General features: G+C 46.8%; 1 protein-coding gene across 2 annotated transcripts; it reads left to right on the top strand.

Annotated features, from left to right (window-relative positions):
• The first annotated feature begins 9,678 nt into the window (after positions 1-9,678).
• Positions 9,679-111,740, top strand: LOC138266470 (catechol O-methyltransferase-like). Of its 2 annotated transcripts, none has more exons than XM_069215295.1 (5): positions 9,679-9,780; positions 41,254-41,502; positions 73,016-73,209; positions 93,831-93,962; positions 111,421-111,740. In XM_069215295.1, the coding sequence occupies exons 2-5, from the start codon at positions 41,367-41,369 to the stop codon at positions 111,598-111,600; spliced, it is 642 nt and encodes a 213-aa protein (XP_069071396.1). In that variant the 5' UTR covers positions 9,679-9,780; positions 41,254-41,366; the 3' UTR covers positions 111,601-111,740. The 2 variants fall into 2 exon arrangements, with proteins under 2 accessions (XP_069071396.1, XP_069071397.1); XM_069215296.1 differs by lacking the exon at positions 111,421-111,740 and adding an exon at positions 103,682-103,752.
• Positions 111,741-131,003: the final 19,263 nt, after the last annotated feature.

The raw sequence follows: 131,003 nt of genomic DNA, 5'->3' as shown, positions 1-131,003 counted from the left end.
CTGAGCAACAGTTTATGTCCCGGGTGAAATCCAAGAGGGAGGGTAGAGAGTTACATAAAACCTTGGTTAGGGCTTATGTTCGTATTCAAAACTGAACCTGGCTTGGAGCCTTCTCTGGGCATCATGAAGTCATTGTATCCGCGCTTTTTATTAACATGATTTAGATTTAATCTGCTACACTGGCTTTTAGCTGTCCCTCTCAAGAAAAGCCTGCTTTAATATATTTACAAATGCTGCAGTCTCCCATTATTCGTATTCAGGTGGCCAAGTTTCTGGCTGGTGCAATTAGATTTTTTAAAACTGTGGCCTTGTTGTTGCATAAAGAAACTTGTTTTTATATTAAATGTATTACGAACTAGTGACTTTATTTTAAAAATTGAGTTTTTTATATTTGTTTTAATAGGGATATTTTACATTTATTTTTTTATTGTAGGATGTATTCCTTTAATTGTGTGTGTTTTGTGGCAAGTTCTTTTTGATTATTCATGATCTGTATTCTTCTTTATGGATTGTGTTTTTAATCCGAAATAAAGAATCGAATCCTAATTATCACCCAGTTACAGGGACTTTTTCTGTGCTGAGATCTTTGTATTGTAACTGACAGTTGCCCCTTGGTAGGTTCTCAGGTTGATTGTTTTGTGTGGGTCTCTTTTTCTCCACCAGATTTCTTGAAGGTAAAACAGCCCAGTTTACCATGCCATGGGAAAAAATGGCTATGGTCAAAACAAGGTATTTTTGAGGAATTGTTTGATGCCAAATATGCAAATATAATTTACTACTTACTTTCTGCAATACTTGTTTTTGCATTGGTTGATATTGGAAAGGTTTTTAGCACCATTAGACATTTGTCAAAAACTGTTGTGTGCATTAATTATAGATGTTTTGAAGGGCTGTTTATCAATGCAAAATTCACCACCATGAATCTCAAGTTATATTACCTTAAGTTGTAATAACATACAAAACAGGGTTTTCTTCAAATACTGTTTTCCCAAACAGTATGCTGGAAACTTAAATTAATAAAATGGTCTGTTCTGTACAATTCTTGAAATTTTTAGAAAGTAGGATGCCTCTGAATGTATAGAGGCTGGCCAAGCAATCTTTAAATGGCCTGTCTGTACTCAAAGGTTGCTCTTAAGATGATTGTAGACCTCTAGATCAATTAAGATGAAAGCTATATTTGGGAAAGGCATGTGAGGAAGTGTGGAAAAGATAAATATTTGTAAGGATCACTATTACACCATTTTGGCTAAAGTGCACTTGGGCTATGACAAATCATTTTTCTTACTTTAATATTTGCTGGAGTACTAGAATTTTCTAAGTGAATAACTCGATACCTATGGAGGGTCTGTAACAGTTCTACACAATTTATATTAATTGTCTTAACCTCTAAGGCTTACTGCTTCAATTGCAATTACTGAAATGTTTGAGCTGCTTTTTGTTCCTCCTCATTGCGCCCAACGGCAAACTGAAACCTGCACAAGAATGGATACCAAATGTGAACCCTTTAAGAACTAAATACATTTTAATAAGAAAAGCCAAGTCCCTAGGTTTCATACTTGACAAACTCTCAAAAATAGGTCATGTCAAAAGCATTGCAAAAAATGTTCACTGACAACTTTCAAATATTTAATCGCTGAACAGGAACTGCAAAATATAGTCCAATTATTAATTTCCTCGAGACTGGACCATGGAACAGCCTTACTCACTGGCCTTCCTAAATCAAGACTGCTGCTTATTTGTTTTTCACTAAATTCTGCAGTGGGGTTAATCAGTAACACAAAACTGAGCACATCTTACCAGCCCTAAATTCTGTGAATTGGGTAAGCTGGCAACCTATGCATATTTAGGAAATCATTATAACATTGAACAAACGATGGTACTTAATGCATAAAATATATATTAAGGGAAAAACAAAAATTCCAGAAACTAAAATTAACTGGTTCTGGAAATTTCAAAAGTCATAAAGCAAAAAAACTCTGCAACATTCATTCTTTGGGGCAGCAACCACGAGCTGGAATAACATTCCTTCATAATTGAAGAATGCCCCTTAGTGCACTGTGTTCCACAGAACAATACAAAACTCCTGTCTCAATACTGATTACTGTAAACAGTTATACAGGCACTTACTACCTTAAATGCACAAACCCTTCTCTGTGACAAACATTATCTGCACTGTAAACTACATTATGTAAACTACATTTTATTCTGTCTTTTTGTATGTATATTCCAGCCTAATTCCAATGTTAACTGCTCTGATATCAGATGATGTGTGTTGCACTACACAAAAACATACATGGATAAAAAATAAAATGATAAAAATTGCAATAAAGTGCAAGGTGCAGCTGGGCCCATTCTTCCCTGAAGACAATCTGGTCTTTGTTCTCTCTTAGGCTAAAGACACTGAGCCTTTCAGTGTCTGCCTCTCTGCCTTAAAACAATGCAAACACAAATACTGCCACTCTAAGATAATACTATACACAGTTACAGCAAGGAACTTTATAGCTCCTTAAAAAAAACATTTTTACCACTCACTAATTGAGCTCATACAACATCTTAACAATATTTCTATAACACAATGAATTCATTTTTTTAAAACAACTAAGAGGCGACATCAAGGAAACAGATGAACGAACTGGTCCCTCAAATGTGGCACCATCACAGACCTGTCCCCCTACTGGTGGGGCTTCCAGTTCAAAGCTCTCAAACGTGCATACCCTATCTATTCACGTTCCACACAATTAAGAAGGAAGGCTTTTGTACCTTTCTGAGAGGTCTAAGGACATTAACCTATAACATGATTTGGAACCAGGCTGGCTGTTAGACCTTATTTATTAGTTTGTCTCAATTTTCAGCTATGTCATAGTTAAGGCACCTAGCCCCTAATTATGACCGAAGTCCCGTGGTCAGGTTACCCGCCCATGTGGTCCCCTTCCCGCGAACCTTATTAAGAGTTTCCCACTGGGTCAGCGGGCGGAAACAGAGTTTCCGCCCCCTGGCCCAGTGGGAAACAGCCCACAACATTGATGCCGGCTCATGATAGAGCTGGCAGCAACGTTGTGGTTCGTAGGGTGCACCAGCACCCGTTGCGCTTTTCACTGTCTGCAAACCAGACAGTGAAAAGCGCGACAGGGCTGGCCATGGGGGCCCCTGCACTACCCTTGCCAAGTGCATGGGCAGGGCATTGGCCCCCATGGGGCCCCCTGCACCCGGTCCCCACCTTACATGGCGGTGCTACCATGTAAAGGTGGTGGAGATGAGTCTTGCAATCCCAAGGGGAGCGCTGCTTGGATTAGGACCACCAGCCCCTCTAGTGGAGGAGAAGTGGTGGTGTTGGCGGTCCGACCGTGGCGCAACCACCATGATCGTAATGTGGCTGTCAGACTGCCACATAGGGTCGTAATGAGGCCCTCAGACTGGAAAGGGAAGAAAAAAGAATGAGATGCTACGCTATTGTAAAAACTCAACCCATACTCTTTGGACTCCTACAACTACTGACTTATTGCTGGTCTTCAACCACTAGTAGAACACTAAAAGGTGTCCACCAGCCAGCGTAGAACACAACCTCAAATATTACTCCTTGAATCAGGTTTACAACCAAGGCATGGGACAGAAACTGTGCTGGTAGGCACGATCGCAAACTTGTTTCAAAGGTTTGTGAAGATAGTGTTGGCTTTGTGGTCCTTCTCGACCTCTCTGTGGGCCACTATATGGTGGTCCACCGTTTCTGAATCACTGCTTAAAAGATCTAGCAGAAATCGGGAGCACCATCTTAATGTGGGGTTCTTTCTTTTTACATCAAGAAAAAGCTGGTTAGTAAATATGGGGCAATTTCAGTCTAGTCCACTATTGTATTCCTTTGGCTCCTCATCCGGCATTTTTAAGGTCTACATATTAAAAAAGATATAGTGGAAAGGAAACCCCATTTCTCAGAATAGTAGCCAGAGGGTTTTTAATATGGATCCACTGCAGTTAAAATTTTTGAAATTATGCATTTGTCATCAAAATGTTGCCTCAAGTTTGTATTGAGTTGCTTTCAAGGTGTCATCAAAGTACTTTCACAACTTTCTATTTAGCTACTTTGGGGAAGTAAAAGGAAGAGGTATGGTACTGTTAATGTATAGACAAGTGTTTATTTATTTTTTACACATAAGATACACGTAACATACAACGACCTACTTTTTAGAACAACAAACTTTTGCAGCCTACCTACTTGTATTGGACATGAGGCGTGTGATTTTTTATTGTAACTTAAGCATCGTGTTGTAGTGCACTGTCATTTACAGGCAGCATATTTTCTATTGAAATGACCACTAAAATTGCACATACATTTTTACTGATAAAACTATATAGCATACAAATGCTAATGTGTGGAAATCGGGTTTCTGTTGATATTATTTGCGCATCACCATGTAGGTGTCTTGATTTGTTTTAATACTATTAAAATCCAGCACGGCGGGAATTTTAAAAAAGTGCTTCATTTTTGCTTTCCTAACTGCTGGATGCATACAGTTAACTTACAGGTGTTTACATTTCATTGTGTATTGCAAAAACACCTTCTTGCATTGCCATACAAATCACTTTAGAAACTCCTCTCATTTTGCACTCAGAGAAAGAAACGTAAACACCAATCCCCATGTTAAAGGAATGAAGCAGCCTGACAATTGTCCTCGGTCTGTGACTCACCGGCAAATGTGACAATTTAAACACAGAATTTAAAGGCAACTTTATTTATTGCTCTGACTTTTGCAACACATCAAAAATCAGCGTGAGACTTACCTTGCTTTAGAGCAAGGTAATTAATATAATACCTCAACTTTATTAATATAACAGATCAAAGAAATAATTCTTGATAGGATGGAATTTAGAACACTAACATTAGAGTCTTTGATCATTCACCAAGGCGATAGAGGCTTTATGGCGCAACGCAGTGCAGCGAGTCACTTTGCAGCGCTGCCTTGCATCGCAGGGAAAGGGCACGAATGTGCCATATTTATCCAATACGGCACATTCTTGTCCTTTCCCCATGCACTGGTGCCCTTCTGGCTGCCTAGCGCCAACACAGGCACCCTTGCACCATTGTACAAGGGTGTTTGCATTACATGCAGGATTGTTTTTCTGCAGGAAGGGGCACGTTCCTGCATAAAAACAATCCTGAGCGGCTATTTCCTCTTTCTATGTGTGCTGCATTCTGCAGCACACATGCAGCACACATGCAGCACACATGCAGCACACGTAGAAAGAGGAACAAACAAGGCAAAATAACTATATTTCTCTTTCTTACGCCTCGCCTGGGGAGACGTAGGATTTTGGCACTGTCTTATCCAGGTGACTGGTTGACACCTGTTCGGTATAAGTCAATAAGGACGCTCAATGAAGGACCACACGCCAATTATGAACACAATTTAGCTTTACTAGAATTTCAGGTAAATGTATGCATTTGGCACATCAACATGGTAGAATAAAAATAGCAATATAGAGCATCTATTTATATATGAGTGCACTACAAAGAGCATCTATGCATGTATGAGCAAAGAATTCATTGACAGACATAAGATTTGATTAACTGTATACCAAAATGCGTATTTCAACTACTGCAGCAAGCTCACACTACGATGTTCAGGAAGCAAATTATAAACTAGCTGAATACTTCAGATAAGCTTTGATTAACTGCATACCAAAATGTGTGTTTCAATTACTGCAGCAAACTTATACTACGATGTTCAGGAAGCAAAATATAAACAAGCTGAATACTTCAGATTATAAACACAGTGCAAGCATAATAATCATAATAATAGAGCAGAGAAACAAAGGCCTTTCATCCCTGGGTGGAACTTAACTTAGTCCACGAAATGCTGGGAAGCCCTCTACCGCCCGCTTGGACCTCTCTCCCCCTCGAGCGTCACAGTCTCTGAACAGCAAATCAGGGAGGCAGCGCTGTGGGCCTGGCGATGGCAGCTTTCACAACCCCATCTGCAAGCTTCAAATCCCTCACCCTCACTTCAGTGCTTAAATAACCTGAAGCTTGGATTCTATCCCTTTCTGGCATTTTCTAGCTATGTTATCAGCACTTGTCTCTTGGCTGCTCTGCCATTCCCTAGTCATTGTTTTCATTCCATCTTCTCCCTGTACTCGTTCTCAAGGTTGAGACGGAGTCTCCTACACAAACAGGCTTGAAAATAACATTGTGAACTTTTCCACGTTGTTCGGGTTTCAGCAGGCATCACGCTCATCTATACTGCTCAAGCTAATTAACCCTTCGCGTCACAATGTCTTCCGCACCTTTCCCTATACTGATCAGGCACATTCCCAGGTTTACTAGGGGGGGTAAATCTGGGAATGCGTCAAAAAGCATGGGAGTTGCGTGGGAACACCCATGCAATTTCTATGGAACACTTCCCTTGCACACAACAACGTAACGCAGCGATTTGCGCTGCATTGCCTTACTCCATATTTTTGAAGCCATTCAAAGCGACTTTGCATGACTTCTAAAATATGATAGGGGTTTGTGCCATGCATGTACCACGTTGCGTGGTGCAAGCATGCCGCAAACCCCTCATAGATGTGGCCCAAGTCTATAATGGTGGATAAAGGTGTTAGAAGAAGCCCAGGTGGCTGCTCTGCAAATCTCAGCCAAGGGAACTTTCCTGTCCTGAGCAGCGGTAACTGGTGTTAATGGGCAAAAGGGGTGTTGCCCTGCCACCCTCGGGGGAGGCAAGAGTAGGGAAATAAACACAGAGCAGCTGGAAAGAAACTTTTGATCTGTGACAGTGTGCTGAATCTCCTGGGTGAACTCTAGTGAACTTTGTAGATGTCCTACTGCCCAAGTGCCAGGTTTTCTTCGACCTGCAGGCACAAGCCTCAGCAGTGACATCATAGGTGAGGGAGTGTTGATTTAGGATGCCATGAATCTAGTTGCTTTTGGGGCCCATGAACAGTGACCCTTTTGAGAAGTTAGAAAACTCCATTCACGTCAATGGCTGTGGGTGGGGCAGGCCTATGAGGACAAGGAGGGAGTGGGTGGCCACAATCATCGCAGAGGGGCAAGCTGTAGGAGGGAGGGAAAGGGGCTGTTCCCCCTGCAGTAACACATGTTTAGTACTGTATTTGCTTTCACTTTGAAAAAACATTATGGAGCTGAGCTCATCCTGTGCTCCTTATCACGACCATAGAGGCCCAAATGAAGGAAGGGGCCAGTTGTAAACAGCATTTGCACTAGTGGACTAAGAGATAAGCCTGCAGCTAAGCTTCTGCATCAGGGGCATAGTCAACACCCCCCCTCTCTTTAGCAGCTGCAGTGTTGTTGATGGGCCTCTTCTGCCTGCAGCTCAGCAGACAAAGGTTAATAATTAACTTGGTAGGGTGAGTGACTGAAAGGAAGGATGGGTGGATAGATGCATGCATGCATTGATGAATGACTGAAAGGATGGACTTACAAATGGAAGAGTGAAAGGGAGGGAGCGTGTATGAGTGAAAGGATGGGATGATGAGTGGATGAATGGATGGACAGACGGATTAAAAGGTGGATGGATAGATGCATGGATGAATGAGTGAAAGGATGGACTTACAAATGGAAGAGTGAAAGGGAGGGAGGGTGTATGAGTGAAAGGGAGGATGGGTGGATGGGATGGAGTAAAAAGATGGGAATATAAGAGAATGGATGGATGGTAGAATGAGAGAAAGGATGGGTGAGAGGAAGGGTAAATGAATGAATGGAGTGAAAGTATGGATGAATGAGCGAACAGATGGATGAGTAAAAGGATGTATGTAAAGATGCATGACTAAAACAATGTATGGGTGAATGAAAGGCAGGGTAGATGGATGGATGAAAGGATGGATGAGTGAAAGGGTGAATTTATGGATGGATAGATGAGTCAAAGGATGTATGGCTGAGTGAAAGGTTGGATGATTGATTGGATGGATTGGTTTGATGGGTAGGTGTCCCTGGACCAGTGGTGGCTCTCCTTTATGGTCTCCACAGCTACACTACACCTTCCTTGTATTGTGGTCCATTTTTATTGTATCAAGAGTAAACAATTATTCACTCTTGATATAATAAAAATGAAACGCAGACCCGCTTCTGGTCCAGCAATAAACTGAGGCAGCTAGTGACATTGTTTGATGCTGACACAGGTGCATGAAGGGGCCTGCGTCAGCCATCAGAGAGACTGTTCAGAGCTGGTGAAATCCCAGCACTGAGAGCACATCAGCGTGACTGTGCGTGAGTTAAAGTGAGAGAGAGAGAGTCAGTGAAGGAATGAGTCAGAGTGAGTGAGAATGAGTGAGAGTAATGATGAGTATGTGTGAGAATGAATGTGAGTGAGTGAGTGAGTGAGTGACGGAGAATGACAGTGAGTGTTATTGTGTGTGAGATTGAGTCACACTAAGACTGAATAATTCAGAATGAGTGAGACAGAGTGGGCCAGAGTGAGACAGTAAACTTAGTGCAAGAAAGTGTGAGTGATCCCTTCAAGAAAAAGTTCTTTGGAATTCGAGCCAAGGATTACGCCCCACCACTTTTAAAGGTCACCAGCCACCACTGATCTTCAGTCCATGAAGCAGCGAGTCTCTACTAGATCTCTGAGTCCTTACAGAAGAGAGATCTCAGTAGAAAAATGACCCAATGGAATGGTGGATGTAATCCATTCACTAATAGTCACTGTAGAGGCATTACAGTGCTGCCCAGCTGCCCCAAAGTTCAAATCCACACAATCTGAAAGACCATCAGTTCTTTTTGTGCATTTTTTTTTTAACCAATTTATTTTTAGGTTGAACGCGCAAGCGCTCGGGCCCGTTGTAATCCATCTGTGGGCTTTTAACCACACCCACTGCACGCCCATCACTTTCACTTGTTTGTGGGCTTGCAGTTCAAAAATCCTTTGCTATCATTGGTAAATGCTTTACGTTTGTCCCTCCTTGGGAAGGTTGTGTTACCGCCTTGGACACCGATCCTGTTACATGGATAATTGCACGATCGCCGATATGCTTGACTGTGAACAAACTTATTTTTGTGTCTCTCCTTCGCGCTCATGGCGGTCGTGGTGCTTTTAATCACGGTTTTACTTTCCATTTTCAATTTATGTGGCAAGAAAAGTCAAGTTAGGAATGTACAAAGTCAATAGCTCTAACTCGAGGAAACGTGAGACCCCTTGCATTGCAAAGGCTTGTTTTTTGTGCTGCGTGCTCTTCTTTTTTCTTCGTGACACAGCCTTTCTAAGCTTCTTTGCTTGTCATTCTAGTCGTCCAAAAATAAAAACAATGAGTCGGGTGGAATGGAAACCACGAACTGCAGCGCCACGAGGCTATGCTAGTGTCAGAAATGAGCTATACGGTTGCTTATGTGGCAAAACAACGAAAGAACGTTATATTTCCAGAAACTAATTTTAAAAAAGAAATAAAACTCGCCATTATAAAATACGAACGACCAAGCCAGCATAAAAGAGGCAGAAACACACACAAGTTAAAATTAGCCTGTGGTGTGGCCCCTTAAAATGTGTGTTTCTCCCTTACTGGAGAACTTCTTGAATAAAAAGAGGGACTTCACAAGGGGCTGCAGGTGTGTCCCTCAACACACCATGGATTTGCATCACCTGTGGGTCCCATGGGCTCCCGTCCAATCACAAGCCTGCTTCCATCAGTTTTTCTTCCTGCCTTTTTATTTTTCAGATTCAGCACTTTATTGGGCTCGACCGCTGGAGCTTGCACAAGAGCTGTCACGTGACGTGTAAATAAGTTTTAGAAGAAGCTGTCACCTTGAAGACGAGAGACCTCCTGCTGCAGCTGGTGAGCCCCAGACTTCAAATCGAAACCATGTATCTGAAAACCCTAGTGTCTAGTGATCGTTAGCGCCGCTGCAGGTCCCTACAGCGCTTAATTTAAGGATGTGCCTCCCAGGACTGAAGCCTGAGTGAGTGAGAGAGAGAGAGAAAGAGCTAGAGAGAGAGGCAGAAAGGGAGAGAAAGAACGGGCAGCGTTAATTAGACAGAGGAGAGAGCTCACGAGCACATTTTTATTGCTTTTCAGTGAACGTCTCCTACCCAGTGCTTAATTTGTAAATTAAAACGTGCCGGTGCCCAGAGCTCACCTCTGAAACACGCGGCTGCTGTATTTAAATGTGCGAGCACCGAATACTGAGGCAGCTAATCCTGAAGCCATCTCGGGCCTCTTTAATGCATTTACAGCCACTCCCTGCCCCTTCTGCTCACTCTTGCAGCTTTCTGCTTTCTCCCCTTGTAACGCTTTTACGTCCTTTTCCTCTTCCATCTTTCCCATGTGTCTTTCGCACGCAATAAATGCCTGATGCAAAAAAAAATAATAATAATGTGCCGGCCCTCAAAAATAAGTGCCGGTGCCCCGCACCGGCTCAAATTAGGCACTGCCCCTACCCCAATAAGTCCAGCAGCCCCTTCAAACACATTCCGCTGTAAGGAATGAAGGGTCTGCCTATTCAGTATACGACACGTACGTCTAGAAGCCTGTGCTGTCCTCCGCTCCATTTATGTTTTTAACCCTAAGACGTTTCGGCGTTGTTCCCTTTAACACAATGCACACTTTGCAGCGATGCTGAGAAACACATGTAATAACCCGTTTATGACAGTGTCCTGCTGAGAAGTCCTGGCACGGTAAGTATAGCGCCTCCTGGGATACGCCTCCTTGGGAAGTGCTGGTACTGGAGGCTGCCAGAAGAGGGAGGCAGTAAGAGATTATTTCACAACCACCCAAGGCAGCGGCGTAGGAGACATTAAGGCCCAGATTTACAACAATGTGGGGCATCACTGCCACCTAACGACACCCTGGGCGTGTCGTATTTACAATAGGGCGCGCAATGGCGCGGTAGGCCAATAGCGTCAACATTTCTGACGCTATTGTGGCGCTTTGAATCACTAGCATCAAAAAATTTTACGCTAGTGGAACAAAGTGCAGGGAGTCCCATTCATTTCAATGGGTGCGTAATTTTAACGCCTGCTTTGAGCAGTCGTTAAAAATGACGCCAAAATTGGCGCAATGAAACATTGTAGATTTCACTACGCCATTTTTGCAGGCCTCCTAGTGCCAGAACGCCCCCTCTTGCATACATTATGCCTTGGGCCAGCAAAATGTGTCGCAAGGAGTCGCAAAGTGGCACAATGCATGCATTGCGCCACTTTGTAAAGATGGTGCGGCGATTTTTGCCTCGTTGAGCCACATTAGCGTAAAAAATAAAATTCTGCGAATGTGGCACATGGAGGCACAATCCTATAGGGCCGGTCTACAAGAAAGTGACACATCCGTTCCAATGCGCTACTTTTCTTGCGCTGCCCATACCCCACCTCAGCACACCATGGTTGCGCCGTACTTGCAATACGGCGCACCATGGCTCCTCTTTCCACAATAGTGTCAAAATTTATGATGCTATTATGGCGCTTTGCTGGATTGACAACAAAGCACTACGGAGACCCATGGGTTACTATGGGCCTGTCACTTTAACGGCTGCCCAGAGCAGGTGTTAAAAATGTCAGAAAAAATGTTGCAGTGAAATCTTGTAGACTTCACTGTGCCATTTTTTGCGGCCTCCCTTCGTGGGAATGCCCCCCCAAACCCTTTGTGCCCCACACCAATCATGCCCCTCGCCTCATGCAAAATGACACCGCACTGGAGATATCAAAAGTGATCAGGTACAACAATTGTAAGCGGATGCTCTGAAACCGTAGTTCTAATAACAATTGTACTCCTCTGTGTGATCTTGGGCAGCTCAGCTCCACATCAGTCATAACGGGAAGCATTTACACTGAAGAAGGTCTTGGTGTTACAGGCTATATAATACATGGGATTCTGTGATCCATGTATAAACGTCAGTCATTAATTTCTATAATCGGCTTCTTGTGATGCACTAAGTCATGGATTATAAAGAAAAGATGTCAAAACTCGACGATTATAAGGTTATTGCAGTCGCGTTCTGATGTCACAATGCCTTCTGCCAGAGCCAGCAGCCCAGGTAAAAGGCAGGTCAGGTCACAGAGCATAATTAAAGCAGCTGTTTAACGCAACACATGGAATGTTGCTTTTCTTTCTTCTGCTGTTTTAATAGCTCACAATGACAGAAGCTATGCACTAAGGTTTTAAGTGGTTTGTTTATGTATTATATGGAATAAAGTACCCCTTGGCATACATGATAAGGATATTGCAAGTCACCTCAGCGTTCCATACCTTATAAACAGGCACTGGCAAAGCCAATAGGTCTTGCCTATGCAAGAGCTGTTGCCTTTGCCAATGTGTTTTACCCATGTGTACACTAGCATGGGTACTGTTCAGCATGGCTAAAAGTTAATGGCGTAAAGGATAATGGTGTGCTCCAGAGTGTCATCCATTGGTGGGATGTAGAGTCTCACAGTGTCATGGAGAGACATAAAGGAGAGTGGCGTAGAGTGGAATAAAATAATGAGGAGTGGCGTAGCAAGAGTTGAATAGTGTTGTTGAGCGTAGTACACTCATGTAGTGGGGTGGCATAAAGTGTCATGGAGTAGAGTATTGTGGAGGGGCATAGAGTGGGGTAGTGTGTCATAGAATAGAGTGGAGTAAAGTGTCATGGAGTAGAGTATCGTAGATTGAAGTGGCATAGAGTAGAGTATTGTGGAGTGGCATAGAGTGGAGTAGTGTGTCATAGAATAGAGTGGAGTAAAGTGTCATGGAGTAGAGTATCATAGATTGAAGTGCAATAGAGTATTGCGGAGTGGAGTGGCATAGAGTGGAGTAGTGTGTCATAGAATAGAGTGGAGTAAAGTGTCATGGAGTAGAGTATCGTAGATTGAAGTGGCATAGAGTAGAGTATTGTGGAGTGGCATAGAGGGGAGTATTGTGTCATAGTATAGAGTGGCGTAAAGTGTCGTAGAGTATCGTAGGTGGAAGTGGCATAGAGTAGAGTATTGTGGAGTGGCATAGAGTGGAGTAGTGTGTCATAGAATAGAGTGGAGTAAAGTCTCATGGAGTAGAGTAATATGGATTGTAGTGGCATAGAGTATTGTGGAGTGGCATAGAGTGGAGTAGTGTGTCATAGACTAGAGTGGAGTAAAGTTTCATGGAGTAGAGTATCGTAGATTGAAGTGCCGTAGAGTATTGCGGAGTGGCATAGAGTGGAGTAGTGTGTCATAGACTAGAGTGGAGTAAAGTGTCATGGAGTAAAGTGTCATGGAGTAGAGTATCGTAGTTTGAAGTGGCATAGAGTGGAGTAAAGTGTCATGGAGTAGACTATCGTAGATTGAAGTGGTGTAGAGTATTACAAAGTGGAGTGGCATAGAGTGGAGTAAAGTGTCATGGAGTAGAGTATCGTAGATTGAAGTGGCACAGAGTAGAGTATTGCGGAGAGGCATAGAGTGGAGTAGTGTGTCATAGACTAGAGTGGAGTAAAGTGTCATGGAGTAGAGTATCGTAGTTTGAAGTGGCATAGAGTAAAGTATTGTGGAGTGGCATAGAGTGGAGTAGTGTGTCATTGTAGGAAAGTACCATCTTGCCTGGCATGTTACCCCCATATTTCACTGTATATATGTTGTTTTAGTGTATGTGTCACTGGGACCCTGCCAGCCAGGGCCCCAGTGCTCATAAGTGTGCCCTGTATGTGTTCCCTGTGTGATGACTAACTGTCTCACTGAGGCTCTGCTAACCAAAACCTCAGTGGTTATGCTTTCTCTGCTTTCTAAATTGTCACTAACAGGCTAGTGACCAATTTCACCAATTCACATTGGCATACTGGAACACCCTTATAATTCCCTAGTATATGGTACGGAGGTACCCAGGGTATTGGGGTTCCAGGAGATCCCTATGGGCTGCAGCATTTCTTTTGCCACCCATAGGGAGCTCTGACAATTCTTACACAGGCCTGCCACTGCAGCCTGAGTGAAATGACGTCCACGTTATTTCACAGCCATTTTACACTGCACTTAAGTAACTTATAAGTCACCTATATGTCTAACCTTTACCTGGTAAAGGTTAGGTGCAAAGTTACTTAGTGTGAGGGCACCCTGGCACTAGCCAAGGTGCCCCCACATTGTTCAGAGCCAATTCCCTGAACTTTGTGAGTGCGGGGACACCATTACACGCGTGCACTACATATAGGTCACTACCTATATGTAGCTTCACAATGGTAACTCCGAATAAGGCCATGTAACATGTCTAAGATCATGGAATTGCCCCCTCTATGCCATCCTGGCATTGTTGGCACAATTCCATGATCCCAGTGGTCTGTAGCACAGACCCTGGTACTGCCAAACTGCCCTTCCTGGGGTTTCACTGCAGCTGCTGCTGCTGCCAACCCCTCAGACAGGCATCTGCTCTCCTGGGGTCCAGCCAGGCCTGGCCCAGGATGGCAGAACAAATAACTTCCTCTGAGAGAGGGTGTGACACCCTCTCCCTTTGGAAAATGGTGTGAAGGCAGGGGAGGAGTAGCCTCCCCCAGCCTCTGGAAATGCTTTGTTGGGCACAGAGGTGCCCAATTCTGCATAAGCCAGTCTACACCGGTTCAGGGGACCCCTTAGCCCTGCTCTGGCGCGAAACTGGACAAAGGAAAGGGGAGTGATCACTCCCCTGACCTGCACCTCCCCTGGGAGGTGTCCAGAGCTCCTCCAGTGTGCTCCAGACCTCTGCCATCTTGGAAACAGAGGTGCTGCTGGCACACTGGACTGCTCTGAGTGGCCAGTGCCACCAGGTGATGTCAGAGACTCCTGCTGATAGGCTCCTTCAGGTGTTAGTAGCCTATCCTCTCTCCTAGGTAGCCAAACCCTCTTTTCTGGCTATTTAGGGTCTCTGTCTCTGGGGAAACTTCAGATAACGAATGCAAGAGCTCATCCGAGTTCCTCTGCATCTCTCTCTTCACCTTCTGATAAGGAATCGACTGCTGACCGCGCTGGAAGCTTGCAAACCTGCAACATAGTAGTAAAGACGACTACTGCAACTCTGTAACGCTGATCCTGCCGCCTTCTCGACTGTTTTCCTGCTTGTGCATGCTGTGGGGGTAGTCTGCCTCCTCTCTGCACCAGAAGCTCCGAAGAAATCTCCCGTGGGTCGACGGAATCTTCCCCCTACAACCGCAGGCACCAAAAAGCTGCATTACCGGTCCCTTGGGTCTCCTCTCAGCACGACGAGCGAGGTCCCTCAAATCCAGCGACTCTGTCCAAGTGACCCCCACAGTCCAGTGACTCTTCAGTCCAAGTTTGGTGGAGGTAAGTCCTTGCCTCACCTCGCTGGGCTGCATTGCTGGGAACCGCGACTTTGCAGCTACTCCGGCCCCTGTGCACTTCCGGCGGAAATCCTTTGTGCACAGCCAAGCCTGGGTCCACGGCACTCTAACCTGCATTGCACGACTTTCTAAGTTGGTCTCCGGCGACGTGGGACTCCTTTGTGCAACTTCGGCGAGCACCGTTTCACGCATCCTCGTAGTGCCTGTTTCTGGCACTTCTCCGGGTGCTACCTGCTTCAGTGAGTGCTCTTTGTCTTGTTCGACGTCCCCTCTCTCTTCAGGTCCAATTTGCGACCTCCTGGACCCTCCTGGGCCCCAGCAGCGTCCAAAAACGCCAAACGCACGATTTGCGACTAGCAAGGCTTGTTGGCGTCCTTTCGGCGGGAAAACACTTCTGCACGACTCTCCAAGGCGAGAGGGATCCGTCCACCAAAGGGGAAGTCTCTAGCCCTTTTCGTTCCTGCTGAAACCTCAGCTTCTTCTGTCCAGTAGAAGCTTCTTTGCACCCGCAGCTGGCATTTCCTGGGCATCTGCCCATCTCCGACGTGCTTGTGACTTTTGGACTTGGTCCCCTTGTTCCACAGGTACCCTAGATTGGAAATCCACAGTTGTTGCATTGCTGGTTTGTGTCTTTCCTGCATTATTCCTCTAACACAACTTCTTTGTCCTTAGGGGAACTTTAGTGCACTTTGCACTCACTTTTCAGGGTCTTGGGGAGGGTTATTTTTCTAACTCTTACTATTTTCTAATAGTCCCAGCGACCCTCTACAAGGTCACATAGGTTTGGGGTCCATTCGTGGTTCGCATTCCACTTTTGGAGTATATGGTTTGTGTTGCCCCTATCCCTATGTTTCCCCATTGCATCCTATTGTAACTATACATTGTTTGCACTGTTTTCTAAGACTATACTGCATATTTTTGCTATTGTGTATATATATCTTGTGTATATTTCCTATCCTCTCACTGAGGGTACACTCTAAGATACTTTGGCATATTGTCATAAAAATAAAGTACCTTTATTTTTAGTATAACTGTGTATTGTGTTTTCTTATGATATTGTGCATATGACACTAAGTGGTACTGTAGTAGCTTCACACGTCTCCTAGTTCAGCCTAAGCTGCTCTGCTAAGCTACCATTATCTATCAGCCTAAGCTGCTAGACACCCTATACACTAATAAGGGATAACTGGGCCTGGTGCAAGGTGCAAGTACCCCTTGGTACTCACTACAAGCCAGTCCAGCCTCCTACATTGGTTGTGCAGTGGTGGGATAAGTGCTTGAGACTACTTACCACTCTTGTCATTGTACTTTTCATAAGAGAAAAATATACAAAACAAGGTCAGTGTATATACACATAGCCAAAAAGTTTTGCATTTCCTCTTTTCACTCTTTTCTAAGTGCTGAAAAGTACTTCTAACTTTCTAAAAAGTTCTAAAAAGTTTTAAAAGTTTTTTTTCTCTGTCTTTCTAAAAAGCTCTGACAAACTTTTTATCTTTTACTATCACTTTAACTCTCTCTAAAAATGTCTGGCACAGGCCAAAATGTTGATCTGTCCAAACTTGCATATGACAACCTTAGCTGGAAAAGAGCAAGGAGTCTCTGTATAGAGAGAGGTTTGAGTGTAGGGAAGAATCCTTCCTTGGAACTGTTACTTAACATGCTTAGAGAACAGGATAAGGCCATAGGTGCCTCATCTGTTGAAAAAGTACCTAATAGTTCTCAATCTGATTCAGGGACTCCCCCAGGAAAAGATTCAGGAAAGAAACTTCCTAGCCTGCCCATTACTAGACAGTCTAGCATAGTTGGTAATGATGATGAGCCACACCATACAAATAGTGTTGTCTCACATCATAGCAAAAGCATTTATTCTCACCATACTGGTAGTAATGTTTCTGTTAACCAAGCTGTTAGGGTGGCTTCTGTAAGGGACAGGTCTCCTTCTGTTCATTCCCATCATACCTCTGTTTCTAGGAATGTCCCTCCCACCAACCCTGATGACAGAATGTTAGAGAGGGAACTCAATAAGTTGAGGGTGGAACAAACCAGACTGAAGCTTAAAAAGCAACAGCTGGATTTGGATAGACAGTCTTTTGAATTAGAGAAGGAAAGACAGAAGTTGGGTTTAGATACCCATGGTGGCAGCAGCAGTATTCCCCATAGTCATCCTGTTAAAGAGCATGATTCCAGGAATCTGCACAAGATAGTTCCCCCTTACAAGGAGGGGGATGACATTAACAAGTGGTTTGCTGCACTTGAGAGGGCCTGTGTTGTACAGGATGTCCCTCAAAGGCAGTGGGCTGCTATCCTATGGCTATCATTTAGTGGAAAAGGTAGGGATAGGCTCCTTACTGTGAAAGAAAATGATGCTAATAATTTCCAAGTTCTTAAGAATGCACTCCTGGATGGTTATGGCTTAACCACTGAACAGTACAGGATAAAGTTCAGAGAGACCAAAAAGGAGTCTTCACAAGACTGGGTTGATTTCATTGACCATTCAGTGAAGGCCTTGGAGGGGTGGTTACATGGCAGTAAAGTTACTGATTATGAAAGCCTGTATAACACAATCCTGAGAGAGCATATACTTAATAATTGTGTGTCTGATTTGTTGCACCAGTACCTGGTAGACTCTGATCTGACCTCTCCCCAAGAATTGGGAAAGAAGGCAGACAAATGGGTCAGAACAAGGGTGAACAGAAAAGTTCATACAGGGGGTGACAAAGATGGCAATAAGAAGAAAGATGGTGAAAAATCTCAAGATAAGCATGGGGATAAGGGTAAAACCAAAGATCCCACTTCAAATCTTAAACACTCTTCAGAGGGTGGGGATAAAACTAATTCTTCCTCTTCTTCTCAACCTGCACACATTAAAAAGCTTTGGTGCTTTGTGTGTAAAAACAGAGGCCATAGGCCAGGGGATAAGTCCTGTCCAGGTAAACCCCCTGAGCCTACCACCACTAATACATCAAGCTCTAGTGCCCCTAGCAGTAGTGGTACTAGTGGTGGGACTGCTGGCAACAGTCAAGTTAAGGGTGTAGTTGGGTTCACTTTTGCGTCCATAGTAGAAACTGGGGTAGTCAGTCCCAAGACAGTTTCTGTCACACCTAGTGGCATTGGCCTTGCCACACTGGCTGCTTGTCCCCTTACAATGGATAAGTACAGGCAGACAGTTTCAATAAATGGTGTTGAGGCCTTGGCCTACAGGGACACAGGTGCCAGTATCACTTTGGTGACTGACAACCTACTGCCTCCTGAACAACACATCATTGGACAACAGTATAAGATTATTGATGTCCATAACTCCACTAAGTTTCTTCCCTTAGCTATAATTCAGTTTAGTTGGGGTGGAGTTACTGGCCCTAAGCAGGTGGTGGTATCACCTAGCTTACCTGTAGACTGTCTCTTAGGTAATGACCTAGAGGCCTCAGGTTGGGCTGATGTAGAGTTTTATGCCCATGCAGCCATGCTGGGCATCCCAGAGGAATTGTTCCCTCTCATTTCTACTGAAATGAAAAAGCAAAGGAGAGAAGGCCTGAAAACTCAGGATCCCTCTCCATCAACAGGAAAAAGGGTATCACAGTATCCCCTAACCACCCTGCCATTCAGGATACCATTCCTGTGGTGGGAGAAACCTCTCCTGGGGTGGCACCTGTTCCAAGGGAATCATCAGCTGGCAAAGCTGTACTCCCTGAGGTAGAAGTACCTCTCTGTGGGATAACTAACATTGGTGACAAAAAGAGCACCATTTTAGTTAACATGGAGCATCCCTCCAATCCTCCCAGAGAAACTTTAGTGCAGAAACTCTGCACTGCCTCACAACACTTAGGACAGCATCCCTGCCCTAGTGTGGAGCTGATAGGACAGCATCCCTGCCCTTCTCCAACCCAAGAGAAACAGCATCCCTGTTCTCTCTTCCAGCCATATGGACAAAGTTTTTGCCCAGCTATGGCTTTTCTGAGACAGCATCCCTGTCTGGCATTTCCATCACTACAAATAGGTTCAGTGGACAATTCCCACTGCTCTAAACTAAAACTTACTGATAGAAACTCTGAAAATACATCTTCACATTGTTGCTTAGCTAAAAAACTTCAAACAGGGTGGTTTACATCCCCACAGGGAAGTAACCATATAGTGGATGATAAAGGGAGTAACCAGTCTATTGCAGAGCTACTCTCTACTTATCACCACTTAGACAATAAAGTCTCAACTGGCCAAGGTTAGCCTTATTGTCCTTCGTTTGGGGGGGGGTTGTGTGAGAAAGTAGCCTCTTTCTAGCCTTGTTACCCCCACTTTTGGCCTGTTTGTGAGTGTATGCCAGGGTGTTTTCACTGTCTCACTGGGATCCTGCTAGCCAGGACCCAGTGCTCATAGTGAAAACCCTATGTTTTCAGTATGTTTATGTGTCACTGGGACCCTGCTAGTCAGGACCCCAGTGCTCATAAGTTTGTGGCCTATATGTATGTGTTCCCTGTGTGGTGCCTAACTGTCTCACTGAGGCTCTGCTAATCAGAACCTCAGTGGTTATGCTCTCTCATTTCTTCCAAATTGTCACTGACAGGCTAGTGACCATTTTTACCAATTTACATTGGCTTACTGGAACACCCTTATAATTCCCTAGTATATGGTACTGAGGTACCCAGGGTATTGGGGTTCCAGGAGATCCCTATGGGCTGCAGCATTTCTTTTGCCACCCATAGGGAGCTCTGACAATTCTTACACAGGCCTGCCACTGCAGCCTGAGTGAAATAACGTCCACGTTATTTCACAGCCATTTTACACTGCACTTAAGTAACTTATAAGTCACCTATATGTCTAACCTTTACCTGGTAAAGGTTAGGTGCAAAGTTACTTAGTGTGAGGGCACCCTGGCACTAGCCAAGGTGCCCCCACATTGTTCAGAGCCAATTCCCTGAACTTTGTGAGTGCGGGGACACCATTACACGCGTGCACTACATATAGGTCACTACCTATATGTAGCTTCACAATGGTAACTCCGAATATGGCCATGTAACATGTCTAAGATCATGGAATTGCCCCCTCTATGCCATCCTGGCATTGTTGGCACAATTTCATGATCCCAGTGGTCTGTAGCACAGACACTGGTACTGCCAAACTGCCCTTCCTGGGGTTTCACTGCAGCTGCTGCTGCTGCCAACCCCTCAGACAGGCATCTGCCCTCCTGGGGTCCAGCCAGGCCTGGCCCAGGATGGCAGAACAAAGAACTTCCTCTGAGAGAGGGTGTGACACCCTCTCCCTTTGGAAAATGGTGTGAAGGCAGGGGAGGAGTAGCCTCCCCCAGCCTCTGGAAATGCTTTGTTGGGTACAGAGGTGCCCAATTCTGCATAAGCCAGTCTACACCGGTTCAGGGGACCCCTTAGCCCTGCTCTGGCGCGAAACTGGACAAAGGAAAGGGGAGTGACCACTCCCCTGACCTGCACCTCCCCTGGGAGGTGTCCAGAGCTCCTCCAGTGTGCTCCAGACCTCTGCCATCTTGGAAACAGAGGTGCTGCTGGCACACTGGACTGCTCTGAGTGGCCAGTGCCACCAGGTGATGTCAGAGACTCCTGCTGATAGGCTCCTTCAGGTGTTAGTAGCCTATCCTCTCTCCTAGGTAGCCAAACCCTCTTTTCTGGCTATTTAGGGTCTCTGTCTCTGGGGAAACTTCAGATAACAAATGCAAGAGCTCATCCGAGTTCCTCTGCATCTCTCTCTTCACCTTCTGATAAGGAATCGACTGCTGACCGCGCTGGAAGCCTGCAAACCTGCAACATAGTAGCAAAGACGACTACTGCAACTCTGTAACGCTGATCCTGCCGCCTTCTCAACTGTTTTCCTGCTTGTGCATGCTGTGGGGGTAGTCTGCCTCCTCTCTGCACCAGAAGCTCCGAAGAAATCTCCCGTGGGTCGACTGAATCTTCCCCCTGCAACCGCAGGCACCAAAAAGCTGCATTACCGGTCCCTTGGGTCTCCTCTCAGCACGACGAGCGAGGTCCCTCGAATCCAGCGACTCTGTCCAAGTGACCCCCACAGTCCAGTGACTCTTCAGTCCAAGTTTGGTGGAGGTAAGTCCTTGCCTCACCTCGCTGGGCTGCATTGCTGGGAACCGCGACTTTGCAGCTACTCCGGCCCCTGTGCACTTCCGGCGGAAATCCTTTGTGCACAGCCAAGCCTGGATCCACGGCACTCTAACCTGCATTGCACGACTTTCTAAGTTGGTCTCCGGCGACGTGGGACTCCTTTGTGCAACTTCGGCGAGCACCGTTTCACGCATCCTCGTAGTGCCTGTTTCTGGCACTTCTCCGGGTGCTACCTGCTTCAGTGAGTGCTCTTTGTCTTGCTCGACGTCCCCTCTCTCTTCAGGTCCAATTTGCGACCTCCTGGGCCCCAGCAGCGTCCAAAAACGCCAAACGCACGATTTGCGACCAGCAAGGCTTGTTGGCGTCCTTGCGGCGGGAAAACACTTCTGCACGACTGTCCAAGGCGAGAGGGATCCGTCCACCAAAGGGGAAGTCTCTAGCCCTTTTCGTTCCTGCAGAAACCTCAGCTTCTTCTGTCCAGTAGAAGCTTCTTTGCACCCGCAGCTGGCATTTCCTGGGCATCTGCCCATCTCCGACTTGCTTGTGACTTTTGGACTTGGTCCCCTTGTTCCACAGGTACCCTAGATTGGAAATCCACAGTTGTTGCATTGCTGGTTTGTGTCTTTCCTGCATTATTCCTCTAACACGACTTCTTTGTCCTTAGGGGAACTTTAGTGCACTTTGCACTCACTTTTCAGGGTCTTGGGGAGGGTTATTTTTCTAACTCTTACTATTTTCTAATAGTCCCAGCGACCCTCTACAAGGTCACATAGGTTTGGGGTCCATTCGTGGTTCGCATTCCACTTTTGGAGTATATGGTTTGTGTTGCCCCTATCCCTATGTTTCCCCATTGCATCCTATTGTAACTATACATTGTTTGCACTGTTTTCTAAGACTATACTGCATATTTTTGCTATTGTGTATATATATCTTGTGTATATTTCCTATCCTCTCACTGAGGGTACACTCTTAGATACTTTGGCATATTGTCATAAAAATAAAGTACCTTTATTTTTAGTATAACTGTGTATTGTGTTTTCTTATGATATTGTGCATATGACACTAAGTGGTACTGTAGTAGCTTCACACGTCTCCTAGTTCAGCCTAAGCTGCTCTGCTAAGCTACCATTATCTATCAGCCTAAGCTGCTAGACACCCTATACACTAATAAGGGATAACTGGGCCTGGTGCAAGGTGCAAGTACCCCTTGGTACTCACTACAAGCCAGTCCAGCCTCCTACAGCAGGCCTCACTATCAAGGCTTCAAAGTGCCAGATAGGGCAAGGGGAAAGTGGTTTATCTGGGACACCTGGTAGGTGGAGAACAGATTGCACCACTTCAGGGGAAAATCCAAACTATCATAGATTGGGTTCCCCCTACAACTCAGACCCAGGTGAGAGCCTTCTTAGGCCTCACTGGGTATTACAGGAGGTTCATTAAGAACTATGGCTCCATTGCAGCCCCACTTAATGACCTCACCTCCAAGAAAATGCCTAAAAAGGTATTGTGGACAGCTAGCTGTCGGAAAGCTTTTAAGGATCTGAAACAGGCCATGTGCACTGCACCTGTCCTAAAAAGCCCATGTTACTCCAAGAAATTAGTTGTTCAAACTGATGCATCTGAATTAGGGGTAGGGGCAGTCTTATCACAACTCAATTCTGAGGGCCAGGATCAACCTGTTGCTTTTATCAGCAGGAGGTTGACCCCTAGAGAAAAGCGTTGGTCTGCCATAGAGAGGGAGGCCTTTGCTGTGGTCTGGGCACTGAAGAAGATGAGGCCATACCTGTTTGGCACTCACTTCATTGTTCAGACAGACCACAAACCTCTACTTTGGCTAAAACAAATGAAAGGTGAAAACCCTAAATTGTTGAGGTGGTCCATATCTCTACAGGGAATGGACTATACAGTGGAACATAGACCTGGGAGTACCCACTCCAATGCAGATGGACTGTCCAGATATTTCCACTTAGACAATGAAGACTCATCAGGTCATGGCTAGTCTTATTGTCCTTTGTTTGGGTTTTTTGGGGGGGTTTGTGTAGGAAAGTACCATCTTGCCTGGCATGTTACCCCCATATTTCACTGTATATATGTTGTTTTAGTGTATGTGTCACTGGGACCCTGCCAGCCAGGGCCCCAGTGCTCATAAGTGTGCCCTGTATGTGTTCCCTGTGTGATTACTAACTGTCTCACTGAGGCTCTGCTAACCGGAACCTCAGTGGTTATGCTCTCTCTGCTTTCCAAATTGTCACTAACAGGCTAGTGACCAATTTCACCAATTCACATTGGCATACTGGAACACCCTTATAATTCCCTAGTATATGGTACTGAGGTACCCAGGGTATTGGGGTTCCAGGAGATCCCTATGGGCTGCAGCATTTCTTTTGCCACCCATAGGGAGCTCTGACAATTCTTACACAGGCCTGCCACTACAGCCTGAGTGAAATAACGTCCACGTTATTTCACAGCCATTTTACACTGCACTTAAGTAACTTATAAGTCACCTATATGTCTAACCTTTACCTGGTAAAGGTTGGGTGCTAAGTTACTTAGTGTTTGGGCACCCTGGCACTAGCCAAGGTGCCCCCACATCGTTCAGGGCAAATGCCCCGGACTTTGTGAGTACGGGGACACCATTACTCGCGTGCACTACACATAGGTCACTACCTATGTATAGCGTCACAATGGTAACTCCGAACATGGCCATGTAACATGTCTAAGATCATGGAATTGTCAGCCCAATGCCATTCTGGCATTGGGGAGACAATTCCACGATCCCCCGAGTCTCTAGCACAGACCCGGGTACTGCCAAACTGCCTTTCCCGGGGTTTCACTGCAGCTGCTGCTGCCAACCCCTCAGACAGGTTTCTGCCCTCCTGGGGTCCAGCCAGGCTTGGCCCAGGAAGGCAGAACAAAGGACTTCCTCAGAGAGAGGGTGTTACACCCTCTCCCTTTGGAAAAAGGTGTCAGGGCTGGGGAGGAGTAGCCTCCCCTAGCCTCTGGAAATGCTTTGATGGGTACAGATGGTGCCCATCTCTGCATAAGCTAGTCTACACCGGTTCAGGGATCCCCCAGCTCTGCTCTGGCGTGAAACTGGACAAAGGAAAGGGGAGTGACCACTCCCCTGACCTGCACCTCCCAGGGGAGGTGCCCAGAGCTCCTCCAGTGTGCTCCAGACCTCTGCCATCTCGGAAACAGAGGAGCTGCTGACACACTGGACTGCTCTGAGTGGCCAGTGCCAGCAGGTGACGTCAGAGACTCCTTCTGATAGGCTCTTACCTGTGTTGCTAGCCTATCCTCCTTCCTAGGTAGCCAAACCTCCTTTTCTGGCTATTTAGGGTCTCTGCTTTGGGGAATTCTTTATATAACGAATGCAAGAGCTTATCCGAGTTCCTCTGCATCTCTCTTCACCTTCTGCCAAAGGATCGACCGCTGACTGCTCAGGACGCCTGCAAAACCGCAACAAAGTAGCAAAGACGACTACTGCAACCTTGTATCGCTGATCCTGCTGCCTTCTCAACTGTTTTCCTGGTGGTGCATGCTCTGGGGGTAGCCTGCCTCCTTCTTGCACCAGGAGCTCTGAAGAAATCTCCCGTGGGTCGACTGAATCTTCCCCCTGCAACCGCAGGCAACAAAAGACTGCATCACCGGTCCTCTGGGTCCCCTCTCAGCACGACGAGCGTGGTCCCTGGAACTCAGCAACTCTATCCAAGTGACTCCCACAGTCCAGTGACTCTTCAGTCCAAGTTTGGTGGAGGTAAGTCCTTGCCTCCCCATGCCAGACTGCATTGCTGGGTACTGCGTTATTTGCAGCTGCTCTGGCTCCTGTGCACTCTTCCAGGATTTCCTTCATGCACAGCCAAGCCTGGGTCCCCGACACTCTAACCTGCAGTGCACAACCTCCTGAGTTGTCCTCCGGCATCGTGGGACTCCCTTTTGTGTCTTCGGGTGAGCTCCGGTTCACTCCTCTTCCAAGTGCCTGTTCCGGTACTTCTGCGGGTGCTGCCTGCTTCTGTGAGGGCTCCCTGACTTGCTGGGCACCCCCTCTGTCTCCTCATCCAAGTGGCGACATCCTGGCCCCCTCCTGAGCCACAGCAGCATCCAAAAACCCAAACCGCAACCCTTGCAGCTAGCAAGGCTTGTTTGCTGTCTTTCTGCGTGGGAATACCTCTGCAAGCTTCTTCACAACGTGGGACATCCATCCTCCAAAGGGGAAGTTTCTATCCCTCTTCGTTCTTGCAGAATCCACAGCTTCTACCATCCAGTGGCAGCTTCTTTGCACCCTCAGCTGGCATTTCCTGGACATCTGCCCACTCTCGACTTTGTCGCGACTCTTGGACTTGGTCCCCTTGTTCCACAGGTACTCTCGTCCGGAAATCCACTTTGGTTGCATTGCTGGTGTTGGTCTTCCTTGCAGAATTCACCTATCATGACTTCTGTGCTCTCTGGGGAATATAGGTGCACTTTACACCTACTTTTCAGGGTCTTGGGGTGGGCTATTTTTCTAACCCTCACTGTTTTCTTACAGTCCCAGCTACCCTCTACAAGCTCACATAGGTTTGGGGTCCATTCGTGATTCGCATTCCACTTTTGGAGTATATGGTTTGTGTTGCCCCTATACCTATGTGCTCCTATTGCAATCTATTGTAACTATACACTGCTTGCATTACTTCCTTTTGCTATTACTGCATATTTTTGGTATTGTGTACATATATCTTGTGTATATTTGGCATCCTCATACTGAGGGTACTCACTGAGATACTTTTGGCATATTGTCATAAAAATAAAGTACCTTTATTTTTAGTATATCTTTGTATTGTGTTTTCTTATGATATTGTGCATATGACACCAGGGGTACAGTAGGAGCTTCTCCTAGTTCAGCCTAAGCTGCTCTGCTATAGCTACCTTCTATCAGCCTAAGCTGCTACAAACACCTCTTCTACACTAATAAGGGATAACTGGACCTGGTACAGAGTGTAAGTACCCCTTGGTACTCACTACAAGCCAGGCCAGCCTCCTACACAAGTGGCATAGAGTAGAGTATTGGGGAGTAGCATAGAAGGGAGTAGTGTGTCCTAGAATAGAGTGGAGTAAAGTGTCATGGAGTAGAGTATCGTAGGTTGAAGTGGCATAGAGTAGAGTATTGCAGAGTGGAGTGGCATTGAGTGGAGTAGTGTGTCATAGAATAGAGTGGAGTAAAGTGGCATGGAGATGCTTAGAGGGAGTTGCGTAGAGTCAAAGTGGAGTAAAGTGTCATACAGTGGCACAGAGTAGAGTTTAATGGAGTAGTGTCCGAATGGAGTATCATGGAGCGTAATGTCATACAAGTGAAGTGTTATATAATGAATTAGAGTGGTCTAGAGTGAAGTGGTGTAGATTGCAGTGGCACACAGTGCTGTGGAGTGGTGCAAGGTAGAGTGGAGTGGCGTAGAGTGCAGTGGGGAAGAGCGCACTAGTGCAAAGTAGTTGTCATAGAGTGCAGTGGCGTAGAATGCTTTGGTTTTGAGTAAAATGGTGTAGATTGCATTGGGGTAGAGTGCACTGGTTTAAAGGAGAGTGCAGTAGTGTAGAGTGGTGAAGAGTAGAGGGGCGCAGAGTGGAGTCGCACTGCATAGATTGCTGTGGCGCAGTTCTGTCACGTAGAATGATATGTTGCATGGTAGAGTGTAGTGGTGCAAGGTAGGGTGGTATAGAGTGCAGTGGGGAAGAGTGTAGTGGTGCAGAGCAGTTTGTCATAGAGTGCATTGGGTTTGAGTAAAGTGGTGTAGAATGCATTGGAGTGGAGTGGTTGGAGTAGAGTGCAGTAGCATAAATTTCAGTGACGTAGAGTGTCGCAGGGTAGATTGGAGTGTCGCGGGGTAGATTGGAGTGGCGTAGCATAGGGTAGAGTTGCGTAGAGTGCAGTGGCGTACAGTAGATGGTTTCAGAGTAGAGTGAAGTGCCCTAGATTGGAGTAGCGTAGAGTAGATTTGAGTGGCATAGAGTTCAGTTGTGGAGAGTGCAGTGTTGTAGGCTAGAGAGTCGTAGAGTACAGTGGTGTATAGTAGAGTGGCGTAGACTCCAGTGGTGCAGAGTGCATTGGCTTAGAGTGCATTGGTTAGAGTAGAATAGTGTAGATTGCAGTGGTGTAGTGCAGAGTAGTACAGCCATAGACTGCAGTGGCAAAGAGTGCACTGACATAAAATAGCTCAGAGTGGAGGAGAGGCGTAGAGTGCAGTGGCGTAGAATAGATTGTTTCGGAGTAGAGTGAAGTGGTGTATAGTGGAGTGGTGCAGAGTAGAGTGCAGTGGCATGGAGTAGTGCAGAATAGAGTGCAGTGGTGCAGAGTAGAGTGGCGGAGAGTGCAGTGTTGTAGGTTAGAGAGTCGTAGAGTACAGTGGTGTATAGTAGAGTGGCGTAGACAGCAGTGGTGCAGAGTGCATTGCTTAGAGTAGAATACCGTAGATTGCAGTGGGGTAGTGCAGAGTGGTTCAGAGTAGAGTGGTTCAGAGTAGAGTGGCATGGAGTGGTACAGCATAGATTGCAGTAGCAAAGAGTGCTGAGGCGTAGAATAGATTGTTTCAGAGTACGGTGAAGTGGCGTATAGTGCAGTGATGCAGAGTATGGTGCAGAGTATAGTGCAGTGGCGGGGAGTGGCGTAGAGTGGAGTATTCATGGTGTGGTATCACACTGCCATTACAGACAGTGCATCTTCAATTGAAATTACCATTACATGTGCAGACATACAGTTTTACTGCTAAAAGTACATAGCACACTCATGTTTAATATGTGGAAAGGTCATCACCTACTGTATTGATTTGTTTTGATTCTATTAAAGTATTTGTTTCCACCACACACATTCTTAAATATCTGCACATTTCATTTACAGACACTTACATTTTGTTGTGTGGTAGAAAAATAACATTCTCCAGCTTTCCCCAGCACACCCCCAGTAGCCAGGATGATTGTCAATAAATCCTCTCACTTTGAAGCCAGAGAACGAAAGAAAAACACCAAGCTCCATGGGAAGACAGAGCTTGTCGTTTGACCTTGGTCTGTGAATCACAGCACGTGAGACAAGATATGAACAAAATGTAAAGGCCTGTTTACAGAAATCGAACACTGGTGGAAGGATACAGTAAACAAAGATTTCTCTAGGGGAGGGACGAACTCATGTTGGACAGTTTAAAACAAATACAGCTAACAAATAGAAACCAAGCAAATGTGAATTATAAACCACAAAGACAATGGTAAGCAATTGGCAAAATGCATTCCCAGAGAAGCTTTCCAAATGTCCCCTAAATGTCATTAGCAAACCAGACAGCTATGTGGTCTGGTAGGCTTCAACCTAATGAACTCAGACTTTGGCCTCGTTCCCCTATATGGTTATGAAACTCCTTATAACGTACAACAGGGGGTGCTTTATCCCTTCTATTAAGAACTGTGTACTGAAAGGTATAGCCTCATGGAAGGCTGGCTGAACCTGCACACTGGACCTCCATACCCCCATCTCCCGGACCTATGCACCATAGGACACCCCTACCTCACTTGGAGGGGCGCTGTGTGAAATTGAATATTCACGATGAATTAATTATGATGCATATCAGAAGACTAGCTAAGAGATCGTGCCCTCTATAACACAGATTAATATATATTCAGAACTACCACTGCCGCCTTTGAGACCCAAAGATACCGGAGGTCTGTTGTGTACCTTTTTATTCCATGCTGCTGAAGGCGACGATGTTGAACCATCCACCTCCTCTAGCCTAACCCACACATCAGAGTAAAGATTCTGTGCCCATGAAATGCTGCCATTACTCAGAGATCTGACAGGCTAGAGTACAATACGCCATCTAACCACTGCCACAGTCAAACTGCACCTTGCTATTTAGGGCCTTTTACACACTCACATATGGGCATGGACTGCACTCACTGTATTTTCCTGTAACATTGTAAAATGTGTGCCGATTTATTCTAATGCATTGATATGAACTTGTATTACTAATGCCTTGGTCGGCTATCAACAGGGCCTCTGGAATTATGCTTTTGTGCGCTGCAGTGTTTTTCACATAATTATGTTTGCCACATCTACCATAAAATCAGTCATCTGCTGCATAATTTGCAGATTTAACTATACACATTTCTAATTCAAGAGGTTGAAAAGTTACTAAAAATGCAGCAACGTGAGTTTCTGCACAGTGGACGGCCCCTTTGCAGAAATTGACTGGTAACATTTATTTTGTTTGTTGTTCTATTTAGGTGTTAAACTGGCACTAATGAGGTGCAACCTAAGCCCAGAGAGTTATCAAGTGCAAAAATGACAAAATAACCAAAATAATAAAATACCATCACATGCTACATAATTTGCCTCTGCTTGCCACATATTTTAGTCAACCATTCCATATAATTTGGCCCTCTCCTGCCCCATAATTCCATAGTACCTGTTACCGATATATCCACATGTAACTGTTATTCTTTATTTGCCAATTGTTTGTCTGTGCTCATGAAACTTGAAAATTAATTAAAAAATGATAATACAAGTCAAAGAAGAATTCTAAAAACAGAAAAGATAATGTACTTCAATATGCTAAAGTACGTAACAACATAAATAATACCAATAGCCAAAACTTCCCAAAATGAATCATGACTTCTCCCTTTTACGCACGCTGTAATCCATCCTTTCATTACGTAGATAAAAAAACATTAGGCGTAAATGTTAGAGATAACCTCCTAGTAGCTTAATTGTGTAGTGTGAAAAGGTCAAATCTGTTCTTCCCTGTTCCACCAAACGGTGTGATCCTCTGCAAATACAAATATTGTATTTCACAGAGTATCCTTTCTAGCCTGCAGGCATCAGGCCGACTGGCATTGTGCTCCCTCTTAAATCTTCTTCATTTTCCTGCAGGGCTTGTCTTTAAGGCGGCAGGTGGGGGTAAGGCCGAGGATGGCAGCAATCCGCAAACACTGTTGTCCCCTCCCCTCCCCCCCACCTTGCTCCCTTTGTTTTCTCAGGTACTTAATGGGGACAGCTGTAAACAGCACAAAAAAAAGGGCAGAGGGCATAGGTGGCCTCCTGATTCACCATCATTCTGTGACCATCAGATCGGTCACTGATAACTGGAGGCAGATCAGCAGTTCAATTGCAGGGCCATTATAAGTAGCGCTTTTGTGCCCTATTGGCCCTGCCAATCATAGAACTGAAAGGGGGGTATCTATTGTCTCCTTGTCCCCCCCCCCCCCCCCCCCCACTCCAATATTCTGTGAAGGTCGCAGAAGAGGTGGAGGCATTCAAAATGGGTGTGAGAATGCCCTAATAGGTTGCAGTCTTCTACAGTCTGTGTGTTGGGGGGGACGGGGGGCAGGGGTCCGATTGGGCCCCTGCACGCATGAACTTGATCATGGTAGTGGTTTCTTCTGGGTTGATGACGTGCCATGTGGTTGGCATTCGTTCATGGATAAGATAAGGAGACATTTGGCGAGGTCTGGCAGGTCCATTTGTGGGTTGAAGTTGCTGTAAATGGAGGTGATTTTGTTGCTGAAGAACTGAGAGGGATTTTCACAGAGGTCCTGTGAGGGGTGATCGAGTTTGAGGCACCCACTGGTGATGTGAAATTCTTCACAACAGAGAATATTTCTTTACTTCTGTTGGAGCTAGCATCAATGCGGTGCATTTGGTGGCGAGGATCATTTGTTGGTAGCATCTCGGGGTGAATTTGAACGTGCTCCTGTCTGTAATCTCCTGGCTCATGGCCCACGTATGCTCTAGTTGTTTGCAGTGGTATTTCACCAGTTTGAGTTCCTCTGTGTACAATTGGCCTTGGTGTAGATCTTGTTGTATTGATGTGTATGGGGGGGGGGGGGTGGAAGCTACTAACAAGTCCATATACAACCTGTAAGTATGTCTGATACTCAATACCAACAGGTGAGCAATGTATATTAATTGAGCAGGGGGGTGAAGATAAAACATTGTTTCGAACAAGTAGGGATTAACACATTTGAATTATAAAGTCATATCACATTTCACATAATTCACTTATTTACCTTTTTAGGCGCACAAGGACTAGACTGCATGTTAAAAACCTAAAAAATATGTTTATCAAGGGTTAATTAATTCTGCTAAACAGTGTGGGCGCTGCGTATGGAAGGGCTAGCATCCTGCTGAGAAGTGCTGCTACTATACTAATAGCAGAGTGGCAATGCTACAAAGTGCTAGTAAGATACTTTACTTTAAGAGTAACGCATCACTGCGTAGAAGTACTGCCCATTAAAGGTTTAATGCCCCTGGTGAGAAATGCAGGTACTGTGGTATTAAAAGTAGGGCACCTCTGCTGAGAAGTCCTGGAACCATCTGATCAGTAGTGTAGTAGGAATGTTCAGAGATGTTTGTAAGATATTTTACATTAAAAGTAATGCCTCACTGCATGGAAGAACTGCCCATTAAAGGTGTAATTAACCTGCTGAGAAGTACTGTGAAGGACCTGCTGAGAAGTACTGTATAGGACCTGCTGGGAAGTGCTGGTATAGTAACTTTAAAGGTATTGCAGCCCTGCTGAGAAGTGCTGGTGCCATCCCTTTTATGGTGCAGTAGCAGTGCGTTTGAGTGCTCGAGGGTATTTTCATTAAATGTGATGCACCACTGTTCGGATGTACTGACCTTTAAGGGCCTTTTATTTTTAACCCAATTTGTGTTGCTCTTGCATCGCGAAATGTGGAGCAAGAGCGACGCAAAGCTTAAGTCAGATTTTTGAAGGTACGCAACGCCACTTTGCATGGCTTTGAATGGCTTCCAAAATCTGGAGTAATGCAACGCAGCACAAATCTTTGCATTGTGTTACTCTGCGCAAGGGGGATGTTCCATGGGCGTTGTGTGTGTGTTCCGACACAACTCCCATGGCTTTTGACTCATTTCCTGATTTACCAGACCTAGTAAACCTGGGAATGTGCCAAAAAGATACGCATCTCCAGGGGAGGTGTAACAAGAAGCAATATCTTTTATTTCTCCTAGGTTTTTCCTCTTTCTGTGTGTGCTGCATTCTGCAGCACACGTAGAAAGAGGGAAAAGCTCCCAGAATTGTTTTTGTGCAGGAATGTGTCCCTTCCTGCACAAAAACAATCCTACCTACAACTCGGGCACCCTTGCACCGTGGTGCAAGGGTGCCTGAGTTGGCGTTAGGCTGGCCATTGTGCACCAGCACATGGGAGAAGGACAGCAATGCATCGTATTGGATAAACATGGCACATTCCTCTCCTTACCCTGTGACGCATGACAGCGCAGCAAGGTGACTTGCTATGATGCCCTGTGCCACAAAAGTCATAAATATAGCCCTAAATGTTTAAGGGATCCCCTGGACAAGGCTGGTACTGTGTGAATAACAAGCCCATGGAGCTCTGGTATCAGGGAAGCCATTAAATGGAAGCAAACTATGGGGCAAGTGCCCAACTGCAAATGAGTATTTCTGCTTTAAGGAGAAAACCTGGTCCCACCAATACATATGTTCGATTGAGCAGTCACTACTTACAGATGGAGGAGGTATAGAATTGATCTAACCTAAGTAATACCACTCAATAAAGATCAGTTTCTATAGAATGTTGTATCTTACAAAAAGTGTAGGTCTTCTATGGTCAGCGTCTATGGGGTCCTGGAGGATGTGCGAAACTTACTTTGTCGTAAACAGGGTGGTAGTCATCGAATCAAAGATCATACGCAGCTCTTGAAACCATGTGTCCTGCTGGTCTGACCTGTCACCTTCATCGTGGCCAGACTGGGAACCCAAAGCAACCCTGTCAAATGTTGTCAGGCCAGCCCCCATAGGGCGCACAGCGAGCAAGCCTGACGACTACTATGGGGCTTGGGGGTTCTGCCACCGCCCCCCAGGAACATGTGGGAAAAAATGGCAAAAACAGTGCATTCTACAGCATGTTTTTCATTATGTATTCAATTGTATTCGTTTTTAAAGAATAGTAAATGGTAGCTTACATTGCACCAGGATACAGCAATCTTTACTGGGGCTCTTTAATGATTCCCTCACCATCACCCTCTAAGCATGCCCCTCATCTCTCCATAATCCTCTCTCTCACTTGCACTTCATTGGTTGTGTAGCACCTCTCTTACCAGTGTAGGGTGTTTCCACCCTTTACATCACATACATACAATGACTTATACTTGTGTACATCAGTGTATAGAACATGTTACATAAGTCAGAGGGGACTACAAGGTGTAGGGTTCACATGTCACCCATACTGGTAGGCATTTTGTAAGAGTGCTTGGTCGGGGGGGGCAGGAACTCAGGATTCACAATGTAACACAGTGGTTAGGGTTGACTTTACTAATAACAATTTATTTCTACCCAAGCAAATCCTTTTTAGAAAAATTAGGATAATCTAAGACTGGGGAAAAAACATATCTTTCTAACCGGCGCCATGCAGTTTGCATGCAGCTCTTTGATGGCAGTTCATAGCTCACTGTGCTAGATTATGATTGTAACTTATGCACTGCAGAGTAACAAAAGAATCTGTGACAAAAGCAGTATCCACTGAGCTGTGCACATAAAATACTGTTCCGTAATCTGCATAGTACAGGTTCTTTGCAGCAGGCACATTAACCCTCTGTGCTACCTTAGATGAGTCAAAACTGCCACTAGACAAGATCTCCCTCCAGCAGGTACATTTATCATCAGAGTTATCTTGGCCTTGCGTGTAGGGAGATTGCACCAGGATCTCAGGAGCTTTGAGGTCCTCATAGGGGAAAAAAAATCCCAAAGCTGGAACCACAGAGAGGGCCCAACCTCAAAAAGGAGTGGTGTGGCTGGTGAAACAGGGACACTGACAGGATTCAAGGGAACCGCTCCTTTTAACTGGAGCTGGTTGACTTCTGGCTGTTGCATTCATCCAACGTACTTCAAGACTGTCCACGGGTGGGACAAACTGGTCAACAGTGGAGTACGTGGTGCCAGTCTCTAGTTGAGATGAGACAATGTTCAGCGAGCATTGACCAGACCAAAGGGGTACCACGGTAACATCTGCACTCTGGTTTAGTATTGGGGGTGCAGTAGAATATTCTAACCTTCCCACATCATGAAGGACCCCAGAAGAGTCTTTGTAGCAAGGTAGACATTTCAGCGTGCCTCTTGGGGCATCTACATGCATGATAACGTCCCTCTGAGTAGTGCAATAGACACTCCCCGCTGTCCACTGGACCGTGGGTGAGGGTCACAGTTCCAGGTTGCAAGGGGCGAATACAAAGGGTTGGTTGTGGGAAACATGCACAGGAAGGCCTGGCCGGTGCCACCTTGCCCTAAAATCCTCTGCCTTCCTGGGAGGCTGATGGTCCTTTGGTTTGGTTGGCAGTCCAGGTTAGCTGGGATGCAGATCCTTGTGACTTCTGGGGGGAATCATCTTTGAGTCAGTCCTTCATACAGGGTTAAGTCCAGTGTGCTGGGTTCCACCTTCTCTCTCCAGATCAGCTGTTCTATCCTAAGCAGAACACAGCAGCGTTAGCAGTGCCCTATGGTCCTAGACTGACATCCAGCCAGAGACAAAAGCAGCAACCCAGATCTTGCTCAAGGTACCTTGTGATTCCTCTCAAAGTAAGGGGGGTAGGTTATGTTCAATTAAAGGCATCCAACACAGCAGCAAAGACTGTACCCTTCGCAACCGCACCGTCCAGTGATGCTGGAACACTTTTCAGAGTGAGGGTGTTGCCATCAATGTTACATCACTGAACTCGTAGGGATTCTGAAAAATCCAAGCATCGCACAAAGAACAATTGTAGCAAATGAGCCACACCCACTCACCAGGAGAGTGGTATGGGTGTGGTATGTAGCTGGTGTTTCATTTAGGAACAAACTGCCATAAATATGCTACTAAAGCTTGGTGTAGTAGCCACCGTCATTTACAGAGAGCATATTTTCCATTGAAATGACCACTAGGTTTAAAGAGACATTCAGGGCTATATTTATGACCCGGTTTGCGTCGAGTTTGCACCACGCAACTTGGTACATGTGCAACGCAAACCTTAGGTGTGGTTATGGACCCATACAAGGCCACTTTGCATGGCTCTCAGTGACTCCATAAATTAGGAGTAAAGCAACGCAGCCCAAATTGCTGCGTTGCCTTACTCTGTCCTGGGTGGCATTCCTTGGGCGTTGTGTATGTGTTCCCACACAGCTACTATGGTTTATGACGCATACATAGATTTATCAGAACAGGTAAACCTGGGAATGCACCAGAGAGAGAAATATTTTTATTTCTCCACGTTTTTTTTCTCTTTTTCTGTGTGCTGCATTCTGCAGCACATATAGAAAGAGGAAAACGCCTCAGGGGATTGTTTCTGTGCAGGAAGGTGCCCTTTTCTTAACAAGGAGTGAAAGGATGATGCCAGGATGCCTGCGTTGGTGGTAGACAGCCAAAACTGCGGCAGCGCAGATGAAAAGGCAGGAATGCACCATATTCTTTTAAATGCAGCACATTCTTGTCTTTTTCTGTCACGCAGTGCAGAAAGGTGAATTGCTGCGCTCTACTGTGTGACAATCCCCATAAATACGCCCGCAGTGCTACTGATAAAACTATGTTACGCTCAAAAAATACTGTGTGGAAAACAGGTGCTGGCAAATATTTGTCATTTGGACATCTCCAAGTAAAGTGTCTTGATCTGTTTTTAATCCTATTAATATCCTTATTTCCTTCACACTTCAGAATTAGAAAAAAAAGTGCTTTGCTTGCCCTTTCCTAACTATTTACTTTGAATTATTTGTACAGCCCATTTATAGCTATTTACATTTTGTTGCTGTTCTAAGAAAGCGTCAGCCTTTTCTTCATATCAGTGAGATTGTCACGTAGTTAACTTTACAAGATCCTCACTCTTCTCAGTCAGAGAAAGAAAAGTAAACACCAATCTCCATGTTAAAAGAATAAGCAGCAAATTGTCAGACTAGGCTGACGTTTGAGTCTGTCTTTTAATGCACAGCAGATGTGATAAGATAAAAATAAATTTACCAGTCCTCTTTGATGCTCGTTCACCTTCAGAAACCACCATAATTATTTTAGGGGTCCTGCAGCCCTACTTCCAGTGCCTGTGCAACTGAAAACTACCCCGACAGCCCCAAACACACATGCAGCCGAAAGTGTTCCAGGGACTGAGGTGAATATGGCAGACTCAAGGCGTGCGCAGTGCAACACTAGGGAAAGGCCGGCCCAGTGGCGTAACAAAACTTGAGGGGCCCCACTACAAAGTACATGGATCCCCCACTTTCCATTCCCGGACCCAGTCAGGCCAAGGGCCAGACTCAGCCAGTGTTCTGTGCTGAGGGGGCCCCTTGGAGCTTGCCCCCCCCCGCAGGGACTGTGGGGGCTAATGTTAGGGCACTCCCTTGCTGTTGGTGAGGCAAGGACCCCGGAGGGCCCCTAAGGGCCGCACACTGTGCAGTGGTGTAGCCAGTGTGTCGTTGACTCTAGTGCAAGGAAGGAAATGGACCCCCTGTTTCAACCATGAAATTCAGCGATAATCGGGGTTCAGTGGGCTCATCTTTGCCCTGGTGTAGGGTGACCAGACTAACCGGATTTCCCTGGACAGTCCCGGTTTTTAGAGGACTGTCCCGGTGTCCCGACGCTTCTCTTAATTTTAAATAAATGTCCTGGTTTTTAGGACAAAGGTCAGATTATTAAATAAATGTCCCGGTTTTTGGGACGAAGGTCAGATTATCTAGGGAAGCATAAATTAAAGAGGCCTACAAAGTATGAAATAATTAAAGTAATTTATCTGTTGCTGTCAGGCAACACAGTCCCCTGTCTGCTCCCAGCAGAGAGAGGGAGTGGGGAGCAGAGAGAGGCTGGTGGGGGGGCGGGTTGGCGGTTGCGGATGGGAGGTCAAGGCATAGCTAATTTTATATATGTAGTCTTGTAAATGTGTGTATATATGTGTGTGGATGTGTGTGTGTGTGTATATATATATATACACACACACACACACACACGTATAGGCACACATTCACAAAGCTACGCACAAAAACGGGACAGGCCAGATATAAAAGTGAGAGTAAAGTCTTTAGTCCTTCTTTTATGTCTGACCTGTCCTGGTTTTTGCTCATCAAAATCTGGTCACCCTACCCTGGTGCGACAGCACCTACTGTACCAATGGAAGCTATGCCCCTGGCTGTGTGACCAAGAGTCTGACCCAAGTGTGTGCCGCACAGTGGTATGTGATGCTCTGAGAGATGCTGCGCTGTCCGTGGAACTGTGGGTACCAATCCCAGCGACAATGATGTAGTGGGGAGCGGAACTGCGTCCTCCCTGAGCCGAAGCCAACCCACAGAGGCCTGATGGGAGCCATGCCTGGGAGAAAGGGAGAGTTGTGGAGGGGAGGGTTTCTTCCAGGGGTTTCCTATGAGAACGTCTAGCTGAAAACGAGCAGTATACCTAACTGCATGAACCCCCCCCTCCCCCCATCTAGGACATATATGACCGAAGCGAGTAGGCTGAGAAGATCTGATGAAAATGGTGGAATCAGTACCAGAGCCCAGTGCAAAGGAATGACACCTGAAAATCAAACTTTCCAACCAATCAGAAGAGGGGACGTCTTCACGGCCTTCCCGCCCAAGATTCCATCTACTGAGAGAGTGGGACGTGGACATACAGACAATAACCAGACACCTTGCTGTAGCTAGGGTTTGTTGTGCTCATGGCGTGCAATCAGGTGCCTTGGCAGACTTAGGGTGGGGCGTGTATTCAAGCCTAGAAGCCAGACAAGGGCGAAACTGCTTCAGAGCCACTTGAGAGCAGAACGAGGGAAGCCACGGTAGCCTTCACTCTTGTGCAGAGAGTGAACATCCTCCTCGTGGGGGGCGCCACGACAACACACAGACTCACAAAAACAACACATCTGCGCGCGCCCCCCCCCCCCCCCCCCACTTACAGGAGGCTGGGTCGATTTCACCAAAACAGCCAATAGATACCTCTCTCTCAGGAGTGAAGTTAAACTACCCAATAATTTCACCCATCTGTGGTACCCCCCAATCAAGCAGAGGTGACTACTTTGTTGGGGAACAATTTGGAACCTGGTGAACGCCTCTGTTTGTTTCAAGCAGGCCGAAGAGACTAGGGAACTGGACAAAATGAGGGGTAGCTCAGCTACCACCTAGGACAAGAGGGCCTCTAAGAAAAACTATCCCCTAACCCACCCTTGAGTTTTTTTTTTTACAAATTAAGCTGTGGGAGGTGCACTGCGAAGTAGGACACCATACCAAGGCACAACTTCCATATCATTAGGCCAGACACCCCCCACTTCATCTAGCTGGATTCAGATGCTGGTGGGTGGGGGGGATGTCACTGCTCACAATGCGTGGTTCTTTGAGACTCTCTTCCTCTGCCCCCAGAAGATCTTGAGATACTACCACAAAAGCCTGAAGCCTCGGGGTGTCCTTCAAGCCAACTAGACTTGGCCTGTTCACCCCAGCTTGGTCACTACCACCTTCAGAGCTCTCATTACACATGTTCTTTTTCACATCCTGTTGACAAAGCAGATTTTCCAAAACTGTTACAAAATGTAGACTTCTTTCTATAAAAAGCCTACTGTTTTGGTGGGGGGTGCGGGGGGACAGGTGCATTCATCTCCAAACTCTCTCTTCCGAAGAAAAATACATGGGTGAAACGCCACATACTCCCCTCCCCCTTCAGCACGAACTTCATATTGCTTCACAGCCCAGGAAATAAGGGACATAGGACATCATCTGTATATTTTTATGTATCCACCTTCAACGTATACACGGGCAAATATTCTCTCTCGTGCTCTATTGCACTAAAGTACAGACTTCTGCCCCTCTTATGGTAGAAAAAAGCCCATGGCCCTGTGACCCTCATATTAGACTTTGCACAAGTTCTTTGATTTTTAGCAGACATATTATGATATACGTGTTTTTAGTATGCTGTGAAATGTCCTTAAAATAATTCACCATGGCAAAGCCAACACGGAGCGCTCCCTTTTCCATTTTATTTTACAAATCAATCTTTATTTAATGTCCTCAATGTGGGTGTGTCTAGGCCGGTGCTTAATTTGTGCATATTGTTGCCGGTGCGGGGCACCGGCACTTATTTTTGAGGGCCGGCACTTTTTTTCTGCCTCAAGCCTTTACTGTGAGCAAAAGACACATCTGGGAAAGACTGAGGAAGAGAAAAACAAAAAAGCGTCACAATGGGAGAAAGCAGAAAGCTGCAAGAGTGAGCTGAAGGGGCAGGGTGTGGCTGCAAATGGATTGAAGAGGCCTGAGAGGACTTCAGGATTACACTGCCTCAGTATTGCGTGTTCGCACATTTAATTGCAGCAGCCGCGTGTTTAAGAGGAGGGCTTTAGGCACCGGCACGTGTTTATTTACAAATTAAGCACTGGTCTAGGCACGGGTGTGCAAACAGCAGGCCGCCTTTGCACGAGAGCTGCTTTCACGCGCCGCCAGGTGAGCCCGTCTCGTGTCCGCCTCTTTATTCTCCCAGTTAGATACTCACTGCGCATGCGATTTGTCTACACAACCAGGTATTCACTCGTCGACAACAATCTTTGTGTTTTCCTTCATTCCAATATTCAATTAATGTGCGGTGAACGAATTTGTAAGTAGATGTTTAGATTGACGCACAATTTATGTGGCTGTTTTTGGTGGCACCACGGTTTAAATTTGACAAATGTTATTAACAAGTTTTTAATATGGAAAACCAGTGTGTGTTGGGGGTCGTGGCACATATAAAATAAAAAAAAAAAAACTCTAAATGCTCCAAAGAAAGGTGTCCTGTGCTCCCTGTCACGCCTTCAGCCAATTCTCGGTATTTAGCCAATAACACGTTGCATACTGGGATTTGTAGTCCTATAATACGAAACAATCCAAAGCTACATCTTCCTCCAAGTAAAGAACTTATTGTGTTCAGGTATACACTAGAAAGCTGGTTCCTGCCTGCTCTAAGTGAGGACAAGGAGTGGGCCTCACTCTTTTCTTTTTGTTGCAGCTCTCCTTGTTTTTTTTATGGTCTGGCTTGACAGTGCAGCTGTTGCCAGACAACTATTTGAGAACACCAGGAGAGAGGCTTTGGCTCCACCCACACGTTAGGAGCCATGAGTACATGTTTTGATTGGGTAGAAGTTGTTGCTGCCACAAAAAAGTGCTTGCTTCTCCACACAGCTGTGATCATTTTGATTATTTATCCAGCTGCCTGAGGTTGAACTTTCAAGGGGGCACACACATGCTGTTAAATTATCTGAGATAAGTAGATAATGTATGTGTTTTTTTCTGGGAGCAGCAGATGGCAAGAGGGCAGCCATCAACCTACATGGATTTTTAGGTCTGGCTTGACAGTGCAGCTCTCCCTTCACACCAGTATTATTCTACAGTTCTTTACTTCTACTCAACTACAGATCCAATCTCACACTACTAGTAAATGTTCACATTATCATTCTTTTAAAGTCAGACCTATTGACATTGCCAATGCTTGTCCTCAGACAGCACAAATGTCTTACTTACCCTGTCTTCCAGTTCATGGCATCTTGGTTCTGAAGTATGATTTTTTTTTTTTATCCGGCCTCATAAGTGCCAGCATGTAGGGAAGGGATATAACATTAAAATGCATCCATTGCCACTAATAAGTTAGCCTTGTCACACATCAAAACTCATTAACAGATGTATTGGTGAACACGGATTCAAGATTGACTTGGCGCTGGACTTACCCACCAGGCTAGTCGAACAAACCTTAGGCAAGGCTGTTTCTGGTTGCACTGGTGCTACGCATCAGAGGTGTACCCCCAAATGTGACAGGCATATTTCTGAGTGTTTCCAAAAGGAACTGGCTGCAGTTTTGAGTTGGGGTATGTATCAGAGGTGCACCCCAAGTATGTTTTTGTTGTTAGTTGTAGAGAGGATACAAAAGTCTCAGCAAGTTGTGAAAACGAGTATATTTTAGGGCTCTACGTCTACCTGCAGTAATTATAGTAACACTTCTGTTTGTCATCTTTTGTGTTCTCAGTACTGTTGCCATCCTCGTCAACTTGTGTTCAGTTTCGCTCAGCTTCAGAACTCGACACCGGTTCTGCCTCACTCTAGAACCCGCTGTCCCGCAAGAGGATAATCACATCCATCATGGCCGACAGCAAGGAGCAGCGAACTCTTGACTACGTGCTGCAGAACGCGGTCCGTGGAGACCCCCAGAGCGTGCTAGACTTCATCGACAAGTTCAGCGAGAATGAGTGGGCCATGCACGTGGGAAACGTGAAAGGTAACAAGGCCAGAGGGGGATTCTGGAGCAACAGGCTGCGTCCGCTCAAGAAGGTCAAGCCAGTTGGCCAAGAGTTGGGCCATATTTCCAATCTAGAACCTGTTCAGAGCTCGGTGGTAATGGAATATCCTTTGGTTTCTGGAGCAAATCCTATAACAGGAAGAAAAAGCAGCCCATAAGCCCTTCCTCAAATAATTGGAAGATTTCCCATTATCCCCAACTCTTACTTAGGTCCTGAATGTTTAAAATATTCGATACTAATACATTTACTGAGCTGCACCTACTTCAGCAGCCATCACTATAAGACGCTTATATATTTCTAAGATGTGACGAAAGTTTTTGCAACAGTATTTAGGTAAAACTCCACTAAAATATTTTTCAAATGATCCACCATGTTGATCAACCTCTGCAAGAATATTATTACATTTTTTTCCAATTGAAGTCTTGTGTAACAAATAGGTCCAGTTTAAAAACCTAGCGTTGTCTCCTCATCATTTTAAGGTGGAACTTTAGTGAGACAGTGGTCCATCCTGCTCTCCTGTATTTGATCATAGTGGAGGGGTTGAAGTGGAACAATACGATAGGACTCTTCAAGGTCATATCTAGAAGTCCTACCTTCAAGCATGGCTCCTCCTGGGGGAGAAATAAAGTTATTTTAAAATCCATCTTCTACGTGGGCCACTAAGTATGAGTGAATGAATGAATAACTGTATTGCAAGATTACTTAAAATCATTGCAATCTTCAACCAATACAATCATAATATGTCTTTTCAGAAATCCGCATGCAGCTATAAATCTGGGGGTTCCATACTTCATAAAAGAATAGAAACTTATACAAAGGGCGTAATGTAGTACGTTCATCCAAATTGTTCATTGAAAATGTGCAAGTAATGACAAGGTATAACATAAACTTTCATATGGATTAAAAGTTACAAAAACATCATGGTCTGAAGTTTTAGATAAAAAATAAAAGAAGATTGGCCGGTGATTGTAAAGAAAAACAAAAATCTATGATTTGTAATGCCCAGCAAAGCACCTGTGAGTGTCTCAGGGCGCTGAATTGTAGGCATGGGGAGATTAAGGGCCTAATTTTGAGTTTGGCGGAGGGGATTACTCCATCAGAAGCGTGATGGATATCCCATCCGCTGTTTTACGATCCCATTATATCCTATGGGAATCGTAATACGGAAGACGGGATATCCATCATTTGTGACGGAGTAGCCCATCTGGAAAACTCTAAATGAGGCCCTAAGTGATTTGCCCAGAATCCCAGGATGTTGAGCGGACGCGGAGACTTGAACCTGGTTCCTCCAGGTCTGAGGTCGGCAGCTCAGCCCGTAATGCCACCACCCCATCCCTCCCCCCACCAATTACAAGTGTGCGGACAGAGTGCACAGCCCCCCTCTTGGAACGAAACAGAGTTATAACAAACTAAGCATGTTCAGAAAGTTTTGGTTAAAAACCAGGAACATCGACCAGCCGCTTGAAACAATGTTCAAATATGGGAGATGCAGTTCAGGGTCACCCTCGTACGACTAAACCAGATGCCGCAGTATACGCGGGGGCAGTACCCTGATAAAACGTATACAGAGAGCACAATAAGGACTCTCGTAAACAATCATGCATTAAGAGTGTGCAAGCAGTAACACAGTAGCAACCAGCTTGGAAATTGGCGAATGCACGGAATAAAGTGCAGCGTCTGCCGCGTGCACCAGAGCAAAATGGAAGATAAGAGTCTTCCAGATAAACTACAAGACAAAAGAGGGAGTAGGAGGAGAGAATGCCGGGGTTACCCTCCTTAGTGACCCCCCCTTTTAATCATACCGCCACTAGGGTAGGTATTAAAGTATTATAGTTCAGAGTAGACCGGTATTTTTAACCACTTTAAGATCCCGCCTCCTATCTTTTCTTCCATTTGAGTGATATAGATTATATATTACAGAGTGCTCCCACGTAATCTGTAGGTTGCAAGACGCCCCGTTCCACAGAGGAACGGGAAGAATCCAATGATGAAGCATGAAACCAAGGGGTACCCCTAGTGGGTGAGGGTTTTTTTACGGAAAATGTATCACTTTTTCCTGTTCTTTTCCAGTAAAGACTCCTTTTTTTCCCCTGCTGGGATTTCATGTTTTGTTACATAGTTCCAGGTAAATTAGACAAGTGTTTAGTTGTTGTGTTTGTTAGAGCATTGCCAAGTTGCTTCTCTCAGACAAGATCTTGCCACCAGCATAACTCTTCCGAACTTGGACAGGTCCGAGAGGAAGGTGCTTGGAAAGAGAGCTGCAACAGCTTCTATACATGTCCGTGCCCCCTTAGGCAGGAAAACTGGTATTCGTGACCTCCATCATAGCTGTACCTAGGTAGGACAGCAGCATATGGGATGCAGCAAGGCCTCCTTTCGGTATTTGCAAAGCCTGCATCCTATGATGTGTGGTAGCGATTGCACATTCAAACTTAGGGCCTGATTACAACTTTGGAGGAGGTGTTAATCCATCCCAAAAGTGACTGTAAAGTGACGGATATACCACCAGCCGTATTACGAGTCCATTATATCCTATGGAACTCGTAATACGGCTGGTGGTATATCCGTCACTTTACTGTCACTTTTGGGACGGATTAACACCTCCTCCAAAGTTGTAATCAGGCCCTTAGTTCTTTCATCTGCAAAGGCACCAGCCTGATCCACAGAATCTCTTTCAAGCATCTCTTTCCCAAGGCTTGGCTCAGGTATGGCTGAGTTTTGTGGGCCTCAAAGGATGCAATAAGGGCCGTGTGCCATTGTTTTTCCTTATGTCTGGCGATATCTGCTTCCCATGATAAATGATGGACTTGTTTGTTTATTACACTTCTTTTATGGCCGGGTAACTTATTCCTTCTGTTTTTCCAGGTCTCAATGGCTAGGTTTAAGGTCTCCACTGCCTTATTTAAGTAACTGCTCCAGGGGTTGTTCTTTGCTGCATATATTAGCTTCAGCGCCTCTTTCATGGAACCTACTGCAGCATTCAGGACCCGGTAGTATACTTCACAAGCGTGCACAATTTTTTTTTTTTTTGTCTAATACCATATTCCAGTTGTATCAGACTGTTGCCTGTTTGTCGAGGTAGCTGAAAGATATGCTTGTGGCCCTGACACCGGGTTTTCTCTAATAAAGACTCACATTGCCCTGATAATGCTTGTTGTGCGTGCCTACTGTGGGCAACAGTTTTGTTTCGATGTCCCTCCTAATTGCTACAGGCCTTGGGCTATATAGTTTTCCACTGAGTTTACGCAGGACATATATGGTTGCCTCGGCTTTTGATTTAATCTTGTGCTGATGTGCAGTCACTTTTCCCATGTCACTGAACCATGCCTGAGATAGTTCTAACTTCTTGCAGATGCTATGGTCTAGGAGCCCAACTCCATCTGTGCGATGTCTTTTTTGCATATTGTTTTACCAAAGTTTCACCACTTTGGCCTTACTTGGATTGACAACCAGGTAATTGCATTCATTAGAGGAGAGTAATGCATCTATCACCTTCTTGAGGCCTGTTTTTGTGTGGTCAAGCAGTAGCTAGTCATCTGCATACTGCATTAAGTGCACCTTCTCCTGGCCTATCTTTGTGGTAGCTAGATTGGCAAACTTTCTAAGAACTATTGCATCTCTCGTGAGACTAGTTGGGCACTTTTATCGGTTATCAGTTCCTGTGGTACTCCTTCCCTGAAAAATTCTTCCTTCAGGAAAATTATCCCTGTTCTGGTATCTATAGAAATCACACATTTTGTTACTACCCACTTCGACATGTAATCAACCAAAAGAATTACATTCATTATGTGGTAAGGGATAAAGAGGACCTGCAAAGCCAGACCTAGTTTCTTCCACGGTTCATCCGGAACCTCCACAGGAGAAAGTGGTGCTTTTGATGTAACCTTATTTTTGTAACTCCTGGCACACAAGTATAGGAAAGTGCCACTGTTGGCAAGGTTACCCCCCACACTTTTTGCCTAATGTTGATGCCAACTTTGATTGAAAGTGTGCTGGGATCCTGCTAACCAGGCCCCAGCGTTCTTTCCCAAAATCTGTACCTTTTGTTTTCACAATTGGCACACCCGTGCCACACAGTTAAGTCCCTTGTAAAAGGTACCCATGCTACCAAGGGCCCTGTGGCAGGGTAAGGTCTCCAAGGGCCGCAGCATGTATTATGCAAACCCTGGGGGACCCCTCACCAAGCACATGTATACTGCCTTTGCAGCTTCTGTGTGCTGGTGGGGAGAAAAAGACAAAGTCGACAGGGCCTGTGGCATAGGTAAGTCACCCCTCTAGCAGGCCTTACAGCCCTAATGCAGGGTGCACTGTACCACAGGTGAGGGCATAGCTGCATGAGCAATATGCCCCTACAGTGTCTAAGTCCATTCTTAGACATTGTAAGTGCAGTGTAGCCATATTGAGTATATGGTCTGGGAGTTTGTCATTACGAACTCCACAGTTCCATAATGGCTTCACTGAATACTGGGAAGCTTGGTATCCAACGTCTAAGCACAATAAACCCACACTTATGTCAGTGTGGGCTTTATTGAAAAATGCACCCAGATGGCATCTTAGAGATGACCCCTGTATGTTAGCCAACTTGCTAGTGCAGGACTGACCGGTCTGTGCCAGCCTGCCACTTTCAGACAAGTTTGTGACCACATGGGGTGAGAGTCTTTGTGCTCTTGGTGGTCAGAAACAAAGCCTATCCTGGGTGGAGGTGCTTCACACCTTCCCCTGCAGGAACTGTAGCATCTGGCAGTGAGCCTCAAAGGCTCAACCCTCTGGTTACAGTGCCCCAGGTCACTCCAGCTATTGGAGTTGCCCAGCCCCTGGACAAAGTCCCACTTTTGGCAGCAAGTCCGGTGGGAAAATTAGGGAAAACAGGGAGGAGTGACCGCCCCAGCTAGGACTACCCCTAAGGTGTCCAGAGCAAAGGTGACCCCCTCCCTGCATAATCCTCTATCTAGGTTTGGAGGACAGGGACCAATAGGGTTAGGTTTGTGCCCCCTTCCCCAAAGGGAGTGGGCACAGGAAGGGTGTAGCCACCCTCAGGGACAGTAGCCATTGACTACTGCTTTCTAACCCCTGTAATGCCCCTAAATCTTGTATTTAAGTGCTTCCCTGAACCCAGCTCACTAGATTCCTGGCAACCGAACAAGAAAGAAGAAGGACTGCTAAGCTGAAACCCCAGCAGAGAAGAAGGAAGACGACAACTGACTTGGCCCCAGCCCTACCGGCCTGTCTCCTACTTCAAAGAACTTGCACAAGAACAGCAATGTATCCAGTGGGACCAGCGACCTTTGCCAATCTCCAGAGGACTGCCCTGTGAGAAAGTAGCCTCTTTCTAGCCTTGTTACCCCCACTTTTGGCCTGTTTGTGAGTGTATGTCAGGGTGTTTTCACTGTCTCACTGGGATCCTGCTAGCCAGGGCCCAGTGCTCATAGTGAAAACCCTATGTTTTCAGTATGTTTGTTATGTGTCACTGGGACCCTGCTAGTCAGGACCCCAGTGCTCATAAGTTTGTGACCTATAGGTATGTGTTCCCTGTGTGATGCCTAACTGTCTCACTGAGGATCTGCTAACCAGAACCTCAGTGGTTATGCTCTCTCATTTCTTTCAAATTGTCACTAACAGGCTAGTGACCAATTTTACCAATTTACATTGGCTTACTGGAACACCCTTATAATTCCCTAGTATATGGTACTGAGGTACCCAGGGTATTGGGGTTCCAGGAGATCCCTATGGGCTGCAGCATTTCTTTTGCCACCCATAGGGAGCTCTGACAATTCTTACACAGGCCTGCCACTGCAGCCTGAGTGAAATAACGTCCACGTTATTTCACAGCCATTTTACACTGCACTTAAGTAACTTATAAGTCACCTATATGTCTAACCTTTACCTGGTAAAGGTTAGGTGCAAAGTTACTTAGTGTGAGGGCACCCTGGCACTAGCCAAGGTGCCCCCACATTGTTCAGGGCCAATTCCCCGGACTTTGTGAGTGCGGGGACACCATTACACGCGTGCACTACATATAGGTCACTACCTATATGTAGCTTCACAATGGTAACTCCGAATATGGCCATGTAACATGTCTATGATCATGGAATTGCCCCCTCTATGCCATCCTGGCATAGTTGGCACAATCCCATGATCCCAGTGGTCTGTAGCACAGACCCTGGTACTGCCAAACTGCCTTTCCTGGGGTTTCACTGCAGCTGCTGCTAACCCCTCAGACAGGTTTCTGCCCTCCTGGGGTCAAGCCAGGCTTGTCCCAGGATGGCACAACAAAGGACTTCCTCTGAGAGAGGGTGTTACACCCTCTCCCTTTGGAAAATGGTGTGAAGGCAGGGGAGGAGTAGCCTCCCCCAGCCTCTGGAAATGCTTTCATGGGCACATTTGGTGCCCATTTCTGCATAAGCCAGTCTACACCGGTTCAGGGACCCCTTAGCCCTGCTCTGGCGCGAAACTGGACAAAGGAAAGGGGAGTGACCACTCCCCTGACCTGCACCTCCCCTGGGAGGTGTCCAGAGCTCCTCCAGTGTGCTCCAGACCTCTGCCATCTTGGAAACAGAGGTGCTGCTGGCACACTGGACTGCTCCGAGTGGCCAGTGCCACCAGGTGCTGTCAGAGACTCCTTCTGATAGGCTCCTTCAGGTGTTGCTAGCCTATCCTCTCTCCTAGGTAGCCAAACCCTCTTTTCTGGCTATTTAGGGTCTCTGTCTCTGGGGATTCTTTAGATAACGAATACAGGAGCTCATCCGAGTTCCTCTGCATCTCTCTCTTCACCTTCTGCCAAGGAATCGACTGCTGACCGCGCTGGAAGCCTGCAAAACTGCAACAAAGTAGCTAAGACGACTACTGCAACTCTGTAACGCTGATCCTGCCGCCTTCTCGACTGTTTTCCTGGTGATGCATGCTGTGGGGGTAGTCTGCCTCCTCTCTGCACTAGAAGCTCCGAAGAAACCTCCCGTGGGTCGACGGAATCTTCCCCCTGCAACCGCAGGCACCAAAAAGCTGCATTACCGGTCCCTTGGGTCTCCTCTCAGCACGACGAGCGAGGTCCCTCGAATCCAGCAACTGTGTCCAAGTGACACCCACAGTCCAGTGACTCTTCAGTCCAAGTTTGGTGGAGGTAAGTCCTTGCCTCCCCACGCCAGACTGCATTGCTGGGAACCGCAACTTTTGCAGCTACTCCAGCCTCTGTGCACTTCCGGCGGAAATCCTTTGTGCACAGCCAAGCCTGGGTCCACGGCACTCTAACCTGCATTGCACGACTTTCTAAGTTGGTCTCCGGCGACGTGGGACTCCTTTGTGCAACTTCGGGTGAGCACCGTTTCACGCATCCTCGTAGTGCCTGTTTCTGGCACTTCTCCGGGTGCTACCTGCTGCTGAGAGGGCTCCTTGTCTTGCTCGACGTCCCCTCTGTCTCCTGACGCAATTTGCGACATCCTGGTCCCTCCTGGGCCACAGCAGCATCCAAAAACGCTAACAGCACGATTTGCAGCTAGCAAGGCTTGTTGGCGGTCTTTCGGCGGGAAAACACTTCTGCACGACTCTCCATGGCGTGAGGGATCCGTCCTCCAAAGGGTAAGTCTCTAGCCCTTGTCGTTCCTGCAGAATCCTAAGCTTCTCCTGTCCAGTAGAAGCTTCTTTGCACCCACAGCTGGCATTTCCTGGACATCTGCCCATCTCCGACTTGCTTGTGACTTTTGGACTTGGTCCCCTTGTTCCACAGGTACCCTTGACTGGAAATCCATCGTTGTTGCATTGCTGGTTTGTGTCTTTCCTGCAGAATTCCCCTATCACGACTTCTATGTCCTTTGGGGAACTTTAGTGCACTTTGCACTCACTTTTCAGGGTCTTGGGGTGGGCTATTTTTCTAACCCTTACTATTTTCTAATAGTCCCAGCGACCCTCTACAAGGTCACATAGGTTTGGGGTCCATTTGTGGTTCACAATCCACATTTGGAGTATATGGTTTGTGTTGCCCCTATCCCTATGTGTCCCCATTGCATCCTATTGTAACTATACATTGTTTGCACTGTTTTCTAATACTATTACTGCATATTTTGGTATTGTGTACATATATCTTGTGTATATTTGCTATCCTCATACTGAGGGTACACTCTGAGATACTTTTGGCATATTGTCATAAAAATAAAGTACCTTTATTTTTAGTATAACTGTGTATTGTGTTTTCTTATGATATTGTGCATATGACACTTGTGGTACTGTTGGAGCTTCGCTCGTCTCCTAGTTCAGCCTAAGCTGCTCTGCTAAGCTACCATTATCTATCAGCCTATGCTGCTAGGCACCCTATACACTAATAAGGGATAACTGGGCCTGGTGCAAGGTGCAAGTACCCCTTGGTACTCACTACAAGCCAGTCCAGCCTCCTACACCCTGCATCCAAAAAGGACCAAGAACTCCAGTGGACAGCGGTCCTGTCCAAAAGAAACAATGCCTAAGAGCTCCAGCCTCACTCCGAATGCGTGAGTGCTGACCACTCTGTACTCAACGCCGATGGCCCGTGTCCAGGTGGCCTAACCAGCTAGGGAGGATCCCCAGGTGATTCTGAGCAAGTGCCCACCCTGGACAGACCTCTCCACAACGACGCCTGCAGAGGGAATCCCGAGGACCCCCCCGACCGCAAAAGCTCAGGATGAAGATATCTGACACCTCAAGACACACTGCACCCGCAGCCCCCAGGCCTTGCAGAAACCGACCTTCGGTGCAGCTACATTCAGTAGGCGGCCCTCCTCCCTGTCCAGCCTGTGGTTTACCCGAGACGACCCCTTGGACCTTGCCTGAAGCATCTGAGTGACCCCCGGGGTCCCCTCCTAGAGAATCATTGGAAAACAAACATCTTGTTTGCACCCTGCACCTGGCCGCCCCAGCACCACTGAGGGTGTATGTTTAGTGCCTACTTGTGCCCCCCAAATCACCCCCCCCCCGGTGCTCCTCTAAACTCCCCAGGTCTGCCCTCTGAAGACACGGGTACTTACTTGTCTGCAGATCTGAAATCGAGTGCTCCCAGTCTCCATAGGAGCCCATGTTAATTTTGTCTCAACTTTGACCTCTGCACCTGGCTGGCCCCTTGATGCTGGTGGTGGGTGTTTGGGGTCAAATTGAACCCTCACCTGTGGACTTCCTAACTCCCGGAAACTGGAACTGTAAGTGTTGTACTTACGTGCAAATCAATCTAACTTTTCTTCCCCCCAGGAACTGTTTCTGAAAATTACAGTGTAAACTTTTAAAACAGATAATTGCCAATATTTCAAAAACTGTATAACTTGTCAATTTCAAACAAAGTGCTATTGATATATGTGTGAAATATGAAACCATTGAAGTACTAATGTGCAACTTGAATCTTGTGGTTCTAAAAAAACAATTAAGAAAATATATTTTTGCTATATAAAAACCATTGGTCTGTAGTTAAGTCATTGAGTGTGTGCTTCTTCTATTGTCTGTTTGTGTACAACAAATGCTTTTCACTACCCTCTGATAAGCCTAACGACTACACTACCACAAATGAGAGCATTAGTATTATCTGCTTTAGTCTCTGTTAAGCCTCTGGGTAACCCCTGGACTCTGTGCACACTATATCTCATTTTGATATAGTATACACAGAGCCAGCTTCCTAAAACGAGTAAGTCTTTGGCAACCCCTTCCACTTGCTTGCCCAAACCTGGCCACCAATAACATTCGCCTACTCTTGCCTTGCTAAGGTTATGACCTAAATGGCCCTCATGTGCCACGTTGACTATCTTTCCTCTAATCTCCTTGGGTGGAATTAATCTAGCGTCCCTACACAGTTCTTCCCCCAATCCAGTTCAATGCATGTCTCGCATTCCAATATGCTCTTAACTCATCTGATATATTCCGGTAGTTGGGCCAACCTTTGACAATGTAATCCTTGAGTTCTGCCAACCCTTCATCTACTTCTCTTGCAGACATTCACTCCCTTTCTTGCAAGGCTTCTTCACAAATCCATCCAACCATCTGATTTTGATCATCTACCAGTCACAACATCTCACTTCCCTTACTTTCTGCTGGCAGATGCAACGAACAATCCGCCACCAAATTTTTTGATCCTGTGATGATATACTGTACCTGGAAATTAAAGTCACGCAGTCCTTCAACCCATCTCTAAATTCGAGGTGTTAAATCATCATCTCTTCTCGATGAAAACGCACAAAGCGGTCTATGATCTGAATGAACAACAAATTATATGCCCCAAAGATAGAATTTAATATGCTTGATGACCCAGGCACAGGCCAAGGCTTCCCTTTCTATGACCAAATACCCCTCTGCATTGCCAACTGGGATGGCCTCCAAGCTATCATATTTTCTGCAGCCTTCAACGCCTAAATTATGAAGAAGCACAACCTGTTTCCTAAATCCTGAGTATTTATCTCCATCTATCGCCACTAAATATGAATTAAATAAGTTCTTCCACGTTTTCCAGGGTATAACTGGTTCACCTTTCTCTAAAAGAGATGCAAGAGGCGTGGGCATACCTGTGGCAGCCATTGCAACTAGAAGATAACATTTGCAGAAAGTGCATCTGATGTGTCCGTCAGGGTATAGACAGCTCAGGCCCTTCAATAAATCACTTTGCAGTTGCATTTAGTTATGCCCGAGTCATAAATATTTCCTTGAAGATGTGCCTGTCACCATAGTAACGCAATCAGGAGATACTAGTGCAATACCTCTTTAAGATAAAGGCTCAGTTCTTTGGTGAAATAAGATTTGTAATAGAGGTGTGCCTATCACCATCAGGTCTCCTTTGCTGACTTGGTGTGCTTACCACCGCTGAAATAAGCACTTGTAATAAAGATGTGCTATCACCGTAGCTTGGTGTGCTTATCACTGCAGAAATTTTCCTTCACGATATGAGATAAGCACAGACGCATCGTTTGACACAATCGTTTTTGTCATGGAGAACTCCTTATGCACTCTGGTTATGTGATAATGATCCCAATCCGTCAAAATGGCCACCATGGACGTCCTAGCCGTAGTTTTCTATGGGAAGTATAAGTAATACTAGTGGCGTCCCTTCACTGCTAAGTTACTTTCTAAAGTCGGTTGCTGTATTGAATGTAGACACTCGCGCGGGTCTCACGCGGGTGTGAGCTTGTGGTCAAAAACGTCAGCGGCGAACAAAAATCAGCAGCCAGCTCGCTGTCACTCATTACTTAACAGTCAATTTTGCAGTAGCAGACAACATCCAAATACATAAACAGGTTGCCAGTATGCGGATTACCTTTTACACTCGCGTATGGCTTTTGGATGCCAATGTACTGTTGTTTGGCAGCACCCAGTTGCCAAATGTTACTGCTGTAGGGTTCAGGAGAGGTTGGTGTTGAAATGCTTGTCTCCTCTCAGGCACCCGTCGCCAGTGTTGAATTCATGCAATCAGGAGTCCAAGTCCGTAGCACTTTGCACAGATGTTTATTGTATGAAAACACCAACCAATACATGTCTTCTCCGTTCAGCTCACCCGTCCCAACTGCCCCTCACAGACACCTCCCGTCCCACCCTTCCATGAGAATACACTGGTCAGAACAGTCTGCACTGTAAGGGCTTCCTGGTTACAGCACAAGATACGCACCACCCGGTGAAACGCTGCGGAGTAGTCTACAAAGCAGACGAACACTGGCATGTTGTTTTTAATCTTGGCTGGCTGTACGAAGTAAGATAGAGCAAAAATGTTGTCCATTGTTGAACCACCCTTCCGAAAAATGGTTTGGTAGAAGGTGAATAGCTCTTCTTCTTCAATCCATTTTGTAGTTCAGTTTATAGAGGCATTCATGTATGCCTTCCCCTTGATGTCTAAGAGGGCGATTAGTCTATAATTCTTTGGATCGCTATTGTCAGTTTTCTTGAACATTGGATGGAGCAGCAACTGCAAATTCCCCGGCCTCCGTCAATCAAGCCCAGCCCGAGGACCCACAAAGCAGAACACAACCTCAGATGTTTCCTAATCAACACCCACTCTATCCACAGACACGCCATCGAACTCTAGAACCTCATCGACACCACATCCCCGGACATCACCTTCCTCACAGAAACCTCGGTTAATCTCTCCTCGGCTCCAGACATAGCCATAGCATCCTAGATGGCTACAAGATCATCTGCAAAGACCACACGGACCACCCCGGGGTAGGCATCGCCATCGTCCACAAAGGGTCCCTGCACCTCTCCACCAGCACCGAAGCCTCCACAGCCAACATGGAACTCCTCCACTTCCAGATTGGAACCAACCCTAACACCACTCTGGGGGGACCCCACTTCTACAGACCGGCAGGCCCCCGCCCCCCCTTCTGCGACTCCATCGCTGACCTCACCTCCTCCCACGCACTTGCTTCCAAGGACTACATCCTCCTCGGGGACCTCAACTTCCACCTGGAGAGCCTCACTGACATCAATTCCACGATGCTGCTCGAAAACCTCGCCAACCTTGGACTCCAGCAACTCATCACCTCACCCACCCATTCCGCCAGACACACACTCTACCCCATCTTCACCGCCAGCAACCACATCTCCATCAGCCACATCACCGAACTCCAATGGATCAACCACCACTGTATCCATTTTACCTTCAGCAAACCCCCTGACTGACACCTCGCATACCTACCCCCCACAGGAACTGGAACAAGATCACCAAGGACCAGCTACTCACCAGCCTCAACAACTCACCCACCTAGACGTCCCCGACACTAACACAGCTGCCCGATACCTCATCAACTGGATCTTAGACTGCGCCAACACCTTAGCCCCCATCAACAAACCATCCAACAGAAGCACATCAAGTAAAGCCAATTGATTCACCCGGACCCTCAAGGAGTCCAAACAAAACTGCAGACGCTGCAAAAGAAAATCTTGCACCGACAAGACACCCACCAACCACGAATCCTTAAAAAAAAAAGCCATAAACACACACTACCAACTCATCAGGACCACCAAAAGAAACACCTTCTAGGAACCCATCAGCAACAACGCGCACAACAGCAAAGATCTCTTCGTGATAATCAGTGAACTGACCAACCCCAGAGCAAAAACCACAGATATCATCCCCTCACAAGAACTCTGCAATAACCTCTCCACCTACTTCCACCGCAAGATAGCAGACATCTACGACAGCTTCCTGACCCAGGACCTTCCCACACCCACCACCGGCATATCCACCACTGAAGCTCCTCCAAACCCCCACAACCTACTCTGCTGGGCCAACATTTCCGATGAAGAAACCCTCAACATGATGAACTCTATCCACTCCGGCTCTCCCTCTGATCCCTGCCCCCACCACATCTTCAGCAAAGCAAGCAGCACCATTGCACCCAAACTCCGGCACATCATCAACCGCTACATCGAAACTGCCACCTTCCCAGAGATCTGGAAACCCGCTGAAATCAAGCCCTTACTGAAGAAATCCACAGCAGACCAAGAAGACCTCAAGAACTTCTGGCCCATCTCTCTGCTCCCCTTCCCAGCTAGGGTCACCGAAAAGGCTGTCAACAGACAACTCGCCGCCACAGATGACATCCGCATCCCCCTAGACAGGGGTGAGACCGTGGCTCTCATGCTCCTCGACCTGTCTGTCAACTTCGACACCATCTCCCACTGCACGCTAAAGACTCGTCTCCACGACACCAGCATCCGAGACAAAGCACCAGAATGGATCACCTCCTTCCTCCCCGACAGGACCCAAAGAGTCTGACTTCCCCCTTCTACTCAGAGGTCACCAAGATCATCTGCAGCATTCTGCAATGCTCCTCTCTGAGCCCCACTCTCCAACCTCTACATGGCCCCCTATCCACCATCGCCAGACACCACCCACTCAACATCGTCTCATACACCGATGATGCTCAGCTAATCATCTCCCTCACCAAGGACCCGCACACAGCCAAAACCAACTTCAACAACAGAATGAGGGCAGTCGCCACCTGGATGAAGGAGAGCTGCCTCCAGCTTAACACCGAAAAAACAGAAGTCCTCATCATCGGCAACAACCCCTCAGCCTGGGACATCTCCTGGTGGCCCACAGCCGTCGGAGGCGCACCAACCATGCCTGCAACCTCAGTTTCATCCTGGACTCCGCACTCTCGATGAACCGTCAATTCGACGTAGTCTCCTCTGCCTGCTTCAACACCATGCACATGCTCTGGAAGATTGTCAAATGGATCCCAACCGAATCCAAAAGAACAGTCACCCAGGCCCTCGTCAATCAGCCGCCTAGACCACGGCAACGCGCTGTATGCTGGAACCACCTCCAAGGTATAGAAAAGACTGCAATGCATCCAGAACACCTCCGCCCATCTCATCATGAACACCCCCAAACACAGCCACACCTCCGCCCTACTGAGAGACCTGCATAGGCTTCCAATAGACAAGAGAACCACATTCATGTTTCTCACACACTCATACAAAGCCCTTCACAATGCCAGACCAGAATACCTCAACCAAAGGCTCCACTTCTACACGCCCACCAGACAGCTCCATTTCGCCGACCTCGCACTCGCCGCCGCCCCACGCATCCGGAAGGCGACAGCCGGAGGAAGATCCTTCTCCTACCGCGCCGCCAAGACCTGGAACTCCTTTCCCATCCCCCTCAGAAGATCTCCCACTCTATCGCAATTCAGAAAGGACCTAAAAACTTGGCTTTTCACTTGATTCCCCCTCCCCCCCCCCCCCAGTTCATTAGCGGCCTCTCACTTACTGCCCCCCCACCAGCGCCTTGAGACCCTAGCGGGTGACTAGTCGCGCTTTACAAATATTATGATTGATTGACTATTCGCACAGTAAATATTCCAGGTGACCTATCACATTTCTTGTTGTTTCAAGTTTCTTTAGGCCATGCGCGTTGTTATACATTTATTAGCAAAGGTGTCACATTGCCTCTTTCAGCTGAGTAGCATCCTACTGTGGCCGCCTGCAACATATCTGAGTCCACCTTGATTTGTTTGATGGTTGGTTAGTTCTGTTGAGTAATTTATGTAAAATTATCCCACTCGATGGCCTTCCAAAGAAGTGTAGTTTATTGGCTGGTTTATGCAATTCAGAGAATCCGTCCAAGTGAGTTGGAGTTACGGCCCAAGTTTCTTGGAGGCAAATTAATTCCGCTTCCTGCAGCTTTTTGGTTATTGCTTCGCTATTGAAAATTCTTGGTAAATCAATAATGTTCAAGGATATAACGTTTATAGAAGTATTTAGACGTTATAACTGTATTTTTAGATGTATTAATAGGAGCATTGGTGGGGTGGGTGGAGAGTCTTACTGGGTGGCCCGTGATGGGCGGCTTTCATGCTTGGTATAACTGTTGGTCCTGCCACCCAGATTGGATGTTTGCCAGCTCCATCCCTCCTCCTGCTCGTTGACCCTATCCACCGGGTAGACTATCTTCCTTTGAGAGGACCCCTCGTTCGGCCTGTACTGGATGCCCAGGTTTTTGTAGTTGGAGTTTAGCTGAACCCTTAGTGCTCCCCTTAGCAGATGCTTCCTTATCTCTCGTTCATTCACTTGGGCAGAATGTGATCTGGTCTGTATAGACCTCACGCATGTGTACTTCTCTTCTTGTTTTTTTCTTGTACCAAAATGCCCCAGTCCACCAACCTTTCCTTATCCAGCAAGACTATTTTCACCAGGGCTACATTCTTCCATGTTGCTATTGTGTACTCCTGATTGTTGTTCCTATCGCTTGCTTCAAACTGGATGTTGAAGATGACCTTGCAGATTATTTCAGCCAGTGAGGGATGTTGTGTATTGGCCTCAAAATAATCCCCTGCTTTAGTGCATCTTGCCTGCCCCTTGAGATGTACTGTGGCATGAGTGGTATTACATATTGTGTTGTTTCCTCTGCCGGGCTGTCATTCTCCTTTTGGTCTGCTGGAAAAGCTGTAGATCCTGGACAATGGCCCCCTTATTCCCTTGTTGGCCGTTTCGTTTGTGCTTGGACTGCACTCTGCAGTGACTTCCTTAGGGCGCTCCTTTTGCTACAGTCAACTTCCAAATTTTCCGGATATTCCTTGGGGCAGTCTAGAGCCGGTTATCCGGAACTTGGATGGGCACTATCCGGGTCCGGGTCCACTTGTCGTTAAGGTTGCGTGTGAATCTGACCAGTTGGGTTTGCCAATGTGGCTAAGTAGTTGGGCTCTGTTAATTCCTAAACCTTAGTTTTGATCATTTTTTGTACAAAATATTCGGTAAAGATTATTGGTTGGGTTGACTTCACTCATCTGTATTGGGTTGCCTATGTGTCCTTTTGGGTTGTGGGTCAAACGTCTTTTTTGGGCTTCCTCTATTTCAGAGTGCCTTATTTCTGGCTCTATTTCCCCCAGCTCTAGTGGTGTTAGGGGGCTCCTTTTGGCCTTACCTCTTCTGTTTGTGTTCAAAGGCTGACTGCCTCTTCCCCTGTGATTGTAGCTCCTGACTGCTTGATGCTTTTCAAATCCATTACCAGAGCTGTGAGGACGTTGGGTAAAGTTGATAATTTTTTCCTATCTCTGAGCAATGGCACTCACTCTGTGTGACTCTTTTGTCACTATTGTCTAGTTTCCTGGCCATGTTTGCGATGCTGAGGGCTATGGTTTGTATGATGTCGATTTGAATCTCTAATTTATGCGACTGCCATGCGAGTGTGTTTTTCGCGGCCATCAGGGAGGAGTTTATAAATGTGAGTAGTTTGTCTTGATTGGTTGTCAAATCACAGTTTGATGCAATGGTGCAGGTATGTGTTTTCAAGTGGCTTTCCTCTGCAGGTTCCTTATTGCCCTGGCCTTGATGTGATCTTGCACCTCTGTCCTCAGTAACTGAGGGCTTCCTGAGGAACCGTCTTGCTCAGGGACCTGCATAACTGCAGGTTCTATTTCTGTAGCAGTTTCATCCATATGCTCAATATGAACTTCCACTATTGGCATCATCTTCCTTGGCACAGGGAGGCTGTTAATATTTTTTTATATTTTTAAAAAAATAATTTTTATTGGTTTTACATTCCAGATACATATTGTATACTTTTGCTCTATTTTACAGCAGGATCACATTTATCTGAGTTGGTAACATTCAAACACCTAACCCCCCCCCCCACTTGTGCACACTTCAGATCCACCTGTGGAAAACAGTATTAGTACATTCCCCTTTAGTTGGGCTCCTGCGCCTGTGTTGTGACATTGGGAAACCCCGCATGCGCCTTCTGATATGGACTGTATTCTACTGGGTCCCCCTTTTATTATAAATGATGGTGCCTTTGCGTGTGTACGGTAATGGTGAGCGGGGTGTGTGATAATGTGCTTACAGTATATATGGACTGGAGTGCCAGAGCCAGTGGACGGTTGGGCAGCCAGGGCAAGGAACTTTGCGCTTACACGTCTATAATAAGTTACGCATCTGGGGGGGGCAATACCGTCGTGGGGCATTCAGGCGTATTACTACTTAATATGTTGTGCGAAAGAGCGCCCACATCATGGGGGTTTATCATCATTTTTAGCTTCGAGTTTGGACACCAATGCTTCCCAGGTGTCGCAGCCTGTATGATGTTTCCCCTCCCGTGCTAGTTTCCTCAGCACTTGATATTCTGTGCGGGCCCAGTGCAGTGTAGTGGTATGCCATGATTTCTGATCAGGTGCTCTAGGTGCTTTCCAGTGCATTGCGATCAATCTTTTATACATCACGCATGCTAGGTCAGCAAATTTGTGTAAGTGTCTGTGTCTTTTTGTTCTTGTCCTCAGCCCCAGAAGGCATGACGTGGGGTCCACTGTCAGCCCGAGTCCTGTCAATTCCGAGATCGCTAGCACCACATCTTTCCATACCTTTTGTACTTGAGGGCATTCCCAGACCATGTGGTAGAAGTGTGCCCGTGGCGCTTTGCATCTGGGACATGTCGGCTCCAAGCCGGGAAACATTTGACCCAACCTGGCTGGGGACAAGTATGTTTGGTGCGTGAAGTTAAACTGGGTGTAGCGGAATCTGGGGTTCCTCGACACTCCACGAGCATGTTGCAGGACTCTCGGCCAATCCTCTTGTGGTACCGGGTCTGGGAGGACCGAGTTCCACCTCTCCCTGGCCCTCTCCATATGCGGCTCAGGGGGATTGTTAAGGAGCTTGTATAGGCTCGATACCACTTTTGTATGGGCATCATGTTGTAGTATATGGTGGATAATGGGGGAGATCTTTGGTCTAGGATTCCTGCGCCCCACGTTTTTTTGATTGCCAAGCATATGGCGTGGTATGACCGGAATTGGCCGGGGTTTACTTCAGTGAGAGCCTGCATGGCTTCAAATGACATTAGCTTACCGTCCTCAAAGCAATCACCCACTGACTGAATGCCCGCCTCTCTCCACACAGACAGCTGGTGCGTTGCAGTTTTATACCATCCCGGGAGCAGATCCAGTGGAATATGTGGGGAATAAGGGAGCGTCTTGTGGCCTTTTTGGACGTATTTACCCCAACATGCGTGCGCCGCTGCTAGCAGTGGGTTAACCAATTCGCTTTTAGGGTGTTTAATTGACAGCCACGTTATCAGTGGAGTCCCTTTTAACCAGGACTCCAGCCATTCGGATTCTGCCGGTGTAGGTCTGTGGATCCAATTCTGTAGCCACTGCAGCTGGGCAGCCGCGCAATACAGTTCAAAATTGGGAGCTCCCAGACCACCCGCGTCCACTGGGCATTGCAATGAGGTTAGTGCCACCCGCGCTCTACCCCCACCCCATATGAGTTGTAGAAGCGCTGTGTTCAGATTTCTGAAAAAGCTCCTCGGGATGTTAATCGGCAGAGCCGCAAAATAATATAATAGCCTTGGTAGTATTAGCATATTCGCGACCGCCACCCTGCCTGGGGGCGAGAGCGGAAGTCTGTTCCAGAATCGTAACGAGCCCTTTATGGAAGCTAGTGCTCTCCCCAGGTTCCCGTCTCTCAAGTCATCTGTGTTGTGGTATATGTTTACCCCGAGGTATTTGAACGTTTCAAAGCACCATTTCAGTCGACCCGGCGGGGCAGTCTCGCTGGTGGCCACCTGACCAGCGGGAATGCGCACGACTTATCCCAGTTTACCACTAGGCCGGATATGCTTCCAAATTCAGCCATCCATGACATTACCGCTGGTATCACCTCGCTACTTTTCCGAATGTAGATTAGAGCATCGTCAGCGTATAGCGAGTTTGCATGGTAAACCCCATTCCTGACTATCCCCTGCTATCTTCCATCGAGCGTATACTTGCTGCTAGTGGTTCCATTGCTATAGCGAACAATAACGGGGATAGGGGACATCCCTGCCTTGTGCCCCTGGAGATTGGAAAGCTGTCCGATATGACTCCCCCCGTCTTCACTCTAGCTTGGGGGTTAGAGTAGAGTGTCCGGACCCAACGAATATAATTGGGGCCTATTCCCATTCGCCGCATTATGGCCAGTAGGAAGTCCCACTCTAGCGTGTCAAACGCTTTTTCAATGTCCAGTGACAGCACCATTTCGTCATGTGCCCCCGGGGGGGTGTCGCCCATTATGCTCAGCAATCTGCGAATGTTTAAAAAGGTGTTGCGTTTCGGGATGAAGCCGTTTTGATCATCGTGTATTAGGGTGTGTATGATAGGAGCTAGTCGGTTAGCCAATATTTTACCTAATATTTTGCAGTCTAAATTTAGGAGTGAGAGTGGTCTATAAGATTTGACATCAGTGGGGTTACGACCCTGCGTGGGGAGAACCACTATCATAGCTTCTCTCTGAGATGGGGGAAGCTGTTCATTGGCCCACGCCTCTTCAAACACCTTCAGCAGTTGGGGCTTTAGGCGAGAAGAGTAGGTAGCATAGTACTCTATTGGGAGGCCATCTATGCCAGGTGCTTTGTTCCTGGGCATTTGCGTCAGGGCTAAGTCTATTTCGCCCGTTGTCACAGTGGTTTCAAGGGAGTCCCTGTCTGCTAGGGATAATTGCGGTAATAGAGAGTCTCCCCGGAAGGACTCGAGTTGCAGTGGTGCGTTTAGTGTACAACTTTGTGTAATATTCACGGAACGTTTCATTTATTTCGAGTTGTGTGGTTACCGTAGTGTGAATGCCTACCCGTATGGTCCCAAGGGGGGACTGCTGTCTATCCTCCCGTAGCAGCCACGCCAACAATCTGCCCGATCTGTCGCCTTCTGTGTGCAAGCACGATAAGTGGTAATTATAATCGTGGCATCGGAGTCTGCTGTCTACTTCGTTGTATTTTGAGTGAGCTTCTTTTAGCACTGTGTGGGGGATTTCGTTGCGTGCTACCGCTATTTCTGCTACCCTGAGCTCCTGTTCTAATTTACCGATTTCCACCTGTATGGTGCGTCTTACTCCCCACGTGGTGGACATGCATTGTCCTAGTACCACCACTTTATGGGCGTCCCACTCGGCTGCCTGTGAGTTTGCTGTTGAGTCATTTGTTTCCCAGTACTGATTCAATGTGGTTTTTAGAATTTCCACGAATGCCTGGTCTTGTAAGGCGTTTGCCTGCAGGCGCCACGTGGGAATTGCCTGTCGCCTCCTACCCCAGTCCAGTGACACTTTCAGTGGTGAGTGATCCGACAGTGTCCTTGCTAAGTATTCCGACCCATTAACCAATGCTCCTATATCCCGGGTACCCCATATTATATCTATTCTAGTGTGAGTTTTGTGTGGTGCTGAGTAGAATAAATATTCCCTCTGTTGCGGGTGTCCCATGCGCCATAAGTCATATAATCTCATACCCCCCGCCCATATCTGTAATGAACTTGTCGTGTTTCTTTTTGCTATTGGGCTCGCTGGAGCGTTGGACCTGTCTAGTGTTGTATTTGGTGTGCTATTAAAGTCTCCCCCCCCAAATGGCCGGAGCCGAAGGGTTAACCAATAATGACGGCATGAGTGTGCTCAGGAAGCCTGCGATCACGCAGTTTGGGGCGTATATACCAACTACTGTCAGCTGTCTGCCATCTAACTGGCCTTCCACCACCACAAATCTACCGCCTTGGTCTATTCTGTGCGCTGTTTGGAGGAATGGGACCCCGTCTGCTATCCAGATCAATACACCCCTCGCGAAGGCCGAGTATGTTGTGCCTATTACCTGCCCACCCCACTTCGCGCGCAGCTCCTGCAGGTCGGGCTCCAGCATATGTGTCTCTTGTATAATAGCAATGTGTGTTCCCATACGTTTAAGGCGTGTGTACACCCGGGACCGTTTACTCAGCGCTCCCAATCCCCTGACATTCCATGTTACAATATCGTATTGATTTATGTTACGTTTCATATGTGGTGCCATGTGGGTTTATAAGATGTGCCTATTCGTGCATGCCTGACGATTACCTTCATCCCATGCTCAGCCACCCCCTCTGTACCATTTAATAAAGATTCCATTTGCAGCAGTGAACCCTGCCTTTTAAGTGGATCTGTTGTGTGCTTTGTTACTAAATTATAACTCCCTCCCACCCCAACTTCAACTTTTACGCTGCTAAGAACTTGTGTGAAACTACTTAACCCATAACAGTGTGAAAAAACCTGTATCCGACTGGATATCCGTGGTGATGTAATGTTGGCAACCAGATGTGGCTCATTTACGGGGCTCACATCTTTCCGCAGACTTAATCTGCTGATTACGTTGGGCGCCCCCCCATTGTGAAGGAGAGAGAGAGAGAGGGAACCACCCCCACAAACCCCCCAGCTTGCCCGTCCCCCCCCCAATCCCTTATGCACGCGCCCCAGAAAGTGGGGGTGGGTTTATGCAAAAGTTACACGCTGTTATTGGTGCCCAGTCCTCCGGGCCATCCCTTCCAGGAGGCCCCCGGTGCCATCCGAACACGGCCACTATTTGTATTAGTGGAGAGGTGGAGCGGTGGAGTATAGTTAGTTTGTCTGCGGTTCTAGGGGTAACTATCGGTCCTTTCCACACTCCTGTTATTATAGAGTCCGAGCTGGCCGTGTCGGAGTCCAAGTTGATCTCGGGGTCGACCTGGGTCCTCCAAAGTTACTTTGCATCAGCAGAGGTGTTTCCTTCAGCACTTTTGCCCTTTCTTCGGCTGCCTGTCGATCATTGGGTTGACCCCTGGTGCGCCTCTTAGAACGTTTCCTCGATGCGGGGGTTATCCATTCCTCGGCCCCTTCCGCACCCTCCCGGGGGCGCGCCAGGCCCTTGGCGTGTAACCATGTCCAGGCGTCCTCGGGGGAGGTGAAGATGTGGGTGTTGTCCTCCGACACCACTAGTAGTTTAGCAGGGAACAACAGAGCATATTTGATGTCATGTTCTCGCAGGCGCTGTTTGATTTTAACATAGGTGTTACGTTGATTTTGCACCTCCTGTGTGAAGTCTGGGTATGCATTAATGATTGAGTCCTCATAGTTATATGGGCCTTTATTGCGGAACTATTGCAAAATTGCGTCTCGATCCCTGTGATTGCTAGATTTTTTAATCAGTGATCTGGGTGGTTGGCCTGGGGCCGGAGGTCTACCCGGGATTCTGTGCACCCTTTCTATGGAGAAGAACTTGGACGGAGCCCCGTTTAGTACTTCCTTGATTAGCCATTGATCTAGGAATAGCTCCAAGTTCGGTTGCCTCATATTTTCAGGGAACCCCAGAAAGCGAATATTGTTGCGGCGCAATCTACTCTCCGCTTCCTCCGATCTGCGCCGTAGTGCCTTCACTTCAGCATCTAGGCGCTGTATTTGTTTTTGATTATCTTTGGCCATGGGGGCCAATTCGGATATCACCTCTTCTGCCGATTTCACTCTTTCCGACAGATTGCGGTGATCCACTCGGAGTAAATTTAGGTCTTGGGAGACTGCGTCTATTCTATTTTCCAGGGAGGATTTAGTGTCCATGATCGCTTGCAATACTTTCTCAAATTGTGCGAAATGTGACAAGAGTGTGCTTTCTAATGTTTGTAGAGACGGGTTTGGTTGCTGGTCACAGGGCGCCACGCTTTGGGCGTTCCGATCTTGGTTCTTGGTCGATTTAAGCCTGTCTACCATTATGTCTGCCTGAAAGGAGCGGTGCGGGGTGCGGCGGTGCTCTGCTTAGTTTTGTTTTGACCTCGCAATAAGTTGTCCCTGTGCCGTGAATCCTTAACACAGTATTTGCTCCCTTGCCCACCGGGCACCACGTTGGTTGGTGGAGTTTGAGTGGGGTTTATTCTTCCCTATTCACTGATCAGAGCATGCCTCTGTCCACAAAATCAATGCAGGGGGCTGCCGGTGTAGCTGGCGAAACCAGAGTCGAGTTGCCCCGGGATCCGATAGTGCGTCCTCCTTGGGGTCGGGGTTCTGTGCTTGCTGCACTAGCGGTTCAGTCACCCAGAGGGGGCAGCGGTGGAAACGGGCCACGGTTGCATAAAGGGGGACGGGGGAGACAGCCAGGGGTGCAGACAAGGGGAACCAAACCCCGGGCGGGCTCACGGTCACCTCTGCTCCCGACGGCCAAGGTCCAAGGATGAGCATCTGCCAGTGTTCTCCGTCCGGTCGTGGCGCTAGCTGATCTGGTGTGTGGTCTCTCTGCCCTCGCGGGCCGGACTCGCTTCTGCGCCCATCATCCCGCCCGGGTGGGGCCGACTAGACCACTGCGTTGCGCTCCGTGGAGCATGGTTTGCCCCATAGCCAGGCAGCAGCGCCTCTGTGAGTGCCTCCAGCGAGGGGGGGGGGGGCAGGGTGGGAGAGGAGCCCACACCGCTCCCTGCCGCCGCGTCTCCCCCGCCACAGAAATCCAAGCCCCCCGCGCCCGGTAAAGCCACGGCCCTCACCTTCAGTCGGGGGCCGCCCTGCTTCTCATTCAGGCAGGCCGAACCGGGGCTAGCGTGGGCCCTCCTGCACGCCTCAAGCCCAGTGTCCAGGTCGGCCTCCTGTGGGTCGCCGCACAATTTGGTCCGGCGCCCCAGCCCGGGGTCACCGCCGCCTCAGTACCGCGGCGCCGCCCCTTGAGCCGGGTGCGCCGTGTGTCTCTCCAGGCTCCCTGGAGGGTCCGGCGGCTTGGCGAGGCCCCGCCCGGGGAGGGGGAGCGAGAGAAAGGGGGCTCACCCCCGCACCCCGGCCGTCTCGGGCGATCCTCCGCTCCGGCAGCGGCACGGCAATTCAGCGCCTCGGCCCCTCAGGGGAAGGGAGAGCCGGGCCGCTAGCCGCAGTTCACCTCGCGCTGGGCGCCGCCATTGTGAGAGCTCCCAGCTCCATACTTCAATTCCAGGGCCAGTCTCGGCCGTTCGGCCCCGTATTACCGGGTGTCTACTCCCCTCGACCGCTCTCAACCGGGGGGGCAGCTCACACCCTCTGCGGCGTCGATGAAATTCCAGGGGGGGCGCCCTACAGGATAGTTATGGCGAGTCCGGGACGGAGCTCGCTAGCTAGGCGTCCTTCCCGGCCGCCATTTTGGTTCCTCCCCGGGAGGCTGGTTATATATGTAAGTTTGACTGCCTCCGGTCCTTCATGGGGTTGTTTTTGGTAGTTTATGTTGCCAGAGAAATCCATTGAGGTGGAGGACAGCTCGATGATTGTAGATCCGTCCCCCCCCCCCAGCTTTGGACCTTAATGGGGTCCACCCTCTTATGCCTGCCTTCTGAGGGATGGCTTGGGGGTTAAAAATATTCCAGGGGTCAGATCCAACCGTTGGCGCGGAAATAGGTGAGTTTCATGCAAAATCTGAACTGACCATGGGAAAGTTTCTCTTAGATATTCTAGAGAAATACTCTGACATAGTTTTGCTTTCCTGCTCCCCCACCACTACCCCTGCTTATCTCTCTGTTTGTTAGCTTGTGTCCATGGTGGCTTTCTCTGGTCTTCTGTCTCCATGAGGGATGACAGAGCTGCTGGACTTTCATTGCCCCCTTCTATGTGGCCAATCTGTCCACCCATTTCACCAACCTTCGTTGCCCACTTAATCTAATTCTTCCTCGGATGGGCCTCACGCCCGTTCTCCCGTCCCATTGCTGCTGTTCTCCTCTGGATGAACACTCTGTGAGCAGCTTTTCATCTAGCTGCAAAACTGGTGTTCGCTCAGATTCGATTATCAGCAAGTTTTTGTTTGGGGGGGGGGGGTCACTGGATGCTCTGGATCATCAAAGTGTTTAATCAACCTCTCCTGATGTCCTTGGTTAGTGGTGCTCAACAGGAAGGGGGTTGGGCTGTGCTCCTGATGTCCTTGGTTCCTGGTGCCCACCAGGAGAGGAGTGAGGGCTGTGCCAGCTATGTTGCTAAGTATGGCATTGTAGGGATCCTCAACCACTGTTTTTCTGACCTCCAGCTGCCACCTCTGAATATTTGGTAAACATTGAGGGATAGTTAGCCACTTATCGGATGCTGCTGTCTGCTGCCAGCTGACCCGTGGCCAATGATGTAACACTAATGACACAAAGGTGGCAGCGGCGGACCCTGAAACACCTGCACATGCACACCACACCTAACATCAACCACTTCTGTGCAACATGTGGTGCCACAGTCTAGTACTTGCTGTTTGCTGCCCACTCAGCCTACCTCAGTGTCCCTTGGCCTTGCACACAGCACCATACTATGTCGCTACCTCTTGCCTCTGGGATGCCGGGAGTACAGGACTTGGTGCAGGACTCGAAGGACCAATCGGGGGGGCATGCTGGTTGGGGCTTCCATACCCTTGAACCAATACCCTCATCAGACCACGCCTGTGCTCCTTCTCAATAGAAGGGTTGCATACAGGAGGTCCACCGGGGGGCCTATGGGCAGAAGTTGGGAAAAATGCAGCGGAGCCCCAACAAGCCGACGAGAGTCATCTGCAGCTGCCAGTCCTCAGCCAATAGCTCAATAGCTTGAAAGCCAATTTAATTCAAAAAGTTTATATGTGCAGGAGTAATTTGTAAATATTTTGTATGAGCTGCAAGCTTCGCTGCCCGTGAAGACATTTTGGCTCCAGATCAGACCACAAGCTTCTCATCTGTTCATACAATTGTCCTGTAATTTGAACAGGTTTTCTCCTAACTCCTAGTACCATCTATTCACCTTCATTTGAATCACCGCGCAACGCCCTCTTCCCAAAAGACACAATCCCAAATGAACGAGTCACTCATCCTAAGTCCAGGATTTTATTCCTCTATTTCATTTGGTCATCCATCTTCAAAATGCTTCTCTACTGAGTAATTCGAGGAAGGATCCTGGTGTCAGTGAACAGTTGTCATCGTTGGTACCAGGGGTGGTAGCTTGATTGGTGAGCGATGCTATGGTATGTAGGGAATGATGTCCTCATGGTATGGTTGCCTTGAGGCTGCTGAGGATTTTCCACAGATCTGTGAGGTAGAGAGGCATTATGTTTGTATATTGGGGTGTTGTGGGGTGAATGGTGGTAGCCAAGAGGCTTCCACGTAGTTTCTCATGTCATTGTCCATGAAACACTACATTTGTCAGATGAATCAAGTATAGCTAGGCTCCCATCCAACTTTTCGTGGTTCGGAAGAGTGCTTTTCCTCAGTTGGATGCTTCTGAGGTGATTGTTATTTAGTAAGTTGCTTTGGCCCCCTTTTTGACTTTACAGCTAGCCCAAAGTAGAGCTCTCAGCTGTGAAAGTTCAGATTATATCATTTTTTTCCTCATGTCAGCTGATTGAACATCCTTCGTCTTTTTACTTCTTGGATGTACAATGGTGCAAGTGGGTTTGCTTTTTCGTAAACTTAGCTTCAGAGTTTAAAAAAAAATATATTTTTCATTTAATAACTCAAAATTACATATCTGTCACAGGCAAGCAAAATCTTATTTTTTTTATCCTTCGTTTGTATCCTTTAGTCTTACACCCATTTTATGCATTAAGACTTTTTCCCAGCCTTAGTTCCCTTCCTTCCATATCCTCCCACGGCCCCCCACTTTTCCTGTTCCCCACAGTCCTGAAGGGGGTTCCTGGATTTGTTCCTCTTCCTATCCCCTGCTTTTTCTTCCCCTGCCAACCCCATGTGTGTCCTCCGAAGCCCCTATGTTTTATGGGACTTCCTTGGGCATCCTCTACCTTCATATACCACTTCTTCTGCTTCCCTACACATGTCCATTTGGGGTGGTGGGTCTGGGTGGCTAATGCACTGTTGGATTGAGTGGGGTGTTGAGTGCAAGATCAAGGTTATTGATGCTTGTTGAGTTTAGGGTGGTAGCTGCCAGTGAGATGGGATTATGTTTCATAGTGTTAACAGGGAAGTTCTTCAAAGAGTGGGAATCTTGTTGTGTTGGTTTTGGTTAGAGGTGGTGCTTGTGTGGCTTGTGATACTGGGATCTGCACTGTAATGTATTCACTCTAGAGGCTCTGTAGTGACATACACACATGTACCTTAAATATCTGCTTTTGAAATAGTGTCTTAGAACCCAACATTAGGGAACTATTGTTAAGCCACCAAAACAAGAGAACATGCCCCCACCTAAAAATTGCAGTCTACAATCAATCAATCAGGTGGTATTTGTATAGTGCAACTTGTCATCAAGAGGTTATCCAGGAGCTTGCTGCATGTGTTTATTCGAAAAACCAGTTTCTTCAAAAAGCCAGGTTTTCAGTCCTTTCCTGAAGTTGGTCGGTGAGGTTGCAGTTCGGAGGTGGAGAGGGAGGACGTTCCAGACTTTGGAGATGAAGTGAGAGAAGGAGTGTCCTCCAGCACGGCACATGAGCGGTATCTTTGAGAGGGCTCTGTATTTGGAGCAGAGGTTCCTAATCAGTTGGTAGAGGTGAAGGTGGTGGCTCAGGTAGGGGGGGTCCTTGGTTATGGAAGGCTTTGTAGGCATGGATCAGAAACGTGAAGTGGCATCTCTTCTGGATCGGGAGCCAATGGAGGTCCTTCAGGTGCTGGGTGATGTGGGTTCTCTTTGGCAGGTTGAGGATCAGTCTGGCAGCTGTGTTCTGGATAGTCAAGACTCTTTGCATGAGTTCGGTGGTGGTGCCTGCATACAGTGCATTGCGGTAGTACGGTCGGCTGGTGATGAGGGCCTGCATCACGGTCTTCCTCATGTCGATGGGGAGCCACTTAAAGATCTTCCGGAGCCTGTGGAAGCAGGCTCAGGAAACTGCGCTGACCTGGTGTTTCATGGAGTGTTCGCTATTGAGGTTGAAGTTGAGGATGCAGATGTGATCTTTCAATGTGGGTCCGAGCTCTGATGGCCACCAGGAGTTGTTCCAGAGGGCTGAGTGTCTGCCAAAGATCAGACCCTCCGTTTTATCCGTGTTAGGCAGTTGTCCTTCATCCAGGCTGATACGTTCTTCCTACAGTTGTGGAAGTTGATCTTCATCCTGGTGGGGTCAGTTGAGACTGAGAGATCGAGCTGTGTGTTGTCGGTGTAGGAGATAATGTTGTGCGATCTCACAATGTTTGCGAGTGGTGTCATGTAGATGTTGAAGAGGGTTGGGCTGAGGTATGAGCCTGGGGGCATGCTGCAGATGGTGTGCTTGTCTTGTGAGGTGAAGGGGGGGTGAGGCAGACTCTCTATGTGCGTCCCCGAGAAAGGACACCATCTTTCTGAGCACATCGTCTTGTGATCCCATCCTGGCATAGTCAGTTGATAAGAGTGTGGTGGGAAACTTATTGAAGGCAGCGGAAAAGTTGGGCAGGATCAGGGTGGCTGCTTCCTTGTCGAGCAGGGCGCGGATGTCATCTGTTGTAGCAATCAGATCTGTCTCGGTGCTATGATTGTCTCTGAAACCTGATTGGGAGCAGTCTAGCAGGTTGTTTCTCTACAGGTGTTCGGTGAATTGAAGGTTGATGGCCTTTTCCAGGACTTTAGCAGGGAACGGGAGCAGAGAGATCGGGCGGTAATTCTGGAGCTCACTGGGGTCTGCAAAGGACGTCTTGAGGAGGGGTCTGATCCCTGCATATTTCCAGGCTTCTGGAAAAGTGGCTGAAGTTAATGAGGCATTGAGGATGGTGGTGAGCTGTTGGCTGATCTTGTTTCTTCCGAGGTTGAAAATCCTGTGGGGGACGGGGTCCATGGGTGCTCCCAAGTGGATGGAACTCACGAGTGTGGTTGTGTTTGGTGTGCTGAGTTGTCCCCATGTGGTGAATGGGTGGTCGGCGGTAGAGGATGATAGGATGCTGGGGAGGTTGGTGATTTGGGGATCGAAGTTTTATAGATGGTTTCTATCTTGTTGTGGAAGTTGTCGGCGAGGGTATTGCAAAGTTATTTGAAGAGGGATGGAGTTTTCGGTGGGTGATGGGCAGGCAAACTCTGACAATGGTGAAGAGTTCTTTGGCTTGGTTGGTGCTGTTCTTGATCTGGTGGGTCAGGGGCTTTTTTTTTTTTTTTTTGCAGCTTTGATCTGGCGGTGGTAGTCGTTGAGGACAGCTTTGAAGGTGGCTTGGTCTGCGTCGTTCTTGCTGGTGCACCATATTCTCTCCAGTTGTTTGCACCTGCATTTTGATTTTTTTTAAATTCCAGGGTGTACCAGCTAGTTTGTTTTGTGGTTCTGTGGGTCTTGGCTGGTTTCGCCTGGCTGGTTGGCGGCGCTGATGATCCAGTTGTTAAAGTTCTGTACTGCCTGATTCAAGTTGGTGGTGATGTTGTGCTGCAAGGTGCTGAGGACGTCGATCCATTGCTGCGGGTGACCTTGGTCCAGCATGGGATGGGGCGTAGTTGTGGGTGGAGGCAGTGCGGGGGGGATCCAGTGAGGGTGACATGTACGATGTAGTGATCTGACCAGGTGAGTTTTGTGCTGTGGCTGCAGCGGATGAAGATGGGGTGCAGCGTGTGTCCTGTTTTTGTGAGTGGGGCTTATGACCAGCTGCTTGAGGCAGATGTTGTCCAGTCATTCCAGTAGGTTGGTGGAGTTGGTGTCAGTAGGGTCATCCATATGGTAGTTGAGGATTCTCAGGAAGTCGTAGTGTTCAGATTCAATAGCGAGTGGGGTGATGAATTCAGTGATGGCGCCGCTGAGGCCTGTTCTTTGTCCTGGTGGTCTGTAAACGAAGGTGCCTTTGAGGGTTGTGTTGTCGTCAGCGTGGAGTTCCATGATGGCTGTGGTTTAGTCATTGATGGTGTTGCAGGTGATTGATTCCTTATGTATGATGGTGATGCTGCCTCCATGCCTGCTGGTGCGGTCGCAATGTTTCATTTTGTATCTGGGGGGAGTTGACATGGCGATGTCCTGGGCTGAGAATGGCGTGAGCCAGGTCTCTGTGATGAAAAATGTAAATTTAGAAATAAATTACTCTACTATTCTAGAAAACTTTTATACAATAGTAGAGGTGTTTTCTAACATGCACGAGTACTAAGAACAGGTATAGAAAACACTTTTTTACCTTTTCTGCATAACACAGAAAAATAGGGTTTTATTATGGCAAAGAAAATGTACTGTTGCCTTTGAATTACTCTAACCCGAAGACATCATTTAAACTTGTAGGAGAGACTAAAACAATGAATAAAGAAGAAAGAATGGAAAGAAAAGGGCATTGACAAAGTAGTAGTCAACCACGTCACTGAAGTGTACTTTTTAGGAAGATGTGCATGTGATCAGGAAAAATGCTGTCACTCATTTTGCTACAGATCAATGGCTGAAGTGGGCTGCACCATTACCCCATGCTGTCTGCTGTGGTGGGCGGAAACAACATCTGAGTGAGAGATGAATAGACCAATGCCTGCCGAGGGCTGACCCACACCCCCTCTGTGCGTGTATATGTGCATGCATTTTTTATTTATGCCTTTTTTATATTACATGAGTCATCTTTAACTGCGCTAGGTCCAGCATATTGCACTACGGGGGCATTTCCTCATTCTGCTTAGATGAAAGAATGATGGTTTTGGGAAGCAACGCACAACTGAGCATGTGGACATGACTGACAGGGACAAAAACATTAGATGTGTCCTGTCCTCTTGTTTTGGTCCTTGCTGGCACTGATATTGTAAACAAATGCAGAGGTAACTGACAAAGAAACTCAAGTGCACCATACCAGAAAAATCAAACTATATCTCCTGGACAAATATCTTAAACCCATTCCCAGAGCTGGACCTCTCCCTTAACTATTTTTTTAACACTTTACCAACAGAGCAGGCAAATGTCTAGGGCCCAACAGCCTGTGCGCTCAAGACTTTATCAACAACTGGCAAATTGAATCTTAGATCTCCCAAAGAGAGTCTATGAAAATATCTTGCACCAGGACCGTGCATTGGTCCAGCCAATAGGTTTGCAGGACACAGGTAGAGAATGTTACTACAAAATACATTTCTCTCACCCCCCCCCCCCCCCCCCACACACACACATTTAAGTGGAGCTCTCAGATTTTATCTGTGGCACTGGGGCTCAAAGACCCCAACTTGATCAGTCTCTGGCCACCCCCCACCCACAGGGAAGCTCTCTGAGGTAGGTGCAGGAGGGGGTATATACATTTTGGTAGTAATAACAGAACTTTAGGTAACCTGATGTGTCAAAGGATTTTATCCATTCTGAGTCTATGGGTGAGTGTAAAAAGCGCCTTATAAATGCAATTACAGTACAGTACAATACGTAAGGGCCTCTGATCTTTACTAAAAGCCTGCCAGGTTGATAACAGACTGTGTGAGCCACAGCAGTGGGACGTGGCTAAGCAGATATCCTTATCCGTGACCCTTGCCTTTCAGGTCCCATTGTGGAGAAGGTTGTGACGGAGACGGACCCCTCCACCTGCCTGGAGCTGGGCACCTACTGCGGGTATTCAGCCATCAGGATATCGCGGCTCCTCAAGCCGGGCACCCGGTTTCTGACCATTGAGAGCTGCCCAGCCAACGCCGCCATTGCCCAACAGATGATCGACTTTGCTGGCATGCAGGACAAAGTAGGTACATTACTACAAACCATCACCAAGATGGCATGATATGTGACTGACACTGCTCAAGCCCTACCAGTTATTCAGAGGCAGCAGCCTGTCAGGGGCCCTCTCTCACTTCTTGTAGGCCAGCTCTCTGAGTAATATGGAGGGGAACCAGCTGCCAGTGTGGGGAGGGGTGTATGGGTCGAGTGGGCAAACAGTCAAGCACAGTGGTGCCCAAGCTGTTCCTCTTAATGAATGCTTGAGTGGAGAAAGGACTGGTGGGAGTGTTGTGTACCAGTGAGGGATGAGAAGACCAGGTGCCCAGTGGGCATAGTCCATGGGTATTCTTGGGCAGCTGTCCTAGACTCTGTCATCGGGGGAACCCATGTCCTAGACCCGGCTTTCCTTTTTTCACACATTAGAATTTGTTTCTTTATTCCTATTGACTAAGTTTCAGGAAACAAAAAGTACATCTCCAGATTGAAATATTTGGTCAATGAAAATCCATGACTGGAACAAACGTGATTCTTGGTTGACATGGGTTTGAATAGTAAGTTCACATATGAAAAATGTATCCTGTTTAAAGATATTGCATTGACAAAACATTGTGGAAATTCTTAAAACCATCACTAGTTAAAAAAAAGAAATCAAAAACCCACATTGTAACTGTTTGGGAGGATGGGGCTGTTTTACCACTGCAATGTTTTCACTTTACATTGTTCCTCTCACATTGGTCATCACCTCCACCTTCGAAGTACATTTTTTTTGCAGATGACACTGATTTTCTTTCTTTTTGTCACTTTTCTTTTTATGCCTGTTTCTGCATTAGAATCTTGAACATAGGGTCACCTTCTGCAAGTAAACAACAAATGTTAACGTACAGACAATGTAATCATCACTCCACTTCACGAGAATGAACATCAATGGTTTTGCTCGAATATGAAATCAGCTTTTATTTGTCCTAACATTTAACATAGAACTAGAATTTCATCCATGCAGTCAGTCAAGGTAGACCAGACCGGGGTAGGAAGAAGTTCAGTCATAGGGTTCAAAGGCAGGGGAAGGAAAGATGGTTTCTAGGAGTACACAAAAACTGAGGGGGGGCGGTGATGGAGGACTAGCTGAGTTTCTGGTGTTCATGCCTTCAAGGAACTAGTCATGAGTGTTTTTGGGTTTGTACCCAGAGAGGTTGGTGTTGAAGAGAGAGCTGAGCATCACCTGAAACGAGATAATTGACATGGATTTAATTTAAAAGCTTATTGTGTAAGATTGAGTTAGACTAGTCCCGAGACTTGGGGCGGCTCTGTGTTGTGACCCTGAGACTTGGGCCAACTCTGTCACGATCTTGAGTTTTGGGCCGGCTTGGTGTCATCATCTCAGGACTTGAGCCAACTCTGTGTCATGATCCTGGAACTTGAGCTGGCTCTGTGTTGTGATCCTGGGACTTGGGCCGGCTCTGTGTCATGATCACAAGACTTGGGCCAGCTCTGTGTTATGACCCCGGGATTTGGGCCGGCTCTGACTTATGAGCCCAAGACTTGGTCCGGCTCTGTGTCCCGATCCCAGGACTTGGGCTGGCTCTGTGTCCCGATCCCAGGACTTGGGCCGGCTCTGTGTCCCGATCCCGAGACTTGGGCCGGCTCTGTGTCCCGATCCCGAGACTTGGGCCGGCTCTGTGTCCCGATCCCGAGACTTGGGCCGGCTCTGTGTCCCGATCCCGAGACTTGGGCCGGCTCTGTGTCCCGATCCCGAGACTTGGGCCGGCTCTGTGTCCCGATCCCGAGACTTGGGCCGGCTCTGTGTCCCGATCCCGAGACTTGGGCCGGCTCTGTGTCCCGATCCCGAGACTTGGGCCGGCTCTGTGTCCCGATCCCGAGACTTGGGCCGGCTCTGTGTCCCGATCCCGAGACTTGGGCCGGCTCTGTGTCCCGATCCCGAGACTTGGGCCGGCTCTGTGTCCCGATCCCGAGACTTGGGCCGGCTCTGTGTCCCGATCCCGAGACTTGGGCCGGCTCTGTGTCCCGATCCCGAGACTTGGGCCGGCTCTGTGTCCCGATCCCGAGACTTGGGCCGGCTCTGTGTCCCGATCCCGAGACTTGGGCCGGCTCTGTGTCCCGATCCCGAGACTTGGGCCGGCTCTGTGTCCCGATCCCGAGACTTGGGCCGGCTCTGTGTCCCGATCCCGAGACTTGGGCCGGCTCTGTGTCCCGATCCCGAGACTTGGGCCGGCTCTGTGTCCCGATCCCGAGACTTGGGCCGGCTCTGTGTCCTGATCCCGTGTCTTGGGCCGGCTCTGTGTTGTGATCCTGCGACTTGGGCCGGCTCTGTGTTGTGATCCTGGGACTTGGGCCGGCTCTGTGTCATGATCACAAGACTTGGGCCGGCTCTGTGTCATGACCCTGGGACTTGGGCCGGCTCTGACTCATGAGCCCAAGACTTGGTCCGGCTCTGTGTCCCGATCCCCGAGAGTTGGGTCGGCTCTGTGTCCTGATCCCGTGTCTTGGCCGGCTCTGTGTCCTGATCCCGTGTCTTGGGCCAGCTCTGTGTCCCGATCCTGAGACTTGGGCCGGCTCTGTGTCCTGTTCCCGAGACTTGGTCCGGCTCTGTGTCCTGTTCCCGAGACTTGGTCCGGCTCTGTGTCCTGTTCCCGAGACTTGGTCCGGCTCTGTGTCCTGTTCCCGAGACTTGGTCCGGCTCTGTGTCCTGTTCCCGAGACTTGGTCCGGCTCTGTGTCCTGTTCCCGAGACTTGGTCCGGCTCTGTGTCCTGTTCCCGAGACTTGGTCCGGCTCTGTGTCCTGTTCCCGAGACTTGGTCCGGCTCTGTGTCCTGTTCCCGAGACTTGGTCCGGCTCTGTGTCCTGTTCCCGAGACTTGGTCCGGCTCTGTGTCCTGTTCCCGAGACTTGGTCCGGCTCTGTGTCCTGTTCCCGAGACTTGGTCCGGCTCTGTGTCCTGTTCCCGAGACTTGGTCCGGCTCATTGTCCTGATCCTGTGTCTAGGTCCGGCTCTGTGTCCTGATCCTGTGTCTAGGTCCGGCTCTGTGTCCTGATCCTGTGTCTTGGTCCGGCTCTGTGTCCCGATCCCGAGACTTGGTCCGGCTCTGTGTCCCGATCCCGAGACTTGGTCCGGCTCTGTGTCCCGATCCCGAGACTTGGTCCGGCTCTGTGTCCCGATCCCGAGACTTGGTCCGGCTCTGTGTCCCGATCCCGAGACTTGGTCCGGCTCTGTGTCCCGATCCCGAGACTTGGGCCGGCTCTGTGTCCCGATCCCGAGACTTGGGCCGGCTCTGTGTCCCGTTCCCGAGACTTGGGCCGGCTCTGTGTCCCGTTCCCGAGACTTGGGCCGGCTCTGTGTCCCGTTCCCGAGACTTGGTCCGGCTCTGTGTCCCGTTCCCGAGACTTGGTCCGGCTCTGTGTCCCGTTCCCGAGACTTGGTCCGGCTCTGTGTCCTGTTCCCGAGACTTGGTCCGGCTCTGTGTCCTGTTCCCGAGACTTGGTCCGGCTCTGTGTCCTGTTCCCGAGACTTGGTCCGGCTCTGTGTCCTGTTCCCGAGACTTGGTCCGGCTCTGTGTCCTGTTCCCGAGACTTGGTCCGGCTCTGTGTCCTGTTCCCGAGACTTGGTCCGGCTCTGTGTCCTGTTCCCGAGACTTGGTCCGGCTCTGTGTCCTGTTCCCGAGACTTGGTCCGGCTCTGTGTCCTGTTCCCGAGACTTGGTCCGGCTCTGTGTCCTGATCCTGTGTCTTGGTCCGGCTCTGTGTCCCGATCCCGAGACTTGGTCCGGCTCTGTGTCCCGATCCCGAGACTTGGTCCGGCTCTGTGTCCCGATCCCGAGACTTGGTCCGGCTCTGTGTCCCGATCCCGAGACTTGGTCCGGCTCTGTGTCCCGATCCCGAGACTTGGTCCGGCTCTGTGTCCCGATCCCGAGACTTGGTCCGGCTCTGTGTCCCGATCCCGAGACTTGGTCCGGCTCTGTGTCCCGATCCCGAGACTTGGTCCGGCTCTGTGTCCCGATCCCGAGACTTGGTCCGGCTCTGTGTCCCGATCCCGAGACTTGGTCCGGCTCTGTGTCCCGATCCCGAGACTTGGTCCGGCTCTGTGTTCCGTTCCCGAGACTTGGGCCGGCTCTGTGTCCCGTTCCCGAGACTTGGGCCGGCTCTGTGTCCCGTTCCCGAGACTTGGGCCGGCTCTGTGTCCCGTTCCCGAGACTTGGGCCGGCTCTGTGTCCCGTTCCCGTGTCTTGGTCCGGCTCTGTGTCCCGATCCCGTGTCTTGGTCCGGCTCTGTGTCCCGATCCCGTGTCTTGGTCCGGCTCTGTGTCCCGATCCCGTGTCTTGGTCCGGCTCTGTGTCCCGATCCTGTGTCTTGGTCCGGCTCTGTGTCCCGATCCTGTGTCTTGGTCCGGCTCTGTGTCCCGATCCTGTGTCTTGGTCCGGCTCTGTGTCCCGATCCTGTGTCTTGGTCCGGCTCTGTGTCCCGATCCCGAGACTTGGGTCGGCTCTGTGTCCCGATCCCGAGACTTGGGTCGGCTCTGTGTCCCGATCCCGAGACTTGGGTCGGCTCTGTGTCCCGATCCCGAGACTTGGGTCGGCTCTGTGTCCCGATCCCGAGACTTGGGTCGGCTCTGTGTCCCGATCCCGTGTCTTGGGCCGGCTCTGTGTCCCGATCCCGAGGCTTGGGCCAGCTCTGTGTCCCGTTCCCGAGGCTTGGGCCAGCTCTGTGTCCCGTTCCCGAGACTTGGGCCAGCTCTGTGTCCCGATCCTGTGTCTTGGTCCGGCTCTGTGTCCTGATCCCGTGTCTTGGTCCGGCTCTGTGTCCTGATCCTGAGACTTGGTCCGGCTCTGTGTCCTGATCCCGTGTCTTGGTCCGGCTCTGTGTCCTGATCCCGTGTCTTGGTCCGGCTCTGTGTCCTGTTCCTGAGACTTGGTCCGGCTCTGTGTCCTGATCCTGTGTCTTGTTCCGGCTCTGTGTCCTGATCCTGTGTCTTGTTCCGGCTCTGTGTCCTGATCCTGTGTCTTGTTCCGGCTCTGTGTCCTGATCCTGTGTCTTGTTCCGGCTCTGTGTCCTGATCCTGTGTCTTGGTCCGGCTCTGTGTCCTGATCCTGTGTCTTGGTCCGGCTCTGTGTCCTGATCCTGTGTCTTGGTCCGGCTCTGTGTCCTGTTCCTGAGACTTGGGCCGGCTCGGTGTCCTGCTCCTGTGTCTTGGGCCGGCTCGGTGCCTGATCCTGAGACTTGGTCCGGCTCGGTGTCCTGATCCTGAGACTTGGTCCGGCTCGGTGTCCTGATCCTGAGACTTGGTCCGGCTCGGTGTCCTGATCCTGAGACTTGGTCCGGCTCGGTGTCCTGATCCTGAGACTTGGTCCGGCTCGGTGTCCTGATCCTGAGACTTGGTCCGGCTCGGTGTCCTGATCCTGAGACTTGGTCCGGCTCGGTGTCCTGATCCTGAGACTTGGTCCGGCTCGGTGTCCTGATCCTGAGACTTGGTCCGGCTCGGTGTCCTGATCCTGAGACTTGGTCCGGCTCGGTGTCCTGATCCTGAGACTTGGTCCGGCTCGGTGTCCTGATCCTGAGACTTGGTCCGGCTCGGTGTCCTGATCCTGAGACTTGGTCCGGCTCGGTGTCCTGATCCTGAGACTTGGTCCGGCTCGGTGTCCTGATCCTGAGACTTGGTCCGGCTCGGTGTCCTGATCCTGAGACTTGGTCCGGCTCGGTGTCCTGATCCTGAGACTTGGTCCGGCTCGGTGTCCTGATCCTGAGACTTGGTCCGGCTCGGTGTCCTGATCCTGAGTCTTGGTGTCCTGATCCTGTGTCTTGATCCGGCTCGGTGTCCTGATCCTGTGTCTTGATCCGGCTCGGTGTCCTGATCCTGCTCTGTGTCCTGATCCTGTGTCTTGGTCCGGCTCTGTGTCCTGATCCTGTGTCTTGGTCCGGCTCTGTGTCCTGATCCTGTGTCTTGGTCCGGCTCTGTGTCCTGATCCTGTGTCTTGGTCCGGCTCTGTGTCCTGATCCTGTGTCTTGGTCCGGCTCTGTGTCCTGATCCTGTGTCTTGGTCCGGCTCTGTGTCCTGATCCTGTGTCTTGGTCCGGCTCTGTGTCCTGATCCTGTGTCTTGGTCCGGCTCTGTGTCCTGATCCTGTGTCTTGGTCCGGCTCTGTGTCCTGATCCTGTGTCTTGGTCCGGCTCTGTGTCCTGATCCTGTGTCTTGGTCCGGCTCTGTGTCCTGTTCCTGAAACTTGGGCCTGCTCTGTGTCCTGATCCTGTGTCTTGGTCCGGCTCTGTGTCCTGATCCTGAAACTTGGGCCGTCTCTGTGTCCTGTTCCTGAAACTTGGTCCGGCTCTGTGTCCTGATCCTGAAACTTGGTCCGGCTCTGTGTCCTGATCCTGAAACTTGGGCCGTCTCTGTGGCTTGATCCTGAAACTTGGGCCGTCTCTGTGGCTTGATCTTGAGACTTTGCGCGAGTCTGTGTCTGAGTCTGAAGGGTGACCTGTAAAGATAGGCCTAAAAGAAGATGTGAGCACTGTCCCAAGTACCGAGGACACAGAGAGCTTGGGGGTTTAGGACACAAACACATTAAGTTCATGCACAAGCCAAAACTGGGGTCTTTGAACAAGCTCTTTCTTGACAGCCCTCTGCATTTCTACAACTATCAGAGACAAGGCCCTGGAAAGCATTTTAAGGTCTGGGCTTTGAAGAAGTCCATGGCGCCGCAGGTGTTGTACAGTGTCTGCTAAAAAGAGAATGTTTCCTAGTCTCGGAATTGACACCCACTTCCATTATTTATTTAATATTATTTTATTATATTGTTTTTTTCCCAAGTGCTTCACAGTAAATATCAGTAACCTAGAAATTATGTATAGATTATCAAACACCAAAACAGAGTGGACAAGTGTATGTGGAGAGGGTGTATTTTTGCCAGTCTTTTACATCAGCATTAATGGACACGTGGAGCAAGCGGTGGACAGACAAGGTACCATTAAAGGAGGGCGCAGTTTAGGGAATGTTAGCTGAACAAGGCCCTGGAGTGACTAGAGAGATGATTTTCTTGCAGAAACTGTGCATAGTCCCCTCCTGTGTTCTAGCACAGAAAGATGCACAACAGACTAGTGCGAAGAAAGTCTGAAAAAGTGTTTCTAAAGGGAAAAAAACAGCAAGTTGTCGGCACAAAGGTGCTATGAAGCCATAAGAGGTGCCAGATGTGAGAGGAATAGCGTAAAGTGTAACCCCAAGAACAGAACCCCGGTGACCCAGTTAGGAAAGATGTAAAAAGATCTTTCCATGATACAATTAAAGTGTGATGAAAGATAAAGGTGATTCCAGTTCTATGATGATTCAGAGATATTTAATAGTGATATGATAAAAGCCGGGTGAACACTGTGCAATGTGGTCCACGGCCCTATGCACACCGCAGGATACACGCCGGACCTCATCCTCACCAAACTCACATGGGCTGACCACTCCGCCATCCATTTCAACATCTCCAACCCCAGCACGACACCCCAAAGACCTCTAGTGCCCCCCACTAGGTATGGAGCAAAGTTTGAGACCAACTGGACGGATGCCCTTACACATCTAGCCCCACCACCGCCCGCGAACAAGGAGTAAAGGACTTCAATGCCTGGATCACCAACTGTGCTGACGGCATCGTCCACATGAAAAGCAGCATCCAGAGAAAACCCTCCAAAAAGGCCAGCTGTTACACCCCTGAAATCAGAACAGCTAACTGAGACAGCAAACAGCTGGAGAGGAAGTGGCGTGCCAGCCAAGACACCTCTGACCGGGCCGCTCAACTTCTACCACCGTATGCTGACAGCAACAAAGAAGGCAGCACTAGCCACGTGTATCGTAACGTACCGCAACAAAACCAAGGAACGCTTTAACATTGTTAAGGATTTCTGAAATCCAGCAACTAGTAAAACAACATCACACCCTCACAGGAGCTATGCTACAACCTCCCCGCTTGCTCTCACAACAAGATTGCAACCGTATACAGGAACTTCAAACCCCAACCTACACCAATGGAATTCATCGACAGAGCCGCCACCACAACAAACCGCAACCACAGACTAACTGCCTGGAACCTCCTCTCCACCCAAGACACCAACTCCACCATGAAATCCATCCACACTGGTACCCCCCACAGACCCCTGCCCACACCACATCTTCAATCTTGGAATCCAAAAGATGGGCCGGGAACTCACCACTCTACCCATCACCTCCATCATCACTACAACCTTCCCCGATGTTTGGAAACACTCAAGTCAAACCACTACTGAAAAAACCCTCCACAGACCCCAGCATACCCAAAAACTACCGGCCAATCTCCCTGCTCCTTTTTCAGCTGAGGTATTGGAAGAAATCATCAATAAGCAACTCATGACCTACCTGAAGCAGAACCAGCTACTCAATGCCACCCAATCTGGCTTCTACAGTAATCACACCCACAGATGACTTCCATACCTTAACTGATAAAAAACAGCGGCCCTGATCCTCCTTAACCTGTCAGCAGCCTTCGATACTGTAGCCCACCACACACTGATCAAAAGACTTCATCGCATACAAGGGAACTCACTCAGATGGATCACCTCCTTCCTCACTGGAAGAACCGAGAGAATTCCCCTACCTCCTTTCACCTCCAAGCAAAAAACCATCACCTGCAGGGTCCACCAAGGATCATCCCTCAGCCCCATGCTTTTTAACGCATACGTGACCCCGCTGGCCAACCTTGTCAGATCCCATGGCCTCAACATAATCTCCTACACAGATGACACCCAACTCATCCTCTTGCTCATCGGCAACCTCACCACCACCAAAACCAACTTCCGCAGATGCATGACTAGCATCGCCGACTGGATGAAAGAGAACTGCCTGCAGCTCAACACAGACAAGACTGAAGTACTGATCTTTGGCAAGAGCTCCTGGTGGCCTTCAGAACTAGCACCTGCACCCCCTCACATTGCCTGAATTTCCACCAACCTTCAAAAGGACTATGCTCATCCCTATCACTTGCCCACACTCCAGGCATCCATTAAAGTGGAGGACGTGCCTTCTCCCACATAGCAGCATAGCGGGAACAGCCTTCCCACGCATCTCCGTACCATCACCTTATTCGGAATTCCGTAGAGCCCTCAAGACCTGGCTATTCAAAGGAGCCGCTGAGACCTGCAAGTGTCTGGATACCCTTGAGGATGATTAATTGCTCTTTACAAATCCTGTTTGATTGATTGATTGTAGAAGGTAAATGTGGAAGAACAAGATCAGGTGACGTGCTTGGTGAAGGTAGCTAGAACCAGGAGGAAAGCTTTCTTTTGAGTTACCCGGACAAAATCCAGGACAAAATCCAGATTTGACAAGAAAAGGTCTTGGAGGAACTCTGTTGTGGCTGGCTGGTGTGGGACTACGTCCCCCAGCATTCCTCTGTGCTGCCAAGAAGGAGGGGGCTTCCAAATCAGCTCTTAAAAGTGCACTGCTCTGCCTCCACGCAGGACCTTACAGGAACTCTGTTGTGGCTGGCTGGGATGGTACTACGTCCCCCAGCATTCCTCTGTGCTTCTAAGTAGGAGGGGCTGCCAAATCGGCACATAGAATCACTCTGCTCTACCGTAGCGTGGGAGTTGCCAGGGCGTGTTCTCAGGCCAAGAGCAGGCACGGCAGCAGCCAAAACAGGCTGGGCCACCCCTCTGAGAGGTGAAGCCTGAGATCACTTTCTAGTAAGTTTACAGGGTGACCATCTGTTTCTTCTAGGGTTCTGCAAAGTCGGTTTTTCTAAATGTGGATATGCTAAATATCTGGCATGGACCCGGCTCTCCAGGACCGACTGTGCAGAACCCTGCAATATACCATAGGGCGGGCTGTGCTGTTATGGTTTAAGGTTAGTCTTCTTCCATAAGGGACAATCCACAGGCGGCAACCATAGTATCTTATCTTACGAATGCCATGGGAGCCCTTGAACAGGAGAAGAGCTCTGGTGAAGAGCAGTTGTGCTCCGCCATAAAGTATGTGTCTGGGAAAAGCAGTGAGGTTTATCAGAGGTGAGCGGCAGTTCCAGCCCCCCCTTTGTGGAAGGGAAATCCGTGTGCAGTGGATGTTCCTGAATAAATAATTATCCTAGAGGCTGCGCCTGCTGCAACTAACACATTTGATTCACTGCTCCTCGCCTCCGGGAGAACAAATGGACATAATACCAAAAAGTGGTGCAATAGTAGGAAAAGATGTAATCATTAATGCAGCAGGGAAACTATAAATCAATCACTGGAAGGACAATTCATTTCTAGATTTAATTTCATGATATTTTAATCAAATAATAGAATAGCCTAAATCAAACATTTTAAACATGTCATAATACTTGAGAAATATTAAATAAAACTTATAAGGAATGTCTATGAAACACATCTTTCTCTAAATATCAACAATAGCAGTTGTGTTGAGATGTGAACATGATGCAACCATCTCTCATGTGGGTTAACATCTAAATCACTGTTAATAACCACTTTTTTTTTTTAAACAAAAGGATGACTGAAGTACATCCTTGTTGAATTGAAACATTACAACACATGTTTGTGTTGATTTCTGTACAATTATGTTTTTGTCTTCTATGTTTAGTATGATATGTAATTTTTGTCTTGAACTATGTCCTAGTTGTAGGAAAGTACCATCTTGCCTGGCATGTTACCCCCATTTTTTCACTGTATATATGTTGTTTTAGTTGTATGTGTCACTGGGACCCTGCCAGCCAGGGCCCCAGTGCTCATAAGTGTGCCAGAATGTGTTCCCTGTGTAGTGACTAACTGTCTCACTGAGGCTCTGCTATCCAGAACCTCAGTGGTTATGCTCTCTCATTTCTTTCAAATTGTCACTAACAGGCTAGTGACCAATTTTACCAATTTACATTGGCTTACTGGAACACCCTTATAATTCCCTAGTATATGGTACTGAGGTACCCAGGGTATTGGGGTTCCAGGAGATCCCTATGGGCTGCAGCATTTATTTTGCCACCCATAGGGAGCTCTGACAATTCTTACACAGGCCTGCCACTGCAGCCTGAGTGAAATAACATCCACGTTATTTCACAGCCATTTTACACTGCACTTAAGTAACTTATAAGTCACCTATAAGTCTAACCTTTACCTGGTAAAGGTTAGGTGCAAAGTTACTTAGTGTGAGGGCACCCTGGCACTAGCCAAGGTGCCCCCACATTGTTCAGGGCCGATTCCCCGGACTTTGTGAGTGCGGGGACACCATTACACGCGTGCACTACATATAGGTCACTACCTATATGTAGCTTCACAATGGTAACTCCGAATATGGCCATGTAACATGTCTATGATCATGGAATTGCCCCCTCTATGCCATCCTGGCATAGTTGGCACAATCCCATGATCCCAGTGGTCTGTAGCACAGACCCTGGTACTGCCAAACTGCCTTTCCTGGGGTTTCACTGCAGCTGCTGCTGCTGCCAACCCCTCAGACAGGTTTCTGCCCTCCTGGGGTCCAGCCAGGCTTGGCCCAGGATGGCAGAACAAAGGACTTCCTCTGAGAGAGGGTGTTACACCCTCTCCCTTTGGAAAATGGTGTGAAGGCAGGGGAGGAGTAGCCTCCCCCAGCCTCTGGAAATGCTTTCATGGGCACACATGGTGCCCATTTCTGCATAAGCCAGTCTACACCGGTTCAGGGACTCCTTAGCCCTGCTCTGGCGCGAAACTGGACAAAGGAAAGGGGAGTGACCACTCCCCTGATCTGCACCTCCCCTGGGAGGTGTCCAGAGCTCCTCCAGTGTGCTCCAGACCTCTGCCATCTTGGAAACAGAGGTGCTGCTGGCACACTGGACTGCTCTGAGTGGCCAGTGCCACCAGGTGACGTCAGAGACTCCTTCTGATAGGCTCCTTCAGGTGTTGCTAGCCTATCCGCTCTCCTAGGTAGCCAAACCCTCTTTTCTGGCTATTTAAGGTCTCTGTCTCTGGGGATTCTTTAGATAACGAATGCAAGAGCTCATCCGAGTTCCTCTGCATCTCTCTCTTCACCTTCTACCAAGGAATCGACTGCTGACCGTGCTGGAAGCCTGCAAAACTGCAACATAGTAGCAAAGACGACTACTGCAACTCTGTAACGCTGATCCTGCCGCCTTCTCGACTGTTTTCCTGGTGGTGCATGCTGTGGGGGTAGTCTGCCTCCTCTCTGCACTAGAAGCTCCGACGAAATCTCCCGTGGGTCGACGGAATCGTCCCCCTGCAACCGCAGGCACCAAAGAACTGCATCACCGGTCCCCTGGGTCTCCTCTCAGCACGACGAGCGAGGTCCCTTGAATCCAGCAACTCTGTCCAAGTGACTCCCACAGTCCAGTGACTCTTCAGTCCAAGTTTGGTGGAGGTAAGTCCTTGCCTCCCCACGCCAGACTGCATTGCTGGGAACCGCGACTTTTGCAGCTACTCCGGCCTCCGTGCACTTCCGGCGGAAATCCTTTGTGCACAGTCCAGCCTGGGTCCACAGCACTCTAACCTGCATTGCACGACTTCCTAAGTTGTCCTCCGGCGACGTGGGACTCCTTTGTGCGACTTCGGGTGAGCACCGTTTCACGCATCCTCGTAGTGCCTGTTTCTGGCACTTCTGCGGGTGCTGTCTGCTGCTGAGAGGGCTCCTTGTCTTGCTCGACGCCCCCTCTGTCCCCTGACGCAATTGGCGACATCCTGGTCCCTCCTGGGCCACAGCAGCATCCAAAAACCCTTACCGCACGATTTGCAGCTAGCAAGGCTTGTTTGCAGTCTTTCGGCGGGAAAACACTTCTGCACGACTCTCCACGGCGTGAGAGATCCGTCCTTCAAAGGGGAAGTCTCTAGCCCTTGTCGTTCCTGCAGAAACCTAAGCTTCTACTGTCCCGTAGCAGCTTCTTTGCACCCACAGCTGGCATTTCCTGGGCATCTGCCCATCTCCGACTTGCTTGTGACTTTTGGACTTGGTCCCCTTGTTCCACAGGTACCCTCGACTGGAAATCCATTGTTGTTGCATTGCTGGTTTGTGTCTTTCCTGCAGAATTCCCCTATCACGACTTCTATGTCCTTTGGGGAACTTTAGTGCACTTTGCGCTCACTTTTCAGGGTCTTGGGGTGGGCTATTTTTCTAACCCTTACTATTTTCTAATAGTCCCAGCGACCCTCTACAAGGTCACATAGGTTTGGGGTCCATTCGTGGTTCGCATTCCACTTTTGGAGTATATGTTTTGTGTTGCCCCTATCCCTATGTGTCCCCATTGCATCCTATTGTAACTATACATTGTTTGCACTGTTTTCTAATACTATTACTGCATATTTTGGTATTGTGTACATATATCTTGTGTATATTTGCTATCCTCATACTGAGGGTATACTCTGAGATACTGTGGCATATTGTCATAAAAATAAAGTACCTTTATTTTTAGTATATCTGTGTATTGTGTTTTCTTATGATATTGTGCATATGACACTAAGTGGTACTGTAGGAGCTTCACTCGTCTCCTAGTTCAGCCTAAGCTGCTCTGCTAAGCTACCATTATCTATCAGCCCTTGCTGCTAAACACCCTATACACTAATAAGGGATAACTGGGCCTGGTGCAAGGTGCAAGTACCCCTTGGTACCCACTACAAGCCAGTCCAGCCTCCTACACTAGTTTACCCAGGTATAGTAGGGTTATTAGGGTAGACCCCTTTCTTTTTACATTCAGGGAAAAAAAGAGGCATCCTCCGCATAGGAAGGGTAAGGCTGCTTAGGCTTCCCGTCTGACAGCTGAGGGTGCTCCACTTCCTGGCTTAGCGTCCTCAATTCCAGACCTGGACATAGGTAGCAAGTTTATCTACTTGGAGAATAAGTTAACAAACTTTACTGTTGCTGTGATGAGTAGGCTAGACTCCTGGGAGGCTCTTATTCAGAGCCCTAAACAAAGTGGTCAGCCTTCTAGGCCGTTGAATTGGGATGCCAGCAGGGAAACCCAAATGGATTTGGGTCCGGTTACTCATGTGGCTTGTCTCTCTCTTTTTATGGTGCATGGCTATACTATGTCTGAACTATTTAATTATCTCTTTTGTTTTCAATGACCAGTGATATTTTACTGTCAGCTAATTAATTTATTAAATCATTATGAATTTATCTTTATCCATTGGGATTATGATCACTATTGACTAGAATTTCAGTTTCTTGTTCTGGCGAGTGATCCTCTAGAGCTCTATCCTGACATATGGGATGGTAAGCCAAAATCTTTTTATTTGATTTCACACGAGTGAGTCACTATGATCACTTTTTTCTCACATGTGCACCAACTTTTAATATTATATGATTGTCATACTTTATTTTGATTACTGTTCTTTGACTTATATTTATTTAGGGTGACCTTTCCTACGTTATTATATAGGACTAAGTAAGTTACTTTGTTCCTTCGACATATTGTTGACTAGAAACTTTGGAGAAGGTTTTTTTCGTGTGTCCTGATGAAGCGTCGCTGGATCCGGTTGGACCACATAGACGCGAAACATGTAGACTTGTATTAGTGAGGTACCCTAATTGGTTCTCCTCCCTCTTTCTTCGTGTGAGTAGGTGTACATAATTTATCACGTTACTCCGCATTTTTGTTTTTAATCTTGGTTGCCATCTCTTGCATTATTAATTAAAATTAATGAGTTATTTTTGATGGTAAATCAATTTTAATGTTCCATTCTCTCCAAAATTGACTCGGGTTCCTAAGATTGGGTAGCCCTGCATTTATTTTCTCACCTTTCAGAGTCACCATTTAAGCAAAGTGGTTAAGAGCTCCCCTTCGGGGTGAGCCCGCCAGGCATTGCAGTACCAGCCTGACGAGGAGCTTTCCCAATGATGATGCTAGTCATCCATTGTGATGCATGAAGGTTTTGCTCCTGATCAAGTTGATTCACTAGTGTGAACCGTTTTTTGGCTTGGAACAGTGTACCTATTTTTGAATTATTGTCTCTCTCAACAACATCTTTCCCCATTCCGGGAGAGCCGAGGTGCAAGGGGCAGACATATGGTGGATTCAGGCGACAATACTTCACATATGCATTTGATGGGAGAGGATCACCCCCAACACCCTGCCCACTGGGACTCCCAACTCTCCAGCTACCCCCACAGGCCAATCTTTTTGTGCTGGTCCTTAAAAGTGTGACTTTGCCGAAGCCAGGCACTCGAGAAAATCATGACCAGCTATTAAATAAGGCAGTGCACCGTTTAAACAGGAGGGCAGGTGGTCTAGGATAACTTATAGTCAGATCAACCTAGTGCAGAGGGGCCCCTGGGTAGGCATTCACCCAAAACCTGATAAAGATTGCATTGTTGTGAACTTTAAGAACAGAGCTGTTGTTAAGCACATCTTGGAGAGACTCAACTTTTTTAAAGATAGTTGTTCAGCCATCGACGTTCTCCCACTAGGCTTCTCTCTCAGACCAACTAGCAATCCCCTTTGGACATCTCTATAACCCTGTTACAATTATGAACAGGTTCCTGCCCTTGATGCAGTTAGATCAATTGGATTAACTCCTAAATCAGCCAGAAAATCACAACTAATCTACAGGAAACAATGCAGGGTGTAATGTGACCAGTCCCCCATCGATGATGCCCAATCTGCCCACTTCAGTAGAGGAATTCCCTGCTACTATGTGCTTTGGAAATAATGGTGTCAGAGTAACAAGACTTGCATCATGGAATGTAGCAGGCCTGGGCGCAAAACTGGTGAACGTGGATGGGTTACATTTCATGAAACCCTATGCAGTTCTTTGTATGCAAGAATCATGGCTTTTAGAACCAGTTTGTTGATGACTTTGTGACCTATTTTACATCTGCACTAGCAAGCTTCATGGGCGGGGTCAATGGAGGATTGGTTACCCCGGTGACCCTTACCTTCCCGAGTCTGGTTGTGTGGGCAAAACTGGCCTCTCTCCCCTGTCAGATCCTATTCATAAAATGTGAAAGAGAACATATGCTACTGGTCAACTTTTATAATAATGTCTAAGATGCCACCAGTTCTGCCACAGTGAAAGCCTTGAAGAAGGGTTTAGGGCAAAGCTTGAGCAGACTCAACAGTAGATATGTGATTGTATGGATGGGGGATTTTAGTGCAAAACATTGGCAAGTGACTCCAGCAATGTCGCGTGGGATGTTGAACATCGAAGGGGAGCCTATAACACACATTGGCCACAACTCATATAAAGATGAACTCGAATTGGTTATTAATGAGTCACACCTTGAAGTTTGGTTTTGACTCTTTAAACAGCGGCCCAGTTGTTACTTCTACTTTTGTTGGGCGTGGCTGTTTTAGTTTGATTGATTTTATTTTACTTACATGGAATTTGAGAACATGGATTGGGGAATGTGTGTTACTAGACTCCCCTCTGAGCGATCACACGCTCCAAACTGTTTTTGTAAGTAATTTATTATTATTTTTTTTTTTTTACAAAGTGACAGGTGACGACTCACCCGATACCATTGACACACTCAACTAATAAAGGGGGTTATCATGAGCTGGGCTAGAGTTGATAACGATACCTTTTTTTTTTTTTTATCAAACCTAATGGTCACAACTTACTGTGATTTTTTTTTGTTTTTGTTTGCATACTTGGAGAAGATCAAGAAGGGTGACTTGAAATCAGCAGTTTTGGTAGAATTTGCGGAATTACACGGGGAATGCTCACTGTTACAAATAGGACTCGTAGCAATAAACGTGTGAGATGGTTTGACTTGACCTGTACCAAGGCCCACAACCAGTTAGTGTCAACCCTCAAAGTGGTGCCAAGAGACCCAGAATGGTTCCCCATCTGCAGAAGAAGGCCTTACCGGCTCGGGAAAGGGTAATAAGAAAAGAAGCCTCTCATAGTTTAATAATGGCTGATGAACCTAAAAACAGTAAACTCTTCTGGCAAAAGTTGAGCTGTAACTATCTAGAGCAATCCCATGAAACTGACCTTGATACTGTGATGACCCCAGAGGACTGGTTCAGACACTTTCCCCAACTATATTCCGACCCTGTATCTCAGGAGGTTGCAGTCTGAGTGTGAGCCTGGCAACAACATTGGTGGTCCAATAGCTTCCACCCAGCCCTTCTGTGGCCGGGAGATTGATCTGAATGATGCAATAGAGGCAATTGAAAGGTGCCCTACTGGGAAAGTGCCAGGCCTAGACGGGATACCAGTGGATCTTTTTAGGGCAAATCTACCCCTTTCCCGACCAACATTGTGTCATTCTAAACCCCCCCCTCTCCCCTTCTCCATCCTGGTGACATGCAACACTATTCTCTATTTTCACGAAAAGATCCAGGGGGGACCCAAAATGTTACAGCCCCATTTCTTGAATAAATTCAACTGCCAAAATAATTGACAGGATTTTGCTGGAAGGGCTGCAAGGTTGAGCAACTGATGACAACATGCTGTCGGATCTCCAGTTTGTGTTCTGCACTGGCCTTGGAACTGATGCCCAGTACCTCAATCTATACCTTTTAATATATATACACGGTAACAAAGGAAGGTAAAGTGTGCCTAGCTTTTATGGTTTTGAGCTCGGCTTTTGACTCTGTCAACAGGTCAAAACTCTGGGCAATTATGACGGCTCTAGGGGTCGAGTCCAGTATTGTAACATTTCTTACAGAGCTCCACCTAGAAGTAACCACCAGTGTGAGGTTTGGTCCAGCTGGGGAAACAAGTGAAGCCTTCAAACTTGACTCAGTCGTGCACCCGGTCTGTGTACTGGCCCCTTTTCTTCTTTCATTGTACGTTAAGAGTTTGGAAGAACGCTTGTTGAATTTTAATGCTGGTTGTCCCGGGGTCGGTAATCGTAGTGTACCTTCTCTGATCTCTGTCGATGTCACTGCTCTATTGGCCAGAACTGTGGTTGGCTTGCAGTGATTGTTAGATCAGTCCTTTGTGAACAGTTTGAATCTGGTGGCAAAACAAACAAAAACTCAGATAATGGTCCTAGGATCCTGGGACAGGAAAAATAAGGTATATACTGTTACCAGCACGGATATTAGCAAGGCTTCTTTGTATCCTTACCTGGGAATGATAGTTACCTGGGGTACTGTGAAAGCTATTAGGGCAGCCGCTTTAGCAAGGAGTGCAGAGAGGGTCCTAGACTTTGCAGCCAGATTGAGCATCAAGCCGTTCAAAGAGTTGGTAAGAATCTATAAGGGCAAGTGCTGGGCAGGTGCCATATATGGAGCCGGCGTCGCATATGGGGCCGGCGTGTGGTACTTCTGCGTCCAACTGTGGGTGGATAAGGTGGAAAATGGTTTTATGAAAAGGTTTCTAGCTGTGCCTAAATCTAACAGCAATTACATAGGTCATACTGATATTAGGCCGGGGTACGTAAGGGGCACTGTGAAGCTGCAACCTCTTCTGCTCTCGCTGAAAATATGGACTAAGGAGGAAACTTAATTCAATTGTTTAATTTTAACTGATTGTCTCAAATTGGAAAAGTGCCTAAAAATACCTTAGATCATTTAAAAAAAAAATATATATATATATATATATAGTTAAGACCTGTAATTGATTGGATCTAAGTGAAATGTGCAGTAATCCTTGTACCTTCTCTTCTAGCTTTTCCAGATCATTCACCAAATTGTTTGTAGCCAAATGCGCAGAGGAGAGAATCCTTAAGAACACAGGGAAGCTCACTGTTGCCGCCCACGCCCAAATTTGTGCCTGTCTTGGCATTGAGCTGTATTTAATATCGCTTAATAAACTACATCATAGGTTTTTGTTAACTAGATTACGGCTGAACACTGTTCATTTCCTTGTTGCACACTCCAGGCAGGGAATGTTTGCTGCTACTGTGCCCATCTGTCCATCCGATTGTCGCTCTAGACAAAGCACAATGCCCTTTTATTCTTTTCTGCAAATTTTACTCCTTGGGAAGGAAAATATTTATTTCACCTTTGCTGAAGCAGGCACATTTTAGATGGTGTAAGGCTGCCATGGAGTTTTTTACAGACATTGCCAACAGTAAGGATATGTTTTTCAAGGGCAATTTTTATACAGCGAGCAATACACACACAACCCACAATTGTATCATTGAATGTGATTCTTGTCTAACATGCCTTGGTTTTATAATTTTATATGAAACAACTATTTTATCATTGGGTTAATGTGTGTTGTTTGATTTTTATTGTACTTTGATTCTTTTATGGTCACTGGATGTCTGAATGAAGATTGAAGATGAGGTCCATTATGAGTGTAGAAAAGCACTGCTCCTTCTGGTATTTTAGAAAGAAAAGTAGAAAACCAATTGGAACAGTTCTTGTAAGAATTGCAAACATCCAGTGAGAGTTTATTTTTAGTAATGGAAGAATAATTGTAGATATAAAAGTATAAGGACAGGCTTGACTACAGAAAAGAAGCAAATAGTAAAATGAAAAGGTGAAAGTGATAATGAGTTTGGAAATCTACTAGTAACTGGGGATTTAGGATCATATGGCAAACTTCACCGGTTCACACATATAATGAAGACCAATGTTGGATTTTTCGAAAACAGGTCATAAGCGGCTTGAACCAGGGAGCAGATTGTTCACATAAATCACAAGATGGAGTGGGCAGCAAAGTCCTGCCCCGAAAGAGCATCGAAGGGATTAGCACCAAGAGGCCGAGGCGAACCGAGATGGCTAATGTTATGGAAAAGTGTTAGGATTTACTAGATGAACTGTGGTAATTGGACATTTTTGGGGACTTTTTTCAATTTTAAGAGGAAGAAGGTAAATTCTGAGAGAAGAAAGAGGCTGTTTGAGTCTATGAGGGACTTTTTCTGACACCAAGGGTACACCGTACATTGGGGGTGAGCTCAGTGTTAAATAAAGGTGCAACCACAGGGTCTGTGAGAAAGTATGAAGGGTTTTGGAGGGAAGGGTTTTGGAGAGCAGAAGTTCATATCTATAAAAAAAAAACCACAATAGACTTCATTAATGGAGAGTGCACAGATATAATCTACATGATCCTGAATTACAGCGGCAGAGAACCAAGGAGAAGATGATCTGAGAGCCCTGTACTGGAGGGTTATAGGGAGTACTGCAGAAGGGCCTATGAACCAAAGAGAAAGAGAGAATAACAAACTGGGAGTTCAACAATCCAAGGGAGGAATACAGATTCTGGATATTAAATGTACTATAGAGGGGCCCATAGGCATGACAATCTGATCCAGTGAGCTGCTCTGAACGGGATATATTTTTCAGCCCTCAACTCGTTTGTTGCAGAGTAACCCCCTCGCCATACTCTAAATCCAGCCCTTAGTGCAGTAACTTTGCCTCATGCTCACACTCTACAAAAAAAATTAGTGAATTACAATTTTAGGTTAGTCGTAGGGCTACTCCTGGAGGAATGGCATTGGTGAGTTACCATAATTGTTTTAGAGAGGTAGACTTAGGGGTGTTACAGTGGCCTCTGTTTTTAAGCTTTTTGGGGAAAATAGGAAAACATCATAACTGGAGCATCCATTTGACCCACTGTCTTTATGTGTGAGGAAGGTAGATGCTTCTATAGCTGCTCTGCATGTTTTGGAGTGGGACCCCTCATTTTGCATTGTGTCATTGGTTACAGGAAAGGGGTGTCTTCTCCCATGGCTAGAAGGTTCTGAAACACAGCTTAGCAGGTCAATGACAAGAATGAAAAGAGAACCAATGACCGATTCTTCAATCCTCACAGGTTAAGATTCTCCAAGGTTCGTCGCAGGAGATCATTCCTCGTCTGAAGGCGGATCATCAGGTGGAGACCCTGGATTTTGTGTTTATCGATCACTGGAGTGAGTGCTATACCCCGGACACCAAGCTGCTGGAGGTGAGTTGGAATCTATTTACAAAGATGTACTTCACTGTGCATTGCTAGACTTCGGCTTCCTCGGATACAAGGATCTCTGCGTTCTTCCATGAAACGATGCCCGCTTGAGCTATAGTATACAGAACAGAGGCAACAAAGGCACCTTGGTATTTATGACCGACGAGGCAGGTCCTTTGAAAAGTGAGGCTTTTGGCAAGGACTGACATCTCAAATTAATCAAAAAGCTAACTTTGCATCCAATGCCTCTGGAACTGCCACCTTAGGAGGATATTGTCAAAATCTTAGCAAATGTAAACCTACATCTTCATCTTTTGCCAAGTACCATGAGAGGTATCATTGCACATGTCGAACTTCTAGTCGGATCCATTTTCCAAGTAGTAAAATCTTAATTGTCAAAGGGTCGGCTTCCATCTTCAATAACACAAGCTGAACCAAACCGCTTTTATTTATGTATAATTTTTCAATAGATAGACTTTTTTTTATTACAGGATGATGGCAAGACACCTAAAGCAGTCTTTACACCAGACCTAATTACATCCAGTGGACCCTGTAAGTTTACACCCATTTCCATGGCCCCCAGAATAGCACCAATCATTAAATCTGGGGTGTTTCTTTTGCAATTGTCTACAGACTAGGGCAGTGGTTTCCAACCTTTTGACTTCTGTGGACCCCCACTGTATCATTACTGGAACCCGGGGACCCCCCACAGAATCATTATTCCCCCCCCACCACCCCCACCCGCGGGATCCGCTACCGAGCCATTACTGAAAGCTGGGGACCTAATTTGTTAATATTATTTAATTTTCTAAGCAGTCGCAGACCCCCTGAGGATGCTCCGCGGAACCCCAGGGGTCCCCGGACCACAGGTTGGGAACCACTGGCCTAAGGCTCTCAGTGACGCTCCTCATCCTCTGTAGTTGGCATCCAGCCCGAATATGGTGCCAAGTCTACCATTTTGAAAACCTAGGGTGACCTGGTCCGGCTGTGAAGAAAGGTCAGCACACACTGGCGACTGTGCTAGATCTGTCTCCAGTCTTTGCAATGAAACTGCATGAGCTCCCGGGAGCTAGAGGTTGGATGGTGACAAGGACTGAAAACACAAAATTAGACTGTATTTAATGGGAAGGATCTGGGATTGTAGGCAAGAGCTTGGACCTGGAGACTGGATGCTCTCTAGTGGGTCGTCCTTGTCACCAGCCGTGATTCTTATTTTATTACAAGCAGTCCTCTTGATTTACAGTCTCATGACAATGGTATACAACTCCATATGTGAGCTGGATATGTAAAAGCAGAGGCAGGTAATTGGGCTGACTGCCTCTTAGAAACAATTATAGTGAAAGGCAGCAGGCTGCACTTAATCGCATCAAAAACCAGGATAATTTACGTAGAAGGCGAGGCGTGCATCAGTGCAGGAGAACCGATACGGTGATGCTGCAACCTTATCTTCTCTCATAAACTCTGAGAAGCCATCTGGTCACACTAAGTGCTATTACAACCTTTAAGTGCACTTAGTAACGCCAGAGAGATTGCTACTATTGGTAATGTCATGCGTGATGTCATTTGTACGGTCGTGAGCAGTGCATCAAGGGGGACATTATGGCTGTGTATCTCTCCATAACTGGAGAGTTTGTGGTTTCTTACCACAGTTCTATTCTATGCAGCATGTTTTCCCAGTCGTCGGAGTTCGCTGGGCGCAAACACAAGACTGTACTTGGGGAGAAAAAACAAATATTTGGACTTATAATTATGTCAATAGTGGTGAAAACAGTGAAAAGCTCATGAATTCACCTGAAAAAAACTCAGTTAAAGTGCAGTTATGGTTACAAACTAGGGTGGTTATGGTACACATCAGAAACTGAAAACCCACTGGCATTTGCAAGTTATGGTTAGGAGCGTTACTCATACAACAGGAATGCAAGCAAAAACTCACACACAAAGTGCTATGGTTATGGCTTCACAATATTTATACCAATAAAGAAAAAGATCTAAACGCGAGATGTAATTAAACAACAACATATAATCAGACCAATTATATTACATTTGTACTGTTAAACTTGCAAGAACAATATGATATCTACTATTGGTAAGGTGACCACAGTATTTATAATGACATCTGTTTCATTAATAGTGAGTTCATGAGAATTGCATTTGGTTTGCGAATTGTGGTTTACAGTCCGTTGTGCGAGTTATAAACTGTAAACTTTGTACTTGTATAGCGCACTACTCACCCGTTAGGATCTCAAGGCGCTGTACGCATACCGCTGTGGAACCCCTCCTGGCTTTTCCCTGTGAGGTGCCCACTCCTGGGCAACCTCCAAGGTGAAGCCAGGCATCCCAGCGCTGTTGGGTCCGTTGTGTAGATTAAGCAAGCTATTGCCCGGAGTTACAGAGTGGGACCCATGAATTAGATTAGGCACCGATGCGAGAATTATCAGGTCCGAGGAAATTGAGCCCAAGACCCGCTGAGGTGAGAATTGAACCCTGGTCCCGGGCCAGATTTCTGCATCCGGGTCTGCCGCTCTAACCATTGAGCCACACTTCTCAATCTTAATGCTCCTAACCTGAACTTGCAATTTTCAGTGGTTTTTCGATTTTAATTCTGAACCATAACTGCACTTCAACTGGGGTTTTATGTTACAATATGGATGCACAGATACACACTCAGTGGTAGAAAGAAATGACGTCACTGCAGTTAATTATTGTCCCTTTGTGCATGTTCGGGGCTAGATTCCGACCCCCCCCCTAGAATCAGAATTACGAATTGTGTAATGATCATCACACCTTCATAGTCGTCCCCTCAGAGTGTACAGCAGGTTAAACCTGATGACATTTTTTGGGAGGAAAGTTTGTTATAAAAGTCAAAACAATGCAGTATTTAATGTGCTTAATAAGGATTCTGGATGTCGTACCTCATTTTCCCATTGAAATCTTTGCGTAGGAGGAATTTACCACACGCGCTAAATACCTGACCCTGATTAATGGTATTTGTTACGTGTGGTAAATACCACATCCTATTCCTCCCAACTTGTACTGAGGGCTTCAGACTTCGTTGTAGCTGGAAGCCAGTAGTGCCCCTTTCAACATCTAGTTTCCCTGCGATGGATATTTAGAAACGGGACTTGTTTTCCACTAATAGTGCATAGAGGTGGAAATAGCACATTTTGTGGCCTAGTGGTTTCATTGAAGATGGTGATGCAAGCTCAGATATCATCTGTATTTCACCACTGACTGCAGCTACTGCTGGTCTCCTTAGTAGCTTGTTGCCCTATACTATCTGGTGCAGGACATTGTGGAATGCTGCAAAATACCAAAATTAATTAAAAATAAAGGTTTTTGCAATGACCGGCTCTGGCAGTGTTATACCTCGAAGCCTTTCACTGCAGCACAACTGCTGCAGTGCCAATGTAAAATGTAGGTGGCCATGCACTGAATAAATGTAGAAAAAACCTGCGCGTCTACTGTTGGTGCATGGGGAAACACTTCACTGTAGGGTTTTTCCCCATTTCCTTGTGCTCTGGCATAAAGGGAAGGCCTCAAATGAGCTTTTGGTCAGTCCAATGTGAGACGGAAAGTCCCTGTGAGTGGATATAGTTTTATTTTTGTTGGGAAGGCCCTCAGTGAAGCTTGATTGGTTCTTGTGCATGGTGGGAGGCTGAGATGGTGGGCCTATTGTTTGACAACTGACCAGGATAGTTGATAGCTACTGCTCTTGTCTTGCGGCATCGTTGGTACACCCGAACTGCTCAGGAGACACCTGCGCACATATTTATCGGCTCTGTTGCGCAGGGCGGTGCCACAAGTCACTTTACGGCACTGACCTGCGTCAAAGGAAAAGGGACAGTATGTATCCATCCAGTACGGCGCAATCCTGTTCTTTCCCCCCCAGCGCTGGCACCCTTTCTGCAGCCTAGCGCCAACGCAGGTACCCTTGCACCATGGTGCGTTGCACGCAGGATTCTTTTTGTGCAGGAAGGGGCACCCTCCTGCGCAAAAACAATCCTTAGGGGCTTTTTCCTCTGTGTGCTGCAGAATGAAATAAAGATATCAGTACAATAACTAGGGGGGAAACTGCCTATGCTTGATATATCATTTAACAATTCACATTGATAGAACAAAATATTTACTCATTGGAGCGACAGAGATGCAACAAACTTGAAAATGCACCATTCTATTTTTTTATTACAATAGAAAAATGGATAAAAAAGAAATACACACTTAACACACAATCTCCTATGTACATACGTATATAGTTAGTATGTGTGGATAATCCATCTAACAGAGACAAATATAATTTGCAAATGGTGGTAGGGCCTCAGAAGGATTCCAAAAAACAAACAAAAAAATATATATATATTTTATTGTACACTCACTCAACCCAATCAAACCGCTCATCCACAACCTAAAAAACAGCCATATAAGGGGCAAAGAAAACAATAAAGATAAATGAGAAATAATGAACTCCAAATAACAATAATCTAATTCATCAAATACAAAACATGTTGATACCTATTTGATATGATTAATTTCATTTGACGAGAGATTATTGATAGAATTACATATCAGGAGGTATATTGTTATAAATTGTGATTGCATATTTTTTCCTTCTCGTTTTCTTTGTGATATCTTTTTGATGTTTTGTATTTGTTGAATTAGCTTATTGTTATTTGGAGTTCATTATTTCTCATTTATCTGTATTATTTTCTTTTCCCTGTATATGTGCAAGTTCAACATGGCTTATATTGTTGTAACTTTCTAATGTGAATATTTCCAAAACCACTGAACAGACTTACATCTCGGAAGCCCACAACAAAACACCGTACCCTCTGCGTGCATGACAAATATGGGTCAAGATCTACATGCGTTTTTTCAGCTGTCTTTGGCAAAACTCTAATGGTTTTTAAGAGCAGACTTTGCTCTGCCTTTACAAATCTTCTCTCCACTCAGACCTTTTCAAGATCAATTGCAGGTTGAGCAATAAATCGAGTTATGATACGTGCAATAGTGTGTAGATCATCCTCTAGAAACAAGCATAAACCCACGTTGGTATTCTGGGGAAAAAAAACAAGCCCAATTCCCATCAAAAACCACATTTAACGATGCATTGGCGGCCATCTTTGAGGACTGTAATTGAAATACACGGTACACAAGTTGCTCACCAGAGTATTTATAAGGGGAAAAAGCCATAGAGTAATTATCAGCAGAGAACAGCGGCAAAGACAGTGAAGGACCGTGCATGCCCTCGGTGAGGATAGCGAGTGCCTACAGTTGTGTGGAATAGTGACATGGTGATAGGCACACCTAATAAATGCTGTACAAACCTACAGTGAGTGGCAATTCGAACTTGTAAACAGTGATAGGCACATCTATAAGCATGTGCCTGACACCTTAGTGCAGGTTAAGGATTGGTGACAATTAAGCAGCAGGATAGGCACACCTACAAATAGGTGCCTGACACCTAGGTGTGTATGCAACAAAGGACAGTGTCACAATGATAGGCACATCTCAGCCGGCTGTGTGACAATTGTATGTTTGGTAAATTAACAATATTTTTATATATTTACCTTTAGCCCTAAATGATGATGGCCAACCTATATCAGATGTAGTCTTGGAAGCTAAAGCAAGATTGGAGAAACGTTTAGCAAAAGATATTAATCTAGTGATGCGTCAACATACATTTTACACAAAACCACAAAAAGTGATGAAACAATAGATCAGCTTGTAATGAGGCTACCAGAATTATTGATAAAATGTCAGTTTGGAAATATGAGAGAATAAATGATCGAACATTAGTTGATAGTACTGTGTAAAAACAAAAGGATGTAGGAAAGACTGTGGTCAGCAAAACAAACCCCAATTACATGATACTATAGAAATAGCAAAGGTAGTTGAACAGTCTGAGCAATGCAGGGGAGAAATGGAGAAAAAAAAGAGAATACTACTAATGTATTATATGTTGAGCAAGAAGAAAAAGGAGTTCTCAGTACAAATAAAGGGTATCTTAAGAGTACAAAGAAAGGCACGTTTAATACGAAGGGAAGTAATTATAACATGAATGCTAACAAACAAATAGAGAAAGTGTGTACGAGACGCGGACGCAATTACCACACATCTGAATTAAGGAATCGTTTTGCCATACACAAGGAGTGTAAACAACGTGGACGAATGTGCAAGATGAATAACACTTTTAAGGTGGCGGCCGTTCAAGAAGATGTGGAAGAAGGTGACATGAATAATCAGAAGATTCTATGTATATCAGAGGATCGAGTTGAGAGGGGAAGGCAGTCCAGACCGAAGGCTACATTCTCCATGAAAGATTAAAGTGTTCAACTCATGGTAGATTCAGGATCCTTATACACAATTATACCCAAAGAACTGTTTACATCGCATTGTCCCAAAGTACGTCTTTTTCCAAAAGATATTACCCTGGGGGATATTGGAGAGAAAAGACAGACATAGTAGGATACATGTTGGTGGAAAGTAGGTTTCAGGACAAGAGTGTACAGGATAAGGTATATATTGCGAAAAATGGACCTCCAAAAGGGGGATGGAAACATCAGTATGATCCCCATTTAATTATCAACCCTAGATCACCAAATCGGGTTATGGTAGTGGATAAAATTACAGTAGAACAGATTGTTGAATGTGCGGGTAAAGCATTTTCAGATGAAATGGGGGAGCTGAAAGTTTATTTACAAAAAATAATGCTCAAACCTAATGCAGTACCTGTTCAACAGAAAGTAAGGGAAGTTCCCAAAATAGCAAGACAAGAGGTTGAAATGAAAGACAAAGGGATAATAGAACCAATAGAAACCTTGGGTTGGATTTCTCTGGTAGTCATCACAGGAAAGCCTGTTGAAAGTTTCAGCCTTTGTGTAGACTTGCGTAACTTGACCCAAAAAATAGTAGCAGTTTTCCCCTTCTGAATATAAATGAGCTAATACTGTTTACAAACTGGATTTGAGAAGTGCATATCATCAGATTAAGCTGCATAAAGACTCAAAACACATAACAACTGAAGGGGTATTCCAATTCACCAGAAGGCACTTGGATTATCAGCAGCAGCTGGGGAATTGAAGAGGATGGTTAGCCAAATCTTGAAGGAGATAGACAGAGTGGTCTATTTCCAAGATGATTTGGGGGATGCCATCCAAAGTCATACTATGGTCCTCAAAAGATTCTTAGATAAGATAATTGAACCGTGATTAACAATCAAGAAAGAAAAGTGTGAATTTTGTATTGAGGAAGTAGAATATCTGGGTTATATATTGCCACCTTCAGGGGTGAGACCAAAGAGAAATCTTTTAGAGGCTATAAGAAAGACATCTGCTCCCTTAGATCAAAACAAATTCAGATCCTTCCTCGGTCTTATCGAATTTATGCAAAGTTTGTAAAGAGGTTTGTGGAGAAGACTGAGAATATAAATACATTCTTAAGGAAAGGGCGCAAATGAGTGGACGGAAGATCAGCAAAAATCTTTTGAATGTCTACAAAATTAAATTTGTTCTGCGAGGTGATGGCTCCATTTGACACAAAACTCACATCTATAATTACAGTAAATGCCGGTGCAGTAGGACTGGGTGGTGTTATGTCACAAAAGCACAAAGATGGGGGGGGAAACAGAAGCTTTTGCCTCCCATTCTTTAACTCACACAGAACGAAATTATTATGTTATAGAAAGGGAGGTAACCGATCATTATACGCACAGGCCATAAACCATTACTGAGGATTTTGTTACCTGGTGGGACAGAGAATGGATTGGCGCGATTAGTCAGATTGGCAGCACACTTGCAAGAATATCAATATACAGTGGAATACATTCTAGGGTGGAAAAATATACAAGGCAGATGGCTCATCCGGATTTCCATTACCTTGGCAAGAAGTTGCTAAAGAGAAGGTCGAAGCATTTGATGGAAAAGGGGCATTAGCAAATGTTCAGGATTCAATAGAATGACGTTAAGGAGCAAGTCGGAGAGGACAAATGGTACAAAAGCAAGATGGGGTGTTAGGACTGGTTATAGGTATGATTTTGAAGAGGAGTATAAGAGAGTACCATGTCAGTAGTGGTAAGACCATACCTAAAAATAATAGAGGAGCTGTCAGTCTATGGCGGTAAGATTGTTATGAGAGGAGAGAGTAGTACCTCCCGAAGATCTAAAAAAGAGTTGTTTAAAATGGCATGCGAAGGTCTCTTGGGCCAAACATTAACGAGCAAGAAGTTGCTAAAGAGAAGGTAGAAGCATTTGATGGAAAAGGGGCAGGGCCAAATGTTCAGGATTTGATAGAATGGAGTCAAGGAGCAAGTGGGAGAGGAAATGACCAATGGGTAGTACAATGTGAAGATTGTAGGGATGGTGAAAAAAGACTAAGGGCCTGATTACCTGATATAATGGAACTTGTAATACGGTGGGCAGGATTTTCGTTATGTTTGTGATGGAGTATCCCATCCACCAATGTCGTAATTGGGCCCTAAAATTAGAAGAACAGTCAGAAATGGGTGTGATAAGTGATCTGGGACTTTTGTGGCACACTGTATGTTTGGACTTTATTGGGCCCATAGGGTGAGTTCTCTCCAAAATGAAGTTTGCCCTTGTACTGGTGGATGTTCATAGCAAATAGTAGTGAAATTCATGCATGCGATTACAACAGAAAGTACTTTTAGAGTTCTGGAAGAAGTGTTCAGAGAGGAAGGATAGCCATTCAAATTGATAACAGACTGTTACCCAGCTAGTATCAGAAGTAATGAAGAGATACATGAATTATTATGGAATACTACACTCTTGTACAGCCTTATACAAGCCCAAGGCAAATGGAATAGTGGAGAGGGCAAACCGCATGGTTAAATGGGTGATTCAAATGGCTGTGGCAAGAAGGAGTGATGTTAAAAGGATGGTGCGTGACTTAGTGTGTGCATATCGTACCACTGAGAATGGAGTTATGCAGAAAATTCCTTTCAATATGAAAAGGGAAAGGAAGACGAACACAAAAATGTCTCTGGCATGTATGAAAATGTTTGTAAATCAGGGAGATACTGATCAAGGAAAGTGACGTGACAAAAGGATAAGAATGAGGGCTTGAGTGAAAGTGAAATCGAGCCGGATTAGTGGAGAGTTAACTAAATTTTGTGGCTCATACAAAGTCAGAAAAATGCACGGATTGCTTGTGATCTGAGAAAATAGGGAACGAGGGAACATGCATTTGCAGGTGTTGTATGAAAGGAATAATACAAATAATATGGGCGAGGAAAACATTTCCAACAAAACATCAGAGGAGAGGTGCATTGGATATATGATGATGGAGCGTATTGGCCAAGAAAATGAGAGAGCAAGGAGTGAGTGTAAGAAGGAGAAGTAGTGAGGAAGGTTATAGAGAACAAACTGCAGGAGAAGGTAGGGTGTCTAGACAAAGAGTACCACCAAAATATTTAAAGGATGATGTACGTTAAAAGGAAGAGTAGTATGAGTAGGTATATTCAACTATTCACAAAATGTTGGTTATATGTTTAACTTCCTGCTATTATATTGTATATTTATATATATATATATATATATATATATATGTTTTTTTTTATCATATTATTTGTAAAAAAAAAATATATATATATATATTTTCTGTAACAGGGAAGATGTGTTGTAATGTTACTATGTCTTCAAGTATAGAATTATTATGATATGCATGAGGGTTCTATATTCCATGACTTAGCTGGTTCTCTTGGTGGTTAGGTGCTGGCTGGCTGGAGAGAGAGCACCAACGGCGTCAATATATATCTTCAATAAACTACGTGTTGAACCTTCTTTGACTGAAGAGAACTTAATAAGACCATGTTAGATACAGTGAACTAAAAATTAGAACTTAGGGACATTTTCTTTATTACATGTAGTAATACAGTAAAATAAAGAGATTTGAATATCTGGGCATGCTGCTTATTCCATGCATTGAGACAGTGAAATAAATGGCGCTTTATTTCTGACCAACATTTTTAGCAGTCAAGGGTAAGATCCCTTCCACCAGCCAGATTCACTCCTGTTACTCATTGAGAAGATGCCTTGACTGCCTGGTCTCACGTACTCCTGTGTACGCAGAGCGTATAATCGCCTATCCACTGAGAGGTTTAGCATGTACTGCCATTAACTCTGAGCACACGCAGGAGTCTACGTCACTTAGACTCCGCTCCATCTATCCTTTTCATCCTGATCAAGACCATACAATTTGAGAAGAGCGAAACATCATTAATATACACTGCCACAGATAAAATTATGTACATCATTTTAATGAGTGGTACAGCCAATTACATAACTTTACAGCCATGCTGTACTCTGTAATTATTGTATAAATAGCCTGTCCCCATAATTTAGTTTGATCACTTTTACACACTGTGAATTCACTTTTTACATTGAGCACATATGTTTATAAGTTTACTAGTTAAATATTTGTCTGTCTTAAGCTGCTACAGTACATAAACATATGTTATATTCATCTATGTTTACAATGTCTTTACTAAATCTCTTTCTAATTATGTATTTTTTCTTGTGATATTGAATAGGTCACTAGATGTTATTATATATTTTAATGATCTCTTGATTGATGCAGGCATGTTCAGCACTCATTGAAATGATAGTGTAATATATGGTGAGAAATCTGTGAACGTTACTTATTCCATGTAGTGGTAAAGTGAAATACTACAGCTTTCTAGCCCACCGTAGCAGGCTATTCTGGCTATTAAAGGCCCGCTCCAGCATTAAAGGTCCAAGCCGAAGGTGAGGGCCTTTAACAAGGGAACAGGACTTTGATGGCCGGAACAGCCCTGCTACGGAGGGCTACAAGGCCATTAGAACATTCCACCCCTAGAGGACAGAATTTTCTAATTACTGAAATGAAGGTCTCATAGTGCCAGAGGGGGGTTAAAGTCCCCTTGGGCTCCGTGAGGCCTTTGTTCACAGTAAGAGCTGTGAATGACAATAATGGAATGCTGGAGCCTTGGGCTTTTACCAGCCATTAGAAGCCCGGAGCTACTCCATTGTTTTCAATAGAGCTCCCAACACTGCAATGGTCTAATACAGCCTTAGAACCCACTGTAGTGGGCTCTACCGGCCCTTTAACAAGGGAGAGGGCCTTTAATGGCTGGTAGAGTCGGATACCGCAGGTTCTAAGGCTATTAGAACATTCTGCCACTAGACTGCAGAATGTTCTATTAAATAAAACAAATTCCTCACGAAGCCGAAGGGGATTAAAATCCCCTCAGGCTCCATGAGCTTTTGTTCACAGCTGGTTCTGTGAACAAAGAACATTGGAATGTTGACGCTCCGGGCTTTTACTGGCCATTAAAAGCCCGGAGCGCTCCATTGTCTGCAATGGAGCCCCCAACATTCCAATGTTCTAATATAGCCTTAGAACTCGCCATAGCGGGCTCTACCGGCCATTAAAGCCCTGCTCCTGCGTTAAAGGCCCGAGCCAAAGGCGAAGGCCTTTAACAAGGGAAAGGGCCTTTAATGACCGGTAGAGCCTGCTTACAGCAGGTTCTAAGGCTATTAGAACATCCTGCCACTAGAGGGTAGAATGTTCTATCAAATAAAACAAAATTCCTCACGAAGCCGGAGGGGATTAAAATCCCCTCAGGCTCCCTGAGGGTTTGTTCACAGCATATGCTGTGAACAAAGAGAACATGGGAATGTTGACGCTCCGGGCTTTTACCAGCCAGTAAAGGCCCGGAGCACTCCATTGTTTTCAGTGGAGCCCCCAACATTCCAGTGTTCTAATATGGGTGAGAATGTGACATGGAATTTTACCGTGACTGAAAAGGGGTGTGATCAGTGAGGGATTTTCCTTCTTACAACCAAGGAGAGAAAGGAAAGGGCGAGGATGCTCGGACATGTTCCTCACTCTGTGAAATGATGCAGTTAATCACATCGGCTGTGTTCGAGGCTGCCGTGATGGGGGCACCAGATCGACAAAACAATGTTTCCAATGTACTTGGTACCAAGCTCACAAGCCAAACCACAGACGATGGGATACGCCCCAGCAACACAGACGGAGAAAAGCTGGTGTGCAGACATCATAGTAACAGACGAGATCAAAATCCCGCACAGCACCAAACCTCCAATGTGGGGTGTGTGTCAATGTGCGCACAAAATGCACAGCTGTCATTTTCTGTGGTTGTGAAATGTGACAGACGCACAAAATGAACATATTCGTGCATCACAGGAAGAAAGACACACCCAGTGGAAAATAGATTTCTGGTCCAGGAAATATTAACAATGACTGATTGATAAACACGATTGAGAACTTTAAAACAGATTCAAGAGGGTCAATTAATTCAAAAGGAGGCTTGCATGCAGGGCTCTGCCAGCTGGACTGAAGAGAGGTGTTACGCCCCCTCTGACTCCAGCATTTAGCACGCTACAGGCAGCCCCAGATGATGCAAGTGTGTTAACAACAGAACTCATTTCCACAGCCAGGCCTGTTTTGCAGGAAACGCGTGCCAAGGATCGCTGATTGCAACACAATAATTCTCTTGATGCTGGGGTAGTGGAAGTGACCTGATGCACCCTTTGACCTCGATGATGTCACAGGAAGTGATCCCACGACACTAACCCTCATGACATCACAATACTTGCACTCACTGCCACCCCGACTCACTCAATTGCACACTCTTGTAGGGTGACCAGATTTTGAGGAGCAAAAACCGGGACACGTCAGACATAAAAGAAGGACTAACGACTCTACACTCACTTTTATATCTGGCGTGCCCCATTTTTTGCGTAGCTTTGTTAACCTGTGCCTATACATGTGTGTGTGTGTGTGTGTACGTATGTATGTATGTATGTATATATATATATATATATATATATATATATACATATATATACACGCACACAAAATTTGCTATGGCTTGACCTCCCACCCTGCACTTCCAACCCGCCCCCCACCCACCTCTCTCTGCTCCCCACCTCTGGGAGCAGACAGGGGACTGTGTTGCCTGACAGTAACAGATAAATTACTTTAATTATTGCATACTTTGTAGGCGTCTGTTAAATGAGAGCATACCTTGAATTTATGCTTCCCTAGATAATCTGACCGTTATGTAATGATCTGACCTTTGTCCCAAATACCGGGACATTTGTTTAAAATTAAGAGAAGCGTCGCCTACACTCTTGGTCACACTCACCAATACTTTCTCACTCACTCATTTTCTCGCACACACAATGCCACATACAAACATACATGCTCACACGCACTCACGCTCTATCACTCATATTCTCTCTCTGTTTCACACACATGCACTCACACAACATAAACTGAAAATAATTTCAATTTACTTACCTAAGATGGCAGACAAGGTTCCATTCCAGGTCCTGCTTTATTACATTAATAGTGAAAGATGGGTTAATTATCACTATTATTGTAATAAAAATCGAGCATGAAGGGATGCTGAAGCCTGACGCTGGTAATGCGAGCCAGGACTGTGTTTTTGGCACTTTATTATTCTAACCCTGGGTCAGGGGTCGCAGAGGCAGTGCCAGGGGTCGCAAAGGGCAAGCCAGGGGTCGCAGCTGCGACCTTGGCGTCCCCTAAGGGACGTCCATGGCCTCTTCTAGGCAAGCCAGGGTTTGGAACGAACGAACGCAAGTAACAAAGTATTGTTTCACTAACCAAAAAAAATAACTGGAATCAATGCCTCTGTCACAAATGTTTATTTCTTTGATATATTTCTCAATCTGGTGCTCACCTGTTCACACACCGGAGCATACACCTGGATTGCTCAGGTGTATGGGGACAGTGGCATAACAAAGTCTTAAGGGGCCCGGCTGCAAGGGATGGTGGGAGCCCCCCTTGTGCCATCGGCTGTGTGCAGGTAACTTTGTTAAGCCACAGAGCCCCCAACATGAGTAGATCTTTCATGATAGATGTAGATAAAACGAGAAAACAGGTACCCACGAGAGATCAACACGCACTGCAGTCAGTGACAGCAGAACACACCGAAAACATGTCAATGGGATTGGTTTGCAAAGCAGGGGGCGGGGTTTGACTTCACAAAAACCTAAAGCTAGGGAACCCCTTAAAAATGGGTCTATTTCAGTTTACTATGTAGAGCTTATGAACATGCAAATTAAATCTGTTCTCTAAAAAGTGAAGATTAAGATGTCTACTCTAAATCGCTGCCCTCAACCATCACAAAAAGTGGGGTTTGCTCATCTTGGTGTGGAGTTTCCCCAACATATATTTTGGATTGTTTTAGACTTGTGTAGCGTCACTAACGTGACTCTGTTAAAAGAAAAACGTTTTGAACGCGGTATGGGTAGATCCTAAATAGCCCAGGAGACTTGGATAAGAATGCCGGCTCCCCCTTCACCAAACTGGGTGATCCTTAGTGCCCCAGGATATTGTGTCTGCCGAATTCGGGAGCGCCTAGAGGTGATCAATGTGCATTAGGCGCTGCTAAAGCCACTCCTGCATTGCAATGAGTGAGCGGTGAAGATTACTTATAAGAGGTTAGTACTGAAGACTCCCCACTCTCAGGAAAGTTTGGAGAGAACTGGGCCCCAGCGTTGCTTTTTACAAAATAATGACCAGGTATGCAGTTTGCAATCCTTAGGTTCTGCAGACCTGTCTGAAAGGGAACTTCTGGAAGATAAGTGCCCAGCAGGATACTCACATAGATTACTCTTACATTGCAGATTCAGGCAGCAGAGTATCTCTCCAGTTAAAGATACTGCCATAATACTAGGCTGCACCCCTCCCAGAATGCACACACTGCCATCTAAGGTTCATCCATTTTGCCACAGCATTTGACATGGTTTAAATCAATGACAGAAGAACACACGTGTGTAACTTGAACACAGAGAACATACAGAGATATGCAAAGAATTGTATAACCCCAGACTATGTTTAATTTTGTAAAACCACAGCATGTCTGTTTGGAGAGGTGAGTGGACACTCATAAATCTATACATCTGAATTGTATTCATTGCCTGTATGAGCCTCAGTTTTCTGGGTTGGCTTCGGATATCTTCTTGGTAGGTAGCAATCGCTGATCTAATGTTACGAGCTCGCAGCGCTGGCTTTATACAGTATCACTCCTGCTTTTGTACATTTCTTCACGCAAGACCAATTTTCACCTCTAGTTCTCACACATACATCTCTTTTTGAGCACTTTACTTATTCCAGGTTGCCTTTTACACCTCCAATCTAGTGCCCTTATCCTATCACCTGTATCTCTGTCCTACTCTCACCTATGTATATCCAAGGGCGGCTCCCCCGCCAGCAGCAGGAACTGCAAAACCTTTATAGTTAAAACATAATAAACTCTCTTTATTATGTTTTTAGTTATAAAAGTGGGCGGGCCAGAGGCGTGAAGGAGGGGGTGTGCACAACACTCCCCTTCGGTGTGCATGTATGTTTGGCTGGCCAGCCTTCTCGGGTCGGCCAAACATACATGCGCACTAGGCTCTCTCCAGCCCAGAAACACAGTTGCAAGCACAGGCTCCCAGTCTGCCTGGGAGTATCCTGGCTGGGTGCTCCCAGACAATCCAAATGCTGCTTTGAGCAGCTTCAGGATTGGCTGCAGGGCAGGTGTGCCTGCAACAATGGAGGTATTTTTTTTTTTTGGTTTCCTCGCCATGCGCCGCCCGCCACTTTTCCCTCCCACACCTGTGTATATCCCAGCTTTGTTGTAGCCCTCCGCTCCTCACCCGTCAGTCTAAAGCTCCTTTATTCTTGCCCATTTCTCTCATCTGTATATCTTCAAATAGTCTCATTTCTACCCTAACCGTGTTTTTGACCATTAAGATTCTCTAAATTCAACCCTCGCTAATATTCTTACATATATCAGTTTCCCACCAGCACATCCTTATTTTTTTTTAATCCCACCTCTTCTGGTTTCTCTCGCCGCTTCCCGTCTCATTATCTAATTTTTCTCCTCATTTCGATCTTCCTTTATCAAGCTTCCACTCATATGTCCCCCTTCCCCACTTGTAATCTTCTCTAAAGTTCCCTCACACCTCTCCTTTTCATGATGAAACCTTCACACAGGCTCCCTATTATTTACCTCGTCAGTTTCTCTACTCATCAGTTAAGTCTTTGCCCACCCTCCGCGACCTCGTCAGTGTTAGCGGAATATCCTTATCCATCACCCGCTTACACCTTCTGCCTCCTGCTCTGTTGGTTTCTCTCCCATGACCCACCTCTCATGCCTTCTGTCCCATTTCCTCACCTATCTCTTACTCCGTCTATAATTCCGTTCTCATTTTTCGGTTCTCTTTCAATTCCTTTTGTTGTCTCTCTTTGGAATTTTTTCTTTACACTTGTATATGCATTACCTCTACTTTCATTATTTATTTCTGTCTTCCCCTCTCTATCCGTTCCCTTTTCACTATGGTCTCTTTCATTTCTTTTGTCCCCACTAAGTTATTTCCCCGCCTCTCAACATTCAGTTCAGTTCAGTTGTATTTGTATAGCTCATGGCTACCCAGCGGGCCTCCGAGCGCTAGATGCCACACAACCCCGCCACCAAGCCGAGATGAACATTTCCTCAACCACATTTAGAAAAGGTGGGGTTTTAGCTTTTTCCTAAAACGGGCTCCCGACGTATGTTTGACAATGATATTCAGATTTGGATAATTATAAATGATAAGTCATGTTGGTTAAATGAAAAGGTAGCGCTTGGACAGCCGCTAACAGTGATGTCTTATACTTGTGGCTCAATCAACACGTTTCGGCTCCCACAAGCCTTGATCACAAAGCCTGCCAGCCAACCACCTCTCGATCCGTGCAAGTCATGAAAAAATAAAATACTTATGGAATGAGATGAAAGAAATGTTCTCCCCAACCTTATCAACTTATTTCACTGCATCATATTTGAACAAGTTGGCATTCCACAAAGCTTCATAATATTAATGTACATCAAATACTTTATATTATTCATGTCCATCATGGTGCAAGGGTGCCTGCATTGTAAGCAGGATTGGTTTTGTGCAGGAAGGTGTTCCTTCCTGCACAACAATCCTGAGAGATGTGTTCCTCTTGACACAGAACTCAGAAAAAGGCAGTACCAAGGAGAAGTAAACCCATTTCTACACCTGAAGCGGTGTAGGATTTTGACACATTCCCAGGTGTACCACTTGCGGTAAATCTGGGAATGCGCCTAAATCCGTGGGTGGATGGTGGAAACACCTACGCTCCACCCATAGAACACCTTCCCAGGGCAGAGTTTGCACTGCCCGGGGTTACTCTAGATTTATCAAGCCGGGCAAGGACATGCAAGGTGGCCTTGTGTGGCTTGATGAATCTAACTTGAGTTGCGTCGCTCTTGCACCCCGTTGCGTGGTGCAAGGGCGACGCAACTCTTTAATAAATATGCCCCACAGCTTCCACACGACCACTGCATCAAGTTGCTTGAAATGCATAACAGAATGAAGTAACTGTAACCCTCCCTGGTGTAACTGCCCCATCTCTCCTTCATCAGGAATGTGGCTTGCTGCGGAAGGGCTCCGTTCTGCTGGCAGATAATGTCGTGTATCCTGGGGCACCTGATTTCCTGGAGTATGTTCGGACGAGTGGGCGCTATGATTGCACTAACTTCCCAACACATTTGCAATACTCGAAGAAGGAGGATGCTCTCGAAAAGGCGGTCTACAGAGGCTGACGTGGCCTTCGCTCAAACCTGATTGGCTGCAGTGGATCGGGCCTGTGCATTCATCCATTGCTGACAGTTATTGCAAAGGACTGAGATTGGTTGAAGTTTCCACAGCATAGGGAGGTTTTTATGCTTTCGTTCCAAGGCTTCATTGAATCATAATGGCTATAATGCACCTAACCAATAAGATTTAAATGTGTCCAAAGTTCAAACATCTCTATTAGATATAATTTCACATAAACACTTCCACAATGTTGTGGCAGCCTTGAGATGGAAGAGAATAATAAAATAATGTATGCACTTTTTATAAAATGTCCATTTATGAATGTAATTTACAGAATTTCCTGAAGAAATGGCTCAAGGGTACCATTATCAGTTTGCACACTTGTATGTGTAAGTGGTCACTAACTGGTTTGCGAGCAGGGATGCACTTTGCAATGAAGCTTATGTGCAAAGAGGCTGCATCAGAAAGTGGCCATTTGTAGGAGGTTTTAAAGCCACTTGACTGATAATATTAGTTAGGCAGGTCGCTATTTGCAACCCCTTTTTGAATAGCTAGGAGTATAGGGGCGGTGGTCTGAAGGGGACAGAACACCTCCAAACCTACAGCTACATTCCTAAAGAGAACACCTTTTTTCCATAAATTATCCTTCATCACACAAAGGAGCAGGTGCACCTTTTAAAAATTAAAAAAAAACATAAGTTTACTGTTTGATAAGAAATTGGGGAAGAAGGCAGTAGGCCACCCAACGACCCCAACATGGTTCACAAAAGGGAACTTGCAAATGAGTTACCCCCAACTCAGGGGCCGGTAACTGATGAGGGGCTTTTGAATTTAATTGCAGTTGCAAATTATTATTACATGACATTGCAAATCACAAGTCTGACGGACGTTGCTTTCACGCCCCCTCCAAATTGTGATTTGTAGTGAGCCACAAAATCTCTTGTGAGTTTGAGGGGCCTTTTCTAGTTTGCAAAGGGGGTTTAGTGCATGAAATCATTACCTCCCGTCCCTCCCTCGCCTTCCTTTTAGACCAATGAGGCCTCCCGCTTCCCCCCTAGACCCTCCCTTCCCCTTTAAACCCCCCAACCCCCCCCACCCTTATCTCCTCCTGTTCTTTTGTCTAGCCCACACTAGACGTTTTCTTTCCCTTTACCTGCACGCGGGGCCTGGAGGTCTTCGATGGAGGCACTCCTCGGGACGCGGAGCTCCGCGAGGAGTGCTACAGCCTGGACGCATCTTTGATGAGCAGCCGGGCTGCTCAGGAAGCACGTACTGAGGGCCGGCTGACGGGGTCAGCCGGCCCTCTGTGGCTGGGGTGTCGGCTTCCGGTTTTCCGCGCCGCGGGGAAATGCGGGAGTGCGGTTTTTGGATTGTCTGCAGGTAGGACGGGCGTTCTACCCGCAGTTTTTATGGTCTTTGCAGTAGTTTTTGACCTTTTTAGGGATTGGTGGATTCCTGTTGGGGCGGTCCAGGTCACTATATATGAAGAGTGATTTTAGGTGAAGGGCAGTGTATATTGGATATTGACATGCCTAAGGTTCCGGCGAAGAGGCGTAGGATTGTCTCCTCTTCCTCCTCTGAGGAGGAGGGTGCTGCTGGCGTTTCCACTCCTGGGGGCTCCCAGTTACAGGAGGGAAGGGGTACTCCCCTCATGTCCAGGGGGGAAGTGCAGGAGATGATTGAGGTTGCTGTTACCAGGGCTCTTCAAGCAGGGATGGCCAGGCCTGGTCAGTCTAAATTTGCCCATACAGCGGCAGCTGCAAGGAAGTCCTCGTCAGATAGTGAGGGTGATGAGGCCCCATCTACGTCCTCTGGGGGTAAATATGTATCCAGAGAAGAAATGTGGAGGTGATGGCACCTGTTCGGGACAATTTGGGTTTCCCAGTTTTTCATCCTTCAAACTCGGATTCTCACTTATTTCCACAATACCAGATGCCTGCCAAGTTTGCCATGCCTTTTCAGGGACCTGTGAAGGATATGGTGTTTCGCGAATGGAAGGATGTGGATAGGGCTCAAGTTCCACGATTCCTGCAGAAACTGTATTTACTTGAGGGTGAGGAGGTATTGCCTCCTTCGGTCCGCCTGGACTCAATTTTAGCTACCCTGATTGGCAAAACGGCAGTCAATCCGGAGGATTGTGTGACTACGGATGTCACGAGCCGTAAACTGGATTCAGGTCTTAAAAGAGCTTTTGCAGCTGAGAATTTGCCGCTAAGGGCGGGTATATATTCTGCTTATGCGGCCCAGTCATTGGTGCAGGACTTTGATAAGCTGGCGGTGGCTGTTCAGGAAGGGGCGGAATGTTCGGAGCTCCTGGCTGGTATGGAGCAGCAAGCCAGATTGTTGGCTGACGTGTCTTCGGATGTGGTCTGTACTTCGGCGCTGGCCTCTGGTGCTTTGATTGGGGCTCGTAGGTCCCTCTGGTTACATTCTTGGAAAGCCGACCCGGGGGAAAAGGCGGCCTTGCTGAGACTGCCTTTTGAGGGTCGTAGCTTTTTTGGAGAGCAATTACCATCCATGCTTTCCAAAGCGTTTAAGGAACGGAAGCATGCCTTGCCTTATAAAGGGGGTTCTACTTCGGGTAAAGGGTGGAAGAAACATTCCCGATCTTCTCCTAAAATGGATGCCAAATCTTTTGAATTTAGGAAACAGCGTTTTCAGCCGCATTTTTCACCTAAGAAGTCTGCTCCTGCGAACCGGGGTGGGTTCAAGAAGGGGTCCTGACAATCACTGTGGGCCTGGCATAGGGCCGGTTGGGGGAAGGCTGAGTCACTTTCTTTCAGCTTGGGAGGAGAGTGTCAATGATCGTTGGGTGCTAGACATTGTGGCCAATGGTTATGTCATCGATTTTGTGGTGGTACCTCCAGATTCAGGGGTACGTCCCACCCCTCTGCCTTCGGGGGGTCACAGAGAAGAGCATTGTTGGACGGAGTACGGGACTTGCTGGTCAAAGGTGCCATTTCCCGCGTTCCGATGGACGAACGGGGTCAGGGCACCTATTCGGTTTTGTTTCTTGTTCAGAAAGTTTCAGGGGGATTTCGACCGGTGCTCAATCTGAAGGAGGTGAATGCTTGGATCAGGACGGTGCATTTCCGCATGCTGTCTATTCAGACTATCTTTCCGTTGGTCAGACAAGGGGACTTTCTAGTGTCGCTGGATCTGCAGGATGCTTACCTGCACGTGCCTGTGGCAAGGTCTTCTCAGAGGTTCCTGAGGTTTGCTGTGGATCAGGAACACTATCAGTTTTGCGTTCTACCTTTCGGTCTCAAATCTTCTCCTCAAATTTTTACAAAGGTGCTGGCCCCCCTGGTGGCATTGCTACATTCAGAGGGGGTGTTTATTCATCCATATCTGGACGACATCTTGATTCATGCCCAGTCACGGGTCCTGTTACAGAGGCAGGTGGCACAAGTTCTGGTGGTCCTGCAAAACCACAGGTTTTTAATCAACTGGGAGAAATCAGATTTAGTTCCGTCCCAGGATCTGGTTTTTCTGGGGGCTCGGTTTCGGACTCTTCCAGGCGTGGTGACGGTGTCAGAAAAGAGGTTAGGTGTACTTCAGTCCTTGGTATAGAAGGTAGTGTTACTGACTGCACCCCGAGCTCTTCTATGGTTACGTCTGCAGGGTCATTTGGCGTCTGTGATATTTCTGGTTCCTTGGGCGCGTTTCCATCTCCTGTGCTTGATGACATGGTTCTTGAGAAGGTGTGCGCCAGGGTCCGGTTCTCTGAGGGACAGGGTTCCGGGGTCCGGTTTGATTCGCAGGGAGTTGCAATGGTGGTTGGAGGCAGATCATCTTCGGGTAGGGGTTTCTTTGACAACTCTGAGACCCGTTGTGGTGACTCCGGATGCCAGCCTCTCCGGTTGGGGGGTGTGGATGGGGTCGGCTCAGATTCAGGGATTCTGGTCCCCTTGGGAGGCAGTCGGTCGTCGAATTGGCGCGAATTGAGATCTGTCTTACTGGCTCTGGTCCATCTCCAGGTGTCCCTGAGAGGGGCGGCGGTTCTTGTTCGGACGGACAACTTAGTGGCCAAGGCTTATGTCAACCGGCAAGGGAGGACCAGGTCGAGGGCTCTGTTCAGTCTAGCCAGGGAGATTTTTGTGTGGGCTCAGGAGTGGGGTCCTTCTCTCAGGGCTACGTACATTCGGGGGGTGGTCAATGTTCGGTCGGATCTGCTGAGCAGGGTGATTCCTTCCTCTCAACTTTTCTCCCTCCGGAAGTCTCTGTTTCTGCATCTGGTTCGGCTTTGGGGGCTTCCAGTGCTGGATGTGTTTGCGTCCGCAGAAAATGCGAAGTTGGATCGCTTCTGTTCCCGGTTTCGGTGTCCCCAGGCCTGGTAGGTGGACGGGATGTCATGTCCTTGGCCGAGGGGCCTTTTGTATGCGTTCCCACCTTTTCAACTGCTCAGGTCCTTTCTGTTGAGGGTGAGGGATCTGGGATCCAGGGTTATCCTGATTGCGCCACTTTGGCCGCGGGCGAATTGGTTCCCGTTGTTGAGGCTGATGGCAGACGGGAGGATGTGGCCTCTTCCTCTTTGTCCGTCTCCCCTAGTGTTTCCCTGCCTCCCATTGGGGTAGTTGAGGAGGTTGCACTTGACGGCCTGGAAGTTGAACGACGGGGCTTGACGGGTCTGGGGGTACCTGTAGCTTTGAGTTCTACCTTACTGGCTTCAAGGAGACGTTCCACTTTGCTTTCTTATGGTAGACAGTGGAAGGTTTTTTCTTCTTGGTGCTCGAGTCATGAGTTGGATCCTACCTGCACGTCTATCTTTGAGGTGATGCAGTTCCTGCAGGACGGTGCGCAATTGGGGTTGTCGGTGGCATCTCTACGGGTACAGTGGGCGGCTATTCAGGCATTTAGAGGTCTGTGGCGTAATCTTCAGGAGGAAGGGCGCTTGATGCCTAGATTCTTTCAAGGTCTTATTAATTTGTTTCCTCACCCTGTACGTTCTTTTCCTTCATGGGATCTTTCTTTGGTTTTGGATGTTTTGACGGATGCCCCTTTTGAACCATTGGGAGACTGTGATTTGCGCCATTTGTCTTTGAAGACGTTCTTTTTGGTAGCCATTACTTCGGCTCGTCGTTTAGGGGAATTGGGGGCCTTGGCCTGTTCCTTTCCTTTTTGTAAAGTTTTTCAAAATCGGGTGGTTCTGGTTCCGGTCCCTTCCTTTATTCCGAAAGTCAATTCTTCATTCCATTCTCGACAGGAGGTCATTCTTCCTTCATTTTGTCCCAATCCCTTCTCGAGGGAGGAGGTCCGTTTGCATTCGTTGGATGTACGCAGGGCTTTGTTGGAGTACCTGGGGGTGGTGGCTCCTTTTCGTAAGGGGGATTAGCTTTTTGTTAATTTCGGTCCGGCACGTAAAGGTGAGAAGCCTTCCACGGCTTCCTTGAGTTGGTGGGTGAGATCGTTGATTCTGTTGGCCTATTCCTTAAAAGGGGTGGTTCCTCCTCAAGGGATTCAGGGTCGGTCTACCAGGGGTATGGCGGCTACGGTGGCGGAGCTTCAGGGGACTTCCGTGGTGGAAATTTGCAGGGCCGCCACTTGGGCTTCTCCTTCGACGTTTGTGCATCATTATAGGCTGTCGGACTTGGGTAGTTTGGAGTCGGTATTAGGTCACCGAGTCTTATCCTCTATGAGGTAATAGGGGTAGGGTTTTTTGGTGATCTTGGTGCAGGATATTAATAAAGTTCTTGCAACTCAGTGTCCGTTTCCTGTGTTTTTCTTGCTATGTCTCATTGGTCTAAAAGGAAGGCGAGGGAGGGACGGGAGGTAATGCTTCCATTTTCTTGCGATAATGGCATTACTCCTAGTCCTACTCCCTCGCCTTCCTTTCCGTTCCCTCCCGCCCTCCCGGTACGGACTGTCCCGAGTTGCTGCTTGGGCTTGGTTTTTGTACAGGAGGAGATAAGGGTGGGGGGGGTTTAAAAGGGGAAGGGAGGGACTAGGGGGGAGGCGGGAGGCCTCATTGGTCTAAAAGGAAGGCGAGGGAGTAGGACTAGGAGTAATGCCATTATCGCAAGATAATGGAAGCATTTTTGATGGACCAAACACTTTTATGGTTGTAAACACTGATTTTACAAATCGTAGGGTGCACCACCACAAATGTGTTTGGTACCTCAAGCCCACACTCCATTAAAAATCAGAACATACCATTTATCTGCAAAAGTAAAACAAAAAAAAATCAGTGTCCCATGTTGTAATTAAAACTATCTCGTCAGGGACAGATTTCAAATAATGAGTCCCAATGTTTCTTATGCCCTTTAAAGAAACAGTAAAGAGATGTGCCGGTGTATTGTCCCAATAACAGAATGGAATTAGGCCCAAACAGCTAGCCTCAATTAAAACTTTATACATGACCTCCCCGTTATCATGTTCATCTAATAATGCAAGTCTCCTAATCAGCACTATTGTTAAATAATTTGCAATATATTGAAAATGTAGTGAAATCCGTGATCTTCAATCTTAAAACTAAGATTTCTTTTGCAAGTAAGTACCAGACATGTGTTTTCAAAGCCTTCAAATCCTAAACTACTAAAGGATTTCCATTTAGATTAGCATTACCCAAGTGGACGGTGTCCCCTATGGATACTGTAGTGGAAATGTAAAAGTATTGTTCCCTAGGGCCATTGGGTTCTGCAGGAACTTTACTTTGAAAAACTCAATAGAGGTTTTGCTATTCCAAGAAGGGAAAACTGAGGGGGCATATTTACAAGGAGCTTCCACCACTGTTGAGGTTTTTTTTTTTGGACACTCCAACAGTGCTCTGTTAGCTCCATATTTACAAAGTGACACATTTAGCCCAATGCATCAGTTTTTCCGGGCCTGCATCAGAAAAAAACCTGCATGGGAACTGGTTGCGTCACACAATTTATAATGTATGCAGGATGGGGGTTCCATTGGAAAATTACACTTACAACTGATGCAGTGATGTTTACAAGTTTTTCATTGAGTGACACCTCTTTCAGATGCGTCAGACTTCCTATGCCTCCATAACCCAGCTATAGGAACTGATGCAGTGGCTGTGTAACAGGAATCTGACCATTTGAAGTCACTTAACGCACTGTAATAAGTTATTAAATCACATCTTCTCAACTAGTAGGTCAACAAATGTAACAATCATGTCGTGGGACCTCTGGACTAACCTCGGAACCATGGCACGTATGATATCATCCACTGCAGCAAGGCAGTGTGATGTTGTGATGTTGAGGGACAGGTCAGGGTTGTCACTTCTCCATGGAGGAAGGGGTCCCCATGTCCAGCTCAGCATACTCCAAACCACAACAGGTGAAAACACACATATCGTCGGTAATACATGAATTGCCACTTCACATTGTTACATATACTTGTATTCACTCACATTACTATGTCACACATATTTAGGTCCTGATATACACATAAGTAGACAAGACCCACTGTAATGTGACACAGCCATACTGCATACCTTACATTGGTCCTGGATATAACAGTGCAGAAGGTTCTGTTCCACCATTTTACAGTCTTTCACATTGGTCCTGACACATTATGCTACTTGCACCATTCAAAACTGGCACATCTGATTTTTGTTGCATTGCTGAAGTTGCATCAACCATAAGGCCAACTTCAGCAATGCACCACTTTGTGGGCTGATGCATTGTTCCCACTGATGCATCAGAATTTCTGACACATCCTTGGGGCTTCACGTTATGGTTCCCCGTATTGTAAAAATAACACATCCGTATTGTAAAAACAACACATCCATGGCGTCATACCCTGTCTTGCCACAGTGCAAGAATTTGTGAACGTATCTCTTCCGCAATGCAGGGATGCGTCAGTCCTTGTCAATATTCCCCTGAGTGTGATTACTGAAATAATGTTAACCTTTTAGGGCTTAATCAGTAGTATAAAACACTAACACTATACAATATCTAAACAAGAAACTTGCATAATCTGTCTTATTTCCCCCTGGAACTTGTCTAACTGTACAATAATGCGAGTGTGCCATATTATATCTTGGGAAATTGTTAGGTTTAAATAACAAAGCCTTTTGCCACCATTGTAATCCAAGGACTACCCTAATTTGTTAAAATGATTATATGATTGTATTTTGTAAATTTGCGCCGGTTTTGTGTAAATAAAATGATGCAAAGGTGGCACTAAATTTTCATAAATCAGTCCCTTAATGTTTTGCTGTTCAAAAGCAAAATGTTGTTCTAATTCAAGATCTGTCTCTAATTGAAAGTCTCTCCCAGACACAAGGTCTGTCTCTAATACAAGACTGTCTCTGCTGCAAGTATAAAATAAATGCTCCACTCTGGTGGATCACCAAGTAGAATAAGAAAAACAAACATTTGGAATTTCACTCAACTGGTACTACTATGAGTAAGGAACACAACTTGGACTTTCTACATTAGTTAAACATTGGAGATAATGAAGTATGGTTGAGGCAAGGCCATGGTAGAAGGACTCTGCCTAAGAGCTTATGTCAACATACATCAACTGCACATAGAGAGAGGATATGTACATGTGAGATGTGAGCTTATATGGGAAGAACACTAGTTGACATCTCTAGAGGGTTTGGGATCAGATTTTTTAAAAATCTCTTTTAGATTTATGTGGCTAATATCATGTTTAAACATTAACCTGCTATATACTGACAAAAGTGATGTGTATTAAAAAAAGATTCAACGTTTCACAGAAGGCTTTCTTCGATGTCATAAACCAAAGAACCACTCTTTCATGTTTCCAGTGGTTGATTAATGCTTAAGGAGGTTGAGCCTTCAATTCCTGAAGATCAATGTTCCACATGTGGACACGGTACCCAAGAGTCAGTCTTTGCTTTGTGTCCATGACCTCCTCTGCTGAATGTGGAAATGCCAGTGTTATGGTGTATTGAGGATATTCCAGGTCAGTTGGGAGCTGGCCTTTGCTTTGCCCTGCTGCTTGGTGATGTTCCTGTTCATCTAATAAATACTGCTTACCCAGGACACCTGTGTTTGAGTTATCTGTGGACAGGATGCAACAGTCTGATTCTGTCATCCCATGGAAAGTTTCCTTGTATATACTAATTACAAAACAAATTGTGTGCTTTGTCAAGTTTGTTTTCTAACCTCTCTCACCTGGTTACCCCATCCCACAGTCTCCTTCTTGTAGGATCACAATGGGGCCATTTGGAGAAGTAACAGGAAAAGTGAGGCTGTAATTGGTGATTATTTGAATGGTTTGTAGGGAATATCGGTGGTTGCATGGTGACACCACAGCCCTTCATGCTAGTTAGTGTAAAGGAGCTTGTGTTATATGCTTCTCTGTGCAGGTGTAGCATGGAGATTTTTCATCAGTTCTACTGCTGATCCCTTGCACAGTTGGGGAGCGATGACAGGCAGAGGGGTGCACGTGGGCTGAAGACATTTGTTGGTCCCATAACCGCTTATATCCAGACTGGCCTCCAAAACCAGGTATGTCTGGTTCACCATCACCCTCTTTGGGGAGACAGGAAGTGGCTCTGGCTACAGCATGGATGACTTTGAGGGGGCTTTCAATGGGTGGTTCAGATGCATCTACAAATCTAGAACCATATTATCAAAGAGTTGCGTCACTCTTGCGCCACACAACGTGGTGCGAGAGTGGGACAACTTCTAAGTTACACCTATCAAGCCAGGCAAGGCCCCCTTGCTGGCCTTGCCTGTCTTGGTAAATCTGGAGTAATGCAACGCCACGCAAACCACTGTGTTGCATTACTCTGCCCTGGGATGGTGTTCCATGGGTAGAGTGTGGGTGTTTCCACAAATCCACCTTTAGATTTTGGCACACTCCCAGATTTATCATTAGTGGGAATGAATCGAAAACCTTACGCCTCCCCCGGTGAGGCGTAACAAAGAGAAATATCTTTATATCTTGTCGTTATTTTGTCTTTCTCAGTGTTCCTTGCTGCACAGAAACAATTCAGCTTACAAGGTAGGCACCCTTGCACCATCGTGCAAGGGAGTCCGCATTGGCGCTAGGCAGCACATTGTGCACCAGTGCTGGGGAAAGCCAGGAATGCGCCGTGCAATGTTAGGCACAGCGTATTTCTGCCCTTCCCTATCAAAACGTAAACATGCCATACTGTAGGAATCACAAAAATTACAATTCTCTACCACAGTGAAATGATTCATCTTAACACCGGGTCATTTGATTAAATCAAAACCCAACGATTTATTCAATTATTCTGTAGCTATCCTTGCAGTTTTTTTTACTCCACATTCAAATCCTTAGAATGTCATTAGACATATAAATTGCAAACACAAAATAAACCCATCACCATAGGCATGATTGCCTTGTTTATTCAACACACGTGGAGGTAGTGACACAGAGAAGATCACATTCATGGGCAATGATGCCCTCTTTGTTTCTAAAGTCTGCGTGATTACATTCTTCTTTAAAACTTTTTACAATTACTCCTGCCTTATGCAGTGTTTACACGTTTTGTCCATCATTTGATTTGAAGACTTCTTCAGGACTAAGGAAAGACTGAAGACCCGTGTAATTTTTCAGGATATTCTTTCGTCGGACCCGATGAAAGGACACTATTACTGGAGTGGACGCCTCTGTCAAGCCACCAGTTGGGGGAAATCTCTTTGCCGCCGGACACAAGATTGCTGTGCAACAAAGGTACCCCTGCACCATGGTGCCTGTGTTGGTGCTAGACTGCAATTTGTGCGCCAGCGCAGAGGGGGAGAGGACAGAAATGCACCTTATCTCAGTAATATGGCACATTTTTGCCCTTTCCCGATGGTGCAGGGCAGCACAGCAAGGTATTAGCTGCGCCACGGGGCTTGTAAATGAGACCCCTAGTGTATTAGAGAAAGGAAATTACTCTCATATTTAATGGGAAGTGCAATGTGTTATGATGGAAGCTCATCACAAGGATGTAGTTCTAAATAAAATGTAAGGTGGACAGAAACTCTGGGGAAGGCAGTTGCTCCTGGAGTGGATCAATGGCAGGTTGTGTACTCCAATAAAATTTGGAAACCAAGCTCCAACTGTGACCTGTATTATTCCGGGGAGCCTATTAAAGGCCTTAAGATAGGAGCTAGTTTGGGCTCTGGAAGGCAGCCTATAACCGGTGGTTTGGAAGTCTTGAACCTCCGTACCATTCAGTACATAGGACTGCATTTGTTTTCTTATGAATACACCTTTCCACTCACTCCTCATCTTATGAATATCCTCCCAGCGACATCTTGGTCCTGAAACTTTTCCCCAGGAGTAGCTCTCCAGCCTCGCCAGGTGTTCCCATGCGGCTTTAGCTGTCACTCCAGCCACCGGATGCCATTGGGATATAGGAGGTGCCAACTGGCACGCTGACGCCCATTCCTGTTTTTAAGTCTCATTAACGTGGGCCTCGAGCTCTCTCTCTGCTTCACTGACAATTTCTCAGCATTTTTACAGCATCTAATTCAGAGGTCTCCTCCAAAGATGTCAGGGTTTAAACTGTGTGGCCAATGGCGAAAGAAATGTCCTAGTGAAATCCACATGCCGTCTACCTGGTGGTATGCTTGGAACAGGATACTGCTGCCTGCGACTCCTTAACTTCGATGCACCTGAACGCCAACAGGGAACAGGGGACCACAGTATTTTTGGCCAAAGTCCACAGAGATAGCCAGAAAAGGTCACCTTCACAAAAGTCTCCTGATAGGGAGCAATCTAGAAAAAGACCTCCCACAAGAAACAAAATCCTCTTCTATCCTCGAGGAAATGGTTCCTCTCCCGGGACCGTTCAAACTCTCGCTACCAAACCAATACCAGACTCTGCCTTGACATTGTCTTAGAAAATACCAGTGTTGAAAAATATGAGACCAGAGTTCCTGGCGCTATTGGCCAACAAGATCTACTCTCTGGTGATGCTGGGTTCTTTTAGAACCGCTCCTGTATTCTTGGCCAGTCCTTCCCAAGAGCACGCATGATCCTGCGGGCTTAGCAACTACAGCAGCTCTGACTCAGGTGCTTCCTGACTCTGCAAACTCCACTGGCCTCAGTGCACAAAGAGAAGTTCATAGCCTGTCAAGGTGTCATCACCATTCCGATAAGCACCATCTTCAGCGCCAACACAGACTCCGCCCCTTTCGAAGGTTAACTAAATTATTCAAGGGGCTACAGAGAAAGCCAAAGAAAGTTTTGAAGACAAACCCTTGGCAGAGCCTCTTCCTGGAGCTGACATGTTTGTTCAGATGGAAGAACTATTTAAATCTGACTTTGAGGCCGTTGTCCTGTCTCAAGAGGATTATGGCTGCACAGAAGATGATGACCTCCTTCCACCCTAGAATACGTATGCTGACATATCAGATTACACAGTACAAGTGGTCTGGATTCTTCACCTGAAAGAGACATTCCTTACTCCTTTGGTCCTCCTTTAGAAAAAGTCTCTTTGTTCACTAAAGGAATAGAAAAGTTGGCAGAAGCCAAGCTTGAGGCTGACCCTGCCCTCTGCGGAGGCAAAATCTAATATTTCGATGGAAATTCTGTCACTAACTCATTCAGTTTCAGAATCTTTGCCCCTCTTCATTGAGGCACATTTTCAGGCCCAGGAGTCCACACATAGCCAGAAAATACAGACCCACAACTGATGTTGTCAAACACTTCAGCAAAATGTGTAGTGGCCCCAAGCTTCTTCCTCAAAACTGAACCTGAATGCCTTACCCACAGTACATCCAGATAGAGAGTTGAAAAACCGTATTTATGTGAGCCATAAAGTGGTTGCTTCTGTCGGACTCATCTTTCAAACAATGAACACCACCTGGGTACTGCACTGCTATGGTCCAGCCCTGTGGAAACTGGCAAAACTGACAGTCGTCAACTCTGACCACACGAAAAAGTAATTTCCCAGTCTGGTCAATGACAGTGGTTTGGATCCCTCTGAACAGGTCCTGTAGTGCTGCTGAGAATCTGGACATGCTTGGATATATTCCACTAGTTTCTCAGGGGACATTCCAGGAGCCCTCTTGGACATACCCATTTGATAGCAAAAGGCTGATCAGTGAGAAGCTTGACTCCTTCCAGGAATGCTGCAAGAATAAGATATGGTTTGCTTGCTGGGCGTAACCTCTGTAGCAAGATTTCCACCAACAGTACATGAAATGTCATGGCAATTCCAGGGCACAACATAGAACACCCTCTGAGCTGATCCAGATGTATCGACAACAGTGAATCTAGGAGACACGAGCAACAGACAATCCTTCCCACCAACTTCTGCTGTCTCAAAACCTCTCTGATTACCCACGTACAACACTATCTTATGGTGAGGGGCGGGTCTTCCATTTTCCTACTAACTGATAGACTAATATGACAATTGTGTGTCGGAACAATGCAGACATTTACCACGCCTGCCTGAAGAACGCGGCCTGAACCACAAATGAGACTCTACAATGAATTCCTTTACCACACAAGTCATTACAACGACTTGCCTTGGGGCAAGCGCTGGACCTTGGTATAGTATAATTTACTATTCCAACTCCAGTCTGCGCAACAGTAGGGAAAGTGTTGGACTTAAAGTCTAACATCAGTCCAACAACTCTTTTCCTAAGGCAAGTTGTGCGTGGTAAAGGAATGTGTTGTAAAGACACATTTGTGGGTTGAGAAGCGTTGTTAAGGCTGTTTCCCTAATACAACTGATTGCTGGGGTTTTCAGCTACTTCACAAAGGCTACAACTTACCTTTAATGTCCATCCCTCTGGATTGCCCTCCATCGATCAGGACATGCTCTCCAGCACGCATCTCAATTTTAGAGGCCTTGTCCTGTAGATTCATCCCTCTGGAACAGAAGCACAGGATTGTAATCCCTTTATTTCCTGGTACCCAAGAAGATCAGGGGTGCAAGTCGTATCCTCAACCTTCAAGTTTTAAACCTGTTCAAGTTGCTGTCCCTGAGACAACGTCTGCTGCTCCGCAGTGGCGGAAGATTGGTTGGCTTTCCTGGTCCTCCAGGACACCTAATCCATCTGCCAATCATCCCCGCTGACAGTTGTTAGCTAGAGGTCCCAGCACTATGAGTTTATGGTCTGACCATTCAGACTGATTACCATACCACACATCCCTATAGAAGTGCTGACCACACGGTCAGCAGTCCATGTGTTTTCATGATTGGATGACTGGTTATTGAAGGTGGAGTCCATTGCACTGGTCAAAGAATACCTTCAGCTCATGATGACCATTGTTCATGACTTGGGCTTTACAATCAATGCCCAGGTGTCCTATCTCAGTCCAAAGTAAAAGTCAACCTTCAGAAGAACATTGTTGAGCTTGACCCACAAGAAGGCTTTACTTCCTCCTCCTAGGATCAGATCTATTCTGGAGATGATTCTGATGTGTGTGACGCAGATCGTTTCTGTGTATGTTAAGTATGCTTGGTCTAATGGCCCCAAGGAGTGTGTTGGTGCCATCTTGCAGGTAGCTGATGACAGCCCTTTAGAGAAACCAGTGGCTCCAGCATCCAGGGAGCCTCTTGGCTTAAGTGTAGGTCAGTTCACCCAGAGCTGAACTGGCAGATGGACCCCTCCAACCTTTTGGTGTGTCATCTTTTCAGCCCAATGCAGGCTCGGGCTACTGTATTCACAGATGCCTCCGCAAAGCGCTCCTCAACTGGGCGACAAAGCAGCATAAGGCTTTTGGAACCCATGGCATCAGCTTTTGCGAGTATCAAGCTCTGAGGGTGGTCTGATTTGCCACAAAAGGCATATTTTCTCTTTCATCTCAGGGAGGGCCAAAGCTACTTTGTCAGATAACCCCACCACCATCCATTGTATCGATGCAAAGGGATGGGGGTGTGAGGAGAGCCTTGAACCCTGTGTTGGGTGGTAATCTGCCTTTGGAAGTGGGTGCATCATGAGCAATTTTCCCAGTAATGACTCACTTTATAGACCACCTCAACGTAAGAGCATATAGTTGTTGCTCACTATAGTAGCATGAGTGTAAACTATCCAGAAGTGATGTAGGCAATCTCCCATTCCAACATGGATCTCTTTGCGGCAGCTCAGAACATGAAATGTACTCAGCTCAGCGCCGCACACTTTCCAGTGGATGGAAAGAGTTTTCATGTTCAGCTGTTCTTGGGGGTCTGCTGAACGCATTTCCACTCATTACACTTCTATCAAGGGTCCTGCAAGAGGTTGGGGGACAGCTATCTTGATCACCCGAGAATGGACAAGGAGGATGTGTTGAAACTCAGCATTTTGCCATTTCTTCCTCTGATGAGTGGGGTGGGGGAACCTGCTCTTCCAGTATAATTGAAGTGGTCAAGTCCCACACTCCAATCCTGAAATGCTGTGTCTGAACTCGTGGAGACTGACTGAGCAGTGCCAGGTACTGTTCTTTTGCCTTCTGGCTGTGGTTGCAGACATCATCTTGACCATTAATGCCCATTCACCAAAATGCCAGGTGTAGAGGAAGTGACATCACAGGAAGTGGCACCACTTGACCTTTGACATTGCAGGAAGTGACATTGCATGACATTTTACAGGCGGTGTTACTACAGAAAGTGATTTCATGACATCAATTAACCTTTGAAAAACAGAAAATCACAGGCATGGCATCATGAAAGTGGATAGACAACTATTATATTAATTTATCTGTAGGACTCAAAGTACTCTGAAATAAGTACCATTAACCCAATCAATCAAACATTTGTTGAGCATGGCAAACCACCCCTGAGGGTCTTAAGGTGCTGAAGATGCTAGCTGCTGCAAGATGATCTGATCATTCGAACAGCCAAGTCTGGAGTTCTCTCTTGATTTGCCCGAGTGATGAGACGTTTCTGAGGTGGAGGGGAAGGCTGTTTCATGCTTTGGCTGCCAGGTGGAAGAAAGCACGTCCCTGCTGTTAGTTCTAAATATTGGGGGGGGGGGAAGAGGGGGGAATGGGGGTAGAGGGGTGTCTGTGAGGAAAGGGGAAGTGGAACGCAGGTGTCTGGTAGGTTGGTGGAAGGTCATGCATTTGTTGATGTATACTGGTCCTTCATTGTGCGGGGTTTGTATGCCTGGGTCTACATCTTGAACTGACATCTCTTGTGGATTGGGAGCCAGTATAGCTTCTTGAACTGGGGTGCGATGTGGGTCTGTCTGGGGAGGTCGAGGAGGAGTTTTGCTGCTGAGTTTTGAATTGTCTGTAGTCTTTTCAGGAGGCGTGCAGTGATTATGATTTCGAGTGTGTTCCTGTAGCCCAGCCTGCTGGTGATGATGGCCTGGGGGACGGTCGTTCTGGTGGCAACTGGGAGCCACCTGAAGATCTTTCGGGGCATGTATAGGGTGTGGAAGCAGAAGTAAGAGACTGTGTTTCCCTGTAGCTTCATTGATACCTTGCTGTCCAAGATCATGCTGAGGGTGCAGGCGTGGGCTTTCAGTTTGGTGGGGAGAGGGTGGACCCAGTTTTGTTGTCCACCATGCGTTGCTCCATGGTGTGGTGTTGTTCCTAAAGATGAGGACCTCAGTCTTGTCTGTCCGGCCTGAGGCAGCTGCCCTTCATCCAGTCGGCGACGTTCAACGTACATCTGTGGAAGTTGGCTTTGGTGGAGTCTTCCGACAGGGAGGGGATGAGCTGGGTGTCCAGCTCATAATGTTCCATTGTAATGCTAAGATCAGTGTTATAAGAATCATTACTGGGACCAATATGAAAGAACAGACCTGGTTTGATGGGTTTGTCTCCAACCCCACTAATCCCATGACAGAGAGAGGCAGGGGCTGCAGGCAGAGGCACAATCTGGTCGTGGAACTACAGGGGCGCAGACAATGCCCAACCTCTGCAGACTCCCTCTCTGCCCCTGGCCAAACTCACTAATCCACACAGACCCTCCACCTTCATGAAGCAGGTGGTGAATAGTATTAAACTCCCCAGAATCAGAGACAGCATTCCAGTAATTCTAGGTTTGGCAGTTGTTACCCATTCCTCAGATTTTCTCTTAATTCATGGGGATACCCAGGCTGGAATAATTAATGATGGGCGTATATCTCCCCCAGAACGTTAACAGGAACAAAGAATGCAACCATACATACATGCCACAATAATATTAAAGTCTTTCAAAAATAGTTTCTTGTGTATTTACCATGTTTTGAAAGTTCCATTCCTTTCTGTCTAGCTACAATGCACCCCCCAAGGCCTTGGTACAGACTGGATACAAAAATGACACCATCACCAGGGACATGGCTGTCAAGACTCTTGTTATGTGTTACACCTTCAGCCAGTCATAGTGAACAACATGCACAGTGGGAATTTTAAACCTAAACATATAATAGTAAAAACTAAAACTACAAATCTATGAATGCAAACTGCTTCTGCAAAGATATCCAAGACTGGCAGACAAAGTCACATTACATGACACCCCTTCCAACCCATGTAGGGGAGAAGTAGGCCAGGACTTGGAAAACATTGTTTCTGTCTAAGAAAGAGGTAGACCAGTGCCTGGAAACCAAAGGATAAGGAAATGTAAATGTGAGAAGGTAGCCTCTTTCTAGCCTTGTTACCCCCACTTTTGGCCTGTTTGTGAGTGTATGTCAGGGTGTTTGTCACTGTTTTCACTGTCTCACTGGGATCCTGATAGCCAGGCCTCAGTGCTCATAGTGAAAACACTATGTTTTCAGTATGGTTGTTATGTGTCACTGGGATCCTGCTGGTCAGGACCCCAGTGCTCATAGGTTTGTGGCCTATATGTATGTGTCACTGGGACCCTGTCACACAGGGCCCCAGTGCTCATAGGTGTGCATGTATATGTTCCCTGTGTGGTGCCTAACTGTCTCACTGAGGCTCTGCTAACCAGAACCTCAGTGGTTATGCTCTCTCATTACTTTTAAATTGTCACTAACAGGCTAGTGACCAATTTTACCAATTCACATTGGCTTACTGGAACACCCTTATAATTCCCTAGTATATGGTACTAAGGTACCCAGGGTATTGGGGTTCCAGGAGATCCCTATGGGCTGCAGCATTTCTTGTGCCACCCATAGGGAGCTCTGACAATTCTTACACAGGCCTGCCACTGCAGCCTGAGTGAAATAACGTCCACGTTATTTCACAGCCATTTTACACTGCACTTAAGTAACTTATAAGTCACCTATATGTCTAACCTTTACCTGGTAAAGGTTAGGTGCAAAGTTACTTAGTGTGAGGGCACCCTGGCACTAGCCAAGGTGCCCCCACATTGTTCAGAGCCAATTCCCTGAACTTTGTGAGTGCGGGGACACCATTACACGCGTGCACTACATACAGGTCACTACCTATATGTAGCTTCACAATGGTAACTCCGAATATGGCCATGTAACATGTCTATGATCATGGAATTGCCCCCTCTATGCCATCCTGGCATAGTTGGCACAATCCCATGATCCCAGTGGTCTGTAGCACAGACCCTGGTACTGCCAGACTGCCCTTCCTGGGGTTTCACTGCAGCTGCTGCTGCTGCCAACCCCTCAGACAGGCAGCTGCCCTCCTGGGGTCCAGCCAGGCCTGGCCCAGGATGGCAGAACAAAGAACTTCCTCTGAGAGAGGGTGTGACACCCTCTCCCTTTGGAAAATGGTGTGAAGGCAGGGGAGGAGTAGCCTCCCCCAGCCTCTGGAAATGCTTTGTTGGGCACAGAGGTGCCCAATTCTGCATAAGCCAGTCTACACCGGTTCAGGGACCCCTTAGCCCCTGCTCTGGCGCGAAACTGGACAAAGGAAAGGGGAGTGACCACTCCCCTGACCTGCACCTCCCCTGGGAGGTGTCCAGAGCTCCTCCAGTGTGCTCCAGACCTCTGCCATCTTGGAAACAGAGGTGCTGCTGGCACACTGGACTGCTCTGAGTGGCCAGTGCCACCAGGTGACGTCAGAGACTCCTGCTGATAGGCTCCTTCAGGTGTTAGTAGCCTATCCTCTCTCCTAGGTAGCCAAACCCTCTTTTCTGGCTATTTAGGGTCTCTGTCTCTGGGGAAACTTTAGATAACGAATGCATGAGCTCAGCCGAGTTCCTCTGCATCTCCCTCCACCTTCTGATAAGGAATCGACTGCTGACCGCGCTGGAAGCCTGCAAACCTGCAACATAGTAGCAAAGACGACTACTGCAACTCTGTAATGCTGATCCTGCCGCCTTCTCGACTGTTTTCCTGCTTGTGCATGCTGTGGGGGTAGCCTGCCTCCTCTCTGCACCAGAAGCTCCGAAGAAATCTCCCGTGGGTCGACGGAATCTTCCCCCTGCAACCGCAGGCACCAAAAAGCTGCATTACCGGTCCCTTGGGTCTCCTCTCAGCACGACGAGCGAGGTCCCTCGAATCCAGCGACTCTGTCCAAGTGACCCCCACAGTCCAGTGACTCTTCAGCCCAAGTTTGGTGGAGATAAGTCCTTGCCTCACCTCGCTGGGCTGCATTGCTGGGAACCGCGACTTTGCAGCTACTCCGGCCCCTGTGCACTTCCGGCGGAAATCCTTTGTGCACA

Source organism: Pleurodeles waltl, chromosome 11 (assembly GCF_031143425.1).
Source record: "Pleurodeles waltl isolate 20211129_DDA chromosome 11, aPleWal1.hap1.20221129, whole genome shotgun sequence".
Classification (NCBI taxonomy): Eukaryota; Metazoa; Chordata; class Amphibia; order Caudata; family Salamandridae; genus Pleurodeles; species Pleurodeles waltl.
This window is presented reverse-complemented; position numbering and strand designations above follow the sequence as displayed.

Excerpts from the sequence above, each read along its gene's own strand:
- LOC138266470 (XM_069215295.1), top strand. The coding sequence starts at position 41,367 with ATGGCCGACAGCAAGGAGCAGCGAACTCTTGACTACGTGCTGCAGAAC. Across the intron at positions 41,503-73,015 it reads GCACGTGGGAAACGTGAAAG|GTCCCATTGTGGAGAAGGTT; the intron begins GTAACAAGGCCA and ends CTTGCCTTTCAG. Across the intron at positions 73,210-93,830 it reads TTGCTGGCATGCAGGACAAA|GTTAAGATTCTCCAAGGTTC; the intron begins GTAGGTACATTA and ends CAATCCTCACAG.